The sequence below is a fragment of the Coregonus lavaretus genome, assembly GCF_964263955.1.
Source record: "Coregonus lavaretus genome assembly, chromosome: 38".
NCBI lineage: Eukaryota > Metazoa > Chordata > Actinopteri > Salmoniformes > Salmonidae > Coregonus > Coregonus lavaretus.
In genome coordinates, this window is record NC_140025.1 from 7,516,273 (window position 1) to 7,654,517 (window position 138,245).

Genomic DNA, 138,245 nt, shown 5'->3' on the forward strand with positions numbered 1-138,245 from the left:
CAGGTGGAGGCTGGAGAGGAAAGGCCACCTGTTGTGGTCTTCGGGGTGCTAGAGGTTTATATATATAACCACCCCCACCCACAGAGAGCCAGTACACACTCCCACTTTGCTCCTAACCCCTGCCCCTTGACCCCTAACCCTTACATGTTTGCAGATCTATAAGGTGGAAGCAATATGGTCGAAGCTTGACCGTTACACTGCTTATACTAATCCAGCCCCTTCAGATCTGCAAGCATTGAAGGGTCAGGGTGTGACAGACAGTGTGACAGTGCAGATACACTACATTAACCTTCTCCCACTCTCAGCCCAGGTAAACACATGGTCATGCTGTGACTCTACTCCCTCTTTCATCACAAACCTTCATTTTCTCATCTCCTGCTTCCTGGAAGTCTTGCATCTTCTCCTGTTGACTCAAACGCCGGTCTAACTACCTGAAGCCACAACAACATGCACACATTCGCACAAACTTCTATTGCACAATGTGCAAAGGTCACAAAATGATAACGCAAAACTGCACATAGTGAAAACATTGATCAGGTTTACGTTAGACCACTGTCTCAGTCTAATGACTGATATTTAAAACATGTTGCATAGTTTCACATTAAGATGTGTATTCCTAGAAATCCTGTCAGTATGATTTGGTGAAGCGTTTTGGGGGAAGTGCTACTTCGTTATAGCATGTCAACAACTCTCAGAACTCAAATTCAAACTCAGTTCAAACCCCAGTGAAGGAATTACTCCATGGTCATGGAGTCATGGCACCAGCTTTAGTGCCCTCCGACCAGGACCGTGAGTGAATAGTCCAGGTGTACCAGTCACCCTCCAGCTGTTCCTCCACCCCATGGCAGTCTCTCCATAACCTGTGCCATCTTTAGCCTTGATATAAATATCTGTGAATGTACATGTCACTTATATAGTGTTACTTCAGTTAACGGGCTAACTTTAAGATCATCATAACCAAGATTTTCGTCATGATACCAACAAAAGTTTGTGTTCCAGAGAACAATGTCAGTTGTGAGAAAATATAATTATAATCACAGCAATTTCATATCAATAGGTTTGAATGATTTCAAAGGGCCAACTGAGCCAATCAATGCAACCATAAATTGTGCAAATTAAAATATAAAAAATGAGGGGAGTTGATTTGTAAATGTGCATTGTCAAGTTGTTGTTTTGGTATTTCAGGTCTACACAACGGGTTATAGCAATAGACTGCATGTCATCACTAGATGGCAATACAGCACTGGTGTGGAATTACTATGAGCAATTTTGACAGAAGTACAGCCTCTCTTTGTGTACAGTCGTGGTCAAAAGTTTTGAGAATGACACAAATACTAATTTTCACAAAGTCTGCTGCCTCAGTTTTGATGATGGCAATTTGCATATACTCCAGAATGTCATGAAGAGTGATCAGATGAATTGCAATTAATTGCAAAGTCCCTCTTTGCCATGAAAATGAACTTAATCCCAAAAAACATTTCCACTGCATTTCAGCCCTGCCACAAAAGGATCAGCTGCCATCATGTCAGTGATTCTCTCGTTAACACAGGTGAGAGTGTTGACGAGGACAAGGCTGGAGATCACTCTGTCATGCTGATTGAATTAGAATAACAGACTGGAAGCTTTAAAAGGAGGGTGGTGCTTGAAATCATTGTTCTTCCTCTGTTAACCATGGTTACCTGCAAGGAAACACGTGCCGTCATCATTGCTTTGCACAAAAAGGGCTTTACAGGCAAGGATATTGCTGCTAGTAAGATTGCACCTAAATCAACCATTTATCGGATCATCAAGAACTACAAAGAGAGAGGTTCAATTGTTGTGAAGAAGGCGTCAGGGCGCCCAAGAAAGTCCAGCAAGTGCCAGCGCCGTCTCCTAAAGTTGATTCAGCTGTGGAATTGGGGCACCACTAGTGCAGAGCTTGCTTAGGAATGGCAGCAGGCAGGTGTGAGTGCATCTGCACGCACAGTGAGGCGAAGCCTTTTGGAGGATGGCCTGGTGTCAAGAAGGGCAGCAAAGAAGCCACTTCTCTCCAGGAAAAACATCAGGGACAGACTGATATTCCCTGCCTAGACCCAATATCCCTAAGCTTCAACGAAATAAACAAAAACATCTGAGGTCCCCACATGTACCCAACAACAGAAAACATAATTCTTCAAACAATTTATACAGAAAGAATATAACACAAATTATGTATTACACATGCAAATATGTCTATATATCATTGCAGACACTGGAATGTAGTCCACTACACTTCATCTCCTCAGCAGTGTCGACTTCCAATGAAACATTGATGATGGAATCTGAACATTTCCACACCTTCCTTGTTCCACTTCCTCCAGTCCATTCATATTGTCCATGTTTGAGTATTTGAATCCCACTCTACACATCCCCATATACTTCTGGAAGAAAAGAAAACACCAACCAGTATCTTTTGCAAAACAACACATGCAAATTAAAACATCAATATCAACAATAATATAAGAATGATATATAAAATGATATATAAGATTAATCACATTCCATTTCCCCCCTTTGATTCATAAGAAAATACTAAATATCACAATAATATGTAAAGATGTGAAAAATTATCACACAATCAAATATTGAAAATTTCCTAGAGTTACTTCAACCCTAGTTTTCATAACATTTTAGTCAGACTTTTTTTTTCTCCAATTTTTTCAAAAACCATTTTACTGATTTATCCACAAAACTCTTTCCCATTTTCTGAGGATATTAAATCTGGAAATTCCCACCTGCTTATGACTTCTTTACACAAGAACTTTGCAACCGACTGAGCATCTTTTAGCTTAGTTGGACATTTTATGTACCTCCTGGTGTAGGAATGTAACCAAGAATAACAGTCACACCCCTGCAAACATTATTTTTCAGACAGATTATGCACCTGCCTATGACATAGTCAACCTGTTAAAGCAAATATGGTTCCCAAAAACCATACTCCTTTGTGATCTTTCTCCTAATCTCCCCCCTTGCAACATTAGCTAACCCATAGCTTCCTAAATCATCAGACCTAATAGGTTTAGAGGCGCTACTTTCAACCCCTCATGGTTTCTCCCAAAACAACAATTGATTGCTACTCTAAGGATTTTTCCATTGTCTTCAAAACACCTGCTTTTGAAAGTCCTTCAATTTATGGTTCAATCACTTGGATTGCTTCACCTTTCAATGGATACTGATTCTTCCAAGGAGGTCTGGCTCCTGGTCGAAGTTCAACTTTCACCTCAATTGTTGGATCTTTTTCCGGTCCTGATGCTACCAGCTGACACCCCCCTTTCGGATCTTCTGGGCACCTCTAGAATCCTTGCTCCGGGCCCCTATAAGGGTTCACCGGTCCTCCTGATGATCTTGACTGGCCCCTGTATCTTCCTCTGAAATTCCCTCTGGTGTTTCCTCCTGGCCCATTACACTCACGGGCAAAGTGACCAACCTGTCCACAATTATAACACACTTCTGAAGATTGCTGGAAGTATGGCTTAAATTTTCCTCCTCTTCCTCTTCCTAAGCCTTCTCGTCCTCTTCCTCTCCAATTCTGTCTCTGTCCAGAAACTGGCTGTGGATATGAAACAACTGGTACCGCTATTGGTGGCTGGTACAATTGTGGTTGGAACTGGTTCGGTTGAAGCTGTGGCAGTGATTGTTGATTTGGTGCACACTGATTCTGCATAACCAAAGCTTGTTTCTTCTCCTTCTTATTCTCCACCAGTTGTATTTGATTGAGTTTTCTGAGAGTTTCTTGGTCCTGTTCTTTCTGGTTGTGTTCCTTTTTCCGGTACAGATCCACTTGATGGGCTATATGATCTGTATAGACACCTTTTGTCATGCTTCCAAGTCCAACTACCTCTGCCAGTTTGCTCCTTACTGGTGAGGGCAGTCCCATCTGTAGTTTAGCTCTCAAAATTGACTGCTCAATTTGACTCATATCTGGATCATTTCCGGTAATATTTCTCCACACTTGATGAACTCTTGACACATAGGCTCTCTGATTTTCTTGTTGTCCTAGTGGGTCAATCAGAATGTTGTCAGGATGCACATTTGTTGGAAAAGTATCTTTCAGTGCTCTCCACAGCCGATGTCTACTTGCAGCCAACAATTCAGGGTCATTCACTGCAGTCCCCACATATCTATGAAGTCCAGCTCTCTGAAAAAATTCTTCCATACCTGGAATCCCAAGGAGATTAGCCAAAAGTCTCTTAATGTCTCCTATGGCAGACTGTGTGCCCACCGTAATTTCTTCCAACTTTGAAATCCAAGGATATGCTCCATCTTGAAGAGTAGGCAGCTTCTCAAGTATATCTGACATATCGGTATTCTGCAAAGGCTTATACTCCAGGTTCTGTCCTCAAATTATCACTGGCATCATCTTCTTACTTGTGCTCCCTTGTCTTGGCCTCAATGTATACTTCTTCTCCAATTCTTGTGATCCTTTTTTCAGCAGTTTTTTCTTCTGTATCTTCAGCTTCTTGAGTTGTTCTTCCAGTTCTCTTACTTCTTCTAAATTATTGGCCTTATCCAGGCATGATATGCATCGATCTATATCTTTTTCTATTTCTTCTGTGCTAGTCATTGTAGGATAAAATCCTCTTGAATATGAAGCACCTTTAATCTCCAAATCTTCATCGCTGTCTCCATCTTCACTTTCATCAGAACTCGAATCTCTTGTATTCTTCTTCTTCCAACTTCCGTCCACCCCTTCTTTCTGCTCTGGCCAACCTCTGTCTGATCACAGGGTCATATCCACCCATGATCTCTTCTGAATCACTCTGATCATCATCATCATCATCATCTTCAAGTTCCATCCTCCTGAACCTCACTCCACCCTTAGTTTCCAGACATCTCGTTTTCTTCTTACTTTTGGATTTTGGATTCATCTTTATGGTCGTTTCTGCTTGTCCTCTCTCTATTATTCGTTTATCTTCAACTCTGATGCAATAATCACCCTCCTGAATGATCACTGGAAGCTGAGGATAGACTTCCTTAAACTCTACTTCTTCCTCGTAAGGTGGGGGTCTTTTTGCTGAATCCATATGTGAGAAAGGTGTATTGACTTCTGCCATTAGTTTTTCTGTTACCTTCACCTCTTTTGCAATTTTCTCTATACCTCTGTCTCTTTTATCTTTTCTATCTTTTATCAGTTTTTGCCCTTCATTTTCAAACAGCTTAAGAACACCCAGCTCTCTTTGTCTCTTTTCTTTACGTTGTTCCCCCTTTTTCCCCTTCTTTTGATCTGCCTTATACGTGGATACAAGCACTTGCATTATCTTGATGACGTCTGGGTTAAGAGTCCCTTCCACTGGCCATGGTTGTTCAATGTCAGGCCAACGTTTATTCAATTTTCCAGATAACCTTGCAATACCATTAACTAGAGGATTACTATTTTGTACTACATCAACAGGAGTAATTACTTTTGTAGTTTTTATGTCCTTTTTCCCCCATTGTAACGACTCTTTTATATGTTTCCCTCCTTTTTTGTTGTTGTTGTTGTTGTTGTTGATTAAAAATACTTAATTAATTAATTAATTAATCAATTAATTAATTAATAAATATATCAATTTATTTTATTTATTTTATTTTACCAAATTATTGATTAGTGGCAATCTTACCACATCCGGTCAGGAAAAGTAAAGGAAAGTAGTCAACTTCAGAGCAATCCAAAAAAGAAAGAACTGTAATCCAGCAACACTACAGCACTCACAAACCAATTGCTTAATAATCACCCACTTACCTTAATTTTTCAGAATAATGTCAGTGCTGGATTTCCAACACAACTCTAATCAAAACAACTCATTCACAAAACCCCTAATGTGCAATTATCAATTACATCAATTCATCAGTCTGTTGCCAAGTTCCTGTGAAATGGTCACAACATGAAATATTCTATGCATACACAATGTATCTATTATATCCTGTAAGGGAAAGTAGGTTTTGTGGATAGAACAGTACTGGCCTTAATTTGACTTGATCCGTCGCGGCACACACTGTCGCGTGACGCACTTGTCAGCACCTCCTCTCTCTCTCTCTGTCTCCTCCTTCTCGTCTCTCACATGACAGAAAAACAAAGGAAACAGACAACAATTTAGTATTTTATGCATACCTATGTTCACATTGGCGCTAAGAAATAAGCAAACAGCTTAACTCAGGAATATTATAAATAGCGCAATAACATTTAATTTAATTAATTAATTAAATTATTATTTTTTATCCGTCAACATATCTCTCATTTATCAATTCAATAGATCTCAATCAAAGAGTTTCATAGTTAAACAACAGCCGATTTAACAAACAGAATACTTTAATCGTATGTAAGTCTCTCCCGCCCTCTCTGTCTGCTCTGAGTCTGCATCTCCCAGCAACTCAGTGCAGGCAGGGGAGTGGCATATTTGCTCTACGTAACTCTAAACTCATAAAATCACACGCATGCGTAGTTCATTCACCAATGCGATTTCAGAGTGGAAGGAGCTCTCAAGCAGCTCTCTCCCAGCCTAAACAACAGAAAGTAGACAGACCCGCTGTACCTCCTCTCTTTCCCCCCATAGACAAACAGTAACACTTAACAGAACTCACAAACCAACACAGAACATAGAACACAAATCCTACTTCGAAGTTTCTTATCTTCACTTATTGTAATCTGCAGATTTATAGTTATTTTCTTTTCCATTACAAAACATCTCTATACACTCTTAAAAAGTCCGCCCTGTAGGCTCATGATATTCTAATAGTTAGTAAACGTTCTCTTTTTATAGAGACTCATAAGATTTTTAACCTTAACGTCCTTCCAGGGGGCTCATATATAGTTAACAATTATTAACGTTCTCACCAACGGAGACTCATAAGATTTTTAACCTTAACTTACATACAGTGGGGGAAAAAAGTATTTAGTCAGCCACCAATTGTGCAAGTTCACCCACTTAAAAAGATGAGAGAGGCCTGTAATTTTCATCATAGGTACACGTGAACTATGACAGACAAATTGAGATTTTTTTTCTCCAGAAAATCACATTGTAGGATTTTTAATGAATTTATTTGCAAATTATGGTGGAAAATAAGTATTTGGTCACCTACAAACAAGCAAGATTTCTGGCTCTCACAGACCTGTAACCTCTTCTTTAAGAGGCTCCTCTGTCCTCCACTCGTTACCTGTATTAATGGCACCTGTTTGAACTTGTTATCAGTATAAAAGACACCTGTCCACAACCTCAAACAGTCACACTCCAAACTCCACTATGGCCAAGACCAAAGAGCTGTCAAAGGACACCAGAAACAAAATTATAGACCTGCACCAGGCTGGGAAGACTGAATCTGCAATAGGTAAGCAGCTTGGTTTGAAGAAATCAACTGTGGGAGCAAATATTAGGAAATAGAAGACATACAAGACCACTGATAATCTCCCTCGATCTGGGGCTCCACGCAAGGTCTCACCCCGTGGGGTCAAAATGATCACAAGAACGGTGAGCAAAAATCCTAGAACCACACAGGTGGACCTAGTGAATGACCTGCAGAGAGCTGGGACCAAAGTAACAAAGCCTACCATCAGTAACACACTACGCCGCCAGGGACTCAAATCCTGCAGTGCCAGACGTGTCCCCCTGCTTAAGCCAGTACATGTCCAGGCCCGTCTGAAGTTTGCTAGAGTGCATTTGGATGATCCAGAAGAGGATTGGGAGAATGTCATATGGTCAGATGAAACTAAAAAATATAACATTTTGGTAAAAACTCAACTCGTCGTGTTTGGAGGACAAAGAATGCTGAGTTGCATCCAAAGAACACCATACCTACTGTGAAGCATGGGGGTGGAAACATCATGCTTTGGGGCTGTTTTTCTGCAAAGGGACCAGGACGACTGATCCGTGTAAAGGAAAGAATGAATGGGGCCATGTATCGTGAGATTTTGAGTGAAAACCTCCTTCCATCAGCAAGGGCATTGAAGATGAAACGTGGCTGGGTCTTTCAGCATGACAATGATCCCAAACACACCACCCGGGCAACGAAGGAGTGGCTTCGTAAGAAGCATTTCAAGGTCCTGGAGTGGCCTAGCCAGTCTCCAGATCTCAACCCCATAGAAAATCTTTGGAGGGAGTTGAAAGTCCGTGTTGCCCAGCGACAGCCCCAAAACATCACTGCTCTAGAGGAGATCTGCATGGAGGAATGGGCCAAAATACCAGCAACAGTGTGTGAAAACCTTGTGAAGACTTACAGAAAACATTTGACCTGTGTCATTGCCAACAAAGGGTATATAACAAAGTATTGAGAAACTTTTTTTATTGACCAAATACTTATTTTCCACCATAATTTGTAAATAAATTCATAAAAAATCCTGCAATGTGATGTTCTGGATTTTTTTCTTCTCAATTTGTCTGTCATAGTTGACGTGTACCTATGATGAAAATTACAGGCCTCTCTCATCTTTTTAAGTGGGAGAACTTGCACAATTGGTGGCTGACTAAATACTTTTTTTCCCCACTGTATTTCCTTATGAAAACAAAAACCCCTGTTCTCAACCAAAACATATATATGTATATATCTCTAACATAAATCTTATCCTAACATGAATCGACACACAGTTTAAACACAACAGAGACGTCTTTATTTTATAATTTTTCTCTCTCCCACACACACACACGTACACAGTTTAAACAAGAATGCATCCGTTCATACAATACACTAAGCATGCTACCGTCGCTCCTTATTTCTCATTGTTCCTTCCTAAATTTGTGTTACCTCGAGTTGCAGATATTCAATGAGAGGTTACTTCGAACATATACTTCGTCAACTATATTCCGAGAGGTAACGTGCAATTGCATGTATCTTCCACAAACTCACAGTTCCCAGAACTGACCCGAAAGTCAACCTAATGACTCTCCTAGGATTTATGGCCCATCTTAATGATCGCCTCGTTTGAGGGCTTCCTTAAAATCAGCGACGTCCTAAAAGTATACTTTTTCCTTATTTCCTGGCCTTATTCCTTCATGCTTTTCCTGGACACTCCTTTTAATTTTATTCAAGCCAAATATCGATGTGCCCAGTGTTAATAATTCCTATAGAGACTCCCCCCTGTTTGCGTTGTTCCCAACGCAAACAAATTTAGAAATTTAGAACGGATTCTCATCACACAGCAAATAACAGCAAAGCGCACACACAAGTGCTTTGACGGTACATCTGAACGCACACACATACACAAGCACACGAACCGACCAGCGCCCAAAGCTGTGAGAAATCTCACCTTATCTGCCGGCGTCTTGAGCGGGAGTCACTTCGCAGCCCATGAATGGAATGCTGAGAAAAGACGCAATACGTCCCAAAGGTTCCTCGTCGCCATTCTGTGGTGTCCGAGACAACGATGCTGATTATGCTGTGATGATAAGAATTCCGCTGACGCTGTACTTTGATTATAAAGGTTTATTATTTCAAAGGATTCCAGCGTCAATTTACAGACATCTGCAGATATCTGGAGAATAACCGGACCCAATCCCTAATATGTTATTTCTCTCCGTCCTTTGTTCAAAACATGGTATTTATCCTATGTAACATAAGATGGGTGGTTTTTGACAGACCAATCCCTGGCCTCCACATATCTCCAAATGTCCTCTATTCCAAGAAGCCTATGTAGTAATGCTTTCCAGATGTTTCAGCAAAGCAGAGTAGAGTTAATCTATTACACCATTTGCAGTCAACAAAATCATAGACCTTCAGACACTACATCAGTCAGGATGTGGCCCAGAAGTTAATTGACAGCATGCCAGGGCAGATTGCAGAGGTCTTGAAAAAGAAGGGTCAACACTGCAAATATTGACTCTTTGCATAAACTTAATGTAATTGTCAATAAAAGCCTTTGACACTTATGGAATGCTTGTAATTATACTTCAGTATACCATAGTAACATCTGACAAAAATATCTCATAACACTGAAGCAGTGAACTTTGTGAAGACCAATACTTGTGTCATTCTCAAAACTTTTGACCACGACTGTAGATGGGCACGGGCATACTTCAACGGGAATCGTGCTGTGTCAGCTGTGTGTGTGTGACAGCACACTGGAGACTTACTAGTGACAAGTGCGCGACATGTTTGACAGCGCAGCAGCTCTGTCACTAACATTGTTGACAGAGGGAGAGCTCAGAGGCAAACTGCTCCAGAGAGAGAGAGGGGGAAGAGAGATAGGGGAGGGAATGATAGGAGGTGGGTGAGAGAGGAGAGCGAGAGAGGATGAAAGAGGAGAAAGCGAGGGAGAGGAGAGGAGGGGGCTGAGAGATTCAAGGAACAAGGTGCAGGCCTACAAACTTGTCTGTCTGTGCTAAAAGAGAGGTGTAGTTCAAATGTTTCATCTTCAGCTTTTTCTTTCATTTAGTAGGGTATCATTAGCAGCTGCTTCTCCCCTTGAATTCTGGACCATTATGCAACATTGGGAAACTTTGCACTCCCCAAATAATTTACATTTACATTTTAGTCATTTAGCAGACGCTCTTATCCAGAGCGACTTACAGTTAGTGAGTGCATACATTTTTTCATACTGGCCCCCCGTGGGAAACGAACCCACAACCCTGGCGTTGTTTGATTACCACCCATAGATGTGTACAGGCACACTTTATTGTTAACTATGAAGGGTTTAGAGAGATCAGACAGTGATACTGGGGACTAATAGAGGACAGAGTGAAAAGAGAGAGACAGACAGACAGAGAAATAATAAAATAAGATACCATTTTATTTGTCACATGCTTTGTAAACAACAGGTGCAGACTAACAGTGAAATGCTAACTTACGGGTCATTTTCCAACAATGCAAAGTTAAACATAAAACAATAAAAATAGAAATAGTGATACGAGGAATAAATACACAGTGAATAACGAGTAAAAATAACATTGCTATATAAAGGGAGTACCGGTACGGAGTCGATGTGCAGCGGTACGGGGTAATTGAGGTAGCTATGTACATATAGGTAGGGGTAAAGTGACTAGGCAACAGGATAGATAATAGACAGTAGCAGCAGTGTATGTGGTGAGTGTGAAAGTGTGTGTGAGTGAGTGTGGCATCAGTATGCATGTGTGCGCCTGTTATATGTGTGTGGGCGTATGTAGTGTGTGTATGTGTGTGTTGGGGTTTCAGTGTAAGTATATGTGAGTGTGTGGAAAGAGTCCAGTGTGTGTTCATAGAGTCAGTGCAAGAGAGTTAATGCAAAAAAGGGTCAATGCAGATAGTCCAGGTAGCGATTTGATTAGCTATTTAGCAGTCTTGTTTAGCAGTCTTATGGCTTGGGAGTAGAAGCTGTTCACGGTCTTGTTGGTTCCAGACTTGTTGCACTGGTATCGCTTGCCATGCGGTTGCAGAGAGAACAGTATATTGCTTGGGTGGCTGGAGTCTTTGACAATTATTTTGGACTTCCTCTGACACCGCCTGGTGTAGAGGTCCTGGATGGTACTGGGCCGTACTCACCAGCCTCTGTAGCGCCTTGTGGTCGGGTGCCTTGCAGTTGCTGTACCAAGTGGTGATGCAGCCAGTCAAGATGCTCTCAATGGTGCAGTTGTAGAACTTTTGAGGATCTGACAGAGACAGTCAGACAGACACAGAGAGGTACATGACAGTTCTAACTGAATTTGTTGGAGAGGAAGATACAGTGAGGGAAAAAAGTATTTGATCCCCTGCTGATTTTATACATTTGCCCACTGACAAAGACATGATCAGTCTATAATTTTAATGGTAGGTTTATTTGAACAGTGAGAGACAGAATAACAACAACAAAATCCAGAAAAACGCATGTCAAAAATGTTATAAAATGATTTGCATTTTAATGAGGAAAATAATATTTGACCCCTCTGCAAAACATGACTTAGTAATTGGTGGCAAAACCCTTGTTGACAATCACAGAGGTCAGACGTTTCTTGTAGTTGGCCACCAGGTTTGCACACATCTCAGGAGGGATTTTGTTCCACTCCACTTTGCAGATCTTCTCCAAGTCATTAAGGTTTCGAGGCTGACGTTTGGCAACTCAAACCTTCAGTTCCCTCCACAGATTTTCTATGTGATTAAGGTCTGGAGACTGGCTAGGCCACTCCAGGAAATTAATGTGCTTCTTCTTGAGCCACTCCTTTGTTGCCCTGGCCGTGTGTTTTGGGTCATTGTCATGCTGGAATACCCATCCACGACCCATTTTCAATGCCCTGGCTGAGGGAAGGAGGTTCTCACCCAAGATTTGATGGTACATGGCCCCGTCCATCGTCCCTTTGATGCGGTGAAGTTGTCCTGTCCCCTTAGCAGAAAAACACCCACAAAGCATAATGTTTCCACCTCCATGTTTGACGGTGGGGATGGTGTTCTTCGGGTCATAGGCAGCATTCCTCCTCCTCCAAACACGGCGAGTTGAGTTGATGCCAAAGAGCTCGATTTTGGTCTCATCTGACCACAACACTTTCACCCAGTTCTCCTCTGAATCATTCAGATGTTCATTGGCAAACTTCAGACGGCCCTGTATATGTGCTTTCTTGAGCAGGGGGACCTTGCGGGCGCTGCAGGATTTCAGTCCTTCACGGCGTAGTGTGTTACCAATTGTTTTCTTGGTGACTATGGTCCCAGCTGCCTTGAGATCATTGACAATATCCTCCTGTGTAGTTCTGAGCTGATTCCTCACCGTTCTCATGATCATTGCAACTCCACGAGATGAGATCTTGCATGGAGCCCCAGGCCGAGGGAGATTCTTTTGTGTTTCTTCCATTTGCGAATAATCGCACCAACTGTTGTCACCTTCTCACCAAGCTGCTTGGCGATGGTCTTGTAGTCCATTCCAGCCTTGTGTAGGTCTACAATCTTGTCCCTGACATCCTTGGAGAACTCTTTGGTCTTGGCCATGGTGGAGAGTTTGGAATCTGATTGATTGATTGCTTCTGTGGACAGGTGTCTTTTATACAGGTAACAAGCTGAGATTAGGAGCACTCCCTTTAAGAGTGTGCTCCTAATCTCAGCTCGTTACCTGTATAAAAGACACCTGGGAGCCAGAAATCTTTCTGATTGAGAGGGGGTCAAATACTTATTTCCCTCATTAAAATGCAAATCAATTTACAACATTTTTGACATGCGTTTTTCTGGATTTTGTTGTTGTTATTCTGTCTCTCACTGTTCAAATAAACCTACCATTAAAATTATAGACTGATATTGTCTTTGTCAGTGGGCAAACGTACAAAATCAGCAGGGGATCAAATACTTTTTTCCCTCACTGTAAATTGTCATTACTGTGACAAAATGAATAGCTATTTCACTCTGTGTTTTTATTTAATGTTAGCAATTCTGTTATTCCAAAATAAATACATTCCCATAAACTAATATCTTTCAGCATCCTGTGAGAGATAAACAGCAGAGAATACAGCAGTAATTTCCTTAATAAAGTTTGTTTCGCTTCTCAAAGTTATAACTGTGCGAGACAATCACTGAGGGTGGATCTCAGGCTTTCCCGTGATATTTACCATCCAGGAGTTAGTGAAGTTGTCACAGAATTATCCTGAACACTATTTCAAAAGCAGAGTCTGCTTGCTTGTGTTCAACTAGAATTAGCTGCCAGTGTGGAGATTATGGGGGATTAGAACAAAGATACACAAACATCAACTAACTTGCAAAAATACTAATCCTACTGAGCTCAAACAGGGCAACTAAGACTCCTTTTAATGAGATTTGAAAAGAAAAGACAAAAGGCTGCTGGAGCAGAATAGCCTGTCATAATTGGCTCAGAGGTGATGCAGTTTGGTGGTGGTTTAATCAGTTAATCCCCATTTCCTCCTCATCCTCCACCTCCAGTGACCCTAGGCTAGGTGAGGCATCCCTGTCTCCCTAACTCCCTCACTGCATCATTACCAGGGGCCCTCATTTATAAATGGGTTGGTATGCATGGATTTGATCATAAATTGTTCATGGATATTACAAAAGGTGTCCCACAGGGGTCAGTACTGAGACCTGTTCTCTTTACTATTTATAAAAATGATAATGGTCTATCTGTTAACTTGTAATATTCATCTGTATGCAAACAACACTGTTATGTACGTCATTGCCCCAACTGTTGACCAGGCTTTGTTAGAGCTGCACAAAGCAAAAGGGGACCATTGCGCTCTCCAGAAGCTTGGCTAGTGTGTAAAACCCGTGAATTCAGACAAACAAAAGGTGTGATGGGTACGCACTCAAAAAGATGTCGCATAAAGCTGACTTATTTTTATTATTTCTGTATTGTTTTCACTGCATCAGGGATAGCCTACACAGATGTTTTGGCTTTGCAGCCTTCTTCAGTGTATAGGTACAAGAAGGCTGCAAAGCTGAAATGTCTGTGTACGATATCCCTGATGCAGTAAGCTTTATGCGACATCTTTTTGAGTGCAGACCCATCACACCTTTTGTATGTTAGAGCTGCAATCTGACCTTGTTACCTTACAGAAAGCCCTGGTCGGCTTAAAACTTGTACTTATTGCGGGCAAGATTAAATACACGTTGTTCTCTAGTTCTCACAAGAATGTTTCAGATGGACTACATATTTATTCATTGGACGGTTCTCCCATTGATCGGGTACCCGCCTACAAATATCTGGCCATTTGGATTGACAAAGACTTAATGCTTAAAAAAAAACATACGGATGAGCTAGTTAAAAAGCTACATTTTAAAGCCAATTATTTTTTAGAAATAGATCTTGCCTCTCCCTAAATAGCAGGAAGCAGATTGAACAGTCAACCTTCCTACCAGTTCTTGATTATGGTGACACCATTTACCAGAATGCAGCAGTCACTACTCTTAAACCTTTGGATGCCGTCTACCGCAGCGCCATTCGTTTTAGCACTGGTGACAGTTTTAATATCCACCACTGCATCCTGTATCAAAAGGTTGGCTGGTCCTCATTAACGTCCCGTAGATCAATTCATTACTCCCTTTTTGTTTACAAAGCCCTACTACACAAGCTTACAACTTACCTAACTGCGTTGTTAAAGTATTTAAAAAAACATGATACCAAATCCGCTCACAGGGTTGGTTAACTCTTGAGATTCCTCTGGTCTCCACCGAATTAGGTAAATCATCTTTTAGTTTTAATGCACCTCATTGCTGGAACCAACTGTAAAATACACTGCAATTGGACACTGATGCTGCTTGGGAAATTTTTATATTGATTGGGAAACTATTTGCTGAGGAATGTGGCTGTTTTCTTGGTTGTTTATTGTGTTGAGCTTTAGTTTGTTTTCTGATATTGATTTGGTCTATGAATTGTCTGTGCTGGGCTCCTTTGCGAAAGAGACCCTGGTCTCAATGGAGACTCCCTGTTTAAATAGAGGTCAAATAAAAAAATATAGACATTACACAAACCACATTTCTTCTCACATTTTAAGAAATTATTGTATGCAGAATGAGGATCAAGACTATGTATTGTACATAACAAATGGACTTTAATATCATACATTGCCTGGGTTTTATTTGTGAGTAATACAAAACATATTTGATGATATATACAACAATATAAAATTATAAAACATCACACAACCAAATAAATACAAATTCCAGGTGAGTTTTTAGTTTGATCATAAACTGCCAACTTCATGAGTTTGTTCCACAGTATACAGGACTGTTTTGTGCTTTGTTTTAATCTTATAAAAAAAGACAGACTTTAATAGATAAAATACAGTATTATTGGTTCTAAGAAAAACAATTATACAAATATTATACATATATTGGTCATGTACAGATCATAATCTTTGGAATTGTGCTGTATATTACAAATTATTTTCAAGAAACGAAAGCCATGGGCATTGAGCATCCTAATAGTCAGTGTGGTGGTTCCATTAGGAGTTTCATTGTCTTGTTTCAGCCCAGCGTCTTCAGTGCATAGTTCACAGTCCCCCATCAGCCTCGTGGAATTGGGAGCTGAAAAACACCATACATATTTTGACCACACTTATTCCACCGTGCATTCATACAGTCTTGAAATAGACCAGCCAATGCAAAACACTGGAAAGGCCCCCATCAATAAGAGATTTCTGACTTTCAGGCGTAAGCTTGGTGCTCAGCTTTCAAATGATATTCCTAATTCCTCTCTTGACTCCAGTCACAGTAAGTATTGGGGTGATGTATCTGCTTACCTTATGGGAACACAGAACCCCTGAATATCCTTTCCTGCAGGCACAGACATTAGGGCGAATACAACGGCTCCCGTAAAGACACTTCTGTTCACAGAGTGCTGTAGAAATTACAGAGAAATCACAATGTAGAAATGACAAATTTGAAATGAAAATCACAATGCAAGAGAGAGAGAGAGAGAGAGAGAGAGAGAGAGAGAGAGAGAGAGAGAGAGAGAGAGAGAGAGAGAGAGAGAGAGAGAGAGAGAGAGAGAGAGAGAGAGAGAGAGAGAGAGAGAGAGAGAGAGAGAGAGAGAGAGAGAGAGAGAGAGAGGCAGCAGGTGAGGGACAAGGCCTAAATCAGCCTAGCATCCTAATAACGACATTGTCATAATGACAGAGCTGACACTAATCTCTCTCTACTCATATTAACACCCTGAGGATTCTGGGTAAGTCCCAGAAAGGGGCCAAAATGGAGCCATGACAACATAGTTACCATAATCATCCCATCAAACCTCTGAATCATTACCATGCATAGCTAAATGCGTACACTGGGACTGAGTCTGCCTTTGAATTTAAGACAGAAATGACTCTATTATACACTTGAATACCCCTGTGTGGTCTGAATTCTCTCTGCTTCTTGTTCTGAGTTTATAGATTTTATTGCGCCGTATATTTGGGAGATTTACTTACAGCCATTAGTGGTTTGATAGAAATAAAGAAATAAGGCTGAGGCAGAGTAAATAGATAAACAGAAATGATGAATCATCTTTATGGATGGTGACTTCACTTTAAAGGGAGTTAAGTACTTCCGTTCCTCTCATGACTCCCGAGTCATTCTTCAAAGTCATGTATTGGCTGGTTAATGCTGGGATGCTGAACAAGCTTATGCAGGAACTGTTAGTGGAACTCCGATGAGACGTAGCTGTTAGTGTTTGTGTGTGTAACAAACACACAGCTGATTTTTAATGTGGTTGTGGTTCTTGTTGTTGTTGTTGCTGCTACGACCAGGTGATAAAAGTTGTTAACGGAGAGCTTCTTAAGCATGGTGGTGGTGAGAGTGAACTGACGAGGGACGTTTTAGAGACATATAAATGACAATAAAAGAGAACTGTTGTAAAATATACTGTGTCTGTAAAATGTATATGGTATGTAAAAGCTGGAAGTAGAAGCCTAAGTGTTGTTGTCAATTAGTTTACTCCAATTACGGGAGGGGTGGTAGGGTTGGGGGAAAATATATAGGAACATATATTTAAAAAATATACATCTACAAAAATATCTGCAGTATTAAAGCTGATCTACCTCCTTAGAAAATAAATAAATAAAATAAAAAATAAACGTCAATAAAGATGTTTATCAGCGGTAACTCTGGGGGAATAACCACTGTCTAAATTAGTATCTCATAGTTCTCCCGAGTGGCGCAGTGGTCTAAGGCACTGCATCGCAGTGCTAGCTGTGCCACTAGAGATCCTGGTTTGAATCCATTCCCTGTGTCGTAGCCGGCCGCGACCGGGAGACCCATGGGGTGGCGCGCAATTGGCCCAGCGTCGTCCAGGGTAGGGGAGGGAATGGCCGACAGGGATGTAGCTCAGTTGATAGAGCATGGCGTTTGCAACGCCAGGGTTGTGGGTTTGATTCCCACAGGGGGTATGAAAAAATAAATAATGTATGCGCTAACTAACTGTAAGTCGCTCTGGATAAGAGCGTCTGCTAAATGACTAAAATGTAAATGTAATGTATCATAAACCAGCCCAGGACTGTGTAGAGCTGGTCTCATGAGTCAACACCAGAGGAGGCTGGTGGGAGGATCTATAGCAGGACAGGCTCATTGTAATGGCTGGAACGGTATCAAACACATCAAACATATGGAAACCACAGGTTTAACGCCGTTCCATTCCAGCCATTACAATGAGCCCGTCCTCCTATAGCTCCCCCTACCAGCCTCCTCTGGTCTACACCTAATAATGTAATTGTAGTAGAGACCTGGCCAACGCTAGACACACATAACAGGGGAAGGAGACAGAACACTTTTCACAGAGCGAGTACCACTCTAGGGTGGTGGGAGGCAATTAACAGATGATTTCAGATAGTTAACCTAAACACACCACTCTCTTCGGAGAGGATGTAAGTGTGTGTGTAGGCGTACTTACGGACTTGGCACAGCATGCCCTGCCAGCCTGGAAGACAGTGGCAGGTGTTATGGCCAATACACTCTCCTCCATTCAGACACTTCTGTAGGCAAGTGGCTGGGGAGAGACAACACAACACCAATCAATTCACAAACCACTGCTTATGTATGGCTTATGAATGTTCTAAATGTATTGTTATGAATGTGTTATGAAGTCCTTATGTAGGTACCATTTAAATAAATAGATTTTAAATCAAATATTTTGGTATGTTATAATTGTGTTCATATTGTGCTGTAAACAGGCTGGTATAAAGTGGTTTACAAGCTGTTTACATTCTATGTGACTACCTGCTGCTTTTAAATGCTAGCTTGTGATAGCATGACACAGCCTGCCATCGGTGAACCACTAAACATCCCAAACACCGTGATGAATAGTTTCCATACGCTCTCGCCTCCACTGCTAGCATGGAAGCATATGTTTACAGGTAGTGGTGCAACTGTTTAACTCCTACGTGAGCCTGCTTACGTTTATCGCACCGCTTTCCTCTCCATCCAGATGGACAGTCACACACATCTGGACCCACGCACCGCCCTCCGTTCATACACATGGGCTCACATACACCTGGATAAGGGAGTGAGGGAGGGAGGGAGACTAAAACTTACCAACTGAGCTCATACATATTCACCAGAATAATTATCTACAGTATCTCACATGACAGAGATAGATTTTCAACTGACCCATGCATTTACTGTACCTGATATGCTTAATTACTTACAGCCATTAGTGGTTTGATAGAAATAAAGAAATAAGGCTGAGGCAGAGTAAATACACTGCTCAAAAAAATAAAGGGAACACTTAAACAACACAATGTAACTCCAAGTCAATCACACTTCTGTGAAATCAAACTGTCCACTTAGGAAGCGACACTGATTTACAATACATTTCACATGCTGTTGTGCAAATGGAATAGACAACAGGTGGAAATTATAGGCAATTAGCAAGACACCCCCAATAAAGAAGTGGTTCTGCAGGTGGTGACCACAGACCACTTCTCAGTTCCTGTGCTTCCTGGCTGATGTTTTGGTCACTTTTGAATGCTGGCGGTGCTTTCACTCTAGTGGTAGCATGAGACGGAGTCTACAACCCACACAAGTGGCTCAGGTAGTGCAGCTCATCCAGGATGGCACATCAATGCGAGCTGTGGCAAGAAGGTTTGCTGTGTCTGTCAGCGTAGTGTCCAGAGCATGGAGGCGCTACCAGGAGACGTGGAGGAGGCCGTAGGAGGGCAACAACCCAGCAGCAGGACCGCTACCTCCACCTTTGTGCAAGGAGGAGCAGGAGGAGCACTGCCAGAGCCCTGCAAAATGACCTCCAGCAGGCCACAAATGTGCATGTGTCTGCTCAAACGGTCAGAAACAGACTCCATGAGGGTGGTATGAGGGCCCGACGTCCACAGGTGGGGGTTGTGCTTACAGCCCAACACCGTGCAGGACGTTTGGCATCTGCCAGAGAACACCAAGATTGGCAAATTCGCCACTGGCGCCCTGTGCTCTTCACAGATGAAAGCAGGTTCACACTGAGCACATGTGACAGACGTGACAGAGTCTGGAGACGCCGTGGAGAACGTTCTGCTGCCTGCAACATCCTCCAACATGACCGGTTTGGCGGTGGGTCAGTCATGGTGTGGGGTGGCATTTCTTTGGGGGGCCGCACAACCCTCCATGTGCTCGCCAGATGTAGCCTGACTGCCATTAGGTACCGAGATGAGATCCTCAGACCCCTTGTGAGACCATATGCTGGTGCGGTTGGCCCTGGGTTCCTCATAATGCAAGACAATGCTAGACCTCATGTGGCTGGAGTGTGTCAGCAGTTCCTTCAAGAGGAAGGCATTGATGCTATGGACTGGCCCGCCCGTTCCCCAGACCTGAATCCAATTGAGCACATCTGGGACATCATGTCTCGCTCCATCCACCAACGCCACGTTGCACCACAGACTGTCCAGGAGTTGGCGGATGCTTTAGTCCAGGTCTGGGAGGAGATCCCTCAGGAGACCATCCGCCACCTCATCAGGAGCATGCCCAGGCGTTATAGGGAGGTCATACAGGCACGTGGAGGCCACACACACTACTGAGCCTCATTTTGACTTGTTTTAAGGACATTACATCAAAGTTGGATCAGCCTGTAGTGTGGTTTTCCACTTTAATTTTGAGGGTGACTCCAAATCCAGACCTCCATGGGTTGATAAATTTGATTTCCATTGATCATTTTTGTGTGATTTTGTTGTCAGCACATTCAACTATGTAAAGAAAAATGTATTTAATAAGATTATTTCATTCATTCAGATCTAGGATGTGTCGTTTAAGTGTTCCCTTTATTTTTTTGAGCAGTGTATATAAACAGAAATGATTAATCATCTTTATGGATATGCAGTGGAGAGGACAAAGATGTTCTACAATGAGCACATTCCTGAAGCTATCACCGCACTAATGACCCATAGTAGCAAATTGGTAATGTATAGCTAAATTAAAACCTTCACGTAAAAGCCCCTGCATGCATCCCTATTGTTAGTCAATAGCACTCCATAGCATCAATTTGACTATTCCCTGTCTCCACATGAAGCTCTGAAATGTTGGTTCCTGCTCCCTCGGGCCTGCCTCTTACTGAGTGCATCCATCAAATGCTTCCCTCTTTCCATATGGCTCAATTTACCCGCCAATATGCTGTACATTAACAAGGCTCTGGAATAACTGGCTCCACTGTGTTGAGGGCACTTTGTCAGATTGACACACATATGGTGGTGGGTAATAGATGATGATGATGAGGAGGAGAAGAAGTAGAGGAGGAAGAGAGGAGAGGCAGGAGGTGGAGGAAGAGGAGGCGGATGAGGAGCAGGTGGAGGGGCGGGCAGTGGAGGAGGAGGTGGCGTGGCGTGGCTTTACTCACTTTTTTCACAGCGCCATCCGGTGTATCCCTCGGCGCAGGAGCAGACGCTGTTTCTCATGCACACGCCCCCGTTCTTACAGGGAGGGCTACAGACAGCTGGGAAACAGCAAGAGATAGAGAGAGAGGGCAGAGATGGAGAAAGAGAGAGAGAGAGGTGGGGAGCAATGGGGGAGAGAGAGAGAGAGAGAGAGAGAGAGAGAGAGAGAGAGAGAGAGAGAGAGAGAGAGAGAGAGAGAGAGAGAGAGAGAGAGAGAGATGGGCGGGTGGATATGGGTGGTGGGAGAGAGATAGAGAGTGAGAGAGAAAAAGAGATTTGGTGGAGTGAGAGAGAAAGAGAGAGAGAGGGGTGGGAGAGAAAGAGATGCAACATTTCAAAAAAGGTGGAGGCCTCACTCCACCATTGATTGATACAGCAGTCCGTCCAAAGCTGAGGCATCACGATAAATGAGGGACAAAAAGAGTCCACAGTAAACACTTACTTAGAGAAATGCCTTGATAATTGGACACAGTGGAACTCTGCCAGAGCCCTTGATGGACTCCTTCAAATCAAACCTAAACCCCTGTCAATCTATCGGATTAGTTTTCCTTTCATTCAACCAGTAAATACACAAGTAAAAACTCCCACAGCGGGCCCATGACTCTGTGTGTTGTCAGGACAGTATGTGGACAAGGACATTGTGTGTGTGTGGCTCAGTTGGTAAGAGCGTGATGCTAGCAATGCCAAGGTTGTGGATTCCATTCCCACAGGGACCACATACAAAAAAATGTATGCAGCCACTTTACTGTAAGTCACATTGGATAAAAGTGTCTCCTAAGTGCAACAATTATATTAAGAGTGTATTTTACCGTTTTGACACTGGGCGCCGTAGAAGCCCTGGGGACAGCCACAGGTGTTCGGACGAAGACAAGTTCCTCCGTTCAGACACATAGGGGAGCACACAGCTAGAGGACAGACACTTAGAACAATCAACCAATCAATCAATCAACCAATAAATCAACTGACCAATCAATCAATCAAAATGTGTTTATGAAGCCCTTCATACATCTACAGGTGTCACACAGTGCTTTACAGTAACCCGACCTAGACCCCAAAGAGCAAGCAGAAGGACAGAACACACCAGGAAGAGTAGCTGCTGCATGAGCAACAGCTAATGGAGATCCTAATAAACCAAAGACACTGTCCAGGACTAGAGCTCTACCTGTCTCACAGGAGGGTCCGGTCCAGCCAGGCAGACAGGCACACTCATCAGGAGACACACACTCTCCTCCATTGTGACAGTGACGGTTACACACCACTGCGGAACAGATAGATGGGATAGAGTGAGCAACACAGAGATACGATATAATTATAAGGTTCTATCTGCATTTCTGTCAAAACAGAGTTATTGACATAGCCTTGTTCTCTACAATGTTCTCTACCTATATAGTATACCCCAATTCATGTTGTTAAGTTAAAATGAATACAAGATAAAACATTGTTCACACCATTCAAACCTCATTGAGGGTTCGGAATTTTAAAGGTAATTATCATATTTTGGCAGATAAAACCATGTAATTCCATGGTCACGATATTACTAGACCTTTATAACTCTAGCGACATAGTTCTATTTCATTCTGTGGGGAGGAGGGACACAGCATTAGCATTAATACCATTGGTTTGCCATTCAAAGTCCAATCCAATTTCAATGTGACTAACCTGACAAAGTTCCACTCTTGGAATAAAAGCCTAATTAAAGGTATGTGGTGGAGCAGTCATGTGTGTGGGTCCTACTTCATTTGAACAATGTGTGATGAGTGATAGCATATTCCATTTGCATGATGAATGATTTGTGATGATGTGTGTTGAACTCACTGGTCTCACATCTGGGGCCCACGAAGCCGTAGGGACAGGAGCAGGTGCTGGGTCCCACGCATGTTCCTCCGTGCTCACAGGGCAGACTGCACAGAGCTGTGGTTGGGGATGTTATGAATGTGTTATGCATGGGTTATGAATGTGTTATGTGTTCTTATGTTGGTACCCTTCAAATAAAGTGTTAATGGGGAAATAGGCCAGGCTTTGCCCTCACATTTCTTCATCAGTCAGCTAGGACTAGGAAGCAGTGTCTCAATACGGCTTGGCTTATTCTCACCGCCATGGCATTGGTGGGGTGGACTCTGACTCTGAGCTGTAGGTGGCAGTAGAGTTTCAAGCCTCTGTCATTAATATCTCAGACCAGCTCGAGGGAGGGCTTATCAAATGCCCACAACTGCTTAATTAGGTCTGCACTGACAAGCACGCAAGCACACACCGAAATGTACAGTACCGGACATGGACCGGCCTTCTTCCAGCAGTGCTTTCCTGTCTTTTAGTGATAAGGTTGCTTTCTCTAAGCTCCTGTCTATAGTCTGACACAGCACACAGAGACAGTTCTGATGGGCCCTAACAAGAACAGATAGGCCTCGTCCCAAATTGCACCCTAATTCCTACATAGCGCACTACGTTTGACCAGATCCCTATGAGCAAATGTGCCATTTGGGACGCAGCCATATAATTACCTGTCTCACACATCTCCCCGTGGTTGCCTTTCAGGCACTCACACACCCCCGGGGCGACGCACTGGCCTCCGTTCCTACACTCTGGTTTACAGATCGCTGAGGAGAAGGTCGTAAAGACATCAAACGATATAAAAGGCCTGTCAGGTTTAGCAATGCATGGGAATCAAAAACAACAATATCAGGATGATGTGGTATTTTGAGAGACTAAGACAGAGAGAGAGAGAGAGAGAGAGAGAGAGAGAGAGAGTGTTACCTGTTTGACAGTTGGTTCCGGCGTAGCCTGGTTTACAGCGGCATGTGTTGGGAGCGGCACACTCCATGTTCTTGCCACACGCATGCCTGCACACAGCTGGAGATAACAGGCAGGCAGGCGACACACACACACAAACACACACAAACACACACAGAGGCAGCACCATAGGCCAATTATTACAAGTTGCTTCCATCTATTCCAACTCCAACCTCCCTTACTGCATCTGTACAGAAACATCTGTCAACTCAACCCACCCCATGCTGCTCTGGTACAGGGCGCACTTGAAAAACGACCATCATTAGTACGCATTTTGGAGAGGCTAGAGAAAGGCATCACCTTCATTCATTGAAAAAGAGAGATGCGCAGGTGGTATTCAATACAGCCGGTAAACAGCAATGGAAAGGGTCCTCTATAATGGACCAGTGATAATAGATAGTGTTTCTCAAAGCAGTAGCTCTTTCTCAAGAAGAACAATCAACCTTTCTCCAAGCACTAGCACTTTCTCAAGAAGACGGATCAACCTTAGGCCTACTTCACAAGCCTCTTTTTTCGCCGTTTTTTGCACCTCGTTCCTTTTTGTCTTATTATCACATTATTCTGTTATCTTTTGTTTTTAAATAAATAAAATAACAATACCTCTGCATGTTCGTCCGTCTCCGGTGTATCCCAGGGGACACCCTCCACAGTGGAATCCCCCGTCCCTGTTGGGTTCACAGGGGACCCCTGGGAAACAGGGCATATCAGCGCAGGTCAGAGGCCGCTCCCGCTCCACTGCCACAGTATTACTGATCCTGGTCCCACGGTGGAGGTGGGGAGACGTGGCCCTGTGGAGGGGGGGAGTAAGGGGGGATGTGTGGTGGTCCCTCCGGGCAGGGGTGGTGAGGGTGAGAGAGGGCAGGGTGTCCTGTGGGTGGTCAGGTGGGTCAGAGGGGTCCGAGCCAGGCCCCGTCAGTGCTCCATCGGCGGAGAACTCGTACTCAGAGAGGGAGTAGGTAAAGGAGGAGAGGGCTGCGGTCAGCGGGGCCACAGCTTTAGGGAGGGTCCAGGGCTTGGTCAGGGTGGGCACCACTACCACATCAATGAGCTTCCCCTGGGCTGTCTTGGCTGAGGAATGGGGTGGAGTCAGCTTGGATTGGGGTGGAGTAACCTTGGGGTAGGTGGAGTGTGGAGGAGTAACCTTGGAAGAGGTGGCACTCCGCACGACACCTACAGACTCTCTGGTTGTCACCTTGAGTGAGGTAGCGCTGGCATTGGCACCGGTTTTGGCACGAGTCCTAGTGAGGGGACTGATGGCATGATGACTGCCCGTGGTGAGGCTGTGGGAACTCTCAGGTGACATAGGGGTGTGTCTAGGAAATAGGGGCGTGGCCACCTCCCTCCACCCAGTGATTGGCCCTCGGGCGGGTGAGAGGGGAGGGTGTGGGGGGCTCTGATAGGCTCCCCTGGAGACTGGCGAGGAGAAGGAGGAGAGACGTTTGACTGCGTGCCTGGGGGGCAAGGTGGGAAGGTGGAGTTGGGACACTTTACTGTTGCCATGGTGGTAGGGTTTGCTGCTCTTGGCTAGTGTCAGCTGCTGCTGGGTCAGGTGAGGGTTACCTGAGGAGAGATGGGGAGATGATGATGTGACACAAAAAAACTCAATGCCTATAAGGTTACACTCTAAAGGAGTTATTCGCTTGTCCCCATTGGAGAACCCCTTTTAGTTCCAAGTAGAACCCTTTTTGGTTCCAGGTAGAACTCTTTTGGGTTTCATGTAGAACCCTCTACGGAAAGGGTTTTACATGGAACTCAAAAGGGTTCTACCTGGAACCAAAAAGGGTTCTTCAAAGGCTTCTCCTATGGGGAAAGCTGTAGGGTTAGGGTTGTGGAAGAGGTTAGGGTTGAACTGAAATGTAGATAAGCTGGACTCTCTAAATAAAGTATTACAGCAGTATAGAATGTAATTACATCATCAGACACAGTGAAAGACAAAACAAAGATTTGGTAATAATCTGTTAACAGCTGCTATAAACACTGATGTTGACACAGAACATGGTTGGAACGGAATCAAGGCCACCATTGGACACCTCATGGGAACAATAAAGCTATTAAAATTCAAATTGAAATTAAATGTGTTATGGGTGTGGGGTCTAGATAAATATTACCCAACACCAGTGTTAATGACATATTGAGAGACGCCACCCAACGCTTCACTGATTTATTTTCCCCTACTGACACTGACTGGTAACGTCACCTGTATTGAAACCTCACAAAAGATGGCCAAATCACTTCATAGAGGAATCTAATACACAGTGAGGGAATTATAAACCAAATGAATAGTTTGGAACTTATTGTCACTGTCAGAAGGCGTCATGATAAATGTTGTATCCCCCCCACACACACACACACGCACGAACGCATGCATACACACACACACACACACACACACACACACACAAACACACACACTGAAGCAGCTGGACTCAAAGGGAACTGACTCTGTAGAAAGTCAGGACAACAGGATTGGGTATTAAACAGTTATTTGATTTAGAAATGTGGCGGCACAAATTATGAGATGCACTAAAAGGATTTATTTACTACAATTATGAAAAATGTCATCACACTGGCTGGGTAAAGAAACAAAGGCATGAACAATGTAGACTAGTCGGTGCTCTTCAAAACAACCCAGCATAGGTCCTATCCACTCAATAGTAGGACTGACTACTTTAACTTTCACTCTTAATAAAATATGTTTTATTTTTCACATCATCATGAAAGATGAATGCATGAGAAAAGCATATTCCACTGACATGAATTTATCATCTGGAAGTGCATGCTGTTGACTTGGACAGTGTACACATAGGGACAGAGAGTCCAAAGAAGGAAGGGACAAATACAAATGATAAAACAGAACTAAGCTGAGAGGAGAAGATGGAGCGCAAAGCTTTCCACATTTCACTGATCTACAAAAAAACTTGATGATGATTAGCATATTGAGCTTATTAATAGGGCAGCCTGGCCTCAGAGCCATACGAAGCATTCTATATGTATTTTTATGGACCCCCAAGACGTATGATATGTTCTAATGGTCTAGGGACAACTGTAGCATTTTAGCTAACCCTTTTCCTAACCTTTTTTAGTTCTCCTTTTACGTAAATTATCCTAACCTTTGTCGTTAGTTCTCCAAACCAACAACGTAATTATGTAAAATATATATATCTAAAGTGTGATATGTAAAATGTATGTATATGTAGCAAAAAAGCTGTAAAAACCAAAAAGGATATATTTGTGTCCTCCGAAGAGGGTGGATGGGTTAATAAAATCATTATCTTTGGTTGTTAGGATGCAACAAGCAACCTGGTCTCAGAGAAAGACGTATAATACTATAGGTCCTCCAAGATGATTGATAAGTTACTTCATCCAATTCGTATGCTATTGTACGACCGGGTAAAACGTTTGATGCTATTCGTCCTCTAATTTGTCTGATATTGTACAACCGCAATTCCATTCCATGTAACCTAACATAACTAAATATAGCATACTAAATGGAGGGAACACATTTACATACCAAATCTTATGAATTGCCCTCAGACCAGGTTGAATAGGGAGGTAAAGGCAGTTGAGGACAATTCACACCATGTCAGATTGTTTCCAAATAGTTTTCCAACAGTGACAGTAGAAAAACTACTAAAAAGCCAATGTGTGGTGCATGTACTAATGTATTTAGATAGCCTGGTGCCAGATCTGGGACCAGGCTAGTAGATATGGCCAGGGAGGTGGTGAAACACTTCCAGCCAAAGTCTTACCACGAGCGGTTTTGGTGCAGGTGCGTCCGTTGCCATGGAGGGGCGGTGGGCAGCGCCCACAGACATAGCCCGTGTAGGGCAGACGTCGGTCGATGCACTGGACCCCCAGGAAGCATGGTCGGCTGGCACACGTACCGGTCACATTGCTGTTGTTCCCTGCATGGGATGATAGCCCTAGGCCTGGAACACAGAATCACTGTTATCAGCCCCAGGACATTATTTATGAATGAATTCCTCTCCCCCTAGCCTTCACATGAACAGCGATGTTCACCATTTGTTTATGCTCAGCGGGATGCTGTAATCAGTTGTCAATGCCTCTGCATCGGCCACACCATGCTCTTATCGTTTGCATATTTCATGATTAGGCATAATTCAAATAGACCCGTAGATGTAAACAGCTCACAAATACCACCTACGTACAGTTGCCTACCTGGGAGTTATATTCAACACTGCCTGACAAATTTTATGTGGCAGAACTCGCAGTTAAATCCAAAGCTGCTACAGCTGCTAATTGCTCAAATGTCTTTGATTAAAATGCAAAGTCTTGGAAGACCAATTATATAAAGGTACTTTATAACCAAATTAGGGCTGTGGAGAAACTCTTAGTTGGCACTTTGTGTTTTGATGGCAGGAGGCTCATTACGGTGCTTCAGGATGAAAGTCTCTGAGTAATTGATTGATACGCTACCAAGGTCAGAACCCCCTTGGAGCGAGAGAGAGCGAGATGTGTGTGTGTGTGAGACCCCGACTGTGTCCCCTGTCTTCACCTCCAGACCCGCCCTCACCCCCAATCCAGCTGCATCAGCTTCTCTCTACCCATAGGCCTTCACTCCCCTCCTGGGCTCCCCTCTCTCCCCCACCCACAAAGAAGAGTGATGAAAATGCCAATCGCCCTATTAGTTTTAAACAAAGATGTTTCCTTTAGAACTAAAACTGCTGGTGTTATTAGCACTTTTAGATGGATTCTTTGTCCCATAACTTTGTCCTTGTCCTTTGCTTCGCACCTTGTAGTGGCACCACATCAAACCACCACATCATCAAAAGTGCATTATGGCTAGACTATGCTGTATTGTATTGGTATTGTACATTTATCCGCATATCTCTATTCTATGACGGATCTATGGAAGAGAGCAGACTGAGACAGAATGACTGTCATTGCAGTGCAGTTAGAAGCTTTGAAACGTGACACTGACAACCTTTCTCTTTTTCCTATTTGCGTGCCACAAAGCATTTCTTCTCCTCTCTCTCGCTAATAAAGCGTTTCATCTTCACGGGGACAAAAGAGGAAAAAGAACGGACCATCTGTCTTTTATTAAGAAGTGATTTATCAGCGTTATGACTCCACATATCAAGGCTTATTGCCTGTGAATTTTGTCTCATTTTCGACTAGGGCAGCAGAATCCACTCAGACAATGGGTGGTTTTATCGGAACGACGGGGCCGACGGGAGATGACATATTTTGCTGTGTGCCTTTCAATCCCATCTCCAGCCTTTTAGTGTGATGATGATGACAGGCAATTTTGCAAGGCCGCTAACTGGGCTGGCTATAGCTGCCAATGCCAATGAGGTGTTCAGTCGCGGAGTAATGTGACACCCCTGATGGACTATTATAGGAGCCTTGGTGTTAAACAGTCTTTTGTAGGCGATCTGAGTATCAGACAGAGGCTTTGGGAAATACGGGGTATGGTAGTAGGTGCCAGGCGCACCGGTTTGTGTCAAGAACTGTAATGCTGCTTGCTTTTTCACGCTCAACAGTTTCCCATGTGTATCAAGAATGGTCTATCACCCAACTGTGGGAAGCATTGGAGTCAACACGGGCCAGCATCCCTGTGGAACACTTTCGATACCTTGTAGAGTCCATGCCACAACGAATTGAGACTATTCTGCGGGCAAAAGGGGAGGGTGGGCGGGGGTGGGGGAGGTCAACTCAATATTAGGAAGGTGTTCCTAATGTTTGGTATACTCAGGGTACTTGCCAGTTTTTTGTCCATTCTTAGACGGTGTATGTACAGCTGGGGCCTTGGCACGTGCCCTGTTGGTCTCTCGAAGTCCAGGCATGTTGGTTTGTGGGAGTCCAGGCTTGTTGGTCGGTGGGATTCCAGGTCTGCCAGTGTCCATCCTGGGTGGATTGTGTTGGTCTGGTCTGTTGATGAGTGAGGTCTTAGAGGTGGTGGTGGTAGTGGTGGTAGTGGTGGTAGTGGTGGTAGGGACAGTGGTGGGTCCAATGCTGGGGACAATGGGAATCGACCGTACAGGTGCTGTTGTGTAGAGACAGATATGGACACATGGAGAGAGTAAGAGGTGGACTTCATAACATGTCAGTGCTTTTATGATGCTGGGAGAGAGATCGATAGAGGACACTTCAGGTTCAGGGCCAGAAGTTGTTTTTAATATACATTTCATAGAAACCTGAGTTCTCACACACTTTTCAAGAATGTTGGACGACAGTTTATCAAAATTTTTCATCCCACACCTACACCACTAGAAATCACAGCTCCTCAATAGATCTATGAGCAGCAGAATCGTAAAAAAATAAATAAAAGCAGAAAGAAAGGAAAGCAGAGCCCGAGGAGCAGGAGGAGAGAGAGAGACTGTGTGATTGATGACAGCAGAGCAGAGAAACGGCAAGTGAAATAAACCTGACAGTGTAACTCCTGCAGAGGCGGTATGGAACTGAAATAAACAAAGCAGAGAATCACTCAGCCGAAACTCATCACTCAGAGGGAGAAAAAGATTAGGGAGAGGGAAAGGCTAAGACGCTTAGAAAATAAAAGAGGGATGTTGGTGGAAACATGGCATGGCTTTTTGGGAGAAAATGGTGACTAAGTGTGTGCATGTGTGTGTATATGTGTGTGTATGTGTGTGTGTGTACATGTGCGTACGTGCGTACGTGCGTGCCTGCATGAATGCGTGTGTGTGCATGTGGTTAACTCCTGGGGAATTCAAGCGGTTTACCCTGAACTACAGAAACAAACGTCTCCTGAATGAAAATTGGATGATTAATCAGAAACAAACAGCCCTCTAGGTGCAGGTATATGTGTGTTTTATGGATGGTGCCCCAGCTTAGCCCCTGTTCCCCTCGCCCTGTGGCCCAGGCGGTAGATCCCTCTGTATTCAGCCAGGCCATGCTCCTTCCATGCTCTCCCAGGCCCCACACTTCACCTCACCTTACATTGCCTTACCTCACCTCAGCTCTGTGGCCCAGGCGATAGATCACACTCTATTCCACCAGATCATGCTCCTCTTCCATCTCCCTGCTGCTAGCCAGGCCCCTTACCTCATCACTCTGTATTCAGCCATGCTCCTTCCTCTCAGCCCTACTCTCTGCTCCCTCCTCTGTACCCTTCCAAGTTCCCACATCTCACCTCAGCTCTAATGGCCTTTGCCAGTTAGCTGTCAACAGAGAGAGGCACACCTGAGGTGCTGCTGCAGCTCTCTGAGCCTGGGGCCAGGTGACAGGATACACTATGCTCTGCTCTCCCTCAGAGGGGAAGTGCTTCACCAATTAACTCAGCTCAACAACCCTCCCCTAACCCCCACAAAAATGAAGAAAAGAGAACACATACAAAATAAATTATGGGAGGGAAGGGGGAGAGGGGAGAGAAGGGGTGAGCCATCACCTGCCCTCTGGTTTCCATTGAACATGCATCCATGTTGGTTATCATGTGAGTGGTTCAAAGTGCAAAGGCAACTATTCCCATTATTGTGTGTGTAATGATATCCACATATGGGAATTCTCTGGAAAGCTGAGCTGGAATGTCTTATTGTTCCTGTTTGTCTTGTCAATGATAATAGTGCTTGTCTGGTCTTCCCACAGTTACAGGTGCATGCAGCTTTACGTTTCCATACAGTTCAATATTACAGGTGGGAGAAAGTTGCAAGTACCTCTGGAACATCTTTGCAACATTTCTTATATTCATTTCAAATAAATCCCTTTTCTATATTGATAAACAAGGCCCACAGTCTGTTTGTATGGAAGTGAATTGGCTAATTGATACAATAGTGTAGTAGCACCAGTGATTTGATTGACCATGCCTACCTGTTGATGTAAAAAGTGTTGATAAATACATTTGATTGATTGACCATGCCTACCTGTGCAGGTGGTCCCATCTCTCAGCATGCCGTGGGGGCAGCCTCCACACCTGTAGGAGCCGAAGCTGTTGAAGCACTGGACTCCAGGCAAGCAGGGCATCCTCTCACACTCATTCACATCCTCCTGACAGGTAGCGCCTACACAGAGTCACAGAGACAGACAGACATTATTACAACAGACAACACAAAGACAGACTGCCAAAGGCTATTACTACAACAGGTAGCCCTTACACGCACAAAGACAGAAAGCCAAGGTCTGAGCCAAGCTCACAGACAGAGACAAAAAGCCAAGGAAGCCCATTACAACAACAAACAGAGAGTTCATGTATTTTCAGCCAGTGATGTGCGGTCAGCGTAGGCACAATGAATGAAAAAATAACTATATACATTTTTACCAATAATCATTTTGTCATCTTCATGTTTTTTCTGCATGATAAAATCGATTTGCACAAGGAGGCAAGAGGAAAGGCCTTTCTCCTACCTCTCAAACTCAAACCCATTGACATGACTTGTGTATGCATGTTTCTACCTTATACTGCCAGCTAATGGACGCCGAAAGGCAAGTTATTCATTTTCACTGCACTCAACTAATAAATGCGCATGCAAAAGGATATGGGACAGGCAGGAGGACAGCCAGCTCCTGCCTATGGACGTCACACATAACCTGCCTGTTACGTTCGTTTTCCTGCTAGTTAAAGTAAACTGATCAGGATGGCTAACATATTGCATCTGAAACAGTTTTCGAAGTTGGATTTTCTAGCGAAACAGCGGGTGATAAGGGATGGAAGACCAACACCTGAGCTTAGGGACCTACATCAAAGGAAGGGACAGAAAATAACACAATCATTTCAATATGAGTGGTATCAACGGAAAGACTGGCTCTGTGGCTGCGCTGCTAGCAGCCGACTCTACTGCTTCCCTTGCCTGCTTCTTCACCCGCGACAGCGTGTAGACAAGAGCCGGTTACTGCGAATTGAACAACTTGCATTTAGCACGCAACTAGCATGAGAAATCTGTGTCTCATATCCAAAGCCAGATAGTTCTTAAAACAGTTGGCAATGAATGAACAACAGAGATTGAACATCAGCATGCACAAAAAGAGAACCGAGAGATTTTGAAAGACCTAGCTAATTAATGCAACGTCATGCTACCTAGGTAAACAGGAGTTGGCATTTTGTGGCAACGATGAGAGTGCCAGCTCATCAAACAGGCCCAAGGGCAACTATGTGGAACTATTAAACCGTTAGCAACCCATTTAGAGAGCTTTTTGCTCATGGCCTATGATGGAATTTTCAATGTACAATTGTTTCTTCCGTGTTCTGCAGAACTGGGCCTGGCAGAAAGCGAAACTCATAGTAAACAGCCGATCAGAGTAGAGAGGGGGCTAATCTACTATAATTTAATGGACAATATCAATGTTCAGATGACAGCTAGTGTAACACGTGGGATACAAACCCAGGTCTCCCACGGGAGCAACCAACATCTTAGACCAATAGGAAATTCCCTATTGGGCAGACACTGGTTTTGAAGTTTGCAGGAGGATTACCCCATCATGTGACCATGACCATTACACCAGGTTTGACCACTTTGGTGAACTTAATTTCCTTGGCTTAGTGGTCTGCAAAAACGTATAAACAATGTCACAAAGGATCGACACCAGCAAACAAGAGCCTGTCAAAATATGCCAAGTACTTTGATTTCATTAAGGCTGATCTTGTCGGATTGTACAGTTCACAAATGGTACGAGACAAATCACCTGGACAGCTCCTCAGCATGACCTGACACAGATTGTCCCCGAGGCGACAAAGTTACTGCAGCTGGTCCTCACTAAACCAGCCACAACAGCATCCGTTGAGAGGTCATTTTCTATGCTGAAACGGATAAAGAAATACAGTCGAAACTGAACCGATCAAGGACGACTCTCATCCCTTACCATCATCTCCATCACACTGAGACTGACTTTTAAAACTGAGGGCCAACAGGGAGGAGTGTTACAGTTCAGTCACTGATGTCTTTACCCAGAAGGATAGACGGATGGACTTCGTTTACAAGTGCAATTTACAAAGTGTATTTACAGTAGTGCCGTCTACTATTATTATATTACATGTCTATTGTGTAAGTACAGTATATCTCTCAGTCAGTATTGCTGACTACTAGGCATGTTGTGTCTGTAGCGCTGTCTACAAGCAGGCCTACTCCTTGGCATTTGTGTTGACGTCGGTGGTACTGAAAGTCGCCTGTTTGTGCAAGGCAGTAGTTGAGAGGGGCAAAAGCTACTAGGGCCTGTGAATGTGTGTCTAATGGTTAAAGCCTGATGCTGTTTGATGATTGGTTGTGGTTGTTTGATGGTTAACTATTTTTCTTTTTTTTTTTCTTTTTTTGCGGGTAGCTTTAATATTGCAAATATATTGTAACTTCCATCAATGTAATTGTCTGCATCACTTCCAATCCCCCATATGTTTTTTTTCGTTTTTTTTCTCTCGCATATATATATATATATATATACATACATATACACATACATACATATATACATACATACATACATATCCTTTAAAAATATATATATTTCCCTTTATTACTTTCCAACCCCACCATCCCCTCCCTAATTGGAGTAAACTAGTGAACAACAATGCTTAGGCCTCTACTTCATGCTTATACATACTATATACATTTTATGGACACAGTCACTAATTATATTTTGTTTGTTTTTACTCCTGAACTTCCTCCGATCATTTTCATGATGTCCATCTGGTATGCTTCTATATGCCATATCTTTCTAACTGTGCTCTTTCACAAAAGCTCACAATATATAACCTATATACTTATTATGGACACAGCATGTCTTACACTAGTTATCTTGTTGTTATTAGTTGTTATTAGTCCCATCCCAGCTCCATTCAACACCGCCCATCTATCTCTTAACACCATCCATATTGGATTTCTATTTGCCATATATTTTTCAACTGTACTGTGATGTTTTACAAAAGTTCTGAACCTTTCTATTCTCATTGTTTCTACAGTATGTGAATTGAAAATAAACATCTTTGCTAAAAGTATTATTATATTATTGATCGATTGACTATGACTTTTCAGATCACCCAGTAGTGCTATCTGCAGGGTCAATTCCATGCAAATATTGCAATCCTTCAGCCATTCCTGGACCTGTGTCCAGAAACAAGCTACAAATGGACAGTACCAAAACAAATGATCTAATGATTCTGTCTCTTCACAGCCAAATCTGCAGAGCTGGGAAGATTGTATCCCCCATACAAATAACATTCTATTGGTAGCAAGAATTTTATATAATCATTTAAATTGAAAAATTCTAAGTTTTGAATCCGGCGTCGTTTTGCGTATCAGTTCATAAACACTATGCCATGGAATCGGTACATCAAAAATCTCTTCCCAACTATTTTGTAATCTATATGGGACGGCTGTCAATCTTTTGGTCCTTAAATTAAACTGGTAAACTTTTTTTTTAACCAATTATGTTCTTTAATGCAAGGCCGACAGACAAGTTCCTTACTTTTTCCTCCTTCCACTTTCCTCTTCCATTTTTGCGGTAATGCTGCAATTATTTGGTTGTAATTTTGGGTAGAGCAGACATTTCCATATGTTTTTGTAAGCTGCATGTGCGACATAACTCCACCATTCCTACCGATAATATCATTTACGAAGATTATACCTTTTTTTTAAATTTTCTCAAAAATGAACGTTTTTTTATCAATTAGAATATTTGTTGCAATATTTGTTCTGTCATTTCTGGAGGATTAAATTGAAATTGCAACCAACTTTCTATGGCTTGTTTTAGAAATAGTGATATTTGGGAGATTATTTCCTTTTCAAATACCTGAAAGTGAGGGGTTGTAATCTGAATAAAGGGAAAAAGTCCCTTCTTGAACATTGGGTGAGACAATCTTACTAGTTTGCTAGAGAACCAGTTCGGATTTAAGTATAATTTTTGTATGACTGAAGCTTTTAGTGATAGCATAGATAATGCTTTAATATTTAATAATTTCTGTCCTCCTAATTCATATTTAGTATATAAATAGGCCCGTTTAATTTTGTCTGGCTTGCCGTTCCAAATAAAATGGAATATTTTTTTCTCATATAATTTAAAAAACTGTTCGCTAGAAGTAGGCAAGACCATAAGCAAATAGGTAAACTGGGATAATACTAAAGAGTTAATCAGGGTGATTTTTCCACAAATTGACAGGTATTTACCTTTCCATGGTAGCAAGATCTTATCTATTTTTGCTAATTTTCTATTAAATTTTTTCGAAGTGAGATAATTTCATTTGGGATATGTATTCCGAGTATATCCACATCACCATCAGACCATTTTATTGGTAAACTACATGGTAATGTAAAAATTGTATTTTTTAGTGATCCAATACGTAATATAGTACATTTATCATAATTTGGTTGTAATCCAGAGAGGTTAGAAAATGTATCTAGATCCTCTATGAGGCTGTGGAGGGAAGAATATGTAAGTATCCCTGCAATATAACCCTCCAACCTTTTCCACCTTCTAACTAACCCTTCCCACTGAGGGGATGATATATAATAGCTCCCGAGTGGCGCAGTGGTCTAAGGCACTGCATCTCAGTGCTAGCTGTGCCACTAGAGATCCTGGTTTGAATCCAGGCTCTGTCGTAGCCGGCCGCGACCAGGAGACCCATGGGGCGGCGCACAATTGGCCCAGCGTCGTCCAGGGTAGGGGAGGGAATGGCTGGCAGGGATGTAGCTCAGTGGGTTCAATTCCCACGGGGGGGCCAGTATGAAAAAATAAAAAAATAATGTATGCACTCACTAACTGTAAGTCGCTCTGGATAAGAGCGTCTGCTAAATGACTAAAATGTAAATGTAAAATTAAAGTTGTGGATTTAAAAGAAAACATGAATCGTCAGCGTACAATGACACCTTTGTTTTTAAGCCCTGGATTTCTAATTCCTTGATATTATTGTTGGATCTGATTTTAATAGCTAACATCTCGATGGCAATAATAAATAGATATGCCGATAGTTGACAACCTTGTTTCACTCCTCTTGACAGTTTAAAACTTTCTGAGAAATAGCCATTATTTACTATTTTACACCTAGGGTTACTATATATGATTTTAACCCAATTTATATGAGATTGTCCAAAATTGAAATGCTCCAGGCATTTATATATAAACCCCAGTAGTACTTTATCAAATGTCTTTTCGAAATCTGCTATGAATAGTAGGCCTGGTTTCCCAGATTTTCCATAGTGTTTCTATTGTTTGCCTTTTATTATCTCCAATGTATCGCCCATGTAAAAAACCTGTCTGATTAGAATGAATAATGTCCAACAATACCTTTTTAATTCTATGCGCTATACATTTTGCTAGAATTTTTGCATCACTGTCAGGTTTTGGCCATGACTGTTCGGGCTTTGGTCACTAGATGTCCCCATTGCACCTTTTTTGTACCTTTTGTTTTTCTTGCTCTAATTATTGTTTGCACCTGTAGGTCATTCCCTTGTTAGTATTTAAACCCTGTGTGTTCCTCAGTTCCTTGCTCAGTGTTTGTAAGTTAGCACCCAGCCCCAGCCCAAGCCTTGTTTTATATAGATATTTCTCTGGTGGGATTTTCCAGAGGTTCTCTGGTTTAGTTTTTGTGTTTTGTTTGAGTAGTCTTTTGAGGTTTGTTTTTCCCTGCTGTTTTTTACCACTTTGTGGAGTTTCTTTTGTTTTTTGGAGGTTTTCCTCTTTGTGCCTCTTGGCTTTATTTTTGGACATTGTGGATTTAGTTTCTTTGCCTGAAGATTTTGTTCTTTAATTAAACCACCATCTCCAGTACAGCTGTGTCTGCCTCATCTTCTGGGTTCTGACAATTATTAGTGACTGTTTCTCGCACCGGGTCGTGACAGAAACACTGAGCCACCTTTATGAACCCAGAGGCAGCCAGTACCCAGGATCTTTTTTCCATGCTGTCCCACCATGAGGGGACTGTCCAACGCCACGAAGCTGCTCTGGTTCAGCAAGAGGCCTTAATGGCTAGACATTCTCAACTTCTGTCAGAGATGCTGACTTCCATAAAGCAGATTTCGGATCGACTTTCCCCGGCAACTGCTTCTGCTCCAGTTCATCCGATTCAAGGGCCCCTGGCAGTTAATCCCCTGGCTGAACCTCGTCTGCCGCCTCCCCAACGGTTCTCAGGGGATCCGAGTGTTTGTAAGGGGTTTTTCACCCAATGTTCTCTCTCCTTTGAGCTGCAACCATCGTCGTTTCCCACCGACCGGTCCAAGATAGCATATATCATCACCCTGCTGTCGGAAAAGGCCCTAGCCTGGGCTACTGCTGTGTGGGATGCCCAAAGTCCCTGCTGTGCCAGCTACTCTACCTTTGCTGAAGAATTCAAGCGAGTGTTTCAAGGTCCTACCAACGGCCCTGACTCAGCCAAACAGCTCCTGACTCTCCGCCAAGGTCGGCGCAGCGTGACGGACTATGCCATCCAGTTCCGCACTGTGGCAGCAGCAAGTGGCTGGAACGACGAGGCGCTCACAGTGTGTTTTTTGAAGGGTCTTTCTGACACCATCCAAGATGAACTGGCCACTCGGGAACCACCGGACAACCTCGAGTCCCTTATCAAGTTGGCTTCACGCATAGACCAGCGTCTGAGAGAGAGAGAACAAAACCATAGACCGCTCACCCTAGTTCCTATCGGTTCCAGCTCCGAGTCTCCACCTTTATCCTCGCTGGCTCCACCAGAACCCATGCAGGTTGGACGCATCCCCCAGGCTGAGAGAGACCGCCGGATGAGGGAGCGATGCTGTCTATATTGCGGCAAACCGGGCCATTTCCGCTCCACGTGTCCCGGGCTCCAGGGAAACGCACTTTCCCGTGCAGGCCTGGGAGGACTGTAACGGGAAACATAACCTCCTCCCATCCATCCAACTCCCGCCTGCTCATTCCTGTTACCCTTTCCTGGGACGACCACGAGGTTTCTCTTCAAGCCTTGGTAGACTCTGGAGCCGCAGGTAACTTCATGGATGGGATCTGGGCGAAGGAGAATGGCGTTCCTTCTGAACCTCTAAGTGACCCCATAAGGGTTACTACGTTGGATAGAAGTCCTTTGGGATCTGGACTTGTCACTCGTGCCACTACCCCCTTACGACTTTCAGTTTCCCAACACCAGGAAGTGATGAACTTTCATCTGATCTCCTGTTCCGAGTTTCCTCTCGTCCTTGGTTATCCCTGGCTTCACAGCCATAACCCTCACATCGACTGGTCTGTGGGCACTATCAAGCAGTGGGGTCCTACGTGCCAAGCCACTTGTATCTTCCCGAGTTCCCAGAGTTCTCCTTCCGAGTCTCTAGAATCCATCGACTTGTCCCGAGTTCCCGAGTGTTACCATGACCTCAAACTGGTATTTAGCAAACAGAGGGCCACCAAACTACCACCCCATAGACCTTACGATTGCACCATCGACCTGTTGCCGGGGACCTGCCCTCCCAGGGGTCGGATCTTTTCCCTTTCTCCTCCCGAACGAGCTGCTATGGATACCTACATCAAGGACGCTCTGACAGCAGGCCTCATGCGTCCATCTACCTCGCCGGCGGGAGCAGGGTTTTTCTTTGTGGCCAAGAAAGACGGTGGATTACGACCTTGCATCGACTACCGGGGACTCAATGCCATAACCGTCCGTAACCGCTACCCGCTACCTCTTATGGCCACAGCCTTTGAGCTGCTCCAGGAAGCAGTTGTCTTCACTAAGCTTGACCTGCGGAACGCATACCATCTTGTGCGGATCAAACCCGGGGACGAGTGGAAGACCGCTTTCAACACGCCTACTGGTCACTACGAATACTCGGTGATGCCCTTCGGCCTGACCAACGCTCCGGCTGTGTTCCAAGCGCTCATAAACGATGTGCTTAGGGATATGCTTAACATCTTTGTGTTTGTTTACTTGGATGACATCCTCATCTTTTCGAGCTCCCTTCAAGAACACACTAAGCATGTCAGACAAGTGCTCAAACGCCTCCTAGACAGCCATTTGTACGTTAAGCCGGAGAAGTGTGAATTCCATTCCTCTCGAGTACAATTCCTGGGATTTATAGTGGAACCCGGACGAGTCCAGATGGACCCCAAGAAGGTAGAGGCGGTAGCGGATTGGCCCACCCCCAAGTCCGTTAAGGAAGTTCAGCGTTTCCTGGGCTTCACCAACTTTTACCGCAAGTTCATCAAGAACTTCAGCTCGGTGGCAGCCCCTCTCTCGGCGGTAACCAAGGGTGGCAACACAAGGTTTCTGTGGGGAAGAGAAGCTGAGACGGCCTTCCAAGGACTCAAGCAGCGCATCCTCTCTGCTCCCATCCTGACACTACCAACGGCGGATGAACCTTTTGTGGTGGAGGTAGACGCATCAGAGGTTGGGGTTGGAGCTGTCCTGTCTCAGAGGGGTGAAGACAAGAAGCTTCATCCTTGCGCCTTCTTCTCTCACCGGCTTACCCCGGCCGAGAGGAATTACGATGTGGGGGATCGTGAACTCCTAGCGGTTAAGATGGCATTGAAGGAATGGAGACACTGGCTCGAGGGGGCTTCTCAACCGTTTCAAGTGCTTACGGACCACAAGAATCTGGAGTATATCCAGCAGGCGAAGCGGTTGAACGCCAGACAAGCTCGATGGTCTCTTTTCTTCAGCCGATTTCAGTTTATCCTCACCTATAGACCCGGGTCGAAGAATCTCAAACCGGACGCCTTGTCACGAATCTACTCTCCTGCCATTCGAGAAGATACTGACATGACTGTCCTTCCGGCCGCTAAGATCGTGGCTCCGATCTCGTGGCAAGTGGAGGATACCGTGAAACAAGCTCAAGCCATCGAACCGGGCCCTGGAGGAGGTCCTGCTAATCGGTTGTTTGTTCCCAAGGCAGCAAGGTCCCAAGTCCTTCGGTGGGGGCACTCCTCTCGCCTCACCTGTCACCCGGGCGTAGGCCGCACCTTGGAGTTCATCCAGCGTAAGTTCTGGTGGCCCACCATAAAAGAAGACGTTGCCACTTTCATCAAGGCCTGTTCCGTGTGCTGCCAGGGCAAATCTTCTCACCTCCGCCCTCAAGGACTCCTTCACCCTCTATCTATTCCCCACCGACCCTGGTCCCATATCTCGTTGGACTTTATTACTGGCCTTCCTCCGTCCCATGGTAATACTACGATCCTAGTCATCATCGACAGGTTTTCTAAGGCGGCCAGGTTTGTTCCTTTGACCAAATTACCTTCTGCCAAGGAAACAGCTGAGTTGGTGATTAACCATGTGTTCCGAGTCTTTGGGATTCCGCAAGATATGGTTTCCGACAGAGGTCCCCAGTTCGCCTCAAGGTTTTGGAAGGCCTTCTGCCAACTCATAGGGGCCACGGCCAGTTTATCTTCAGGGTACCATCCGGAGTCCAATGGCCAAACTGAGAGGATGAATCAGGAGCTGGAAACCACCCTCAGATGCATGGTTTCCAACAACCCGTCCACTTGGTCATCCTTCATTGTTTGGGCCGAGTACGCGCACAACACCTTGTGCTCCTCCTCCACTGGTATGTCCCCGCATGAGTGTCAGTTTGGCTATGCGCCTCTATTGTTCCCGGACCAGGAGGCAGAAGTCAGAGTGCCTTCAGCCTCGAGGTTCATCAGACGCTGTCGGCTTACGTGGAAGAAGGCACGTCTTAATCTTCTGCGTTCCTCTCAGCAGTACCAACGACAAGCCAACAGAGGTCGCCGTCCCGGTCCTACCCTGTACCCCGGCCAGAGAGTATGGCTCTCAACTAAGAACCTACCACTACGGGTGGAGTCTCGCAAGCTGTCCCAGAGGTTCATCGGTCCCTTTAAGATTGCCAGGAGAGTCAATCCCGTTACTTTTCGCCTGCACTTACCCAGATCACTTAAGATCAATCCAACATTTCACATTTCTTTATTAAAACCTGTTGTTTTTTCTCCCCTTATCCCGGCAGGCAGACCTCCCCCTCCGCCCCGTGTCATCGGTGGCCAGTCGGCTTATACCGTCCACCGGATACTGGATTCCCGCCGGGTGCAGCGGTCCTGGCAGTATCTGGTGGACTGGGAAGGCTACGGTCCCGAGGAGCGCTCCTGGGTTCCTGCCAAGGACATACTGGACCCTGACCTCATTCGTCAGTTCAGGGCCCTCCACCCTGAGAAGGCTGGTAGGAACGTCAGGAGCCGTTCCTAGGAGGGGGATTCTGTCAGGTTTTGGCCATGACTGTTCGGGTTTTGGTCACTAGATGTCCCCATTGCACCTTTTTTGTACCTTTTGTTTTTCTTGCTCTAATTATTGTTTGCACCTGTAGGTCATTCCCTTGTTAGTATTTAAACCCTGTGTGTTCCTCAGTTCCTTGCTCAGTGTTTGTAAGTTAGCACCCAGCCCCAGCCCAAGCCTTGTTTTATATAGATATTTCTCTGGTGGGATTTTCCAGAGGTTCTCTGGTTTAGTTTTTGTGTTTTGTTTGAGTAGTCTTTTGAGGTTTGTTTTTCCCTGCTGTTTTTTACCACTTTGTGGAGTTTCTTTTGTTTTTTGGAGGTTTTCCTCTTTGTGCCTCTTGGCTTTATTTTTGGACATTGTGGATTTAGTTTCTTTGCCTGAAGATTTTGTTCTTTAATTAAACCACCATCTCCAGTACAGCTGTGTCTGCCTCATCTTCTGGGTTCTGACAATTATTAGTGACTGTTTCTCGCACCGGGTCGTGACAATCACAACACTGAAGTGTAAGGGGTCGGCAATTTTTGAAATGGACTGGATCTTTATATTTTCCACTTGTATCCTGTTTCAGTAATAATGAAATCAGGCCTTCTTCTGGAGTGTCTGATAATCTACCATTTAAATAGGAGTGGTTAAAACATGCTAATAATGGTCCTCTGAGTATATCAAAACAGGTTTGGTATACCTCGAACTGGTATGCCTTCCAACCCTGGAGTTTTCCCGGACTTAAAGTCTTTAATTGCATCCAGAAGTTCCTCCTCTGTAATTTCACCTTCACATGAGTCTCTCTGTATGGCTGTTAATGTTACATTATCAATAGAAAAACAATCTCTACATTTTGCTTCAGTTAGAGGAGATGGAGGCGACTGAAATGAAAACATATGCTTAAAGTACTTTGTTTCCTCCTTCAAAATATAATTTGGTGAATCATGGGTGACTCCGTCATTTGTAACCAGTTTCAAAAAATTATTTTTGGTAGCATTCCTATGTTGAAGATAAAAAAATAATTTGGTGCATTTTTCCCCATATTCCATCCAGTTTGCTTTATTTCTATAATATATTACACTTGATCTTTCTTGAATAAGTTTCTCCATTTCTTTTTGTTTTTCCTTAATTTATTCTGAGCCTCTATGTTACAGTTTTTATTGCTATCTATCTGTTCTGTTAGACCTTCTATTTCCTTTGTTAGTGTGGACTCTTTTGACCTAAATTGCTTTTGTTTTCGAGATGAGTACTGAATTGCATGGCCTCTAAAGGCACATTTCAAGGTGTCCCATACAATAAGGGGATTTGCTGTACCTATGTTATTTCGGAAAAAATCTGTTATAAATTCCTATGTCCTAGTTAAAAACAAGTTATCATCCAATAGGCTTTGATTCAATTTCCAATATCCTCGCCCACGTGGAAATTCAGTAAGAGTAATGTATATGCCAATTATATGATGCTGTTTGATGATTGGTTGTGGTTGTTTGATGGTTGTCTTTGTGATCGTGTCATACCGATAAACACCATAGCAAAAATCTGCTTTATGAGTGTGTGTGCATGTGTGAGTGAGTGACGGGGACCAGTGGGGCTCAATAGAAAGTGCCTACACGGCCTCAGACCTCAACGCACGTCACTATTTTCAGCTACTCCCGACCCTCACCTCACCTCAACCCTGACCTTTCACCACTTAATAGCTACACACACAGCCTAGAGGGAGTGATCAGGATGTTTGGAACTAGCCAACCACTGTTTGTTAACCCACCGCAGCACAGTTCTGTGTTTTCAGCAGGGGTTATGAATACAGTGCAAATACCACTAAAACTGGGATCTTTGCTTCTGCTAGTGGTGAATGGGGAGGGGGAAATGTATCAGATCTCTGGCAGTGTCAATACACACTTACGGGTTTCTCTCTCTTTGTGTGTGCGCGCTCTCGTGTGTTCCTGTAGCCTACCTCTAAGGCCTGCAGGGCATTCACAGAGGAATCCATCGACGGTATCATCACACACCCCGCCACCGCACGGAGCCGACAGACATGCGTCAATGTCCTCCTGACACAGGCCCCCTCCTATCCCCTTGGGACACACACACAGGTACTCTCCGCTGCCCGCCGGGAAGGCCACGTTGGTCACACACGTCCCGCCGTTCAAACACCCACAAGGCTTCACAGCCACCTGAAGAGACAGATGGACAGACAGAAGGACACAGAGACTGCTGTTACATACATAGCTTTCAACATAGCCAATTAAATGCCATCATACTCAGCCTGTTATATGAACAGAATAGCTTCATATGGTCTGCCTAATCACAGCGTATGGCTATTTTCATTTTCACTTTCCCTAGATCGTCAACTCTTCTCACTGCTAATAAAGAGATAAATACCTACTCTGACTCCACAATACCCTCAGTCAGAAAACCACCATCTGCTTCCAGCTCTCTGATAATCATGGAAAGAGAGCCTTGTATTACTGTTTTATACCATGGGAGTTGATTATCAGCATCATATCACTGTCTTCTTCATTACTGTCAGTGTCAAGCCAGACCTGGGCTCACTAGGTAAGCTGCAGATACTTTAGTTGTCTCACAGCTTTGGGGTAAACTGTTTTATTACCACATGACCAACTATGGGCATGAGCCTGGGAATGTGAAAACCATGGGTTGTAAACTTGTCACACACATCCCATGGTAACCAGTGTCCTCTCCAGCTCTAAGCAGACAGACATCACGTCAACAGAGGATAGGCATGTGTGGAGCTGTGGAGTGGAGAGAGACACATCCGTGATGAATGCATATGTTGACTGAGGTCTGTTTGAGGTCTGTTTTCAGGCTTTGGGGGCTAAACTGTGATGCACCACCCACCCAGGGAGGGAGAGAAAGAGGGAGGTAGGAAGCTTCAATAAACTGTTTACAAGTCAATCCCTCCCTCTCCCCACCTCCTTCCCCCTCCTCTCTCCATCCCTCCCCTCCCCTCTCCCCCCCTCCTTTTCTCCCCCCTGCCCCCCTCTCCTCCCACTTCTCTCACCTCGACAGTGTAGCTGCTCTGGGCATTGCACTCATCGGATAGCGTGAACTCGAAGCTCTGCCGATCCTTCACCTGCATCTCCACCGGATGGACTTTCCAGATGAGAAGGCCGGCGGGGGAGAGCGAGGCTTCAGGAGGGCCCTGCTCCATGAGAAAGAGGAGCGCCGAGCCCTCGGGGTCTGCAGCCGTGAACTGGAACACAAAGTTCTCCCCCACGAAGGTGCTGAGGCCCCCCTGAGGCTGGTGCAGGTTGGGGGGCTGGTTGACTGGGGGTAGGGGGGAGAGGGAGAGAGAGTGATACAGAGAGAGAGATAGAGAGAAGGAGAGACAAAATATAAAACAGAAGAAAGTATTCTCTTTTTATCCACCGTGGTTGACAGGCAGTATTCATATTGTACTCCAGCTTATTGATAGGGTAGTTCCGAGCACACAGGGGAATTGAGGGGGAGCTAGTGTACTGTAGTCTACTGCAGACAGCATCACTGACACTGTGACGCCCCAAAAGGCTGTCACAACACGTTAGTGTCAGGGGTGGGATGTAGGGAGGGAAGGAGAAAGGGAGAGAGATAGAGGGAGAGAGAGGGGTGGGATGGCGGGAGGGAGGGAGAGGAAGAGGAAGGGATGAAGGGTAGGAGGGAGATGGAGGGGTACAGTTTCTCTACAGGGACACAGAGACATGTGAAGACAGGCTCCTCTGTTGCAGAGTGCTGTTAGACAGGTCCTGACAGGTATAGAAACAGAGCCCTTGCAGATGGCCTGCTCTCCTTTGATCTAACACTGGGACAGAGACTGATGACACAGCTAATGGGACCAGGCACCTTCCTCAGAGCTGAGACCCAATGACAGACAGTAACACAGGGACAGGCTGCTTCAGAAACACACAGCCCCTAAGAAGAGAGAAAGACAGAACCTGTGCAAGGTCTACTAAGAGACTATTTTCTCATGTGTGTGTGTGTGTGTGCGTGTGTGTGTTATTGTGCGTGTGTGTGTGTTTGTGCATGTGCATGGGTGTGTTTGCAAGTATAATCCAACAATATAACCTTCAAAGGGAAATCTGTTCAAAGCCCATAAATGAAACTTCCTGACCTATAACTCAACTAAAAGAGAATCACTTCGTCTGAGTCATAAAAGTCATAAAACTCCAAAGCTCTCCACTCCATCAAAAGTGCCTTGTGCCAATCATGATCAATCTTGTCTGACTGTCCATTATTAATCCCTATTACCCTATTAGACGGTGTTAATGAAGTGAACCATGCGGCGTAAAGATATGGGAAGCATCTGTAGCCCTGGGTGGGTGGGTGTGCTGCAGGCGGGTAGGCAGACTGAAAATATACCTGAGGAGGAGTAGAAAGAGGCGGGGGGGAGAGGAGGGAAGGAGGGAGGGAGAGAGAGGGGGAGAGAGAGAGAGAGAGAGAGAGAGAGAGAAAGAGGGAGGGAGGGAGGGAGGGAGGGAGGGAGAGAGAGAGAAAGAGAGAGTGTCTCTCCTCTCTATACCAGTGTGTCAGCTCCCCTCCAAGTGAAAATGTATGACTGTGGCAAGGGCACTGCTATCTATCGTTTCCTTCCCTCATTCCTCAAGACGGTCACCTTCCACTTTAGTCTTGGGGAGAATCTGAATTGCATTTCTATGATCCTTCGCGTCTTCTCTCCTCGCCTCCTTCTCAAAAATCATTGGATGAGAAGGTCAGAGGTACAACATGTTGATCCCATTGACAACATGTTGATCCTTTTTCAAACCTTACATGCCAATCACAATCACCATAGCTGTTTGCAGTCTGTTGTATCAGTGTGGAGTTTGAGACTTTTCAAGCATATTTTGTTCCACAATTTTCAGCAGTCATTTTCAATTGAGTATGCATATAGACTAATTTGATTTACCTTCATTTACGGACCATGTGAATTTGGATGTGTTTGGGTTACAGAGGAGGCAGGGGCTGGCGGGATTGGAGTCTCCTTCAGCAAAACACATTCCATCTATATTACACGTCCTCTCCTGACAGAGAGAGAGGGAGAGAAAGAGAGAGAGAGAGAGAGAGAGAGAGAGAGAGAGAGAGAGAGAGAGAGAGAGAGAGAGAGAGAGAAGAGAGAGAGAGAGAGAGAGAGAGAGAGGTGAAAGAGACAGACAGACAGACAGACAGACAGACAGACAGACAGACAGACAGACAGACAGACAGACAGACAGACAGACAGAAAGAAAGAAAGAAAGAAAGAAAGAAAGAAAGAAAGAAAGAAAGAAAGAAGAAAGAAAGAAAGAAAGAAAGAAAGAAAGAAAGAAAGAAAGAAAGACATTCACTGTTACTACATTTACTGAGATAAGAAATAGGAATACAAAGGTGCAGAGATGAACTAGTACACATTTATGAAGCAACTATTTTTAAAGTGTCAGGCAATATGAGCTTCTCCATTTATAGCACTAGGACATATCTGAGCCTCTCTCTGGGGACCATAGAAGAAGATCACAGCAGGAAATGAACAGAAAACAAACACTAACAAATCCATCTCTTCCGAACGTAACTCAATTTTATTAAAACATAATTGGCAGGAGCTACAGTAATCCCCTGTGTGTGTGTGCTTGCGTTCCAATGTGTGTGTCTGTATGTGTGTGTGTGTGTGTGCGTGCGTGCGTAAGTGTGTGTGTGTGTGTACTGTATGCTGTGTGTGGGGAGGACATTCATAACATCTGTCGTTTAGAATAGACATCCATGGACGTAGGGAGCTCTGAAAGTGATGTTGTGAGTGTCTGTTTTAGTCATCCCAGAGACAACCGGTATTCCAGAGCTTGGTTTCCACTGTACAGTAAACCCAAGAGTAAAGATGTACAACAATACTTCACTAAACATGTTGGACAACATGTTCAACAAGTACCCTGCAGACATTACGAGACGGCCTGTTTTTCACTTCTCTTCATAGGAATATCTTATGTCTTACTCAGTGGTAAAGAGTTTTCATAATACTGCATGGTTTTTAAGGGAAAAGTATGTGTGTTTGTGTGTGTGTACGTGTGTGGTTGTGCATGCATGTGTGTTTGTGTGGTGTATAGTAGTTACCTTTAACTTACAGAGTCCAGAGTGGGTTGGTTCACACACCTGGCACACACCATCGTAGATTGTTAGCACCTTGGGCTCACTGTACTGAGAGCCGTCATTGGTCACCTGAGACAGGAAGGAACAATACTGTAACCAACCAACACTCAACACACTCTAGTCCTAACCAATGGAGTTCAGACATTCATATCATATAGGAGGGCTTCCTTGTCTTGAGCTTGGTTTGGATGGTCAAATGGTTTGGTGGTTTAGCTAAGTAAATCATTTAATATGATTACATAAGTTTGAAGCTCATATACTAAAACAATTCAAAAATAAAATTGATATAGGATTTGAAATTCATGCTGATGCACACTTGGACATTTTCACAGCATCCAATACAAATATATACCTCACACTTCTAAGGGACGGGTGACTCAAACTCCCCTAAACCTTGTAGATTAATGGCAAAGCCAGGGCTAAGGTAGGTGATATTGGACTCATCCACTAAGCCCACTAACCCAGGCTCACATCATCCACTTCAGCACGCAGACCTGACTTTGGGCTAACCTTGGGGGTGAGGAGAGAAGCCCCACGGCTCTGTCTCCTACATTGAGATTTATGCTAATGTCTTCTAATACAGCAGTAAACAAACAGCGATCCCAAACCACTCAGGGACATGCTGGAACATGATATATAGGCTATATACCAGGCAAGGAGAAGGTCAGGAACAGGGCAAAGCGGAAGACTTCAAGTTGACTTTGAAAAAGTGAGCCATAATCACAGTTTCTTGCAAGGAAATGAGGTGACTTTCCATGTGCTTTAGTAAAATGAATGATGAAATGAATTAACTTTATTGAGCTAACTTTACCAGATGGGAAATACTGTACATAACTTTACCTTGACTTCCCAGCGAGCGTAGGGTTTGTCATCCAGCATAAAGTCTACAGCGTTGACAGTCATCATGCTGTTCAGTGAGGGGATGGAACAGTCTAAAGCCTTGGAGCTCAGGAAGGTAGCTCTGGTCCTCTGCTTCTCTCCCGGAACCCGCTCACCATTCAGGTACTAGAGGAGATAGATAGATAGATAGATAGATAGATAGATAGATAGATAGATAGATAGATAGATAGATAGATAGATAGATAGATAGATAGATAGACAGACAGACAGACAGACAGACAGACAGACAGACAGACAGACAGACAGACAGACAGACAGACAGACAGACAGACAGACAGACAGACAGACAGACAGACAGACAGACAGACAGACAGACAGACAGACAGACAGACAGACAGACAGACAGACAGACAGACAGACAGACAGACAGACAGACAGACAGACAGACAGACAGACAGACAGACAGACAGACAGACAGACAGACAGACAGACAGACAGACAGACAGACAGACAGACAGACAGACAGATAGATAGATAGATAGATAGATAGATAGATAGATAGATAGATAGATAGATAGATAGATAGATAGATAGATAGATAGATAGATAGATAGATAGATAGATAGATAGATAGATAGATAGATAGATAGATAGATAGATAGATAGATAGACCACCATCAGAGCATGGGAATAATATGTGTCTAATGTGTAAGCAATTGATAAGTCTCTAATTACAATGTTGATAATGACTGAACCCCAGCCTGTAGAGTAGTAGTTTGTTAGACCAACACACTATCACAGTTTATTTTGAAATAGACAATTCGTGACAGGTGTATTACACGTTTTTCATCACAGCGCATTTGGTGTGTATTACACAATTTTCTTTCTTGATAACGCATTGGTGTACATTACATGAATTCCAATTTGTTGTGGCTAACGTTAGCTAGTCTAGCTAGGTGGATCATGTTAGCTAGGCTAAGGGTTAAGGTTAGGGGTTAAGGTTAGGTTTAGGGGTTGAGGTTAGTTAAAATGCTAGCTAAGCAGTTAACAGGTTTGGTTTAGGAGTTAGGATAAAGGGTTAAGGTTAGGGTTAGGGAAAGGGTTAGCTAACATGCTAAGTAGTTGAAAAGTAGCTAAAAAGTAGTAAGTAGTTGCAAAGTAACTAATTAGCGAAAATGCTAAAGTTATCCGTGATCAGATTCGAACACACAGTCTTTGGGTTGCTAGACGTTCGCGTTATATGCCAACCCATCCTCCCCGACCAACCTCCCTCCTATCGTTTCTGCCTTAAGTAACCTACTGTCTTTATCTGTGATTGAAATGCACTGTATACAAAATCGTATACTGCACATGAAAAGATTGTGTCTATTTCACAATAATCTGTGATATTGGGTTGGTTAGACAGACCCAATCACCCACCACCTTCTGCCTATTCACATAGATGATATTGGAGTCCTGTTGTGAACTAGCAGTTTACCAGTCTGTCTGAGAGATGATTATAAGGCCTACTGCAATGAGCCCTCCTCCTATGATCGGAAAAGGGAATCTAGAGCACCATAGTTTTGCTGAACTTTTTCAATTAAAAAAGACTGGTTTGGATCCTCAGAGAGATTTCACCATCCCGTCTGTGTTTTCTGTGTTCCCCACTGTGTTTAGTACAGCAACACTCTGGGCTGTGTCTTTATATGACCGTGACCATTGTCTGAGTTATTTTTCTCACCATCAGTCGTGTGAGGTGGCAGCCCAGGTTGGGAGAGTCGATGAAGCCGAGGCCGAAGACCCGTACGCTGCGACAGTCGAATGCTCTGATGTCACACAGACCACTGTTCTCCAGGTCTGTCAACTCTACGGGCTGACCTTAGGACAGAGGAAAGAGGGATGGGAGGGGAGAGAAGAAGAGAGAGGGATCATCAGAGTGGAAAGAAGGACTGGAATATGTTTAAATGAGGAAGCTCCAAATAGAAAGGCTCAATATGCAAGTTTAGTGCAATACAAGCCCACTCGCTGACAAACCAAAATGGAAGATTCACCAATTCAAGGGTAATGTATGATGTGACAAAATGGCACGTTGTCCTTGACTACAACACAGTTAGTAAATTCACAGAGACAGTCGCAATAAATACAGCAGCAGCCAGACACAAAGTCATAGCATTGGGAGGTCATGTTCAAGTACATTGTCATGAAGCAGCAAACTGTTTTATAATACCTGCCAGAATGAGTTTAACATTTGGAAAAAGTCACTTTGACTCTGTCTGCATAAAGTACAGTACTAGTAAGTCTGCCTTCTTTGATTCTAGTTTGATTCTACTTTCTACAGAAAACAATGTCATTAGTGATATTAAACTCTTGAAGTCAGTTGCATTTGCTTGAATAAGGTAAGATGCTATCCCCACAACAGAACGACAGAAAATCAACACAAAAGAGGAGACAATTCCCCTTCAATTTCCCCTCCCTGATCTGTGCTGTGGCCCAGGGGTAGACTTGATGCTCGCCTGGGATCAGTTGAGCTATTAGCTGGATTTATTGGTGCGCCCTGCCGTGTTCCCCTAGGACCCTGATTCAAGATCAGCTACTATAAATCACACAACACACAGAGAGAGGTCACGGGTGGATGCCCGGACCCCTACCTGGTGATGAACAGCATCCTACTGGGGGCCAGTATGAAAATGTATGCACTCACTAACTGTAAGTCGCTCTGGATAAGAGCGTCTGCTAAATGACTAAAATGTAAATGTAATACCAGAGTAGGAGTACTGATCTAGGGTCAGTTTTACCTTTTAGATTATAATTATATGGACCATAGGGACCTGATCCTAGATCAGCACTCCTATGTGGATGTAGATTGGGGTTACTCACTGTATCTAATATTAAAAAGAACTTGAGAGTGCAGTAGTCTAATGTTTTAGACTAAACTACAACATGACCAATAAACTGATTAAATCCAATTTAAAGATATTTTGATGCCAACATGCCCAACCTCTGAGCAGCTTTCAAGGGGAAGATAGGTTCTGAATACTCACTAATAGCCAGACTGCAGTCGTAGAAGCTGTGGCCAGGATAGCACTGACAACCCCAATCAGTGCACTGGCCATTCCCGTTGCAGAAGTTGGGGCAGCGCAGTGCGGTGAGTACCGTCCCAACGATCCCCTCAACCCCCTCCATCCCGACCCTGGCCATAGACCCCCCCAGCTCCAGGGCCCTCTGGGTCCGGTTCTCCAGTAGCCTCTTCTCACACTCGTTCTCCAGGTAGGGCACCAGAGCTTCCTCCCAGGCCAGGTCATCCTACAACATCAAGTTCAAGAAGTTCAAGTTTAACTGCACTCACATAGCAGTCAATGGAAACTGAAATCCATGAGCATACTGTACAATTGGTATTTGTCTATATAAATGCATATTTATGACTTGACAAAAGGACAGACAAGACCTATACTAACAAGTTACAATATCAACAATGGTAGTGTCCAAAATGGCACCATATTCCCTAGCCCTATGGGCTCTGGTCAAAAGTAGTGCACTATATAGGGAATAGGGTGCCATTTCAGATGCAGACACAAACAGAAATACCTTGAGCTGCAGGTCCAGGATGCACAGGTCCACTGCCTCATCTAGCCTCCGGCCCAGCAGCTCTCTACACACTGTTCCCACCGTGGAGTTCCCCAGGGCTAGCTGGCACACCTCCAGGGCCTTGACCGAGGTAAGCCCACTGGGGGTGGGCCACACGGGCTGGGCCACTGGTCGCTCTGCAGACAGGTGGTGGTCCTCAGGGAAGAAATAGGCTAAGCTCTCCAGGTCTGCTTGGCTCAGGGACTGAGAGGTGAAGATGGGTTGGAACTCGTACAGCGCCTAATAATGACAATAGTAATAATAATAATAACGATAATGACAATAATAACAATAGAACAATTATTAAATAATATCAAGGGCCATTCAAATAACCTCAAGGACACTATACAACAAGAAAAACAAAAAGAGAGGAAAAAATTAACACCTGTCTCTTTGTCTTGGGCCTGATGTCGTCTACGGCAACCAGGAAGTCTCTTCTGAGCTCCCTGTCAATCTCTCGCTCACTCTTATCACCGTGGTCCCCAAACCCACCATAGTCTACCATCTCGGAACTTGGCTGTTTGTGTATCTCCATAGGCAGAGCTGGGCCGTTCAGGATGGACTCTCCCTGGTGGTCACTTTGTTCTGGCTCAGAGCTCTTAATGTACTCAGAGGTAGTGTCCACCCAGGGAAAGACAGAGGTGTAATCCACGTTGTCGTGAGACTGGCACTGGGCCTGGTGCTGGGGCGACGAGGGGTTAAAGTTATAGTGGCTATCTCCGGTGTGGCCCGTGGCGAAATGCAGAGACATGCTGTAGCCCTCCTGACACCGACAGAAAGGCCGTAGTTCCTCCACCTCCATTACAGGGGGCATGGTGTCAAATAAGCTCTCCCCCGCGGCTAGCCTGACACAAAGAAGAAACAGAGGGATATGGATCAGACAATGAGCTATCTCATCAGACTCTGAATTAGAGTAAGCCTTGGGGATAACACAGGATTTGATAAAGGCTTTCTTTTCTCATGCCAGCTAAAATAGAAAAGGTAACCCAAGGTTATTATGGAAAAACTATTTACTTACAAACTAAATGACCAAAAGGACAGGGGTGGGTGACTGAACAGTTACAAGCTCAGGGGACCCCTCACAGATCTATATAGAATCATTAATAGTTACCTCCATTCCTCCACAAAGCGTTCTTGTTCAGTGCTCCCATAGGTGGTCCCATCAGGTCCATGGAAGTCGTTGTGACCGTTCCGGTCGAATGTCCCACAGAGTCCCATTGTACTGCTGTAGTCCACACTGGGAGCTCTGATTGACAGGCTCATCCCCCAATCACTGACGTCTGCCCTCACAAAGGCCCCAGATGGAAAGATCAACTACAAAAGGAATAAAAAGGGATAAAAGCGTCTGCTAAATGTCATATATTATTATATTATTATAATATTATTATATATTATAAAAGTATGCGTTAACCTTTATTACAACCAGAAGCCAGATCTTAATGCAAATTATAGAATGAGTTCACTCAATGTTTTATTGCGTGGATCAGTATACTACACAGAGGGACTCAAAACAACAACAATCTCCAAATCTTTCTATCTATAGAACTAGTGTTGGACATTCCATTACATCAATCGTACAGTGTTGCAGATTGCCCCTAGCAGAAAGGTGTTTTTCCATGACTTGTAAAAGTCGTATCATTCAATATTGGGCTCAGTGGGCTCACAAACTCACACATCCCCAAACCTGTCTAGACAGTGAGAGGAAACAGCCCATAAAAGTGGCGGTAATGACTTTAGTAAAAAAGCATGAGTTGACGCATACCCAAAAATGCTTGTACATGTGCTGACTACACGAGAGAAAACTGTACAAAAAGAAAGAAAGTCACACAAGCTATATATGCTCCCAACAATTTAATGGGTAAACCTACTTGGTAAAAGTAATAACTTTAAATTAACCAATACCTACTGTAATTTTCTTCCCCTGGTGAGATTCATGGATCTTGATCCGATACTGACTGGAGCCGCTGGTCCCACTGGACCCACTGTTATATCCTCCCAGGTTCTTCAGAGAGAGCTGGGGCCTGGTCTCCTGAAGCTGACCGTTACACATGTCCAGCGTGACCACCTTAAGGACCACAAAATGAAAATAGGTAATTGACTGTTTTGTGTTATCCTAATAGTTTTCTACTGTATTTACAAGCTGTATATCTGGGTTTTTTTTACCCTAAAAGCGCCAACATATTTTTTGCTTAAAAGTGCCAATTGAGGTAATCTTTTACCCCAAATTGGTAATGATTGCAAAGAGACACTGCCTGTCAAGCAGTATCACTTTTTATTTTATGAACCTTTTGTAAATGGTTTAAATTCCCAAAAATAAGTATATATATACATTTTTTTTATCATACATTTACAGTCGAATGTGATATTTCAAAATATACGTTTTTGTATGTTTTTCATGTTTTTAAGAGATACTTTGATCAATTTCATCCATAGCCACTTGTTATGAACATTTGTCTGTTATTCATTCAAAGTGTTGTATTTCTATGGTACTCAGAGGCTGAAAAATTGGCGATTGAGCCACCAATATGGGCGATATAGGCGATATGGGCGCCAGTGCCATAAGACGTTCAGCTCTAACTCTGGAACGCTATGGGCTATCAACACAGGTCAATTTGCATATCCTCCTGAGACCCCGCCCATTGACTTATGTCCACTGTTGTGGACATTTGAGTTTCATCCCTCTTCTTGGAATATTTTGTGCAAGTCTCTTAATTCCTGCTGTACTGTACAGAGGACATCCTGGGCTTTTCAGTGATATGTCATTTGATTGGCTGGGAGGCCGGGAACCGCCTCTATCTTTCCTTTCAAAATGGACGGCAAAGTAACAAGCACATTTTATGGAAAGATGAGATGTAAGTCAAATATTGTTTGTCTATGGTTTTGTTACTATGATAATCATATATTTTCTTGTTCATGAAGGTGTTAGGAATCATATATTTAGTTCTGATAGCAACTAAATTATGTATCTTTTGAAAGATTTGCCATTTTATGAATGTCAATTATAGTGGACATCAGGACTATCTTCATGTAAATAATGACTCCACATTGTCGTAGGAAACAGAACTGAAGCAGAAAGAATTCTTTACCGAATAGTCGAGGGAGATTCAGATTTGGAGTTGTCAGATGATGAGAGAGATGAGGATAAGTTTCAACCAGTGATACAAAACGGTGATGAAGAAGAGGAAGACAATGCAGAAGGCTCAGTTGAAGTGACAGATGCAGACACAGACACAGATACAGACAGGGATGAACAGGAAACTCGTCGCCCTCTGTGGGCCAGGAGTAACATGTATGTTTGATGCAGTTCCACAATTTTAAATTCAGCTGCATTGAGTATTTAAACTGTTATTACTTATCATTTATTATTCTTTTTTCCTTCATATCAGATTTGCACCTGTGTTACCTGGGCTTCCTGTGTGTCAAGATGACCCTACAACACGTGCAGACTGGAGTCCAATTGAATACTTTTCACAGTACATTGACAACAAGGTCTTTGAAGATTTGGCAACATACACAAATCAAAGAGAGCTGCAAATCAAAGGAGTGTGCATGAACACCACGCCACAAGAAATAAAAATCTTCTTGGGCATTTCAGTCCACATGGCCTGCCTTGGCTATCCCAGAATTAAAATGTTTTGGCCCAACAAAACTAAAGTGCCAGTCATAAGTAGCAAAATGACTAGGGATAGATTCTTCAGGATAAGAAATTCCCTCAAGATTGTCAATGACCTGGCTGTAACAGAGGAAACAAAGAAGGCAGATATTCTTTGGAAAGTCAGGCCAATACTCGATCGTGTGCGCCAAGGCTGTCTCAGCCTTGCAAAGCCAGAAAGGGTCTGCATTGATGAGCAAATCATCCCATTCACAGGCCGTTGTCCAGTCAGGCAATATGTTCCCGGCAAGCCAAACCCTACTGGCCTAAAGGTCTTTGTCCTTGCATCCCCAAATGGTCTGATGCTTGATTTTGAAGTCTACCAAGGGAAGAATACCTTTACAGTCCAAAGGTTAGGAGTTGGAGCTGCAGCAGTTCTACGCATGGTTGAATCTGTTCCAACAGGAAGCCACATATTCTTTGACAGGTACTTCACAACCATAGATCTATTGGATGCATTGCTGGCAAAGGGCCTTCCTGCAACTGGAACTATAATGAAGAACCGTGTCCCAAAGCTGTGCCAGCTGCCAGTAGACAAACAGTTGAAAAAAGAGGGGAGAGGAACATCAGTGTCAGTGGCCAGAAAGAGTCCTGAGCTGGCCATCACAAAATGGTTCGACAACAAACCAGTGCTCATGGCATCCACTGTACATGGGAAAGACCCAGAAGACATCTGTACCAGATGGTCCCAGAAAGAAAAGCACCTGGTCCAGGTTAAAATACCAGCAGTAATTAAGCAGTATAATGATAACATGGGTGGCGTAGATCTTTGTGATCGCATGCTTAGCTTCTATCGTATGTCAAGCAGGACCAAGAAGTGGACATCGCGCGTGATCAGTCACTTCTTTGATGTTGCCATCACCAACTCCTGGATACAATACCAGTCTGACAGCAAAGCTCTGCACAGACCATCCAAGAACACACATCAGTACCTGGACTTCAAACTACTCCTAGCTGAGGAGCTGTTGGAGAGTCCGGAACTGGAAAACAGCTGTGAAGAGAGTGAGGATGAGTATGAGCCACCATCTAAAATGAGGATCCCACAACCAGAGCCATCTGTGCGCAGACTAGGAGCCATGCACATGCCTGAGATGATGGATACCAAGCATGCAGAAAGATGCAGAAATAAGGGCTGCAAGAGCAAGACGTACATGAGATGTACCAAATGCAAGATGTTCCTCTGCATTACTAAAAAGAGAAATTGCTTCCAGGACTTTCACCACTAACAAAGAAAATACTAAGAACAAAATGAAGAGTGAAGGAAAAAGCTAGATTGGATTCAGTTTGACAGAAGGAAAAAATCCAAAATAAATCTGTTACACATTAGTTATATGTTCATTGTTCAAATAACACTGAAAGGATTCAAGGGGACCAATCAAAGGATATGGACATAACAAAGTGTTAAGCTTTAATAGTAAAGCTATCCTTGCGAAATGTAAGGAAAAGGATTCAAGAATGATTAATGTGTATTGTATAATCAAAATGTCTGTATTCTTGGATAATAATCAATCTACAGCCCAAAATGTATGTATTCTTAGTTCATAAAAACTCTGTAATCTGTAAGAACTCTGTAAAAATTTGTATCTACCAAATGTGTCTCTTTTCGTACTCAAATGATCCTGTTGTCCACTACAGTGGACATGCTGTAAAATAAAAAATTAAAATTAAAATTAAAATGTGGAAATTGTAGGATGCTTTTTTTTAACCCTAAACAGTTATTGAATCACAAAAAATATGATTAGGAAAAACAATATTTTCCTTGGTTCTCAGGAGGATATAAAAGATGAGACTCTCGAATTGGTATAGAGATATTGAATGAAAGCTCATTACTTTTTTTGTTATAGTGGCTGCCACACCCTCTCAGGGGCCAAATCTGGGGTGGCTCCATATCTATATCTTTTCAGGGTACATACATCTACCTCTATGCCAAATTTGGTGCTTTTATCACAAAGTTTACTATTGAGTCCCATTTACAGCACAACTAGTATTCAAAATAGTGATTATGTTTCATTCCTCCATTTGACCTCTGTTAGCACTTTTAGCACAATCTATCAATCTTTCATTCAATCAATCAGTGATTTCCCCAAAGCATCTTGCCTGCTCAATGTGTAAATGGATGGTTTTAAACTGTAGTGCTTTGTGTTTTATGTTGTAAATGTGTCTGTATTAAACGTTTTGTGCTGCTGATTTGGCCAGGTCTCTTGTAAAATGGATTTTTAATCTCAATGAGACTAACTTGGTAAAATAAAAATAACATAAAAATTCAAGCAATCAACCTCGTTTCCCTCCATGGCAGCCACTCCACAGTTACAGGACACAGCGTAATGGCGGCTACCACAGTCCCACTGACGAGCCTGGACCTCGAACACTCGGTGGAGGCTCTTGTAGAGGACGAAGGTACCCGTCTGCTGGTTCTCATAGCGTCTAGTGGGGAGAAACAGGTCTTAAAACAGTGCTGATAAATTGGACTGATATCATTGCTGTGATGTTCATACTTAAAATACCAAAACAACATTTATGTATTGTGCATCTTGCTTGTGAAAACATTTGCGAAAATTTGTTAGAATTGAACATGTGCATCAAATAAGTTATTTAAAAGTTATTTTACTGGCAAGTTCAAATAAATAGTAAGAACTAGTTTCCAATAATTATCATATAAAAACACTTCTCCATCTAATCAAGCAAAAAGGGGCTTTTGATTATGGGAACTAGAGATTGCATAAACACGACGAAGGTGAAGCAATGATTTAAAAATAATTAGGATTGAAAAAGTTATATCCATTTAGAAGGTTATGGACTGGTCACCTTCGGACCTGTTAGGTCTGAAAAACATTTTAAACATATTTATCTCTGATTAGCGGGTGTTTTTTGCAATGTTTTCAAGTACCAGCTTTGACCAAACTCTCATGTAGTGACCTGTGAGAGGATAGTTAATAATAATAATTACAGTAAAGAACTTAATCAGTTAGCAGGAGGTGGAGTGGTGATTTAAATAGCTCTTCTTGATCATTAAAATCAGCCAAAACAAATAATGTGGGGGCAGAAATTTTTTATAAAAAAAAGCATAGCAAATGAGAATTTTTTTTAAACACACTGTATGTCAATGTACATGAAGTTCTATTGGGGGGGAAAAGAATGGGGGGAAATTAGATGTGAAGTGGGTTCTCGTCTCCAAGTCTGTACGTAACACACTAATATTTAATGATAATAATATATATGCCATTTAGCAGATGCTTTTATCCAAAGTGACATAAATCGTAAATCTAAAGTGATTTACATATGGGTGGTCCTAGGAATTCAACAAGCGACATGCTCTACCAACTGAGCAACATAGGACACAGCATGCTAAACACAATGCCCCAGTTACCTACCTGCCATCCAATGTAATGATGTGTGGATCAGTCAGAGAGTAGCAGCTTGCAGTGGGAACATCTTGAACTGTGACCTGTAGAGGTATGAGGAACAAAACTTTGCGTGACCCACTCTGGTCGTGCTGATTAAAGTATAGGCAACAGCACATACTGTAGCTTTCATGTGTGTGTGTGTGTGTGTGTGTGTGTGTGTGTGTGTGTATGTGTTTCTGTGTGTGTGTGTGTGTGTGTGTGTGTGTGTGTGTCTGTGTTTTTGAATAACAGGCGAAATGCTTTCATGTCTCACTGGCTTAAACACTAAACACAGATGTGCCAAGCCTGACTGCATGACTGAGGGATGACACAACGCAGGGGAAGTCAGAAGGTTAGAAGGACACAACGGTTTTGCTACATGAGCAACGTTCAGATTTAGTTTCAACAAAAGTGTGGAAGAGCACGTGGAAAAGCAGTGTTAGTGATTTGTCGTTGGTTCATAACAGTCTTCTCTTTAACCATGTAAACACTGTGGTGCTATGTCATGCAGACATTTACTGCAGTTATGTTAGTGTTATAAGCATCTGTTCTGAGGCTTATAGCTACATTTTCTCTCTCTCTGACCTTGAGTGGGGTGGGGCTATAGCCCATCCGGAAGCAGGGTGCATAAAAAAGAGAATTAAAATATTGAGTGTTCTAATTCTAAAGTTCTAATTATATTGAAGTGTTCTAATGTGTTCTAATTCTATGGGTCTCCCGGTCGGACCTTGAGGGGTGTGGGGCTGTATCTCCTCCAGAGGCGCGGTGCGTCAGAGCGTGGCGTGGCACTGAGGAGGCTGGGGCGGTTGCCGTCGCGGGTGAAGTCTGTGACGGCGGTGAGGGTGAGGCTGGCCCAGGCACACCCCTGGCTCCGGCTGCAGGCTGCAGTAGGCTGCAGCTCCACCTGGCAGGTTGACAGGGCCATGTTGGGGGCCTCCACGCTGGGACCCAGGCTGTCTGGGAGGGCAACAGGACACATAACAGGGTCTGGTTAGTAAATACCCCCACAGAGCTGCAAGACAGCTAGCTTGAATATGAAATCGATCCCTAGCCCCTAGATCTGTGAAAGGATTAGATGGGTGTAAACAAACAGGAAGTAATCACATGTTGAGTCTCTTGGTTTTAAACCTCTCTGGTGCTAGTACAGTAAGCACTGGCTCGCACAGAGATGGCATGATCATGGAAATTAGGCTATTCTAATTCTTACCTGAGTCACGGACGCTCAGAGTGAGAGGGACTCCACATGGTCGGCCGTGCTCTGTCCCGTAACAGGGGATAGGCACTGTACTGTGGATGGCTACAGCATGCTCTTTACCGTCCTCCGCAATCTGCAGCACATCTGGAACAAACTGCAGGGAGAGAGAGAGAGAGTACAGACACAGGTTCCTGGACTGTCTGGGCTCAATATTAATTTAATTTACAGCACACGATGCAGTTCAGAAGGAGTTTAATGCTCAGCAATGGATTATATACAATTTAGAGGTCAACCAACAACCATCTTTTTTAGTACATTGTATCAGTCATGATGGTTTACCTTAATTCCAGCATAGAAGCTCTCACTCTCTTTGGCCAGAGATTGTGTCCGGCTGGAGTTACCCAGGAACGTGGAAACACTGCAGGAGAACTGTAAAATAATAGTTCATTAATAATGACATAAGTAGCCACTATCAAACGTTCACCAGGCCAGTCTGCGACAGAGCTGTCTATGACACAAATGAAACGGCATAATATTTTCCCTTAAAAAAAGCATAAGGCTTAGGGTCGTAAAAGCAGCCTTTCTAATTTGTTTTGGCTTGTATATGTAATTCATCCAAACATTTCACTGAATCATATGGCGTGTAGGCTACATGAGCAATGTGTTAGGGCTGGAGCCGTTGTGTGTTTAAGTCAATCTTCAGTAAAGTAGTGACCCCTGATCTAGCCCAGCAGTGAGATCAGCATGTGGGGAACAGAGCCTGTTGAGTGTGGCCTGCCCTGCACTGCACAGCTTGTCATGGATATACACAACTAGTACCGCACGTAGTATCCATCCACACATGGCTTCACACGGCAGGGATATACGGTAATTTAGCAGACAAACCACTAATACAGTAATTGCTATCTTAAGTTTCAAGTTTTATTAGTCGCATACAGGATACACATGGTATACACCATCCAACGAAATGCTTACTTGCAGGTCCCTTCTCGAAAATACAACAACAGTAAGAAATAATAAAAGATAAGAATACGAACATAAAGTCAATGGCAGTAGAATAGAATAAACATTTGAGCATAAGTATGATACAGGAAGGCACAATTTATCGTCCAATATTTACACGTGTATCAGGGAAGGGGGGATTGGTGGGCAAGTGTTTAATTGTGCAGTATTAACAATAGTAAATAACAGTCTGGTAGCAGCAGTTGTGATGTGTGTGTTGCATAAATGTACATTACATTACATTTACGTCATTTAGCAGACGCTCTTATCCAGAGCGACCCACAAATTGGTGCATTCACCTTATAGCCAGTGGGATAACCACTTTACAATATGTTTTTTTTTTTTTTTTTTTTTGGTGGGGTAAGGGGGGGGGGGTAGAAGGATTACTTTATCCTATCCCAGATATTCCTTAAAGAGGTGGGGTTTCAAGTATGTGTGTGTGTAACAGTTGGTGGTCAGGAGTCTGAACCCTTTGGAGTTGGCACTGGTGTGAGGCAAGGGTGTGTGCTTGCGCTGGTCCTATTCAATGTCTTCCTCCTGTGTGTCACAACACTCCTGCACAAGGACATGGAAACAGAGAGTGGGGTGACCCTGGACGTCAGATTGAACGGGAACCTCTTCAACATTAAGAGGCTCCAAGCTGCCACAAAGCTCAAATCTGAACGCGTTCTTGAGCTCCAGTATGCAGATGATTGCGCTCTTATGGCACATACCCCAGAAGCTGTACAAGCCATGCTCACAGCAGCTGTGAGAGCATACAGCAGAATGGGGCTGTCTGTTAACATCCCAAAAACAGAGATCCTATGTCAGTGGTGATCTGACCCTCCAACTGAAACATCCACATTCTCCATCTCAGACTCCTCACTGGCCATTGTACCACACTCTAAATATCTTGGAAGCAACAGCAACCTGCACCTACACACCAAAGTTGCAGTCTACCAGTCAGTGTGTATCTACACTCCTTTATGGATGTGAAAAATGGACAGTCTACAGGCAACAGTTAAAACAACTGGAGTCCTTTCACATAAAATGCCTCCAACGCATTTTGAAAGTGACCTGGCAGGACCGTGTTCCACACTCAGAGATCCTACAGAGAACCAACTGCAGGAGCATTGAAGCGTCCATCACACACCACCAGCTTAGATGGCTCAGTCATGCCATCCGGATGCCAGAGGATCGCCTGCCGCAAAAGATGCTGTACGGACAGCTACAACTGGGCCGTCGCTCAGCAGGTGGGCAGAAAAAGCGGATAAAGGACCAACTGAAGACATCACTAAAGAAATGTGGGATAAACCCTGCCTCCCTCAAGACTGTTGCTGCGGACCGTTCCATCTGGCGCGGCCTCTGCCATCTAGGAGTGACAATGCCGGCACCGGCCTCAACGGGACAGGTCTTTGTGTGCTCTGTCTGTGGCAGACAGTGTACAACCCGCATCGGATTATACTGTAAAGCCATCAGCGAACCCACAAGCAGTAGTTAAGTCATCATCGGATACGATGGACTACCTTAAGCAAGTAAGTGTGCGTGGATGTGTGGGTGTGTGTGTGTGAATGAGTGCATGTGTGCTAAGGTGTGGAGAGTCAGAGCAGGTGGTCAGTCCAGTTCAATTGTTCAGCAGTCTGATGGCTTGTAGATAGAAACTGTCTCTTGACAGGGGTGAGTGAGAAAGAGCGATAGTCATTTTGGCATGTCACCTTGGTTTTCTTGGGCACTGGGACTATGGTGGTCTCCTTGATGCAAGTGGGGACTACAGCTTGGGACAGGGACAGGTTGAAGAAGACTAATATCTAATATCTGTGTTAGAAGAAGAGCCTCAATACCACAGACCAATTGCATAGAAAGCATTTGATGGGAATCATGTGAAAGAGTCCTCCCAGCAATAAAAAGTAAGACAGACCAGCCCTACACTGAATCTGATTCAGCCCTCTTCCCTTCATGCCCTCCTTTCTCTTCCCTGACAATCTGACACACAATCTGACACACAATCAACAGGATCCATTGGTTAAGCCATCAAGGATGGTCAACCCCCATCACACAAACACACGCACGCTCACACACGCACACACACACACAAACACACACACAAACAAACACACACACACACGTCTGTTAGGCATTTTTACCGTCTCCCCCAGTCTGAAGTGGACTCCGTCCATCTCCACCAATGAGAAGGTCTCCATGATAGAATCTTTCCTGATCTCCACCTTCATATTGGATGCCAGGTGTCGGGCCCAGACCACCAGGTAACCCAAAGGGAGTCCCGAGGCCTTCACCCCACTGAAGGTGCATCGCAGGTGGACACTGCTACCCACCAGCTCTGGGGTGATCACAGGCTTGGAGGATAATGCAGGGAGACTTGCTGAGCAAGGGAAAGATGAGGGATGAACAAGAAGCTGATATCAATAAAGAATTAAGATAAATGTGAATAACATTTCTTTGTGCTTGTTTTGGTTGTTTACCTTTGCATCGCCCATTGACTTCCACCTCACCCAGTGGGCATAATTTAGGTCCAAATTCTGATATGACTAAAAACAAGAAAAATACAGTTAGACTTTTATTTTTTTTATTTCCTCAATTCCACTGTGTACTTTAGACCGGAGCGAACGAACAGAGCAGCAGACATATCTGAAGGCTAATAACAAATTCAAAATTCCAGCGAAGCAGTCACCCAGACATCCCATCACACCAAACTGACAGTGAGTCTCTAATTCTAATTCACCTTTGGCACAATATCCCATACACCCCTGGGTGGGTTGCAGGTAGTACAGGAGAAACTCCCCACAGTTGCGTACTGAGATGGGGATGCGGAAGAGGCAGCAGTCCTTGGTGCTCCCGTGGAAGAACTGCCAGGTGGCGCAGGCCGAGAGCTGGCGGACCTCCCCCGGGCGGGGCAACGAGCTATCAGTCAGAGACAGCCACACAGGCGCCTGGGTGCCACATCTGTTCATCTGGAGAGAGGACATTCAAAAAGCATCTCAGAGTAAGTGCTGGTCTAGGATCAGTTTTGCCTTTTAAATCGTAATGGATATGAGGGGGGACCTGATCCTAGATCAGCACTCCTACTCTGAGATGCTTTGTGAAAAAGCTTCCACCTGCTCTGTAGCTACTCATTATACAGTTTACACTCAACTTTTCACTGTCAACAAAAATCTAACTCAAAAAGCAAAAACTAAACACAGCTGTATTGAATGAGGTCAGAGTTGTATGGATTCATTTACATGGAAATTATGACTTGCATTGGTAACTACAGTTTGGATGTTTATAGAGAATAATCCTTATAATTCTCATAATACACCATGTTTTAAATATTGGATGCACAACATGTTTCCTCATGAAAACCACTTGATTAAGTACAATATCTCCTGTAGTCGACAAAGTAATTCATGAAAATCGCTTCCACTGTGAAGAGTTAATAACTTTGCCTGTATCATTTTTTTAAATGGTAAATAAAACAGGCCCTACAATGAAGCCTTGTGGAACCCCTTTACATACTAGGGGCAAGATGGCATGGTTTAACAGCTTTAGCTTACTTCCACACAGCTGGTGGGCATCTCTGCAGGCTTGTTGTTAATGCTGAAGCGGTACCATCCTGGGGAGAGGGAGTGATCGCAGATCAGGTCCTGTATAGCAGTGTTCTGCAGGTCACTGGAGTCAAAGTCCACGCTGCGATACGGGTTCCTCAACGTGCGGTAACCTCCCGGGTAGCACTCTGGAGCTGGGGGAGACAAAGGGATGAAGGTTAGTAAGAAAACACCTTACATTCACAAGACACGTTTTATTTTGAAGACGAATGTATTTGGAACATAGGTGTCATTCTGGGTAGTTACTGAGATGTCAACCTGAACTGTGGAGGGAGGGATGGGAGGGATAGGAGGGAGGGAGCGGGGCATGGTAGCAAAAACAGTTAGCAAAAAATGTAATTCCAGTGGCTCTATAACTTCAGTCAGTTCATTAAAGGGTGGAACTAGAGTTAATTTATTGTAACCTTCAGAGGGAGAGATGAGGAGGATATATTCAAACAGGTAAAAATAACACACATTCATCTACCTAACTCCCCTCCTTTTTAAACTCTCCCCTGGAGGGTTAGACAATAAAGCCAGCGATCCATGACAGGGTCTGAACATAGCTCGCAGCTAAAGGCTAAAAATGGAGAGAAAAGGACTTTAAAGTCAGACCTCTCACATCCCATGTCTATTCAAGTGTCAGAGAACCTGCACCAATCTCACACTTCCCCGTCTGTAAATTGAAAATGGGTCAAAACGACTTGACTTCAGGATATCAGTCAGAGCTATGACAGAGGAATAGGAAGGCCCTTACTGTGTGTCTATCTAATGCAGAACATCCTATGGAAATCCTACCTTGGTGACTATATTATGAAATCTATTCTATATATCTTAAAGGCGTCTTGCTCTACGTGTTCACTATGATGTTGAATTATCAATTACAAAACATGGCATGTTCCAAATATCTTACAGTACCCCCAAATTATGCTACATATTTCGTATCATTTGGATGCAGCAACGGTCTGCCCCTCTGGGCTAATGATGAAGATTTGTCCTGGGCTGAGAGTTCCCTAGAGACTATTTATGAGGTTACCTCCCTACCACTCTGTAAACTCTGATAAGGCCAATTTGACTAGTGTTTACCCAACAGCAACAGCCCGGTCTCACCACTTTGTCCTCGTCTCCTCTGAAAAACATAATTGTTTGGAAAACCTTTGACCTTAGTGCTTGGAGAGAATTAGTTCCCAGACACAGACACAGACAAGGTGTATGTATGCAGAGACAGAGGATTTGTAAATACAACACATGCTCTCAAATTTGGACGGCAAGGAAATATAACACATTTTCAGTGCGTCCCTCTGGACCTTGTTGAAGACTGAATGTGGCCCCTGGGGCAAAATGAGTTAGACACCCCTACTGTATAGAGTAACTTGTTTGGATGGAATAAATTAAGACTTCATCCAAAATGGCACCCTTTTCCCTACATAGTGCATTACTTTTGACCAGAGCCCTACAGATATGTGCATTATATAGGGAACAGGGTGGCATTTGAGACACAGACTAGGTGGCACACAACAACAGGCTCCCCAGCAGGAGTGTGGCATCATGGTCTGACCTATAACCCCAAGCCTGGTGCTGCTAGTGAAAGAATGCTTTGTTGTCTCATGAGGAGATGGCCATCAAAGTCCATTCTCAGGGCCATTGTTTAGTGGTTTAACTGAGACTCTCTGGCTACACACACACATGCATGCACACACACACACGCACACGCACACACGTGCGCACTCACCCACACACACGGCGTGCTGTGGTGAACTAAAGGCTCAGGGCCCATTCACTGATTTATTTGTTGTGACAACCCTTCTGAATTAGCAAATGACCCGCTGATTGGATGTGGGAGAGGAGAGGAGAAACATCAAGGAACTAGTGCCTACTTTCCCTATTGGTATAACTACTAGTCCCCTGCACTGTAAACCTCAACGTGCTGTCATTACTCAAAACCTTTGAGGAAACCTGTTGCACTCAAAGAGATACTTCAGGATTTTGGCAAGGAGGCCCTTTATCTACTTCGCCAGAGTCAGATGAACTCATGGATACCATTTTATGTATCTGCGTGCAGGCAGTTTAAAGGAAGTTGCTAACTAGCGCTAGCGCAATTACTAACTAGCGTTAGCAAAATTACTGGAAGTCTATGGTATCTGCTAGCATTCTAACAGATACTTACAGACTTCCAGTCAATGTGCTAACGCTAGCGAAACTACATCTAACTTCATTCATATTTGGCACAGAGACGAAAAAAATTGTATTCACGAGTTCATCTGACTCTGGGGAAGTAGATAAAGGGCCTCATTGCCAAAATCACGAAGTATCGCTTTAATATATATTAGTACAGTCACTTAAAGTGATTTTGAAGTCATTACTCAAACTGACAGTAGCGGTGTGTGGGTAAAACCACTGGGGAAGCTAAGCCAAGCCAGGAAAAAAGCCATATTACAACCTACAGTACCAGTCAAAAGTTTGGACACACCTACTCATTCAAGGGTTTTTCTTGATTTTTACATCAAAACTATGAAATAACACATATGGAATCATGTAGTAACCAAAAAAAGTGTTAAACAAATCAAAATCTATTTTAAATTTGAGATTCTTCAAAGTAGCCACCCTTTGCCTTGATGACAGCTTTGCACACTCTTGGCATTCTCTCAAGCAGCTTCATGAGGTAGTCACCTGGAATGCATTTCAGTTAACAGGTGTGCCTTCTTAAAAGTTAATTTATGGAATTTCTTTCCTTCTTAATGCGTTTGAGCCAATCAGTTGTGTTGTGACAAGGTAAGGGTGGTATACAGAAGTTAGCCCTATTTGGTAAAAGACCATGTCCAAGATAAAGCAAAGCAGTGCGATAAAAACAACAACAACCCAGAGTTACACATGGGATAAAACAAAACATACAGTCAATAACAAAATAGAAAATATATATACAGTGTGTGCAAATGTAGTAAATTATGGAGGTAAGGCAATAAATATGCCATAATGCAAAATAATTACAATTTAGTATTAACACTGGAATGATAGAAGTGCAGAAGATGATGTGCAAATAGAGATACTGGGGTGCAAATGAGCAAAATAAATAACAATATGGGGATGAGGTAGTTGGGTGGGCTAATTACAGATGGGCTGTGTACAGGTGCTGTGATCGGTAAGCTGCTCTGACAACTGATGCTTAAAGTTAGTGAGGGAGATAAGAGTCTCCAGCTTCAGAGATTTTTGCAGTTCGTTCTAGTCATTAGCAGCAGAGAACTGGAAGGAATGGCGGCCAAAGGAGGTGTTGGCTTTGGGGATGACCAGTGAGATATACCTGCTGGAGCGCATACTACGCGTGGGCGTTGCTATGGTGACCAATGAGCTTAGATAAGGCAGGGATTTGCCTAGCAGTGATTTATAGATGACCTGGAGCCAGTGGGTTTGGCGACGAATATGTAGTGAGGGCCAGCCAACGAGAGCGAACAGGTCACAATGGTGGGTAGTATATGGGGCTTTGGTGACAAAACGGATGGCACTACATCCAATTTGCTGAGTAGAGTGTTGGAGGCTATTTTGTAAATGACATCGCCGAAGTCAAGGATCGGTAGGATAGTCAGTTTTACGAGGGCATGTTTGGCAGCATGAGTGAAGGATGCTTTGTTTGCGAAATAGGAAGCCGATTCTAGATTTAACTTTGGATTGGAGATGCTTAATGTGAGTCTGGAAGGAGAGTTTACGGTCTAACCTGACACCTAGGTATTTGTAGTTGTCCACATATTCTAAGTCAGACCCGCCGAGAGTAGTGATTATAGTCGGGCAGGCGGGTGCAAGCAGCGTTCGATTGAAGAGCATGCATTTAGTTTTACTAGCGTTTAAGAGCAGTTGGAGGCTACGGAAGGAGTGTTGTATGGCACTGAAGCACGTTTGGAGGTTTGTTAACACAGTGTCCAATGAAGGGCCAGATGTATACAAAATGGTGTCGTCTGCATAGAGGTGGATCTGAGAGTCACCAGCAGCAAGAGCGACATCATTGATATACACAGAGAATAGAGTCGGCCCGAGAATTGAACCCTGTGGCACCCCCATAGAAACTGCCAGAGGTCCAGACAACAGGCCCTCCGATTTGACACATTGAACCCTATCTGAGAAGTAGTTGGTGAACCAGGCGAGGGAGTCATTTGAGAAACCAAGGCTATTTAGTCTGCCAATAAGAATGCGGTGATTGACAGAGTCGAAAGCCTTGGCCAGGTCGATGAAGACAGCTGCACAGTACTGTCTTTTATCGATCATGGTTATAATATCGTTTAGGACCTTTAGCGTGGCTGAGGTGCACCCATGACCAGCTCGGAAACCAGATTGCATAGCGGAGAAGGTACGGTGGGATTCGAAATGGACAGTGATCTGTTTGTTAAATTGGCTTTCAAATACTTTTGAAAGGCAGGGCAGGATGGATATAGGCCTGTAACAGTTTGGATCTAGAGTGTCACCCCCTTTGAAGAGGGGGATGACCGCGGCAGCTTTCCAATCTCTGGGGATCTCAGATGATACGAAAGAGAGGTTGAACAGGCTAGTAATAGGGGTTGCTACAATTTCGGCAGCTAATTTTAGAAAGAAAGGGTCCAGATTGTCTAGCCCAGCTGATTTGTAGGGGTCCAGATTTTGCAGCTCTTTCAGAACATCAGCTATCTGAATTTGGGTGAATGAGAAGCGGGGGTGGGGGGTTTGGGGGGCATGGGCAAGTTCCAGGGTGGGGGTGGGGAGAGCTGGTGGCCGGGGTAGGGGTAGCCAGGTGGAAAGCATGGCCAGCCGTAGCAAAATGCTTATTGAAATTCTCGATTATCGTTGATTTATCGGTGGTGACAGTGTTTCCTAGCCTCAGTGCAGTGGGCAGCTGGGAGGAGGTGCTCTTATTCTCCATGGAGTTTACAGTGTCCCAAAACCTTTTGGAGTTAGTGCTACAGGATGCACATTTCTGTTTGAAAAAGCTAGCCTTTGCTTTCCTAACTGATTGGGTATATTGGTTCCTGACTTCCCTGAAAGGTTGCATATTGCGGGGGCTGTTTGATGCTAATGCAGTACGCCACAGGATGTTTTTGTGCTGGTCAAGGGCAGTCAAGTCTGGGGTGAACCAGGGGCTATATCTGTTCTTAGTTCTGAATTTTTTGAATGGGGCATGCTTATTTAAGATGGAGAGGAAAGCACTTTTAAAGAACAACCAGGCATCCTCTACTGACGGAATGAGGTCAATATCCATCCAGGATACCCGGGCCAAGTCAATTAGAAAGTCCTGCTCGCTGAAGCATTTTAGGGAGTGTTTGACAGTGATGAGGGGTGGTCATTTGACCGCGGACCCATTTCGGATGCAGGCAATGAGGCAGTGATCGCTGAGATCCTGGTTGAAGACAGCGGAGGTGTATTTAGAGGGTCAATTAGTCAGGATGATATCTATGAGGGTGCCCATGTTTACGGATTTAGGGTTGTACCTGGTAGGTTCCTTGATCATTTGTGTGAGATTGAGGGCATCTAGTTTAAATTGTAGGACTGCCGGGGTGTTAAGCATATCCCAGTTTAGGTTACCAAGCAGTACGAACTCTGAGGATAGATGGGGGGCAATCAATTCACATGTGGTGTCCAGGGCAGAGCTGGGGGCTGATGGGGGTCTGTAGCAAGCGGCACAGTGATAGACTTATTTCTGGAGAGGTGGATTTTTTTAAGTAGAAGCTCAAACTGTTTGGGCACAGACCTGGATAGTATGATAGAGCTCTGCAGGCTATCTCTACAGTAGATTGCAACTCCGCCCCCTTTGGCAGTTCTATCTAGACAGAAAATGTTGTAGTTAGGGATGGACATTTCAGAGTTTTTGGTGATCTTCCTAAGCCAGGATTCAGACACTGCTAGAACATTAGGGTTGGCGGAGTGTGCTAACGCAGTGAGTAACTCAAACTTAGGGAGGAGGCTTCTGATGTTAACATGCAAAAAACCAAGGCTTTTACGGTTACAAAAGTCAACACATGATAGCGCTTGGGGAGTAGGACTGATACTGGGGGCTACAGGGCCTGGGTTAACCTCTACATCACCAGAGGAACAGAGGAGGAGTAGAATAAGGATACGGCTAAAGGCTTTAAGAACTGGTCTTCTAGTGCGTTGGGTACAGAGAATAAAAGGGGCAGATTTCCGGGCGTTGTAGAATAGATTCAGGGCATTATGTACAGACAAGGATGTGGAAGGATATGAGTACAGTGGAGGTAAACCTAAGTGTTGGGTAACGATGAAAGAGATAACATCACTGTAGGCACCGATTGAGCCGGTCTCCGCGTGTATGGGGGGTGGAACAAAGGAGCTCTCTGAGGCTGGTTGAGCAGTACTGGGGACTCTACAGTGAAATTGTATAATAAGAACTAACCGGAACAGCAATAGGCAAGGCATATTGACATGGGAGAGAGGCATAAAGCAATCACAGGTGTTATTCGGGAGAGCTAAGACAACAACTGTTAATGGCGACGAAAGTTTGGGCTGAGGCTAAACAGATAAACAGGACAGATAAACAGGATGGGGGTACCGTGTAAAGGAACAGTCCAGCAGGCATCAGCTGTGCATCTGAGTGATCATAAGGTCCAGTGAACAGCAATAGGTGAGACCGGGAGCAGTTCGAATGGCTGCTACAGCACAGGCGAGCAGGAAGCACGGCTGTTGATTGCGTGTTCTAGCGGGCCGAGGCTAGCAGATGGATCTTCGTGGTCGTCACAACGGGAATCCTGTTGAAACCACATCAGATGATTACGTCGGCAGACCAGTCGTGATGGATCGGCAGGGCTCCGTGTCGACACTAGGAGGTCCCGTCCGGTTGACAGAGAGGTAGATAGCCAGGAGATAGGCCTGGCTCAAGGCTAGCTCAAGGCTAACTGGTGCTTGCTTCGAGGGCAGTGGTGATTAGCCACCAACGTCCATTCGGTTGCAGCTAGCTAGTTGCGATGATCCGGTGTCAAGGTCCAGTGATTCAGTGATTCCAGCAGAAAATCCGATATGTTCTTGGTCGATAGCGCGCTGTGCAGACAGTGCAGACTGGCCGATAGTATGAATAATGGAATCTGTTCCACATTGGGTGAGGCGGGTAGCAGGAAAGTATATTTAGTTGAAGGATGAAAAGTGTGATTGAGAAATATATATACGAAAGAGACAAAAAGACAAAAAAAAACTGGCTATCATTTGGGACTATCATTTGTTTTTCAACAGGACAATGACCCAACACACCTCCAACCTGGGTAAGGGCTATTTGACCAAGAAGGAGAGTGATGGAGTGCGGCATCAGATGACCTGGCCTCCACAATCACCTGACCTCAACCCAATTGAGATGGTTTGGGATGAGTTGGAACGCAGAATGAAGTAAAAGCAGCCAACAAGTGCTCAGCATATGTTGGAAAAGCATTCCAGGTGAAGCTGGTTGAGAGAATGGCAAGATTGTACAAAGCTGTCATCAAGGCAAAGGATGGCTTCTTTGAAAAATCTAAAACATTAAATATATTTTGGTTACTACATGATTCCATATGTGTTATTTCATAGTTTTGATGTCTTCACTATTATTCTACAATGTAGAAAATAGTAAAAAATAAAGAAGAACTCTTGAATGAGTAGGTGTGTCCAAACATTTGCATGGTACTGTATGTTGTGATATTTGTGTTGTTTGCTCTATAAGCTATTTGTTCATACGCCACTGTGATATACAATAAGGCCGTGACAACAAAAAGACAACAGTCACACAGTGGCGGAATAAATCAAATCAAATCAAATCAAAATTGTATTGGTTACATACACGTATTTAGCAGATGTTATTGTGGGTGTAGCGAAATGCTTGTGTTCCTAGCTCCAACATTGCAGTAGTATCTAACAATTCACAACAATACACACAAATCTAAAAGTAAAAGAATGGAATTAAGAAATATATAAATATTAGTACGAGCAATGTCGGAGTGGCATTGACCAAAATACAGTAGAATATATGATATACATATAAAATTAGTATAACAGTATGTAAACATTTTTAAAGTGAGTAGTGTTCCATTATTAAAGTGACCAGTTATTCCATGTCTATGTCCATTGGGAAGCAGCCTCTAAGCTGCAGGGTTGAGTAACCGGGTGGTAGCTGGCTGGTGATGGCTATTTAACAGTCTGATGGCCTTGAGATAGAAGCAGTTTTTCAGTCTCTCGGTCCCAGCTTTGATGCACTTGTACTGACTTCGCCTTCTGGATGATAGCGGGGTGAACAGGCTGTGGCTCGGGTGGTTGTTGTCCTTAATGATCTTTTTGGCCTGTGACATCGGGTGCTGTAGGTGTCCTGGAGGGTAGGCATTGTGCCCCCGGTAATGCGTTGGGCAGACCACACCACCCTCTGGAGAGCCCAGCGGTTGCAGGCAGTGCAGTTGCCATACCAGGCGGTGATAGAGCCCGACAGGATGCTCTCAACTGCTCTCGACCAGTAGCGATTTTGAGCGCGCAGAAGTCATGCTGGATTGACAGCATGGCCAATGTTGAATGTTTATCCTTTTAAGATTGGAAAAGAGACCCTTAAATCCAGACTTGGGACCACACACCCACTCCACTGAATAGCAGGCTAGTGATTGCTTTGCAATGCTTGCAGTTAGCTACTGATTCCTTCCAAACCACTCATTGTTGAATTTCCAACTTGTTCGTTAATGTTTATGAGCACCGATACGTTTTATCTATAATTTATTTTCATTATTTCCCTTCATATGACAAGGATTGGAAAGGATTTGCCAGCAGATTGTTGACTTGATTCATGATGATGACTGCTAGCTTTTGCTAGCTAAGATTTTGAAAGTATGATGTTGACATGATCAATCCAATCAAAGCTACTGTAGATATTACGTGATTTGACATCATTTTATCTGTGGCCAATGACCTTGAGCCTTCTTGGATGGGCACTTCTAATGTAACTCTATGGCAGCACCCAAGGGGCTTGATTTTTCGTGTTCTACCCTTAGATTTTGTGGTGATGTAGTGTCCCCATGCGTGACAGAACACTGAGCCAATCACGGAGCAACTAGAGAACATTACTAACCCTTGATGATTTTTTATTTTACATTGATTGCAAATTGACATGTGACATGTGTTAATGCCAAAATAACATGCAAAACAGTCAACAACAAAAAAACAAACAGGTGGGGCTCAAAACAGATGGGGCTCTGCCTCACCTGCCCTGAATGACGGGTCGCCACTGCTCTCGACTACACATATGTTTGTCCACAAAGTAAATATTGCATGTAACAAACCGTTATATCACCTGCAGCGTGGTCAAGCAAGTTAATGTTTTCAACAGTTTACTAAACAACTACTGATTTATAACCACAGAGTTACCGCAAGTCAGCACAAAGACAACAGGACCACTGCCTCCGCTATTCTAGCACCATTTCAACTTAAACATTTAAGCATCATCAAATCAACAAGCCTTAGTTAATTACACTGAAAAAATACGTAAATATACCAAAAACGATTTAGTCCAATCAATGTTGCTAAATATCACGTGGCTGCCTTTGGTACCGATTTCTGTGTGTGTGTGTGTGTGTGGGCAAGTAAAACCCCTTTTTGGGACTCACCCTACTTGTAGACTAGTTGAAAGCCAAAGCCGTTCTCCTCTCTTTCGTGTTGGCAAAACAGTCTATGGCTCTGTATGCTTTTAGTTTTAGTTTTCATAGGCTACCTAGCTAAAATGCTTGCTAGCCTAACTACCTCGCATGGGCAACAATGAACCAGCTAAGTTAGCTAGCTAGTTATCGTGAGCCTAATAGGCTACATCTAGGCTACATATTGAACTTCAATCGTCTCAGGCCAGTGGCACAACATATTAATTCATGGTTAGATCAGAATCACCATCATAATCATTGACCTGTACAGAGAATTAAGTCAAAACCACAAGTCCAAATTGATGTGAAGCCAAATCCAAACTGGCCTCCCTTGGTGGTCGTTTTGCTGATTAGCCAATTATTATTTTAAAAAATGTATCAAGAAAGTCCAAATGCTTGCTAGCATCAGTCAATCAATGCAACGGCAGCAACATGTCATACTCGTTTGTTCCAGCATCAGATACATGGGCTACACAAACTGAGACAGAGGGATGCTGTTTCCCTCGCTCTGATGATTTCTCCGGTGAGATTCAGCCACTTGCGAATTGACGGAAAATTATGAAAACACAGAGGCGAAAGATACATTATTTTCTAATTGTAAATGTTTTTATTGGTCAAATATTTGGGGAAGCCTGGCTTCCCTTGGCATCCATGAATAAACACCATTGCAAACTGATAGAGTCACTGTGACCCTGTAAAGGGTCGATTTGAGTTGTATCAGCTTACATTTTTTTAGCAATGCCCCCACTAAGCCACTCCTAATTTCCTAGTGTGCCTTGCCTTTTTAAGTGAATTGTAGCGTATTTGTTAGTGACAGAGACATGGTTGTTGAATTCATTCATTTTCAGTTCTGTGGCTTTCACCAAGTGAGTTCCTAGGAGAATGTTATCATTATAATTAAAGTCTTTATTACTTTACAGTACATATCTCATAAGGCCTTATTTTTACCCTAATGCAGTGTCCTGAAACTCATGGTTTACAGGCCACATCAGGCCTGCAAGCAGGGTTGTAAAATTCCAGTTACTTTCCCAAAGTTCCCAGATTTTCTAAAAATCCTGGGAGAAGGATTTTCAGGAATCTCCCAACCAAAATATCTGGAAAACCTGGGAAATGTACCTGAATTTTGCAACCATATCTGCAAGACACATTATGCTGGCTTGCAAAGTGATACATAATTCATATTGGAATCCAGCAAGAGTTAGGATTTCCAACAGTTTACATTTTTATTCACCCACAAACTGCATTCATAATGACTGCCAGGGTTACGAACAGTGTGAGGAGACGACCTAAGCCATTTAAACTGGAACAACCATTTCGGTAACGGGTGCAAAAAATCTAACTAAATGATTGGATTAGTTAAACGTTTTATTTGTTATTTATCTTGTTGTAGCATAAGATTAGTCAATCACTCAATGTAAATGCAAAAACACAGATATGAAATACAATTCAAAAAGATCTACCTGCAATAGAGTATGCTGGGGAAAAAAGTGAATTTGTTGTCATAACTTTAGAAAATGTAGTTGATGTGACATCTCATTTAGTTTTGAGTCAGTACCACATAAACATTTTAAGCAATAATGACTTTTCATTGACTTTGGGTTAAATTTACTAGAAGTATTTGAGTTAAACATGCCTTGTGGTTTACCATGTCGGGGAGAAAAGGTCCAACTCTGACTCTGCAATGGTCTATGTTTAAGATGCCATTCATTGCTTGATTCACAATCTAACAGTGACATACATGTATGTACTGTCTGCACTGTACTGTCCCACATAGGCTATACAGTGAGGTAAAAAAGTATTTGATCCCCTGCTGATTTTGTACGTTTGCCCACTGACAAAGAAATGATCAGTCTATAATTTTAATGGTAGTTTTATTTGAACAGTGAGAGACAGAACAACAACAAAAAAATCCAGAAAAACACATGTCAAATATGTTATAAATTGATTTGCATTTTAATGAGGGAAATAAGTATTTGACCCACTCTCAATCAGAAATATTTCTGGCTCCCAGGTGTCTTTTATACAGGTAACGAGCTGAGATTAGGAGCACACTCTTAAAGGGAGTGCTCCTAATCTCAGTTTGTTACCTGTATAAAAGACACCTGTCCACAGAAGCAATCAATCAATCAGATTCCAAACTCTCCACCATGGCCAAGACCAAAGAGCTCTCCAAGGATGTCAGGGACAAGATTGTAAACCTACACAAGGCTGCAATGGGCTACAAGACCATCGCCAAGCAGCTTGGTGAGAAGGTGACAACAGTTGGTGCGATTATTCGCAAATGGAAGAAACACAAAATAACTGTCAATCTCCCTCGGCCTGGGGCTCCATGCAAGATCTCACATCGTGGAGTTGCAATGATCATGAGAACGGTGAGGAATCAGCCCAGAACTACACGGGAGGAACTTGTCAATGATCTCAAGGCAGCTGGGACCATAGTCACCAAGAAAACAATTGGTAACACACTACGCCATGAAGGACTGAAATCCTGCAGCGCCCGCAAGGTCCCCCTGCTCAAGAAAGCACATATACAGGGCCGTCTGAAGTTTGCCAATGAACATCTGAATGATTCAGAGGAGAACTGGGTGAAAGTGTTGTGGTCAGATGAGACCAAAATTGAGCTCTTTGGCATCATCTCAACTCGCCGTGTTTGGAAGAGGAGGAATGCTGCCTATGACCCCAAGAACACCATCCCCATCGTCAAACATGGAGGTGGAAACATTATGCTTTGGGGGTGTTTTTCTGTTAAGGGGACAGTACAACATCACCGCATCAAAGAGACGATGGACGGGGCCATGTACCGTCAAATCTTGGGTGAGAACCTCCTTCCCTCAGCCAGGGCATTGAAAATGGGTCGTGGATGGGTATTCCAGCATGACAATGACCCAAAACACACGGCCAAGGCAACAAAGGAGTGGCTCTAGAAGAGGAACATTAAGGTCCTGGAGTGGCCTAGCCAGTCTCCAGACCTTAATCCCATAGAAAATCTGTGGAGGGAGCTGAAGGTTTGAGTTGCCATACGTCAGCCTTGAAACCTTAATGACTTGGAGAAGATCTGTAAAGAGGAGTGGGACAAAATCCCTCCTGAGATGTGTGCAAACCTGTTGGCCAAGTACAAGAAACGTCTGACCTCTGTGATTGCCAACAAGGGTTTTGCCACCAAGTACTAAGTCATCTTTTGCAGAGGGGTCAAACACTTATTTCCATCATTAAAATGCAAATACATTTATAACATTTTTGACATGCGTTTTTCTGGATTTTTTTGTTGTTATTCAGTCTCTCACTGTTCAAATAAACCTACCATTACATTTATAGACTGATCATGTCTTTGTCAGTGGGCAAACATATAAAATCAGCAGGTGATCAAATACTTTTTTCCCTCACTGTATTTCTAATGCTGTTTTAATGTTGTATTACTGGTAACATCGTTATAATGCTGTATTAACTTAGCCTACTGTTCTCTGTGCACAAGCATCACTGTTAACTTGAGGCTGCCCCTAACAAAACTCCTTATGCATATCTACTTATCTACTTGTTGACTGGTGGTGAGTGACAGGTATGCAAGGCTTTAGAACTAGACACCAAATGACACAGCTGCACAACCTCGAATTGTGTCCTCCTCAGCAATTGGCTACAGTGCCAACTTGCATTTCTATAACACTTAGGCCTACAATATTATGCATTGTATGCAACTTATATTTAAGGCCTACTGTAAGGTGTCGAGAAAGAGACCTTAGCTACACAGTGCCAATTTCTCCAGCTGGTTGCATTTGCCCTACATGCCCTGGCTTATCGGTTTGAGACACGATGCAGGACAGGCGTCACCTTCCCCTCCTGTCTGCCTCTGGATGACCCAGGCCTGGATGGAAACAGGACTAAAACATGGTTGGACTGCCTGAATCACATTTCTAGAACACTTAGAATAATAGAGAGTCCAGTGCATTATTATGTAAGGTGTCAAAGCATAACAATAGCCAAAGACCTATACAGAGCTATACCATACTATACTATGATTGTTTAAAAGTATTTGATTTACAAGTAGAAGAACAAAAGGCTGGTTTAGGTACCAAAAGAGACATTTGTTCCATCTCCCCCAAAAGCAACCCAGACTGTAACTGTATGTAAGGCTATAAAGATTTTCAGCCCTGCTATATTGTCTGCGGATGTATCCAATAAACTACTGCTTTCTTACCATATGGTCCATACCGCCATACCACACTGTCTTAAATCTGATGCAGCTGTCTGACAATGGTAAAGTTTGAGAAAATGTTCTGACCCTCTCAAGTCGTACCTATGAATTTTTGTTATGAAAAAATATCAGGAGGAGTGAGAGAACACTGAAAATACACTTTATATTATTCCCTGGATCATAATAAATAATCAAACTGCAAAGCTCTCATCAGTCAACAATTGTGCGCTAAACTAAATTGTGTTATCTTCCTTGTTGGGGACACAATACATTGAAAGAATGACTCACAAGCAACTCACTCTAGCTACAACTCACTCAAATTGGGTGCCAAAGTTTTGTAAAGATAATCAGTTTAACATTTCATCAAGGGCAATAGTCGAGGCATTCACGTTTTACTGTACTATTAAAAAAATAATAATGTTATGATTTATTCGACTTACCTAACTGGGCGAGCGCGCTCAACTGCATCAAACAGAAAAATACAATGCGCAGATATCCCGTGACTGACGCATATGAGAGGCTGCAAAATGCAAAATCCATAGTAGCGGTTCACAATTCACCGAAGGAAAAGATGCCACAAATTTTCACAGATGTTAGATCCCATTTGAGAATCCTCGAAAGTTTTCCAGCTGTTAGTTATCGTTTAGTTGTTTCAGAGCATCGGCTCAGAACCGTGGTTCCTCAGATTGTATTAACGGTTAAATCCGTGGGAAGTTTTAGAGCCTTCTTTTCTTTTCAACCAACTTTTCTAATCAAGACACAACAAGTTGCTCAGTCTCACAAGGAGGAGGGAGGACACAACACATCCCGCCTTCAAGTTCCCATACTAACCCTTGGGGTGTAGGTGGACCCTCTTGAAGAATCCATAACAATAGAAGGGTCATTGACTTTCACAAATTCAACTCCTTGACCTACTGGGACAAAAGCCTCAACTATTTCTTGGGGATATGTAAACTTTTTTGTGAACAGAAATATTACGGTTATACATAATATACAAAATGATAATTTACAAATGTATGATATTAGCTGAATTATAATTTAGGTAATGTTGATTTAATCCAGGTTGTTGGTGTGATCTCAAAACTGATTTAGCCCACTGAGCTAAAGCCTAGACATTAGTTCTGGGAACTAACATGAGTCTTGGGAACTTTTCCCACATGCTCCTTTTTCCAACTGATTTAGAAATGCTGCAGCTATGTTGTTTATTCTCACCCTGACTGACTAGCCAATAACACTGTAATCCCCTAAATGTATGTGAGCAGAATAAACCCTTTGCCACCTGGAGAGAGAGATAGGGTCATCCCACTGTCGATGCTGTGCAAAAGAATGTGGCTCTGTCCCAATTTATAGTCATTGCTTTGTACAGATGCCCTCTATTAGACTTGCCCTCATTCTAGCCTGCTCTGGAAGTAGAGCTGGGGCTTTGGTGAATGGCATGGCCCTGCTATGGCCCTGGACTCTCCCAGTCTCCCCCAGACAGATGCCCTGGATTAAGGGTTGGAGACACAGTGGCCTGGGGTGGCCTAGCAGTCACTGCACAGCCATCGAAGCACACGTGTATGCCAGTACCAGTATGGGTTCAGCTGTCCCACATGGTCTCTGTCCAATAAACGTAGAACAAATATGAAGGGAAATGGCAGGTGCCTCCCTCTTTTTCCGTCTGCCCGATTCGACAGACAGACTACCATGAGTAAAAAGTTATGTCCAGGCAGTCTCCCTTAGCTAGATGCTACATGCCCTGGCTTATCGGTTTGAGACACGATGCAGGACAGGTGTCACCTTCCCCTCCTGTCTGCCTCTGGATGACCCAGGCCTGGATGGAAACAGGACTAAAACATGGTTGGACTACCTGAATCACAATCTTGTTTTTTGTTGAAAATCGGTTTGTTAAGAAATGCGACCCAGGAGCCACCCTCCCGTCTGCCTCACTCAGGCCTGGATCTGACAGATCTACCATGAGTCAGACTATATACCTAACAGCCTATCTACCATGGGTCCGTCCCAAATGGCACCCTATTCCCTACATAGTGCACTACTTTTGACCAGGGCACATAGGGCTCTGGTCAAAAGTAGTGCACTGTGTAGGGAATACGGGGCCATTTGGGACGCAAGCCATAAGTCAGACGTTGTGTATGTGACGCTGATGTGAGCAGGTCATTGGGTCAAAGACGGGAACAAGCCGAATGGAAAGTTTACTGTCCTGGAGCAGGCTTCACTGGGATTGCTGCTAATCTTTACTGCTGCCACAGTATGTGGACTTCGCAAGTCTGGTAATACTCACTGCTGCTGTTGTGGACTTGAGTCAGCCAGTGAGGATGGAATAAATGGATTACAAACATATGTTCTGAATAATGGGTAAATTGAAGCTGTGGTCAACATGGTCTTATAGTAGGTTATAACGGACTTATAGTAAAAGTAAATACAGGTAAAAGTATTTAGGACATAGTGCAGGGGTCCCCAATTACATTCAGCCATGGGACGATTTTTCCTTGAGCGGATGGTCGGGGGCTGGAATATAGTAATAAATAATTTGTACACTGCAAATTGACCTCAACAATCCCAAACAGATATGCACTGAGTATACAAAATATTAAGAACACCTGCTCTTTCCATGACATAGACTGACCAGGGGAATTCAGGTGCAAGCTATGATCCCTTATTGATATCACTTGTTAATTCCACTTCAATCTGTGTAGATGAAGGGGAGGAGACAAGTTAAAGAAGGAATTTTAAGCCTTGGGATAATTGAGACATGGTTGTGTATGTGTGCCATTCAGAAGATGAATGGGCAAGACAACATATTTAATTGCCTTTGAACGGGATATGGTAGTATGTGCCAGGTGCACTGGTTTGTGTGAAGAACTGCAACGCTGCTGGGCTTTTCACACTCAACAGTTTCCCGTGTGTATCAAAAATGGTCAACAACCCAAAGGACAACCAGCCAACTTGACACAACTGTGGGAATCATTGTAGTCAACATGGGCCAGCATCCCTGTGGAATGCTTTCGACACCTTGTAGAGTCCATGCCTCGACGAATTGAGGCTGTTCTGAGGGCAAAATATGTGTGTGTTCCTAATGTTTTGTATAATCAGTGTACAGTAGTATTTGACAAAAACAGAATCATTTCTAACCTTGATTACATTGGGATACGATCACACATGGCTCTCTATTTATGCTTTGTAATACTTGGGAACAGATTTCCTGAATCAAAATCTCTCCAAGCTGATTTCCTGGTGATTTTACAGTCTTTTATGTCCAACAATGAAAACTATATATACAGTTCCAGTCAAAAGTTGACACACCTACTCATTCAAGGGTTTTTCTTTATTTTTACTATTTTCTACATTGTAGAATAGTGAAGACATCAAAACTATGAAATAACACATATGGAATCAGTAACCAAAAAAGTGTTAAACAAATCAAAATACATTTTAGATTTTAGATTCTTCAAAGTAGCCACCCTTTGCCTTAATGACAGCTTTCACACTCTTGTTATTCTCTCAACCAGCTTCACCTGGAATGCTTTTCAAACAGACTTGAAGGAGTTCACACATATGCTGAGCACTTGTTGGCTGCTTTTCCTTCACTCTGCGGTCCAACTCATCCAAAACAATCTCAATTGGGTTGAGGTCGGGTGATTGTGGAGGCCAGGTCATCTGATGCAGCACTCCATCACTCTTCTTCTTGGTCAAATAGCCCTTACACAACCTGGAGGTGTGTTGGGTCATTGTCCTGCTGAAAAACAAATGATAGTCCCACTAAGCGCAAACCAGATGGGATGGCGTATCGCTGCAGAATGCTGTGGTAGCCATGCTGGTTAAGTGTGCCTTGAATTCTAAATATATCACTGACAGTGTCACCAGCAAAGCACCCCCACACCATCACACCTCCTCCTCCATGCTTCACGGTGGGAACCACAAATGCGGTTGGAACCAAAAATCTCAAATTTTGACTCATCAGGCCAAAGGACAGTTTTCCACCAGTCTAATGTCCGTTGCTCGTGTTTCTTGGCCCAATCAAGTCTCTTCTTATTGTTGGTGTCCTTTAGTAGTGGTTTCTTTGCAGCAATTAGATCATGAAGGCCTGATTCATGCAGTCTCCTCTGAACAGTTGATGTTGAGATGAATCTGTTACTTGAACTCTGTGAAGCGTTTATTTGGGCTGCAATTTCTGAGGCTGGTAACTCTATTGAACTTATCCTCTGCAGCAGAGGTAACTCTGGGTCTTCCATTCCTGTGGCGGTCCTCATGAGAGCCAGTTTCATCATAGCCCTTGATGGTTTTTGCGACTGTACTTGAAGACACTCTCAAAGTTCTTGAAATGTTCCGTATTGACTGACCTTCATGTCTTAAAGTAATGATGGACTGTCGTTTCTCTTTGCTTATTTGAGCTGTTCTTGCCATAATATGGACTTGGTCTTTTAACAAATACGCCTATCTTCTGTATACCAACCCTACCTTGTCACAACACAACTGATTGGCTCAAATGCATTAAGAAGGAAAGAAATTCCACAAATTAACTTTTAAGAAGGCACACCTGTTAATTGAAATGTATTCTAGGTGACTACCTCATGAAGCTGGTTGAGAGAATGCCAAGAGTGTGCAAAGCTGTCATCAAGGCTACTTTGAAGAATCTCAAATATAAAATATATTTTGATTTGTTTAACACTTTCTGGTTACTACATGATTCCATATGTGTTATTTCATAGTTTTGTAGAATGTAGAAAATAGTAAAAATAAAGAAAACCCCTGGAATTTATTTATTTATTTCACCTTTATTTAACCAGGTAAACCAGTTGAGAACAAGTTCTCATTTACAACTGCGACCTGGCCAAGATAAAGCAAAGCAGTGCGATAAAAACAACAACACAGAGTTACATATGGGGTAAAACAAAACAAAGTCAAAAATACAACAGAAATACATATATATACAGTGTGTGCAAATGTAGCAAGTTATGGAGGTAAGGCAATAAATAGGCTATAGTGCAAAATAATTACAATTAGTATTAACACTGGAATGATAGATGTGCAAGAGATGATGTGCAAATAGAGATACTGGGGTACAAATGAGCAAAATAAATAACAATATAGGGATGAGGTAGTTGGGCGGGCTAATTTCAGATGGGCTGTGTACAGGTGCAGTGATCGGTAAGGTGCTCTGACAACTGATGCTTAAAGTTAGTGAGGGAGATAAGTGTCTCCAGCTTCAGAGATTTTTGCATTTCGTTCCAGTCATTGAATGAGTAGGTGTTCTAAAACTTTTGATTGGTACTGTATATATTGAAAATTAAAAATATATATACAGTATATATTTTGCTTAGAAAACTTCCAGGGCCAAATAATATCACCAGCGGGCCACCTATTGGGGAACCCTGATTTAGAGCCTAACCACTGATTCTTCTGATGTCTAGTTAAAGTGAAATGAGACCCTTGTCTGGCAGAAATCCACACATCTCCGAAGATATTGCTTTGGATTTCCATGAGAAGAAACCTCATAAAATGTTCATAGCAAAGAAGGTGTCTGATATCCAGCAGATTTCCTCCTGTAGCCTACTGTGTGGGTCTTCCTACCTTATGCCAAAGCTACTTCTCACTAGAATGAGCAGAAGAACAAGAAGGTTGTGGCAGGTTTTACACAGTGCCCACCCTGTGCCTACTTCCTTTCAAAGTGACGGCTCCTGCGGTGTTCAAAGAAACGGACGTACCCTCCTCATTAGTTCACTTGTGAGGTCTGTTCTTGAGTGTTTGTTTAGACAGTTACCTTTCCTGTTACATAGCCTAAGTAGGGGAGACTGGGGAAGTAGTAACACTTTTGAGCTTTCTATGACTTGTTACTCTCTAATACTGTATCTTCCCTAACTGTAACCTATACAATATTTATAACCCTTGTCAATTTACGCTCCAATTAATATATTATAACAGGGAACTAAAACATTGTTACAAAGAACATGACGTACTGCGTCTGTATTTTATTCACCGTCTGAATAATCTCCTGTGGGCAGATTCTGCGCTGCTGACCAAATTACACAAGATTTTACTTCTGGGTTAAAAGAGGTTACCGTCTGCATACCAGCAGCCAATTAACACAGCAAGGGATGATGTTTCCATAATACACTGGAGCACATTCCTGGAGACGGTCTCCTGAAACAGGATCGGAGAGCAGAGTAGCATAGCCACCCCATATGATCTGAGGTGAATAGGAAGTTAGACTGAGATGGATATTGGAGAGAAATCTGAGGGCTTTTTTGTGTGTTTCTTGCTATATTCAAAATAGGCTTTGAAAGACTGCAACTTTAATTTTAGCTGGCCAGGTTCTGAGTTCCCGAGAATATATTCCGGAGGAGGTACTGACTCTGTCTTTTTTAATCCACATTTGTGATTAAAATGGAGTTATAGACTGGGGAGACGTATTCCCAAAACCAGTATTATCACTTAACAGTAAATAGTGATTGTAGGCTTCCTGCTTGGCTGAGGAGAATAGCAGTAAGTATAAGGTGTTTTGTGGGAGGTTTAGAAAAGAGATACATTTAGTCTAAATATAGGGCCCATGACAAAACCCAGGTGTTTCTAGCCTTTTAATTCAAACGTTTGGGTCCATGTTTGTGTAATAATAGCTTATTCATTTCAGACTGACTAAAAGTAGGTAGGTAAGGTTTCTCATTATTCATTAAATAAATACTTTATAAGAAACCTTGAACTATAATGTACTATTTCATGGAAATAATTGTACTGTCTTCTAACAATACCCCCCCCCCCCCCCCCCTCTCTCTCTCTCTCCCTCTCCCCCTCACCCTTCTCTCTATCTCTCATCAGATGGCAAAATCAATGTGTCCTTCAATGTTGATATCTTTTGAAACCATACACTATTGTGGTCAAGCCCTAGTACTACCATGTTTCATCGCATTGTACAAATCCTTTTGTTGCACCTTAACATAGCTGCCTAAAAAGGAGAAAAGGCTGTTAACAAGCCTAATTGGGGATAGACCCAGTCAATGAGAAGTCCTGTATCATCATACTTAACTTCCCTCTCCTCTGTGCCTTTGAAAACGTTGTTCCTCTCGACTGTGCTCCTTAAAGTAGTAGCCTACTCATGGTAGTTAAAGCTAACTTTACAGGGAAGAAGGCATTATCTAGAAGCCAATTGATGTCCTCTGCTCCCTGAGAATGACAAAGGAGCTCCCAGGGCTAACGTTAGACCTTGAACAATACCAGATGTCACACATATTTTAACTGTGAGAAAACAAGGGACTGAAGAATGGTATGTCAATAACAGCATTTTGCAACATATTGGATGTCAATTGTGCATGTGTTGTTGTTTTGAGTGATTTACAAAGTGGCATGGGTGGATTGAGAGATTAATCCATGTTGATGGATTTCTTGTTAGTTAGAAAGGAAGGGACGAGCCTATCTATCTATGATTGAAAGGGTTCAAGTAGTGTTCACTCCCATGAGAGTCACCAACCACTGAAAAGACAATTAAAAGACAGCATTCAAGAGTAGCATTCCACACAGCAATACAGGGTTCCCAGCAAATAAGTATAAAGTAAATATCACAACCCAAGCTACTTTCAATGTACATTATATAATAAGGTGTCTGCTAGCCACGAGTTTATCTCACCTTTTCAAATGGTAAATTCCTTGACAGATTTTCAAGACTGTTTCTGACACATTCTGGATACTCTGCGTGGCCCTTGTTTAGAGAGGGTGGGAAAATCACAGGGAGGCTGACAACACAACCAACCCTCTGCAGTGTGTGCAGGCAGGTGTGCTTTCAGATAAAGAGAAGCTAGTGGAATTAAACTGTGCCTAGTAGAAGCCTTAGTACAGAGGAGCTGTGAGACTCATTCCCCAAAGGAAAACACAACCAATGTGCATGTAGAGCCTGAAAGTCATTCTGATCGCAAGGATACAGTACATTGAATATAGTAGTGCCCAACACAATCTCATGAGTGCTCATATTGTTGAAGTAATTTCCTTTTCTCCTTTGCTTTTGAAGATATCTGGTCATGGAAACATATCCCAAAATGTGATCATGTACAACAGTTTCCTGGTTTTGGTGCTGTGGTTTAACTGAGAAAAATGTGAAATTTGCAAGAATGCAGTGAAGCAAAACAATTTAGGGGACATACAGTGCCCCCTACTGACCCAACAATTACCACCCCCAAAGACAATCAACAGGTAAAGGAACAGTCCTGGCACTGATGCTATTGTTCTAACGATTAACTTAGCCTTAAGAAGCTTTTGGGTAACCGGGCCCAGACATGTTCACTCAGTTGCAATGTTTTTGAGTCTGAGCAAAATGTTCCTGTTTGCAATCACGTTGGGGAACTCTGATATAATACATTTTTATATAAAAAACAGCAACACAATATATAGATATAGATATATATATATGAGTCGTAGTGTATTTGAAAGGTCAAGAAACCCCCCATTTATTACATATCGATGTACTGTACAGTTTTGTATAAAAGTACTACACGTAATATCTTGTCAGAAAATACAAGCCAAACTGGACATATATAAATCATATATAAAATTATAAAACTTTTGTTACATCTTTTATCGTCATTTGAGAAGGTAAATACTCAACGTATACATGAACGTAGGCTGGGACACCATAGTACACTTTTTTTTGTCCTATCAGAAAATATCTTTGCAACAACTCATCCTCCTTGCAACACATTGATTAGCGATTGATTAGCGATCAGTTGGTAACAGTTGCAAGCTCAAAGCATCAAAGCAGGGTCTACTTTAGTTGAAGGAAACCGTTGAAGGGAAGGTCATTTTTAGGTGCTGTTTATCGGTGCAATGCAAAAGATACACATCACAGTGTTGCCTTATGATGCCTCAGACATAACATGAAAACAACAGAAAGTTGTGCTGTGATATGGACATATAAAAAATCCTTCTTTTCATTTTGTACATTTATACAGCTCATATAAAATATACCGATAGCATACAGTAAAAGCGGGCTAGGCTATGCAACTGTCTCTCGTATAGTTGCCTCCAGTTTCTTTGGGAGTAGCGCTCTTCTCTCTTCAATATTGATGACGGGCTTCCGACAGTTCTGTCCCTGATCAAGGTATAACTTGGCGTATACTGGGTTGGAGTAGTTTATGGCCTGGAAAAAAAGCACAATAACCAAAGGAGAGTATTACTTTTACACTAAACATGGCCAGGATGCGCTAATAACCATTTCATTGGCCTACATTATTGTCACGTTCGTCGTAAGGAATAGACCAAGGCGCAGCGTGATGAACGAACATGGTTAAACTTTATTATCTTTAGTGATAATAGACCACAATAACCAAAACAAGAAACGACTCGTGAAGTCCACGGTAACAATGACCAACACGGAACAAAAACCCACAAACACAAAGGGAAAACAGACAGTTTAAATATGGCTCCCAATCAGAGACAACCAACGACAGCTGACACTCGTTGCCTCTGATTGGGAGTCACTCTAGCCAACATAGAAATAAACACAACAGAATGAACACACCCTGGCTCAACATATAGAGTCCCAGAGCCAGGGTGTGACAGTACCCCCCCCCCCTAAAGGCGCGGACTGCGACCGCGCCTCAACTTGAACAAAACAGGGGAGGGCTGGGTGGGCATACCTCCTCGGCGGCGGTTCTGGCTCCGGCCTTGCCCACCACCCTCCAATAAACCCCCCATAGCGCCCCTGGTCCAGTCTGGACCCGCTGGCTGGAGCTGAACTGGACTTAGCAGGAGCGGTTAGCTTCAGCTCCATAGTGGAGCAGTTGACCGGTACCTTACCAGGCACCGGTGACCCAGGCACGGGTTGTGCTGGACTGACGACGCGCACCCCTGGCTTGGTGCGTGGAGGAGGAACGGGCCTTACCAGGCTGACGACGCGCACCCCTGGCCTGGTGCGTGGAGGAGGAACGGGCCTTACCAGGCTGACGACTCGCACCCCTGGCTTGGTGCGTGGAGGAGGAACGGGCCTTACCAGGCTGACGACTCGCACCCCTGGCTTGGTGCGTGGATGAGGGACGGGCCTTACCAGGCTGACGACTCGCACCCCTGGCTTGGTGCGTGGAGGAGGAACGGGCCTTACCAGGCTGACGTCTCGCACCCCTGGCTTAGTGCGAGTGGCAGGAACAGGCCGGGCCGGGCTGGCGACGCGCACCGTATACTTGGTGCGAGTGGCAGGAACAGGCCGGGCCGGGCTGGCGACGCGCACCGTATACTTGGTGCGAGTGGCAGGAACAGGCCGGGCCGGGCTGGCGACGCGCACCGTAGACTTGGTGCGTGGAGCAGGGACAGGCCGGGCCGGGCTGGCGACGCGCACCGTAGACTTGGTGCGTGGAGCAGGGACAGGCCGGGCCGGGCTGGCGACGCGCACCGTATACTTGGTGCGAGTGGCAGGAACAGGCCGGGCCGGGCTGGCGACGCGCACCGTATACTTGGTGCGAGTGGCAGGAACAGGCCGGGCCGGGCTGGCGACGCGCACCGTAGACTTGGTGCGTGGAGCAGGGACAGGCCGGGCCGGGCTGGCGACGCGCACCGTAGACTTGGTGCGTGGAGCAGGGACAGGCCGGACTGGGCTGGCGACGCACCCCGTAGGCTTGGTGCGTGGAGCAGGGACAGGCCGAACCGGGCTGTGGAGACGGATAGGAGACCTGGAGTGAAGAGCGGCCACAACCCGTCCTGGCTGAATGCCTACCCTCACACACTCTGTGTGAGGCATCCGCACAGGACGTACAGGGCGGTGTACCCGTAACCTGGTGGCCTTCTGAATCCGCCCCTTTTCTGCCTCCGTCAGCCCCGTCGTCCATGCCGTGTGCCCCCCCTAAAAAATTTCTGGGGTTGCCTCTCGCCTGTCCGACGTTAACACTGCTGACGCCACTGCTCCTCTTTCGCCAGGGCCTCTCCCGGCGCTTCCTCCCATGTCCAGTCCAAGTTCTGCCCCGGGACACGCTGCTTGGTCCTTACTTGGTGGGTTTTTCTGTCACGATCGTCGTAGGGAATAGACCAAGGCGCAGCGTGATGAACGAACATGTTTAAACTTGATTATCTTTAGTGATAATAGACCACAATAAACAAAACAAGAAACGACTCGTGAAGTCCACGGTAACAATGACCAACACGGAACAAAAACCCACAAACACAAAGGGAAAACAGACAGTTTAAATATGGCTCCCAATCAGAGACAACCAACGACAGCTGACACTCGTTGCCTCTGATTGGGAGTCACTCTAGCCAACATAGAAATAAACACAACAGAATGAACACACCCTGGCTCAACATATAGAGTCCCAGAGCCAGGGTGTGACAATTATATAAAATTAGATTAGATTCATTAGTTATTAAAGTCTCTCGTATCTTTCAGACGCCCAGCCTATATGGGTATATACAACAATTAACAGTGTTAATATGATCAAGTATTTTGCAGCACGTCCAGAGCCTATTGTTGCTTAACAAGCAAGACAAGGACACTGTCACTGACATCCAACCAGGTGACTGTAGACAAGCTCTAGCCATGGGGAACACCAGCAGATGGTTTCTTTCAATTATAACCCCATCCACGACCCATTTCAATGCCCTGGCTGAGGGAAGGAGGTTCTCACCCAAGATTTGACGGTACATGGCCCCGTCCATCGTCCCTTTGATGCGGTGAAGTTGTCCTGTCCCCTTAGCAGAAAAACACCCCCAAAGCATAATGTTTCCACCTCCATGTTTGACGGTGGGGATGGTGTTCTTGGGGTCATAGGCAGCATTCCTCCTCCTCCAAACACGGCGGGTTGAGTTGATGCCAAAGAGCTCGATTTTGGTCTCATCTGACCACAACACTTTCACCCAGTTCTCCTCTGAATCATTCAGATGTTCATTGGCAAACTTCAGACGGCCCTGTATATGTGCTTTCTTGAGCAGGGGGACCTTGCGGGCGCTGCATGATTTCAGTCCTTCACGGCGTAGTGTGTTACCAATTGTTTTCTTGGTGACTATGGTCCCAGGTGCCTTGAGATCATTGACAAGATCCTCCCGTGTAGTTCTGGGCTGATTCCTCACCGTTCTCATGATCATTGTAACTCCACGAGGTGAGATCTTGCATGGAGCCCCAGGCAGAGGGAGATTGACAGTTATTTTGTGTTTCTTCCATTTGCGAATAATCGCACCAACTGTTGTCACCTTCTCACCAAGCTGCTTGGCGATTGTCTTGTAGCCCATTCCAGCCTTGTGTAGGTCTACTATTATTTATTATTATTATTATCATTATTATTATTATTATTACAATCTTGTCCCTGACATCCTTGGAGAGCTCTTTGGTCTTGGCCATGGTGGAGAGTTTGGAATCTGATTGATAGATTGCTTCTGTGGACAGGTGTCTTTTATATAGGTAACAAGCTGAGATTAGGAGCACTCCCTTTAAGAGTGTGCTCCTAATCTTAGCTCGTTACCTGTATAAAAGACACCTGGGAGACAGAAATCTTTCTGATTGAGAGTGGGTCAAATACTTATTTCCCTCATTAAAATGCAAATCAATTTATAACATATTTGTCATGCGTTTTTCTGGATTTTGTTGTTATTATTCTGTCTCTCACTGTTCAAATAAACCTACCATTAAAATTATAGGCTGATCATTTCTTTGTCAGTGGGCAAACGTACAAAATCAGCAGGGGATCAAATACTTTTTTCCCTCACTGTATATTTTTACTGCTCTAATTACGTTGGTAACCAGTTTATAATAGCAATAAGGCACCTCGAGGGGCCATATACCACACCCCATCGGGCATTATTGCTTAATTATAACACTTATTACACACATTCTTGAGGAAGCCTTTACCGTAGCTTTCATGAATACAACATGAGATCCTGCATTGTCTCATAAACCCCACAATGACCCCAATGGCCTTGGCTTTGTATCAATATACAGTAGCCTTTTATACAGCACTAGCATAATCTCTCCCAGAGAGGACAGTAAGTTCACAGGGAGTTTACCTGTCCAGGAAGGATCTCCTTGGGGAGATGATGAACTCCTTCAGGGTGAACTGACAGAGTGTGCAGGTGACTGGACCTCACACCAACACACCAACCCTACAACACCCAATGTCAACATAAACATCACACACCAATCCTACAACACATAATCATTACAGTTTTACCTTCCAGAATAGAATAGAGTAGATATTTCTCTATTGGCAACGTACCAATATCCACACTGGCATACCACTGAATCAATGTATTGGGCATGCGTTCTAAGTAGTACGCTAGTGTGGGTATTGCGTAGCCCTTGTTAGTAACTCAGGGAAAAGGGAGGATACAGGAGTAAGTGTTTCCAAACCTTATGTGGGTCCAGGGTGAAGCTTGGCTGAAGGTGATTCCCAGCATCAGCGTGATTGTCGTGGTCTACCTCATACATGTTGTATGAGGGGTTACCGATCTCTACGTTTATCCCACCATTCGCCATGGGCTGCCGCTGGACTATTTTCCCCCTGTAGATCATAACATTGATGAGGTTAAAAGAGCATTACAAACCTTCATGATTGCTTCCTACGATTAGCATGACCATTAATCACACAACAGGGGCGGCAGGTAGCTTAGTGGTTAAGAGCGTTGTGCCAGTAACCGAAAGGTCGCTGGTTCTAATCCCCGAGCAGACTAGGTGAAAAATCTGTCGATGTGCCCTTGAGCAAGGCACTTAACCCTAATTCCTCCTGTAAGTCGCTCTGGATAAGAGCGTCTGCTAAATGACTTAAATGTAAAATGTATGTAATATGAAGTGACTGGGCATCTTTTGTAATCTGTCTACTTAGAAGTAAAGACATACCTTTGCTTCCTCTTACATATGAAAACCCCCAAGGCCATGGTAGTGATGAGAATCACCAGCAGAACCAGTGGGACAATGATGGCCATGCTTCCTGTAACACACAGATCAAACTATTAGAGTTAAACATATTCAATACGTAACGTACTTCCCTCCTCTCTGTAGTGAAACAATACAATATGTTAACGTTCCAAAAAGCTTCAGGGGGTGGAAAAATGTATTTCTTCAAAGTTCTAACAAGGTTCTTCATATGGGGACTGAATTTATATGACTCTGCTAAAGTTAAAGTCAGTCTATGGGGGTAAAAGGCTCAGTCTGCACAGTTAGGCCCTGAGAGCAATACACAGTGAAATGTCAGACTACAATCACTGGGAGGGTAGGGTGGTTCAAAGAGTCTGAAAAGGTCTCCAAAACCCAGACAATAGCACTTTTAGAACTGAAAATAGACCGTATTTTTCTTGTAGGATTGTGTGTCTATGTTTGTGTGTGTGTGTACAGATGTAGGATCTTAATTTGAGCCAGTTTGCTACAGCAGGAAAATAATCCTGCAGCAACAGGAAATGTGAATTAATATATGGATTATAATGAATGGACATTTTTGTAGGGGTTGATACATTTTCCATAAGGGCAAATCAAATCTGAATTTTCAAAGTGTACATTACAAATTTTAGAATCCTTTTAAAAACTCAAATACACTACAATTTTGCAAATTCTAAGCAACAAAATAGTGATCCAATTAAGATCTTACATTTATCTATATGTTTGTTTGTGTTTGTGTGTGTATGTGTGTTTGGGAGAGAGAGAGCGAGAGAGCAAGCGAGAGAGAGAGAGAGAGAGAGAGAGAGAGAGAGAGAGAGAGAGAGAGAGAGAGAGAGAGAGCAAGCGAGAGAGAGAGAGAGAGAGAGAGAGAGAGAGAGAGAGAGCGAGAGAGAGCTAAAGAGAGAGAGAGTCTCTTTAACACTCTTTCTACTAACTACTCACCCCCGCTGATGTTGCCAGACAGACTGTTCTTGGGGGCAGGTCTCTCACACTGTGTACCTGACCAATCAGCTGGACACCTAAAAAAAGTCACAATGAGTATGAATAGCTGTCTGCTGGTCAAACCAAGTCTCTTTAACAAGAAGGCTATAGCGTACACACACACACCACAGGAGGTTGGTGGCACCTTAATTAGGGAGAACGTGCTCGTGGTAATGACTGGAGCGGAATTGGTGGAATGGTATCAAATACATCAAACACATGGTTTCCAGGTATTTGATGCCATTCCATTTGCGCCGTTCTGGCCATTATTATGAGCCGTTCTCCCCTCAGCCGTCTCCTGTGACACGCACATCTCCTCATTTGGTAAAGTCTCAGGGAACATGCATGCATAATTCATTCCCTCATTGAGTTAAAGAAAAGAAGCAGAATCTCACCTCAGAGTCTGCACCCCAAATGGCACCCTATTTCCTGTATTTTGCACTACGTTTGACCAGGGCCAATAGGGGCCCATAGGAATCTGGTCAAAAGTGGTGCACTATGTAGGGAATAGGGTGCCATATGGGACGCATCAAGGTTTGGATGTAATCCAGAGACAGTGATCCATTACTAGTTCTCTCTTCCCCCTCCCTCGCCCAGAGGATAGGAAAACATGCAATTACATTACATGTAATCTGACAAGGGTGACCTGATGAAATGATATTAGCTGATTTTAAATAGACTGTAAGCAGCATTTAATCAAAGTTTCATTAGAGGGACTGTGGCTCGCTGCAGGTACCACATGAATCATAGTCCTGAAGGGAATGACAGCTTGTAGCTGACCTATATAATCACACCATTTGTTGCTTAGGAATATGCTTGGCTGCAGAAAACGGTTCTCTAGCACTTAGAGACTGGGTTATTATCCTGTTTTCACAAAATGTATTGAGAGGCTAGTGCAAAGAGAGAAACGTAAGGTGTGTTTGTGCTGTGAATGAGGGGACTAGGAACATGTCAAATGTGTTGGTTCTATTGTACAATATGTTAGACAAACAGACAGACAGAGGTACTGGTGAGAGTCTGAGTGGGGGAGTGATGTGCAGAGTGGGATGCTGCTGGAAAGTGAGACAGTGGGCTGGTCTCGGAAATGGCAGGAGAGGAGGAGGGAAGGAGATGAGGAGAGGAGGAAGGGGGGAGGATGGGAAGAGAGGAGGGGTAAAAGTCAGACCTACTTGCACTGGGGATTGTTTAAGGCAGTTAATGTGCAAATCCCTTTATTCTGACAGTAGTTATCACAGGGGTTGGCCCGCTGGTCACAGCGCTGGTTCAAGAACCCAGGCGTGCAGCTGCAGCAAAGAGGAATTATAGCCACATAAACTGATCATATATGGAGGAATACAGAGACAAAGTCTGCGTCTGAAATGGCACCCTATTCCCTATAAAGTGCACTACTTTTGACCAGGGCCCACATAAGGAATAGGGTGCCATTTTGGACGCACAGATCAAAGACGATAGTGCACAACACATTCTCACAGTCCACCAGCTCGGGCCATTGGATGACACGAAGTATGAAACCGAACAGATGAAGCTAGGCCCTATTCCATCCTAGTGTTTCCATAGGATGTGTGTGTGTTCAGGTGAGAAAGCAAAGCATTACGGCAAGCAATCCATCCAATGTCACGCCAAGTGGGAGCAAAATAAGTTCAACTGCAGGAATAGCCTACAGATTGTTGTTTGAGATCTATAGCATGACACATATATCCCTCTAGGTATGTCTTTCTTCCTCACCAACAACCCAATACAACAAGCAATCAGATGACATAAAAATAAAAGCATTAAAAAAACATAAACACATTTTCCCACATGGGAAACCGCTCATTCAAAGCTGTAGTATCTGAGGCAATGGTATCTAACAGTATCTAGGCATACTCTTTAAAGCTAGAATCCTTAATTGAAACAATAACAAAGCACCCACCCCACCTCTGTTTTGGTAATAGGCTGAGGGATGGGCCTGGAGAAATGTAACCACTCTCAAATTGATAGACAGAGCTATGGATGCAAGGGCGGACCGTCCATGATATCACAATTATAGTTTAACAATGTTTTAAGGATATACAGTGTTTGTTGACATTTACATTGTTTACAAACATTGGAGTAAAATAAGATTATATTTTGGGTTGATGGGGTATGACACTTGAACTAAGCTCATGAGGCATTTGTAAGTTATATTCTTCAAGAATCAATTGGTATATATAATTAATTTGGCTATAAAGACTGAAACACTTGTACAATACAGTATATGATTAATTCCAAAAGTCCAAATATTGATGATGCAACTAATGGTTCTAGCTTGGGGCTCCACAAAGGGAGGTACATAGAAGATCAACTTTGAAAAGCCTCTTGTGAGTGATGCAAGCCCATGAAACAAACACAACCAAAAGCCTCTGTATACTTTAATATGGTATATCATATAATCTGCAAGAGAAAATGGAAAACTGAAACCGTTTTATCTTGGAAAAACGTGGAAATAAGCCACCTCAGTGTGAGACCTCATTGTTTTCTACTACGTTCCCATCTTAGTATCCTGGGTCTAATACAGTCTCTAGTACAGTCCCTGCTCTGTCTCTCACAGCAAAACCACAAAACCACTTTCAATACCACTCATTGTATCAGTGCTGTGTGAGATACAACAAAGCAGAATGAAGAGAAATACAATGGCTGCGTTTACACAGGCAGCCCAATTCTGATCTTTTGCCACTAATTGGTCTTTTGACCAATCAGATCAGATCTTTTGCCAATAATTCAGCTAAATATCAGAATTGGGCTGCCTGTGTAAACACAGTCAAAGAGATGTACAGTACTTTGATGAGAAAACTGATGATGACAACCTACTCAATTGAAAGCAATAGAATCAATAGAAATAATAACAATTGTGCTGACTCACTGGCAGAACGGCAGGCTGGTCTCAGGGTCCTGGTGACAGGTTCCTCCGTTGTAACAGTATCCATCACACAGCTGACAGGTGGCTGCCACTCTGCCGTTACTGCAGCTGTACAGAAATGAAGGGAATATGGCAATGACTTCATAAAGCATTTTAAGCATATTTATAATGCATTTATAACACCTTATGCATTTACTTACTTGCAGGACACGTTGTCTGTCTCCGGGTTGACAATACACGGTGCCCCTCGACACTGGAGACATCTGTCCACTTCACATTTCGCTCCCTCATATCTGGTTGAACACACACACTCCACGTGACCCTTGCTAGACAGGGTACAAGCCTTCGAATTGGTGCAGTAGTGATGGCAGATATCTGGAACCAAGATGGAGAAAAACAAGTTTATTTATTTCATGTGTTACATTCCACTGTATCAATCAGTGCAAAATCAATTTGTTCAGCCCTTGAAACTGAGCCGTTGCAAGCAAACAAGCATATTTTGAAGTGATTTTCCTATCAAACTTATTTTAAACCACCAGAGAGAGGGTGGAGGAGACTAACAAAATATTCCAACTGATCTTTATTGTTGAGGTAAATGTGGAAACCACAAACCCCTCTCTTCTCATTGCGGAGACTGAACATAATATGAAATATTGATCGATTGCTTGTCCTAAAACAGGCCAATCTTAGTGTGTGTGTGTGTGTGTGTCTGACTCACGGTAGAGACAACGCTCCCCAGTGTACTCGGCCATACAGCGACACACTGGCTGGTTCCCCCTGCTGACGTCACAGGTGCCCCCATTCAGACAGTAGTTATCGCATACCCTTCTCTCACAGACCGGCCCTGTGAACCCCACAGCACAACGACATGTAGGCCTCCCTGAGAGAGATCGAGAGAGAGAGAGGGAGGGAGAGAGAGGGAGGGAGAGATCGAGAGAGAGAGAGGGACAGAGAGAAAGAGCGAGAGAGGAAGGGAGAGAGATAAAGGGGGAGAGAGAAGGGGGAGGAGGGAGGAAGAGAGAGAGAGAGAGAGAGAGAGAGAGAGAGAGAGAGAGAGAGAGAGAGAGAGAGAGAGAGAGGTCAGGGGGAGAAAAATGTAGTTTGATATATTTGACATTCTATTGAAATTGGCTCAAAATTGTGTAGCACAAATCAATATAATCACAAGCATTTCCACTGTCCAACAGTCATAATGGAAAAGCAAGCAAACACAAGGCAGATGTGATTTCTCTCACATTTCAGATATTCAAAACCAATTCCCATCCAAATAGACACAAACACACACACACACACACACACACACAAAGGTGATGCCCACAAAGAGACCCCCAAGGTCCAATGTTTTCTAAACAGCCATGTCTATTTGCACTGGAAGGATTTCAACTAGTTTCACACTGGTCCTATGACCGCTTGGAAAGCTTACATCTGAAATACAACATCTGCTGCCTGCTCCTGACTGGGATGAATAGAAACTAACTGTGTGTGTGCCCGCGCGCGTGTGTGTGTTTGTATGTGTGTGTGTCTGAAGTTCTTTCTCCTGCTGTTCCATCCCATCTGTCAGCTAAGGGGTAAGGTGTTATTGATGTCGCCATGCCAACACTAACATTTAACTGTTATTTCACACATTAATATTTGACCATCCCATTTCCTCGCTTCAAACTCCTCCCAAATATTTCCTCGGAAGAGAAAGAAAAGAGAAAAGCTTGATCCATGCCATTTATTTATATCTCCACTCTCAATTATTTATTTTGAAGAGAAAAAATAAATCCCTTGCTATGCATTTACTGTAACGGAACAGGGGACCTGGACTTTGGGGACTTTAATGTGTTTTAACAACTGTTAAAAAATGGATAGCAATGCCGCACATAAAGCGTGTCTTGCATATTCATGGTGGTACTGTAGACGTATTCGCTAATGCAATACCAAAGTGGGGCCATACTGTCACGCCCTGGCCTTGAGAGGCCGGTTGTCTTTAGTTGGTTTGGTCAGGGCGTGAGTATCTATGTTAGAATTTCTATGTTTAGTTTCTAGTTTTCTATTTCTATGTCTGGCCGGGTATGATTCCCAATCAGAGGCAGCTGTCGCTCATTGTCTCTGATTGGGGATCATACTTAGGTAGCCCATTGCCTACTGTGTATTGTGGGATCTTGTTCCTGTTAGGCTGGTGTGTGTATAGCCCTTTGGACTTCACGTTACGTTGTTTCTTGTTTTGTTGAGTGTTTATTTAGTTAAACATGTACGCTTTTCACGCTGCACCTTGGTCCGACCCGTCTCTCAACGTTCGTGACACATACACACTGTATTTTCAGATGCATCTATAGCTTATATCTCTCAAGGGTAGTCAAACTAAGGGATTTTCACTGCACTTTCCTATGGCTCCCTGACAATCAATGACTACATAGAGCAGGAGTGTCAAACTCATTCCATGGAGGGCCGAGTGTCTGCTGGTTTGAGTTATTTCCTTTACATTAGTGTCCAATTAAGATCTATACAACCAGGTGTGGGGAGTTCCTAACTAATCAGTGACCTTAATTGATCCATCTAGTACAAGGGAGGAGTGAAAACCCACAGACACTCTGCCCTCCATGGAATAACATTTGACACGCGACGTAGAGCGATAGTTATTTAGAAGCAGATTATCAATCATGAAGCCAGAAGTTGTCACAGCAGAACTGGCATCTGTGGGCAAGATCTCATTGGTTGACAGGACAGGGGCCTTGGTCCCAACCAGGTCCCAAACCTCATTTCCCATAGTCATGGATGGATGAGCGCCCTCTCCTGTCCTGGAGGTCCCAGAGGAAGAGCAGGGAGCACACACACACACACACACACATAGCAGAAGGGGCTTACCTATGGAAGAGCCTGAGCATGTGCCCCCGTTCTGACAGTAGTCTTTACAGTGGTTGACTTCACAGCGCTCCCCGGAGAAATTTGGCCAGCAGTAACATCGCAGCTCCCCCTTCTCGTTGGTGATGCATCGTCCTCCATTGTCGCAGGCGGGGCGACACAGCTCTCCTGAAAGCAAATAATGTAGGCCCACGTGTTAAGAGTAAAACCATGGCAACCTTGACCTGCTCCCATTAATATCTAACGAGGGGATTAACCCAACTTTCTAAAAGGCTGGAACTCAAATGGGCTGTCCTGACTATTCTATGCACGACTGCTTGCACGGTACCTTCACTTTCACTCCAATTTACTCAGCATATGAAAGATCCAGTCTCAGTTGGATGTGGATCAAATGAAAGTATTGCAGGTTGACAGGCAGATCAGGCCTACTGTACTGAGATGTTAGTGTCCCTGCAGCCTACTGTACTGAGATGTCAGTGTCCCTGCAGCCTACTGTACTGGGATGTCAGTGTCCCTGCAGCCAACTGTACTGAGATGTCAGTGTCCCTGCAGCCTACTGTACTGAGATGTCAGTGTCCCTGCAGCCTACTGTACTGAGATGTTAGTGTCCCTGCAGCCTACTGTACTGAGATGTCAGTGTCCCTGCAGCCTACTGTACTGAGATGTCAGTGTCCCTGCAGCCTACTGTACTGAGATGTCAGTGTCCCTGCAGCCTACTGTACTGAGATGTCAGTGTCCCTGCAGCCTACTGTACTGAGATGTCAGTGTCCCTGCAGTCTACTGTACTGAGATGTCAGTGTCCCTGCAGCCTACTGTACTGAGATGTCAGTGTCCCTGCAGCCTACTGTACTGAGATGTCAGTGTCCCTGCAGTCTACTGTACTGAGATGTCAGTGTCCCTGCAGCCTACTGTACTGAGATGTCAGTGTCCCTTTAGCCTACTGTACTGAGATGTCAGTGTCCCTGCAGTCTACTGTACTGAGATGTCAGTGTCCCTGCTCATTGAATAGCTGGTTGACAGTTAGGCCTACTGTACCCAACACATTGGTGTCCTACTGTACCTGATGTGTTGGTGTCCCTGCAGGTCCTGTTTATTAGCGTGGTCCCCTCAGGACAGAAACAGCTGGCTCCGGCAGGGTTGAGCAGACACAGGAAGTCACAGCCCATCCTCAGGCACGGATTGGACACTGACACAACCAATGGGACAAAGGTTAGAAAGCAGGGTCTGTGAGTTTGTAGAGTGTAGTACGTAGAAGACTGTGCACTGTAGCACTGTTGTTGAGTGGACCTGGTTGGTTGCAGTTAGTGTATTCTGTGCATTTGACATTATGTAACACAGACAAAATAATGAATATCAAGATGACACACTAAGAGAAAATCATGTTCTGTCATAATGAAAGGCTCAAACTTTTCAAAGACCTTAAGTATTGTATGGTAGAAGAGCAATCAAACATAACATGAGACACTATTATGTTGTGTACAGCAGCATTAAATCAAACATGAGATCCTTTTTATTGTGTTTAACTGAGAGAGAATAACAGTGTGAACCTCTGGGCTGGAGCTAAGGCTAATGATGCATCAGGGAGGGCTTCAACTGGCCCTTAAAAGTGGCATATAGAGGCGTCCAGTACAGTTCCCACCAAACAGATGACCACATTGTCATTCAACTCTCACAGAACACCCACAGAACCAGACCGACAGTAAACAAACAACTGCCAGCAGTCATTGGAGAGAGGGAATAGGAGAGGAAAGGGAGAGGGAGCCAGAGAGAGAGAGAGAGAGAGAGAGAGAGAGAGAGAGAGAGAGAGAGAGAGAGAGAGAGAGAGAGAGAGAGAGAGAGACGGACGGACGGACGGACGGACAGACAGACAGACAGACCGACAGAGTGAGAGAGAGAAAGAGAAAGAGAGAGACGGAAAGAAAGAGAATGGGGAAAGAGAAAGTGATTGTTAAGGTGATTGTTAGCCTACCATCTTGCTGTTTGAAGCGATGGAGGACCAAGATAATGGAGGGTCTCTCTACTCCCAGATGGAGCCGTTCCATTGGCTGTTTTCCGTACTTATGGACCCGGAAGACATCATTCCTCATCCCGATCCCATAGATATAGTCCTCAAAGATATCAATCCTTACAGGCTGGGAAAGACCTTGGGAGAGAACAAGTGGTAACAACTATAACACTAGACTAGTAAGGGAGAAAATGGGCCCCTCAATAATTAATCTGAATTCCAAATAATATCAAATAATATTTTGCAACATTTTCTATTGCTCTACCCTCCACCCTTGAAGGGATGAGCCGAGCGCATTTGATAACAATGACAAAAAGTTGAGGGAATGGACAATTAAAGAAGATGCAACCTGCAACGTAACCCTTTACACTCGTACCTGTATACGGGTTGAAAATGGCAGATATGGACACTGATAATCGCCTAAATTGGAACACAGTGGCTGTACAGTGACATGACATCAGAGCTCTGTATGGGTTTTGACTGACAACCGCTCTGAATCTGAGCACCGCATGCGACAGGAAGTTGCCCCATCCCTCCTGCTAATTGGGCAACTTTAGCACATTTTTGGCTGTCTGAGCGAGGGAAATGCTGTAAATTAAGATGACTCAATGTATTTTGAAAGATGGGATGTTGAGGATGATAAAAAAATACTGCTTTGATGTCATACAAGCAAGCCAAACACCTGTGAGTCCAAATGCGCGCTTCACATTTCCATATCATAAAACTCATTTAATATACAGTGTCAACGTTTATGATCACTATGTTTGATGTAGTTACAAGATGACATGGCGTTATACCCGTGTTGTCCTGAACAGAATGAGCCTATGTTTGTTGTATTGTGAAGCGAATTTGCCGCGGCACACGCATCTGAATGCACTCATGACTCCATTCTATGCGCACCAAAATTACGATCTGCTTCTCTGAATTGCCTTGTGAAAGCCTAACACTGTAAGATCGTATTTTATAATTTAGCTAGTTATGTTGGCAATAGAACAAGCTTTCAACCAACCATGCCCACCTGACTCAGATTGCGATGTATTTATTGGATTGCGTAAACAACAACAGTAATTGTGTAAAGGCGGGCATGCAGGGCTGTGTTCCAAACAAAACAACTACAAGTGTGCTTGCTCTAATTCCTCAACGGCACAGCTAGCAGAGCTAAAGAAAAAGTACCTTATAGTTGAATACGTTATTTGACTTCATTGAAATTACTTAGGAACTGTGCACACTTTGGAGAGGTGTGTGGCCACTTGGAGACACCAATTTTTGTCTTATGTTGCACCTACCCCAAACTTTACAATAATATTCTTGTTACTGAACGTATTCAGAGTATTTTCAGATTTCATTATCAACAAATGCGGCAAAAATGTCAAATGCACATCAAATCAACAGTGTAATGTTTGGATTCAGTCTTGTGTCAGGTAAACTGTTGTGTACTCACCTTTAGTCTAATCATTTTCCCATAATCTCCAAACTGTTCCCTTTTAATTGCTACCATGGTTATGCATATGCTTTCCATATTACTTCTGTAGGAAACATTTCAATTTTGCCCTATCCATATAGGCCAATTTCAATGAGTGTAAAGGGTTAAGGACATGCATGTCTTCTGTGTTAGTCTGTGCTTTGCTCACCATGTGTACTGCTCACCACCACCACAGAGTCCGATCCATCGAATCGAACGCTCCCAATCACAGACAACTCTGTATCAGCCCAGTACAAACGCTGGTTGAAATAATCAATGGCAAGTCCTGTGAAGATGTAAAATATATTATTCGCTCTATGTGAGCTGTTGTAAAGTGCAGCAAACTTTCCTTCTGACAGGTGCTGCATTCTATCAAAATGTATCACTCTACACTAAAATAAACCAGATATTGATTAGCAAATATACAAGTACACAGCTCCATACTTCCTGCTTATGGGTGCTTACTGAAGGTATTGTTCTATGTCACATGACCAGAAGTTCCAGAACACCTACCACTGGGTCTCCTGAGGTTCTTCTCCAGTAAGATTCTCCTCATAGACCCATCCATGGCAGCCTCCTCGATGTGGGAGTGGTCTCCTACCACTGTCCAGTACATCATCCTATAGGAAGTACAGGAAGTAAGTAAAGGAAGTATAGGTCATTTTTACAGGTATAAAGGACAGAGCAGAGGACCAGGCATAATCTGTTGTGTATCTGTCCAAAGAGAAAATATAGTCTAAAATGTGTCAATGTGATATGTGGTTGTTTTATCTAGCAACTAAAATGTAATTAATGTAAGGATTAATCTTACCCTCGAGCTGGGTTAACAGTGATAGAGTAAGGCTCCCCAGCGATGTCTGTGATGAGAAGAGAGCAGTTTGGCCCTCCCAGCTGGCCCACGTTGATGGAATATCTGAGCCTCCTCCAGTGGGCGTTGTAGTAGCTAAACCAGTGCATCCTAGAGTGGTCTGTCCAGTAGATGTTGCCAGTCACCCAATCTGCAGATATATCCCTGGGCCTTCTGAAGTCAGGACACTGCAGAAGAAGAATGTGTTTACACATTTACTGACGTGACTTTCATACTGCTTACCTGGAAATTGACTTAAAAACCTAGAGCACGTAGACACACACATTCTCTCTCTCCCTTTCTCTCTCTCTCTCTCTCTCTGTCAAAATACACTACTAGACCAAAAGTATGTGGACACCTGCTCGTCAAACATCTCATTCCAAAATCATGGGCATTAATATGGAGTTGGTCCCCCCTTTGCTGCTATAACAGCCTCATTCAGCCACAAGACCATTAGTGAGGTTGGGCACTGATGTTGGATAATTAGGCCTGGCTCGCAGTCAGCGTTCCAATTCATCCCAAAAGTGTTTGATGGGGTTGAGGTCAGGGCTCTGTGCAGGCCAGTTAAGTTCTTCCACACCGATCTCAACAAACCATTTATGTATGGACCTCGCTTTGTGCACGGGGGCATTGTCATGCTGAAACAGGAAAGGGCCTTCCCCATTCTGTTGTCACAAAGTTGGAAGCACAGAATCGTCTAGAATGTAATTGTATGCTGTAGCGTTACGATTTCCCTTCACTGGAACTAAGGGTCCTAGCCCAAACCATGAAAAACAGCCCCAGATCATTATTCCTCCTCCATCAAACTTTACAGTTGGCACTGTGCATTTGGGCAGGTAGCATTCTCCTGGCGTCCGCCAAACCCAGATTTGTCTGTCGGACTGCCAGATGGTGAAGCGTGATTCATCACTCCAGAGAATGCGTTTCCACTGCTCCAGAGTCCAAAGGCGGCGAGCTTTACACCACTCCAGCCGATGCTTGGTATTGCGCATGGTGATCTTAGGCTTGTGTGTGGCTGCTCGGCCATGGAAACCCATTCCATGAAGCTCCCAACAAACAGTTATTGTGCTGATGTTGCTTTCAGAGGCAGTTAGTGAGTGTTGCAACCGAGGACATATTATTTTTTACGGGCTTCGCACTTCAGCACTCGGTGGTCCCGTTCTGTGAGCTCGTGTGGCCTACCACTTTGCGGCTGAGCAGTTGTTGCCCCTAGACGCTTCCACTTCACAATAACAGCACTTAAAGTTGACTGAGCAAGCTCTAGGAGGGCAGAAATTTGATGAACTGACTGGTTGGTGCCACATTGAAAGTCACTGAGCTCTTCAGTAAGGCCATTCTACTGCCAATGCTTGTCTATAGAGATTGCATGGCTGTCTGCTCGATTTTATACACCTGTCAGCAACTGGTGTGGCTGAAATAGCCGAATCCACTAATTTGAAGGGGTGTCCATATACTTTTGTCTATAATTTCAGTTCAAGTGACAAATCAGTGCCACAGTGCTCTTTGAAGTCACACAGTGTGGTCTTTGGGGGCTCCTGTGTTCTGTCCCCTTCCCTCCCTTTCCCAGGGCTCAAATCAAACCAATTAATGTCCGAGATATTGAGTGGCTGTTAGGTCCTGTTCTGTTCTATTCTGGTCTCATAGGGAGAGCAGTTAAATAGTTTAGAGATCCAGATGGAAACCAGTCACTGAGGAAATAGTCTCGCTTTGCTACACTCATGTCTGTCGTATGAGAGTATGGAACTTGGAATTGCTACCATCAAAACTAATTTAATATTTTCAAGGTTGCATTTTCAGGAGAAATAACTAAGAACTTCAGATATTTTCCTTACTTTAGTGATTTCCAAAAGGTGTTAATATGCAGTGTTGGGGGTAATACATAATCCGATTACTTTTACGAGTAATGGAGTAAAGTAACGTGTTACTTTTTAAAATTGGGTAATATTATTAGTTACTTGTCAACTAACACGTGTGTTACTTTCAGAATCTGTTTGCATGATCCGATCTTGACTTGTTTCCTCATTTAGTTTTCGAGCAAGCGGAGAAAGGCTGTTTGGAGAAATGTCAGGACAGCTGCCTCCATAAAAATGTATAGAGGGCACACCTCTGATCTTTGCCATTGATCGCTTCTGTGATAGCAAAGCCCATAGAGGGCTTTACTGTCTAGTGGCAAGTGTGCCCTCTATACATCTCTATGGGTCCGTGTAGCCTATGTGCGGTCTATAACCAGAACTGGTGGCTCGAGAGAAAGATTTTGAATGAAAAGATAGGATATATATGGCTAATTAAGCAGCCCATATGATAGCGCAGCACAGGAAAGGTTTGCATGGCGTCCCCATATTGTGTCAGCATCCAAGGGACTGCCAACTCAGGTCTACTAGCCGTCGCTCTCTCGGGGGTAAACCCTTTTGTCCCCTGGCATACTGGCCTTTTCTATGAAGTTTTTTTTTCTGTTGGTTATTTTAATTACATTTTAAATACTATAGAATTTGTATGCATTCACAATTGTAGACTGCACGATCAATTTGGGGTTTGTCTGAACAGTATTTCTATCTCAACTCTGTGCGAAGTGTTTTCAAATCTCAGGCTTTTGGATATATTTACATCTCAAGCTAACTCATGGATAGTCTTAACCTCTTAACTTGTTTAGAGTACTTACAATGTACAAATATAATTTCGCCTTCCTACAGCAGAGCCATTTGAAAGCCACTGATATCAATAGATGTCAGAATATATTTTATAAGATAATAGCCTACTCTTGTGCCCCGAACAAAACCAAGGGTGCTATGACTGTAATTAAAATGAATCTTAATATGAAGGTGGGGGTCTCTGGGGGAGACACTGATGGTCAGTATTGTTATACCTCTGCACTACATTATCTTTGTCCTCCATTTATGTACCAAATGCTTTTCATAAATCCTTTTTTGAAGACCTGAAGCTTAAATTGTTAGACTTCCCAGACTCAGTGACCATCCTTGGGGGAGATTTTAACTTGACTCTAGATCCTACTATTAATACCACCAGTGCTAATATCTTGGCACTCCGGGCACCTTCAAATTATATTAAGACCTTTTTAGATGACTTGAGCATCGTGGATGGCTGGCGCCTAAGGAATTCTAGTACTAGAGATGATATCTTATTTTCTCCCCATCATCAGTCTTTCTCACAAATTGATTATGTCTTCACCTCCCCTGTTTTTCTGAAATGTATATCCCATGCAAACATTTTACCTATGCTGTTATCTGACCATTCTCCCTTATTGATTTCTTTTGAGATTTCTCCAGGATTCACAGGTTTTAAGAGATGGCGTTTCATTGTTTTTCTTTTGCAGGATAGGGAATTCTTAAACTACATTTTGATTTCTTACAGGTTAATGCACAACCAGGGGTAGGCCAACATACATTATGGGAAGTAACAAAGTGTTGCATTATAGGAATATCAAATCAGAATAAAAAACACAACCATCAGCTTTCTTAATTAGAGAGAGAAATAGCCCATCTAGAGTTGATGCAAAAGTCTAACTACACTGAAGATGGGCAGAGAGAACTCACCATTCTTAAAACTGAGAATAAGATGGTGACTAGTTCTAGGGCTGAATTTATTCATTTGAAAGCGAGACAGAATGACTATGAGAATGCGGATAGACCGAGTAGGCACTTGGCAATGAAACTAAAGCAAATTGAACATTTGTCATCTATTGATGTCATTAGGAACAATAACGCTGACCTTTGTAGCCTTCCCTCCCAAATTAATCATACTTTCACTACTTTGTATTCCAATCTGTTTCCTTCTGAGCTCCCTAAAGACTATAGGAAGATGTTGTCCTTTAAAAATGTCTTGGAACTTCCTTCCCTTTCTCTTAATCAAGTCAGTCTATTAGATGCTCCCATCTCCTTGGCAGAACTGAAGACTGCCTTTGATTCAATGTCAAAATCCAAGTCTCCAGGGTTGGATGGTATCCCTCCTGAATTATTGTTGGCTGTGTGGGATTTAGTCGGATCTGTATTACTAGACTCAATCAAACACTCGCTGGAGATTGGGACATTCCATAGGGACCACAAAAAAGCTATTATTTCCCTGCTATTGAAAGGTGTGGACCCACTTGAATGTTCAAGCTACAGGCCCTTATCAATTTTGAAATGTGATTTTAAACTCTTTGCGAAGGTCTTGTCAAAAAGACTACAGACTTGCATATCATCATTGGTTAATTCTGACCAATCAGGATTCATAAAGGGTTGGTTGGCTTCAGACGACATATACTGCCTATTCCATATTATAGACTCCACTGCCTCTCAACCACAGGCTTGCACTGTCCTCTCATTAGATATAGAGAAGGTGGTTTGATCGTGTTGAATGGACTGTTTTTGAACTTGTATACTGAACAGTATACTGAACAAAAATACAAACGCAACATGTAAAGTGTTGGTGCCATGTTTCATGAGCTGAAATAAAAGATCCCAGAAATTTTCCAGATGCGGAAAAATGTTATTTCTCTCAAATTTTGTGCACAAATCTGTTTAAATCCCTGTTAGTGAGCATTTCTCCTTTGCCAAGATACTCCATTCACCTGACACGTGTGACATATCAAGAAGCTGATTAAAACAGCATGATCATTACACAGGTGCACCTTGTGCTGGGGACAATGAAAGGCCACTCTAAAATGTGCAGTTTTGTCACACAACACCACAGATGTCTCAAGTTTTGAGGGAGCGTGCAATTGGCATGCTGACTTCAGGAGTGTCCACCAGAGCTGTTGCCATAGAATTGAATGTTAATTTCTCTACCATAAGCCGCATTTTACAGAATTTGGCGGGGGGGGGTTGCTGAGGAGTATTTCTGTCTGTAATAAAGCCCTTTTGTGGGGAAAACTCATTCTGATTGGCTGGGTCTGGCTCCCCAGTGGGTAGGCCTGGCTCCCCAGTGGGTGGGCATATGCCCTCCCAGCCCCACCCATGGCTGCGCCCCTGCTCAGTCATGTGAAATCCATAGATTAGGGCCTAATGAGTTTATTTCACTTGATTAATTTCTTATATGAACTGTAACTCACTAAAATTGTTGAAATTGTTGCATGTTGCATTTATATTTTTGTTCAGTATAGTATGGTCCGCACCCTATATACAGTGGGGAGAACAAGTATTTGATACACTGCAGGTTTTCCTACTTACAAAGCATGTAGAGGTCTGTAATTTTTATCATAGGTACACTTAAACTGTTAGAGACGGAATCTAAAACAAAAATCCAGAAAATCACATTGTATGATTTTAAAGTAATTAATTTGCATTTTATTGCATGACATAAGTATTTGATACATCAGAAAAGCAGAACTTAATATTTGGTACAGAAACCTGTGTTTGCAATTACAGAGATCATACGTTTCCTGTAGGTCTTGACCAGGTTTGCACACACTGCAGCAGGGATTTTGGCCCACTCCTCCATACAGACCTTCTCCAGATCCTTCAGGTTTCGGGGCTGTCGCTGGGCAATACGGACTTTCAGCTCCCTCCAAAGATTTTCTATTGGTTTCAGGTCTGGAGACTGGCTAGGCCACTCCAGGACCTTGAGATGCTTCTTACGGAGCCACTCCTTAGTTGCCCTGGCTGTGTGTTTCGGATCGTTGTCATGCTGGAAGACCCAGCCACGACCCATCTTCAATGCTCTTACTGAGGGAAGGAGGTTGTTGGCCAAGATCTCGTGATACATGGCCCCATCCATCCTCCCCTCAATACGGTGCAGTCGTCCTGTCCCCTTTGCAGAAAAGCATCCCCAAAGAATGATGTTTCCACCTCCATGCTTCACGGTTGGGATGGTGTTCTTGGGGTTGTACTCATCCTTCTTCTTCCTCCAAACACGGCAAGTGGAGTTTAGACCAAAAAGCTCTATTTTTGTCTCATCAGACCACATGACCTTCTCCCATTCCTCCTCTGGATCATCCAGATGGTCATTGGCAAACTTCAGACGGGCCTGGACATAATCCATGACGGCGTAGTGTGTTACTAATGGTTTTCTTTGAGACTGTGGTCCCAGCTCTCTTCAGGTCATTGACCAGGTCCTGCCGTGTAGTTCTGGGCTGATCCCTCACCTTCCTCATGATCATTGATGCCCCACGAGGTGAGATCTTGCATGGAGCCCCAGACTGAGGGTGATTGACCATCATCTTGAACTTCCATTTTCTAATAATTGCGCCAACAGTTGTTGCCTTCTCACCAAGCTGCTTGCCTATTGTCCTGTAGCCCATCCCAGCCTTGTGCAGGTCTACAATTTTATCTCTGATGTCCTTACACAGCTCTCTGGTCTTGGCCATTGTGGAGAGGTTGGAGTCTGTTTGATTGAGTGTGTGGACAGATGTCTTTTATACAGGTAACGAGTTCAAACAGGTGCAGTTAATACAGGTAATGAGTGGAGAACAGGAGGGCTTCTTAAAGAAAAACTAACAGGTCTGTGAGAGCCGGAATTCTTACTGGTTGGTAGGTGATCAAATATTTATGTCATGCAATAAAATGGAAATTCATTACTAAGAAATCATACAATGTGATTTTCTGGATTTTTGTTTTAGATTCCGTCTCTCACAATTGAAGTGTACCTATGATAAAAATTACAGACCTCTACATGCTTTGTAAGTAGGAAAACCTGCAAAATCGGCAGTGTATCAAATACTTGTTCTCCCCACTGTACAGGCCCCACTGCCCATGTCCAGACTGGCCATTCCGCCGCCCCCGAGATTGTCCTACAAAGATCCACATGACAGGGTTGTCCTCTGAGTCCCGGCCTATTTGCACTTTAATTAGCACCGCTAGCCCATTATGCAAAACATTTACATTTCACCTATTAAGATCAAAGAAACAGTCCACCATATCTCTCTGTATGCTGATGACATCTTACTCTATTTGTCCGACGTCTCTAATTCTCTATCACACGTACTTGACCTCTAAAGAATTGGGCTCCTTCTCTGGCTATAAAATATCTTAATGCCTCTAAAACGCCACAGCCAAACAAATCACATTACCCTCTTTACCTATCACTTTAGAAAATAAGAGATTATTTCGATCCAATTTGGAACTCATGGTTAATGAGAATTTCAGTGCAACATTGGAAAAAATAAAGTAGATGGTCTCCACTTCATGTTACTCTTTATGGGAGAGTTTCGGTTATTAAAATGAATGTCCTCCCCCGTATTAATTTCCTGTTTTCAATGCTTCCTCTTCCTCCCCCGAGTTCACTCTTTAAGGACATAGATATGCACTACATTACCAAAAGTATGTGGACACCTGCTCATTGAACATCTTATTCCAAAATCATGGGCATTAATATGGAATTGGTCCCCCCTTTGCTGCTATAACAGCCTCTGGGAAGGCTTTCCACTAGAACATTGCTGCGGGGACTTGCTTCCATTCAGCCAGAGGCATTTTGGAACTCGGTAGTGAGTGTTGCAACCGAGGACAGACGATTTTTACGCGCTACGCGCTTCAGCACTCGGCGGTCCCGTTCTGTGAGCTTGTGTGGCCTAACACTTTGCGGCTGAGCCATTGTTACTCCTAGATGTTTCCACTTCACAATAACAGCACTTACAGTTGACCGTGGCAGCTCTAGCAGGTCAGAAATTTGACGAACTGACTTGTTGGAAAGTTGGCATCCTATGATGGTGCCACGTTGAAAGTCACTGAGCTCTTCAGTAAGGCTATTCTATTGCCAATGTTTGTGTATGGAGATTGCATGGCTGTGCGCTCGCTTTTATACACCTGTCAGCAATGGGTGCGGCTGAAATTGCCAAATCCACAAATCTCAAAGGGTGTCCACATACCTTTGTATATATAGTGTATCTATTTACATTTTACATTTTAGTCATTTAGCAGATGCTCTTATCCAGAGCGACTTACAGTTAGTGAGTGCATACATTTTCATACTGGCCCTCCGTGAGAAACGAACCCACAACCCTGGCGTTGCAAGCGCCATGCTCTACCAACTGAGCGGATTGTTATGGCTGCAATAACAGCAGGCAAAAAAACTATTCTAAGGAATTGGTTTGAACTGGGTATTGCCCTTTGCAGATTTTGGTTGCTTATGTACTTGGACATTGCACAGCTGGAAAGATCCACTGCCAGACTGTGTGGAGCCAAGGCCGAAATTCTGGTCAATTGGTCACATGCTATCTCTCACTTGCAATAGCTAATTTAACAACAATGTTTGGTCTTGCGGATGGGAGATAGCATTGTCCTTCTCTGTCTTTTTAAACAATCTGTTTTCCTATGTGGCTCTGGGTTGGTAGCCTTTGAGAATAACATTTGAATAGACTCATTGAATTTGGAAATACTGAAACATATTTGTCTTTAATCTGTTTTGTTTTGTCCTTTTTCATTTGTATGTTTTTGTTTTGGGGTTTCTACATATTTTTTGTTTGTTTTCCCACTGTACATATTGGTATGTACATATTAGTATGTAATTGTCTAGGACATGCAAGAAAAACAAAGAAAAGTTAAGCAGCGCCATAGATGAAAGGAGAAATTAGTAGCCTATCTTTGGTAGAACGTAAACGGCTGGCCTTGCTCCCTCCGACTGTCAAACCAACTGCGAGATTTTGAGATTTTTTTCATGAAAGTAACAAAGTACTATAACGAGTAATATAATGCATTACTTTCCACACAAAGTAATATTGTAATATATTACCTTTTCAAGTAACTAATCCCAACACTCATACTATGTAACAGATTAATATGTTAATGCAACCCAAAAATGTTTATAGAGGTGCTGATTGAGGGTAAACTGTATAAAAAATAAAGTAAGTCGCACACTAAATTATGCTCCCAACAATTTAATGGGTACAGCCAATTGTTGGGAGCACATTTAGAGCGTGATTTAACAGATAAAATACACAACATTCAGATACAGTAATAACATTGATTACATTAAGTAATAACCCTCCACCTCTAGCCCACTCAAAACCTTTACCTACTATGATTCCGCTATTTGAATTGTTGGGAGCATATTTAGAGTGTATACGGTCTAATATACCACGGCTTTCAGACAATCAGCATTCAGGGCTTGAACCACCCAGTTTATAATAAGTCATAACCCTCTACCTCTAGCCCACTCAAAACCTTTACTTACTATGATTCCGCTATTTGACTTAGTGAGACTTCTGTCTACGATGTCTTTGTAAAACATTCCACCAGGGTTAAACTGTGTGGCCCAGACAAACTTGTGTCGGTGAAAGAGAGCGTCCATCCCAATGATTTTAGTATTGTCCTCGATGCGAGCATGCAGTTTCTGTCCGTGGCTCTGCTTAAACGGATAGACAAAACTTCGGATTTCAGTGTCATTAGCAACGTAGAGCACTTGATCTTCTGGTCCTGCCCATTGAGTTCATTAAGATAGAAGAAAAAACACAAAGGAAATAACATAAATATAAAGAGTGTACATTCCAGATTACAATAAGCATATTCAAAGTAGCTTCTACACAATTAGCATATATAATCAAAACAGATCGTAGCAATCAGAATAATTGTGATGCATAATTGATCAAGCATAATTAAGTATCATTTTGATGTGATGTGTGAATCTCAAATTGTCATTTGATTATGTACTGTATATGCAATCAAAATAGTAATGGTAAGCTCTTACCTTTGGTTATACATTCACCATCGATTTCTTTAAAGTTACGGTCACATGTGCACTTGAAGGATCCTTTAGTATTGGTGCAGTAGTGCGAGCACATGCCAAACTGAAGACATTCATTGATCTCTGAGAAATAGATAAAGAAAGCAGGTTATAATTCCCATAAAGCCATTCATGATTAAAATAGGTTTCATCACAATTCTGTCTGTGCTCTGTCCTATGAGATAACCTCTTAGGAGTAGTACAAATTCTATCTTTGACAGTTCATATCTAAAACTAGCCCAACACATTTATCAAAAAGAAAGACAAGGCATAGTAGATACGCTACACATTGCCATTGTCCAGTTGTCAGGAGCTACCAGAGCTTTTCTGCAGTGATAAGGACTTGACGCGATGGTGCATGTCCTGTAAAGTGTGGTCTTCTATTTGAATGGCAACTTAACATTTCAAACTCTTAGCAGCAAGTGAATGCAAAAGAAAACCCTGAGACAAAGAAAAGGTGACATCATCACTGTACTGTACCTTCACATTGCCTTGTTGTCTGGCTCCTCTGAAAGCCAGCCTTGCACTGACAGAGTGAATCTGTTCCTGTATTATTGCAGACTGCGTCATCTCCACATAGACCCACTCTCTCTCCACATACTCCTTCCTTGGAAACCACTGTATAAAACATGGACATCACAATAACACATCTTATATGGTGTAAGTCAGATGCTGTTTGTGCACTCTTAGAAAAAAGGGTTCCAAAAGGGTTCTTCGGCTGTCCCCATAGGAGAACCCTTATTGGTTCCAGGTAGAACCCTTTTTGGTTTCTACATGGAACCCAAAAGGGTTCTTCAAAGGGTTCTCCTATAGGGACAGCCGAATAACCTTTTCATACTATCTTTTCTAAGAATGTGCATTGATTAATAAACTGAAAATGTAACATGGTGATTTGAATAATAAAGACATCCATTAGCACAGTCAGTACACCACTTTTCTCTCTCATTCAGCTTTTGTAAATAGAGTACTTTACATGCTGGGAATAAACATGCCCTGAGTGCACAAATGTTGTTAAAGCTGACAGTTCCCAGAATCGGCGACTAGTATACATTATTTTATGTTTTATTTCAGTTCTGTTTTTATTTCAGCATGTTCCATCCAGGAGAGAGCATTAGATTATGTGGGACTTATCCTTCCTTCCTTCCTTCCTTCCTTATACAATATTTCTTGGGAGTACTGAGACAAACTGAATCTAAACTGAAATGTGCAGAGAAAGAGAGAGAGAGAGAGAGAGAGCGAGAGAGCGAGAGAGCGAGAGAGAGAGAGAGAGACAGATTGATAGATACAGAGATAGATACAGAGACAGAGACAGAGACAGAGGTGAAGAGAGAGAGCGAGAGAGAGAGGGTGAAGAGAGAGAGCGAGAGAGCGAGAACGAGAGCGAGAGAGAACGAGAGCGAGCGAGAGCGAGCGCGAGACAGATAGAGAGATTGAGATCGATATCGAGGGAGGGATATTTTGAAAGAGAGAGATAGCGAGACAAAGATCAACATCGAAGAGAGAGAGCGAGAGCGAGAGACTTTAGAAGCCACCTACCACCTTTACATTCCTGTTCATCCGAGCCCCCGTCTCCACAGTCATCGAACAGGTCACACTGCAGCTCCTGCGGGATGCAGCGATGGTTACTGCAGGCGAACTCCGCCTTCCCACAGGGCCTAGGGATCCGCATCATGTCTTCTGATCCAGGTTACAGGACAAGCCAGGGGGATAAGGAGAATGTAACAGCCATGGGGCCAAAGATAGAACAGGCATGTTTATACACCATAGCTTGGCTACTGCTATCTCCAGCTTTCACTTTTTACACCAACAATGATGTGTATGTAGTGTATGTATGTGTGCACGCACACAATAGCTGTTAGCCAGCTATATAACTAGACGTAATGGTGCCTCTCGAGCAGTTCAAATGGTTGATTGGGGACCTCTTTGCTGAGGAATGGGATTGTTTCTCTTGAGTATGATTTGTAATCTTGTATATTTGTATGATGTTGTATTTGTAAATTGTGTATGTACAGGACTCCCTTGTAAAAGAGATGTTGGTCTCAATGGGATTCCCTAAAATAAAGGTGAAATAAAACATGTAGACAAAACAGAGGAGCTCTGTGATTCTGGGTTATTTGTGATCATCTGAATGATTGAGTTCAAAGGTTAACAGACATGATTGGACTCACCACAATCGTCTTCATCGGAGTTGTCCCCACAGTCGTCGACTCTGTTGCACACCTGCTCCGAGCGCAGACACACCCTGTCGTTCCTACAGCGGTAGGGTCTGCTCGGTGGACACGGTAGTTTAGCACACATGTCAGAGTCTTCATCAGAGTTATCTCCACAGTCATCCTCTCCATCACACACCCAGATGTAAAGCTTACACAGTGTGTTGGTACAGACAAACTCATCCGCACGGCAAGAGTGGGCTGCTGCAAGAGAAACAATAAAGTAGGAAACAAAATATGTTTTTTTACCAAAATTTGATCTTTCACCAAAATATGATTTTTCACAAAAAATACGATTTTTCACAATAAATAAGGTTTTTCACCCAAAATAAGTTTTTTGAGAAAAATACGATTTGTTACCAAAATATTATTTGTCACCTAAATATTATTTGTCACCTAAATATGTTTTTTCGCCAAAATAAGATTTTTCCCAGGTCGCCAGGAGAGTAATACTCAATAGGTCAGAGGTGGGACCAAGTCACTATTATCTGAGTCACAAGCAAGTCTCAAGTCTCAAGTCTCAAGGTCCAAGTCTCAAGTCTCAAGTCTCAAGTCTCAAGTCTCAAGTCTCAAGTCTCAAGTAGAACTGGTCAAGTCAATAACACAAAAAATACAACGACTTGTTTAACTACAAATCTTTGTCTATTTATTGAGGCTTTCAGACAGCCCTTTTCATTATTTTGTCTACAACACATTTTGATTATATAACAATTAATTTTAACAACAAATTCCAAATGCAAAATGTATAAGTACATGATCAATTTCAAGCAATTTTGACATACCAAAAGACCAGTAGGCATATGCTAGTAATTGTTGCTTGATGCCCCATTGCTGGTGAGCTTGCAAAGTAAACAGTAAAATATTCTTGATCGTCAAACAATATTTTGAGCTTCATATTTATCTATGGCAGTCCTCTCTCCCTACAATTTGACATTTGACCTGCACCCGATCCTATTGCTGTACAGCAAATCAGCAATCTGTTCAATAGCTCACCCAACCTGTGTTGATTGACCGTTTGCTGGTCCAATCAGTGGGCAGAGTGTGTGTTTCACTAGCCAATCTGTTGCACGTTTTCTTTGCAAGTGCGATGCTGCGGCTACTGTCTCTGGCTGCGTGGAAAGTAATCCACTGAGACTGTGCCTCAAAATGACTTACAAACCTGTCCAGATCACTTCAAGTCATCAGTCTCTAGTCAAAGTCGAGTCCCGAGTCTTGAGGCTCCAAGTCGAAGTCGAGTCTCAAGTCATGACATTTTTGATTAGAGTCAGACTCGAGTCCGAGTCATGTGAATCGAGTCCACACCTCTGCAATAGTTTGAGCTTGACTGCTTTTCTGAGAAGATGAGGGTACAGCTGTTTCTCTCTATACTGATTAATACTGCAACCCACTTTCCACTTGCCTCACCCATCCAGTGGTGTAAAGTACTTAAGTTAAAATTATTTAAAGTACTCCTTAAGTAGTTTTTTTGGGGTATCTGTACTTTACTTTACTATTTATATTTAGTAACTTTTACTTTACTGCATTCTTAAAGAAAATAATGTACTTTTTACTCCATACATTTTCCCTGACACCCAAAAGTACTCATTTAGAATGCTTAGCAGGACACGAAAATGGAAAACTCATGCACTTATCAAGAGAACATCCCTGGTCATACCTACTGTCTCTGATCTGGCGGACTCACTAAACACAAATGCGTTGTTTGTAAATTATGTTGGAGTGTTGGAGTGTGCCCCTGGTTAGCCGTAAACACATTTTTAAAAAGCCGTCTGGTTTGCTTAAAATAAAGAATTTTAAATGATTTATATTTTTACTTTTGATACTTAAGTATATGTTAGCAATTATATTTAGTTTTGACACTTAAGTATATTTAAAACCAAATAATTTTTACTCAAGCAGTATTTTACTGGGTGACTTTCACTTGAGTCATTTCCTATTAAGGTATTTTTACTTTTACTCAAGCATGACAATTGGGTACTTTTTCCACCAGTGCACCCATCAACCTCTCCTCACCATTACAGAGAGCACTCTGACTGAAAGGAGACGGCAATGGACACACACTTTTAACATAACACTGACTGAGTGAATAATACATCACACATGCTGTAAAGAACATTGTGTGTGTGGTGTATGTGTGTATGAACGAGTGTGTGTTCTAGGCTCACCCTGGACACAGTTATGCTCATCGCTGTGATCCACACAGTCAGGCAGGGCATCACAGTGCCAGCGGCTGGGGATGCAGTGAGCTCTGTTCAGGCACAGGAACTCATCCTCCCTGCACTCCCTCACACAGTCTACCTGTCGGCACAACACACACACGCAAGTCTCATAAGGGCTGTCAGAAAAACAACAAACACCCCTGTCCGCCACCAAACCATTCCACTGCTAGGTCTCAATAAGGCAGAAGAAGAAGAAGAAGAAGAAGAAGAAGAAGAAGAAGAAGAAGAAGAAGAAGAAGAAGAAGAAGAAGAAGAAGAAGAAGAAGAAGAAGAAGAAGAAGAAGAAGAAGAAGAAGAAGAAGAAGAAGAAGAAGAAGAAGAAGAAGAAGAAGAAGAAGAAGAAGAAGAAGAAGAAGAAGAAGAAGAAGAAAAAGAAAGAAAGTAAGAAAAATAATGTTGTCCATTTTCAGATCAAATGTCTTTTATTTTTTCAAAACATGAATGATGTCTTATAAACTGTGAGTTATAGGTTGAATTAAGCAACATGTCCCCTGACACTAAATACTTGGCCTTGGTGAAATTACTTTAATATATAATGCATGAGGCTAGGATGCACGTTGTTCTCTCCAGGGGGCTGTGGAGAAAGACCTTATTAAAAGAGAGGTAGGCTGCCACTGCTTGGAGGTGAACTACTGACTCTGAACTAAGAGCATGGTTTTAATTACACTTAGGTCCTACGGGATCCTGTTTGGAGGAAACAGGCAAACATGACCAAACTGCTTGTATTCAGGTATTTGAGAGATGAGGACGTTGATTGCCAAAAGCAGTCTTTACATTTACATTTTAGTCATTTAGCAGACGCTCTTATCCAGAGCGACTTACAGTTAGTGAGTGCATACATTTTCATACTGGCCCCCCGTGGGAAACGAACCCACAACCCTGGCATTGCAAGCGCCATGCTCTACCAACTGAGCTACAGGGGACTATTTTACACACAGATGAGTAGTGCTGGCAATCATACAACAACATTTCAGGGGGATTTTCCATGAAAATATGGGGCAGGTTAATAATGACACATGTTCCAATTTTCTGATGTCGATGACCTTATGAACAAATGTCATACATTAAAGGCAAACAGACATGAAAGGTATCCTGCATTATCGCATAGACGATGAGGCTCAGCGACTACAATCAGGGATGGCAATCAGGGCTTTATCAGAGAGCACTCACCTCATCAGAACCATCTGAGCAGTCTCTCTGGCCGTCACACCTCAGGGTGGCCGACACACAGCCTCCCCCGACACACTCATACTCACTCAGAGCACAGGACGGAAGGACCGCTGAAACAGAAAATATAGCACTTTTGTTCAAAATGACTTATAGTACAGTGAGTGCATACATTTGTTTTATGTGTAGTTATTGAACCCACAACCTTGATGTTGCTAGCTCCACGCTCTTACCAACTGAGCCACACAGGACCACTCTAGACAAAAGAAGCTGATGACAGAGACAATCCCCATTAAACCAGTGCTGAAAATACATCTCAACTGGTCAAGACACCACCTGCTATACAGTACAAGTGCAACACAAAGGCTGCAGATACAGAGACAGAGTTGCTTCAGAGAGCCCATCCTGAGTGCTATTCCTAGTGTGTTTTGGAGCACTTTGGTCCCATCAGAGAAATTCACTCTCACTCCCATCTGGACTCACTGGGAGAGAGAGGGAAAAGCTTTTTCATGCATGTCACGGTGTGGCCCTTCCAATTGGAGGAATTTACAGTGCAAGTGCAGCCACAGCTGTCCACAGGTACTCTCCATATAAATATATAAAGAAAGTACTCAGCTAAAATATTAAAAACAATTTATTACGAGAGAGAAAGAGAGCGAGAGAGCGAAAGAGGGAGAAAAAGAGAGAGAGAGGGTCCTCTATATTGTTATTGTTCAATGGTTATTTTGACCCTTGGTTATTGTTGTTACTGTTGTCCCGTTGACAATATTGATCATGATTATTTTAATTATGTTAATATTGTAAATATCCAAAGTAAGCTTTGGCAATATGTACATTGTTACGTCATGCCAATAAAGCAAATGTTCAATTCAATTGAGAGAGAGAGAGAGAGAGAGAGAGAGAGAGAGAGAGAGAGAGAGAGAGAGAGAGAGAGAGAGAGAGAGAGAGAGAGAGAGAGAGAGAGAGAGAGAGACAGAGAGAGAGAGACAGAGACAGAGACAGAGACAGAGAGAGAGACAGAGATATCTCGGTGAGAGAGACAGAGATATCTCGGTGAGAGAGACAGAGATATCTCGGTGAGAGAGACAGAGATATCTCGGTGAGAGAGACAGAGATATCTCGGTGAGAGAGACATACAGCTCATTTTAATTTCACACCTCTAGTTAGCAGACAGGAAAGAAGGCCAGCTTGCTGATATCGAACCATCTGCTCGAGATTTGAAGTGCCTTGAAGCTACTCTGGCCTTGCATTTATTTCTCCACAAGACTTAAAGTTTGGCATACATTCAATTCATACAATGAAGCACAAAGGGATTCCGAATCTTAGAATAAATGTGAATGTCAGGATATACTACAGTGGAGTAAAATCTGTAATTGCTGTCAACTGAGAATAGGTCCACGTGTGGGAATACGTCTGTTTGTTTCTGAAGGTATTAAAGGTTATTTTCTAGCTGTCAATGCAAGACAGTAGGCTATAAAAATGAACATACTGTATCTATGCTTACTGGTGACGTCATAAAAAGGCGACCGTTCCTGAACACAAACAAACACAAACAAACACACAGTCCCCCAATCACAAGGTGAGTGACCAACACAAGCATGCTTTCCAACGGAGGGCAGTATTAACATGGTTGTAGGCTTTGAGTAAGACAGTGAAAGCAAGTCCCACCTACAGCCGCAGCCAGAAACAGCTCTCCAGCAGATATCCAACAGCTATCCAACAGCTATACAGTAAGTAATCAGGTGTGTGTGTGTGTGTGTCTGTGTGCTCATACCAGGTCCTTGACAGTTCCTCTCGTCTTCCCCCATCTTACAGTCCTCCTGGCCGTCACAGAGCCACTTGTTGGAGATGCAGAGGTGATTGAGACACTGGAACTGGTCCGCAGGGCACGAGCGTGTCTCACAGCCTTTTTCATCAGAGTTATCAGCACAGTCACTGTCACCATCACAATGGAAACGAGCAGAGATGCACTCCCCGTTGGCACACACAAAGTCCCTGGAGGGGCAGGTGGCCGGCTCTGAGAGGTATAAGAGAATAAGGAATGACAGTGATTTTAGATGCATGACAGTGAGGCATGTTTCCCCAGGACATTCCTCATCATACCAAGCAGAAGTATTTGTTGGTAGTTATATTAGGTCGCTGTGTTTTGCGCAATCATGTCACATGACCTGGATTTTTTACCTTTAAAGCGTTTTCATTGAACGTTCCCCTTTTCTTTTTATGTCAGATGATCCGGCATCATACTCAGACAATCGCTTTCATTTTTGGTGTAATTGTCATTTCTGGAGAAGGCTTCAAATACAGGATAACATTTTGCTACGTCACATGATTGCGCAAAACACAGTGCTCTAGTTATAGTGTCAGGGAGTATGCAAGTTATATAGTATTATACAAAAGTTCATTCCAAGTTCATTCCTTCCAGTGTAAATAAGAGACAGAAGATGAGGGACTTACTGCAGTTCTGTTCATCTGAGTTGTCTCCACAGTCACTCTGTCCATCACACCTCCAGTGTTCTGGGACACAGTTGTTGTTCTGGCACCGGAACTCATGAGGACCGCATGTCTTCTCATCTAGGCACAGAAACAACAAGACAGTCCATAAAGACGTAAAACAAGCTAAGTGTCTGGAACGGTATCCATGTTGACGTTTTGCATATTGTCATGTTGCCAGGTGTGTGTGATCGTGATCGTCACTCCCTTTTCTCTATGGAAGATAACAAGACGATAAATAATCAAGAGTAAGACATTACTTTCCATACTGTATATAAACGCCAGCTACTGTCAAGATGAAAGACTAGAAGAACAGTAACTTTCCTGTCGTCTTTCTAAAATAACAACTTAGTAATCTTGTCTCTACATAGTGTCCCAACACTGTAAAATCAGCAATGTGAATTCCTCTCATCTCCCTGTTGGACTTTTAATCCTATCGGGAGAATAGATAAATACATAATGCATTATTAATTGACAATCAAACAGCACCATGTACGAGAGCTAATTCCCCAGACTTAGTATGACATTAACAGAATTCAAATTTGACCTGAGAACACTGCGGCAGTTGAGTACTAAATACATTCATCCCCATGCCTGAAAGATTTATATTCACATTCTAGAATTAAGAAAGAAAACTAATTTGCTGGGAATTCCAGAACTCTTATGTTGTTGCTTGTCGTCGATGAAGTTAAGTCAAAGCCAGTGGGTGTATACAATATGTTCTGTAAGTGTGCATGTCTCCTCTCATGCTTAATATCTGTCAGGCTGTCATTGGAAGAGAAGAAACCTTTAAATATGACCCACAGAGAAAATAAAAAAAATGGAGCACTGACTGAAAACCAGACTGAGAATGACTCAAATCATAGAGAGACCTTACTGTCATCCCTTCGATCCCCCTAAATGTCACCATTAAATGCACAGGCAGCAGTGGAAATGCCAAGGTCAAGCCCTAGCAGTCCATTTGATGAGAGGAAGAGCCAGTAGAAGGCCTTAACCTCCTCCAGCTAATCTCTGGAGCTGGCCATATTAACAAGTGCTTTATGAGCATATCAAACACTAGTCAGCATTAATGAGGTGGTCACCATTCAAAACTGTCAGTTGATGTCTGCATAACATTTTCATTTACATTTTCGTCATTTAGCAGACGCTCTTATCCAGAGCGACTTACAAATTGGTGCATTCACCTTATGATAGCCAGTGGGACAACCACTTTACAATAGTTATTATTATTATAATTTTTTTGGGGGGGTGGGGTAAGGGGGGGTAGAAGGATTACTTTATCCTATCCCAGGTATTCCTAATGTTATCTATCACATTCAATTTAAGTCGACACATTTGCGTTTAGCTGCTCAAAGCTTGTATATACACTGTAGTACAACGAGACACAAAGTCGAGATACAAAGGTCCCTTTAGAGTAGGCCACTCCATTGAAAGCAAAATTGCTACAATAGACTAGACTGGACTGGACTACACTCTTAGAAAAAAAGTTGCTATCTAGAACCTAATAGGGTTCTTCAGCTGTCCCCATAGGAGAACCCTTTGAAGAAACCCTTTTGGTTCCAGGTAGAACCCTTTTGGGGATTCTACATGGAACCCAACAGGGTTCTACCTGGAACCAAAAAGGGTTCTCCTATGGGGACAACCAAAGAACCCTTTTGGAACCCTTTTTTCTAAGAGCGTAGACCAGAATATAATATAACATACATTGCCTTCAGAAAGTATTCATACCCCTTGACTTATTCCACATTTTGTTGTGTTACATTTTGTTAGATTCGCCTTTGGCAGTGATTACAGCTGTGAGTCTTTCTGGGTAAGTCTCTAAGAGCATTGCACACATGGATTGTACAATATTTGCACATAAAAAAAATCTTCAAGCTCTCTCAAGTTGGTTGTTGATCATTGCTAGACAGCCATTTTTGATGTCTTGCCATACTTTTTCAAGCCATTGTAAGTCAAAACTGTAACTAGGCCACTAAGGAACATTCGATGTTGTCTTGGTAAGCAACTCCTGGGTATATTTGGCCTTGTGTTTTCCGTTATTGTCCTGCTGAAAGGTGAATTTGTCTCCCAGTGTCGACTGAACCAGGTTTTCCTCTAGGACTTTTCCTGTATAATTGGTCACATACACGTGTTTAGCAGATGTTATTGCGGATGTAGCGAAATGCTTGTGTTTCTAGCTCCGACAGTGCAGTAATATCTAACAAGTAATATCTAACAATTTCACAACATATACCCAATACACACACATCTAAGTAAAGCAATGGAATTAAGTGGCCAGTGATTTCTAATCTATGTATATTGGCAGCAGCCTCTAATGTGCTAGTGAAGGCTATTTAACATTCTGATGGCCTTGAGATAGAAGCTGTTTTTCAGTCTCTCTGTCCCAGCTTTGATGCACCTGTACTGACCTCGCCTTCTGGATGATAGCGGGGTGAACAGGCAGTGGCTTGGGTGGTTGTTGTCCTTGACTATCTTTTTGGCCTTCCTGTGACATTGGGTGCTGTAGGTGTCCTGGAGGGCTGGTAGTTTGCCCCCGGTGATGCGTTGGGCAGACCGCACCACCCTCTGGAGAGCCCTGAGTTGCGGACGGTGCAGTTGCCGTACCAGGCGGTGATACAGCCCAACAGGATGCTCTCAATTGTGCATCTGTAAAGGTTTGTGAGGGTTTTAGGTGCCAAGCCAAATTTCTTCAGCCTCCTGAGGTTCTTTTTCACCACACTGTCTGTGTAGGTGGACCATTTCAGTTTGTCAGTGATGTGTATGCCGAGGAACTTGAAGCTTTCCACCTTCTCCACTGTGGTCCCGTTGATGTGGATAGGGGGGTGTTCCTTCTGCTGTTTCCTGAGGTCCACGATCATCTCCTTTGTTTTGTTAACATTGAGTGAGAGGTTATTGTCCTGGCACCACACCCCAGAGCCCTCACCTCCTCCCTGTAGGCTGTCTCGTCATTGTTGGTAATCAAGCCTACTACTGTTGTGTCGTCTGCAAACTTGATGATTGAGTTGGAGGCGTGCTTGGCCACGCAGTCATGGGTGAACATGGAGCACAGGAGGGGGCTGAGCACGCACCCTTGTGGGGCCCCAGTGTTGAGGATCAGCGAAGTGGAGGTGTTGTTTCCTACCTTCACCACGTGGGGGTGGCTTGTCAGGAAGTCCAGGACCCAGTTGCACAGGGTGGGGTTCAGACCCAGGGCCTCGAGCTTATTGATGAGCTTGGAGGGTACTATGGTGTTGATGAGTTATAGTCAATGAACAGCATTCTTACATAGGTATTCCTCTTGTCTCTTAGCTCTATTCTGTTTATTTTTATCCTAACAAACTCTGTAGTCCTTGCAGATGAGCATATCCATAACATGATGCAGTCACCACCATGATTGAAAATATAAATAGTGGTACTCAGTGATGTGTTGTGTTGGATTTGCCCCAAACATAATGCTTTGTATTCAGCACATAAAGTTCTATTCTATTTTAAAGTTCTATTCTATTTTATGAGGTTTTACTTAACTGCCTTATTGCAAACAGAATGCATGTTTTGGAATATATTCCATCTTTTCACTCCGTCGTTTAGATTAATGTTGTTAATCCATCCTCAGTTTTCTCCTATCACAGCCATTAAACTCTGTAACTGTTTTAAAGTCACCACTGGCTTCACGGTGAAATCCCTGAGCCGTTTCCTTCCTCTCCGGCAACTGAGTTAGGAAGCACGCCTATATCTATGTAGTGACTGTGTGAATTGATACACCATCCAAAGTGTAATTAATAACTTCACCATGCTCAAAGGGATATTCAATGTCCGCTTTTTTAACATTTTGCCCATAGGTGCCCTTCTTTGCGAGGCATTGGAAAACCTCCCTGGTCTTTGTGGTTGAATCTGTGTTTGAAATTCACTACTCGACTGCGGAAGCTTACAGATAATTGTATGTGTGGGGTACAGAGATGAGGTAGTCATTCAAAAATAATGTTAAACACTTATTGCACACAGAGTCCATTGCAAGTTATTATGTGTTATGTTAAGCAAATCTTTACTCCTAAACTTATTTAGGCTTGCCATGACAAAGGGGTTGAATACTTATTGACTGAAGACATTTCAACTTTTCATTTTTTATTAATTTATAAACATTTCAAAAAACATAATTCCACTTTGACATTATGGGGTATTGTGTGTAGGCCAGTGACACAACATCTAAATGTAATCCATTTAAAATTCTGGCTATAATACAACAAAATCTGGAAAAAGTCAAGGGGTGTGTGAATACTTTCTGAAGGCACTGTAGTACAATAGAATAGAATAAAAATAGAATAGTATAACTCACCACAGTTGGCCTCGTCCGATCCATCGGCACAGTCCGGGTCCTCGTCACACACCCACAGGGCTGAGATACAGTGCATGGAGGTCTTACACTGGAACTGGTTGGCAGCGCAGGTACTCTCAGCTGGGGATGGAGACCGATGGCACAGGATATAGAAAATAAAGAGTTTAACAGGTGTATGAAGGATAAAGACGAAAAGAGATGTCATCATGTGCTATAAAAAAATGACCAGTTAACCAGTCTATATAAAATTGGCAAAACTTGTAGGCTAATGCAACTGATGGTACCAAAATGATCAAAAATGAAAAAAAAAACAATAGCAATACACATTTATTGTAGTTACATCAAATTCACACAAATCATTTTCTATGTGGCACACAAAACTAGGGTGTGGAGCAATAGAGAAAGTTAAATGAGGTGTAAATTAGATTCATTTTTCCTCCACACCCTTGCTCCTTATGCCACAGTACCCTGACATCCACAGCACAGCTTCCTCTTTCCCAGCAGGAGGGGGATGGAGGTGGTTCGAGCTCCAGCTGCATCTCTAAACCCTCAGCCCTCCCAGCATGATTAGCCCTGGTTAAACCTCCCTCTGTCTCAGAAAGGCATCCCCCTCAGCCCTCAGAAGCAGGCTAAACCTCCTTCTGTCTGCCCTAATCTGCACCCTGGGTGAGACTCAGCTGCTGGAATCCCTTCTCTGTCTCTCTCTGTCGCGCACACGCAAACACACACGGGGCTCTATTTTCGGCTGGCGGTAAGGAGGCGCAAGTGTCAAACGCACGTTAGTTTACATAATTTCGTCATGTAAAAACTGGCGGTAACGGCAGGTTTGTCCGTTTACCTGTCTAAGGTCAGCTGGTTTGTGCTGAGGTGGGAGGGGTGGAATTATTTGAGGTGTGTCCTTAAGAACGTGCGCCAATATGCCAATTTCAGTGAGTGCAACTAGGGATATTTAAGACCGATCAAAAGCTGGTTTTAGCGGTAACGCAATTGGTTATGACATTGATTTTGCCAGCGGATGCGCACACAGTAGCCTTAGTACATCACCAATGATTTATTAAAATATCATGAACACTCAAAAGAAATTCCCCTTTTTTATTTATCTTGGACATTATTTTTGTCCAGCTTCTGTGAAACGTTTCGACTCATTATGTGCCATGCCCATTGCATGAAAGGTGTCAATGACTATAGGAAGCCTGTTTAGGAACATCAAGTTATAAAACAAATCTTAATAATTGAACATCAAGTTATTCATTTTGTCAAAAAAAATGCATCTTCCACTTTCCTCTGTTGGAACTGTCAAATCGCGGGAATTTCGATAGCTGTCCGTGGTGCTGAATCCGCTTTAAGGCTATATTTGCCTGTTTTGTTACCTTTCACTTGGCAAAGTCACTATGGCCATTTCAACGGCGATGGTAGGCTATAGCTATATACAGTATACTTGGGAGCAGTAACGGTGAGAGGGCATTCCCCCTTTCTCTTTATATTGGATCTTTTTCCAGCTTCTGTGAAAAGTTTGGATGTGCATAAAACCCTCCATAGTCTACGTTGTCGCCGAATATTACAGTATATGCCCACGGGGAGCAATTGTGGTGCCTGTAATTGTATTTAGACATAGCCTATTTAAAACAAGTTGTTGTTTCGTTTTATGAGACTTTGATTAGAATTATTCACTCTCTTTTTTAGGTCTTATCAATTAGTGAATTTAATATTGCTTATTGACAACGTTTGGCATGTCCATGGCTAATGCATTTTACAATAGGCCTATAGCAGTGCAAATGCTATGTTAACAATATATTTCCATATTGAAGCCATGCAATTACTGTTCCTAAAACATATTCAACATATTTATCAAATATGGGATAGGCCCACATTTTGTTATTTTGTTTCTGTAGGCTATTTAACACAATAGGCTATAATGGACTAACATTCGACTAGGAGTTGATGACAACGCAATACACAAAATACCATAAATACACACTGAGAGCTTGGGACTATAAGGTTCTATCTGCATTTTTGTCCAAATTTAGTTATTGACGTAACCTTGTTCTGTTCAAAGTTCTCTACCTATATAGTACTTTAAATATCCTAACTCCCTCCCTCCCTCCCCCACCCAGCTCCACCTTCCCAAAGCCTACCAGCATGGCTCAGCCCCCTGCTGGTGCAATTACCAGTGTCTTCCTCTCTGTTCCCACTCTGTTCCCAGTGCCCTCAAGGCAACACAGCTCTACCACTGTGCCAGGCTGGGGCTGGATGTGACTGCAGCCAGAGACAGGGGTGCAGGGCGGGGCAGGGAGGGAGATTAGACTGCTTCTAGGGCTGGAGCTCTGAGACGAGTCGTTAACCCACCACTGTGATCTAATAAGGCGTTCATGGATGGTGTGTATGTGTGAGTGTCTTGAGACCCTGCTCCAGTGTGTCTTAGAGCTGTCACTTTGATTCATGATGACAACCAGACAGGTGTAATTACAAGTACTTACGAATACCCTCAGGCTCTCTCTCTCTGTCTCTCTCTCTGTCTCTCTCTCTGTCTCTCTCTCTGTCTCTCTCACACACATGAGGAATTGTCTCATAACCTTTACCTGGTGCTGTAGATTTCAGACAAGTGAAGAAAGCACCCATGAGTTCAGAACTTTAAAATGTCAAGACAGAGGGATAACAAGCAGGGGATGAAACTCCAATCAAACTCCACAGTGAAGTCAAACTAGGTCAACTAAAAGGAAACGCACATACTTTCCGTATTATAACAAGAACATCTGGCTTTTATTAATCATGGACCTTCCATGTGTCTACGAGCAGAATTAACCAGGTATGGCAGTATGAACATAGAAGGATGGGGACTTTCTATAATCCAAAGAGAATTGCTAACAGGGTGAATGACTGACCAAGACTTGAAGATCAGAGAGGAAGTCACAGAGTCTGTCTGTTCAGGGGGCTGAGTATCTCTCTACTGTTCCTTTCTTTTCCTTTTGTCATTCATCAAAGGGTTGTCTCCCGCTAAAGAAATGACCAGAGTGCCAACAACTAAAGCCTTTTCAATACTTTATTATCTAAGTCTTGCACAGGCTCATTTTTCATGGCCAAGTGAAAGTGAAATCCCCAGATAAAAAGTTCAGAGCTGTCAAACTTTCATCACATAGTTTTAGCCTGTTATTTAAGACCGCATCGATATAGAGATCCGTCTATCTACAGATTATTTGATTCTTACGGCAGTCTGTCTCGTCCTCTCCATCTCCACAGTCGTCCTGTCCGTTACAACGCAGGTTCAGTGGGATGCACTTCTGACGCTTCCTGCATTTGAACTGTCCAGATAGACAGATGTAGGATTCTGTAGATAGTATGAACAAAGGTGTTAGTCTTAGCCGAGGTAGTCTACAATGTAGTTTTTGATAGTTGTGGGAAACATTTGTGCGGATTCAGAATAGGATGGATATTGTCACATTTATTTCCTTTATTTAAGCAGGTAAGTAATGAGAATGCATTCTCTTTTACAATAATGACCAGAAATGTGAAGAAATGTGTATAATAGGACAAAAGGTCTTTACCACAGTTGGCTTCATCAGAGTTGTCCCCACAATCGTTCTCCCCATCACAGATAAACGGAGGCAGAGCACAGAGACCAGTCCCACACTGGAACCTCCCTGGCTGGCATTTAAACTCAGCTGTGAGGAAAGAACAGAAACACACACATACACACACATTGCACTGACTTTGTAGACACACGCTTAATGGACACGACCAGGGAGAAGGGTTGTAACATTTTCTGTACTGTACTGTGCAGTTTGTGTCCTGCTCCACTAGGGGGCTGTGAATTGTTTGTGTAATTGTGAATTGGTGTGTACAGAACATTTTACAACCCCTACTTGGACCTTGTCAAGTGTGTGTGTGTGTTAATGGTGACTCACGGCAGTCTGGAGGCTCGTCCGACCCGTCCCCACAGTCATCCACTGTGTCACACTTCCACCAGAAGGGGATGCATTCGTCTGTCCCACAGCGAAACTATAGGACACAACAACAGCAGAAAGCTTCAGATATCATCATCATCATCATCAACATCGTCATCGTCATCATCGTCATCATCATCATCATCATCATCATCATCGTCGTCGTCATCATCATCATCATCATCATCATCATCATCATCGTCATCATCGTCATCATCATTCAGAAAGATTTTGGGACACCAAAGTACCTTCATTGAAACTACAAATACTAAAACCAGAGCCCCTGTTTGTCCCTGCCCATCTTCTGTAAACATATGAAAACGTACCTCTTCAAAATGTATCTTGAATTATCCCACAGCACCCCCCTACTCCCCCTCCAACTAGCACGGACTTAGCTGCTAGCTGCATTATTGGGTGGCAGGTACAGTAGCCTTCAAGGTTAGAGCGTTGGGCCAGTAACCGAAAGGTCACTGATTTGAATTCCGAAGCCGACAAGGTAAAAAATATGCCGCTGTACCCTTGAGCAAGGCACTTAACCCAATTGATCCAGGGGCGCTGGACAATGGTGACCCTGGTCGTGACCCCACTCCCTATGGGTGTCTCGGTTGGAGTTGGGATATGCAAGAAAGACATTTCCATTACACACTTGTACAAGTGTATAACAGGTCAAATATAAGCACTCCCCTAATTATTACTGAGGAAAGATTCACTAACTGTAAGTCGCTCTGGATAACAACGTCTGCTAAATGACTAAAATGTAAAATCTTTCTGTAAGCAGTAGGAGAAAAGGGCCACTGACCTGGCTGGCTGTGCAGTTGGACAGGCAGGTCTTGTTGTCTGCAGCCAGGTAGAAGTGGGTGGGGCAGGCACACCTGTAACCTCCCCCGGGGGAGAGCAGACACAGGTGGCTGCAGCCTCCGTTGGTCACCTGACACTGGTGTTTGGGCACTGCGGAGAGAGGGAGAGGGAGGCTAAAACCAACATCCACAGCTAGAGCCCTTTCCCCTCCACTCTGCTGTCAGCATCATTAGTCTGAGGGCACGTTTGCTCATTACAAAAAAGAAATATCTCTCTCTCTCGAAGGCATGCAGACACACACACACACACACACACACACTGAGTCATAGATAATTACCGTCGGGCTGGCGGAGAGGGTGGTACACCTTGATGTTGTGGATGGCTCTCCAGTATCTGAGCAGCTCTGCTCCCTGAGCCCCGGAGGTCTTGTGGGCCCGGTTCAGAGACTTGGACTTCTCATCCGTCCAATAGATGACATCCTCAAACAGAGTCAGCCCCGTCACCTCCCGGATGCCTTGACTAGGCACTGGAATGGAATACACACACATACACACACAGCTCGTCCTGAGTAATTGCTGTGACAAGCTGCAAGGCTCTGTGATGTTTTATTGCTGGTAAAGAGGAGTAAAGACGTGACTAAATGGACTGTCCGTCCGTCCGTCTGTCAGCATGGCTTAGTAGAGCAGGGAGAAGACTATAGTAAGTATTGCAGCTAATCACAAACTAGCTGTTGAAGATTAAAAACTGAAATGTTGAGAATGTTTAATGCTTGAACAGAATGGTTTGTTTGTGAACCAAATAGCACTGCGTGAAAATTGTGTTAGAACAAATTAATAACTAAGTGTATGGAACACGCATAATAATGACTTGGCTCACACTCAGTTTCTATGGAGTTAAATCAATCATGGACAAACATTTTCACAGTAATGTCAAGGCTTTTATCTAAAGTCTGAAAAAGTACATGAAGCAATCAATGACAAACTGACCTTGAATCTGCACAAATTAATATTTACAAAGCCAATTGAGCCACCACATTTTGAGAGGTGAGAGAGATAGATAGATACAGTTGAAGTTGGAAGTTTACATACACCTTAGCCAAATACATTTAAATTCGGTTTTTCACAATTCCTGACATTTAATCCTAGAAGAAATGCCCTGTCTTAGGTCAGTTAGGATCACCACTTTATTTTAAGATTGTGAAATGTCAGAATAATAGAGTAAAGATAATTATTTATTTCAGCTTTTATTTCTTTCATCACATTCCCAGTGGGTCAGAAGTTTACATACATTCAATTAGTATTTGGTAGCATTGCCTTTAAATTGTTTAACTTGGGTCAAACTTTTCGGGTAGCCTTCCACAAGCTTCCCACAATAAGTTGGGTGAATTTTGGCCCATTCCTCCTGACAGAGCTTGTGTAACTGAGTCAGGTTTGTAGGCCTCCTTGCTCGCACACGCTTTTTCAGTTCTGCCCACACATTTTCTATAGGATAGAAGTCAGGGCTTTGTGATGGCCACTCCAATACCTTGACTTTGTTGTCCTTAAGCCATTTTGCCACAACATTGGAAGTATGCTTGGGGTCATTGTCCAGTTGGAAGACCCATTTCCGACCAAGCTTTAACTTCCTGACTGACGTCTTGAGATGTTGCTTCAATATATCCACATAATTTTCCTTCCTCATGATGCCATCTATTTTGTGAAGTGCACCAGTCCCTCCTGCAGCCAAGCACCCCCACAGCATGATGCTTCCACCCCCATGCTTCATGGTTGGGATGGTGTCCTTCGGCTTGCAAGTATTCCCCTTTTTCTTCCAAACATAACGATGGTCATTATGGCCAAACAGTTCTATTTTTGTTTCATCAGACCAGAGGACAAAAAGTACGATCTTTGTCCCCATGTGCAGTTGCAAACCGTAGTCTGGCTTTTTTATGGCGGTTTTGGAACAGTGGCTTCTTCCTTGCAGAGTGGCCTTTCAGGTTATGTTGATATAGGACTAGTTTTACTGTGGATATAGATACTTTTGTACCTGTTTCCTCCAGCATCTTCACAAGGTCCTTTGCTGTTGTTCTGGGATTGATTTGCACTTTTCGCACCAAAGTACGTTCATCTCTAGGAGACAGAACACGTCTCCTTCCTTAGTGGTATGACGGCTGCGTGGTCCCATGGTGTTTATACTTGCCTACTATTGTTTGTACAGATGAACGTGGTACCTTCAGGCGTTTGGAAATTGCTCCCAAGGATGAACCAGACTTGGCTGGTTTCTTTTCATTTTCCCATGATGTCAAGCAAAGTGGCACTGAGTTTGAAGGTAGGCCTTGAAAACACATCCACAGGTACACCTCCAATTGACTCATGTCAAATAGCCTATCAGAAGCTTCTAAAGCCATGACATCATTTTCTGGAATTTTCCAAGCTGTTTAAAGGCACAGTCAATTTAGTGTATGTAAACTTATGACCCACTGAAATTGTGGTACAGTGAATTATAAGTGAAATAATCTGTCTGTAAATAATTGTTGGAAAAATTACTTGTGTAATGCACAAAGTAGATGTCCTAACCGACTTGCCAAAACTATAGTTTGTTAACAAGAAATGTGTGGAGTGGTTGAAAAACAAGTTTTAATGACTCCAAACTAAGTGTATGTAATTTTCCGACTTAAACTGTAGATACAGTGGCTTGCGAAAGTATTCACCCCCCTTGGCATTTTTCCTATTTTGTTGCCTTACAACCTGGAATTTAAATTGATTTTTGGGGGGGTTGTATCATTTGATTTACACAACATGCCTACCACTTTGAAGATGCAATTTTTTTGTTGTTGTGTGAAACAAATAAGAAATAAGACAAAAAAACAGAAAACTTGAGCGTATATAACTATTCCCCCCCCCAAAGTCAATACTTTGTAGAGTCACCTTTTGCAGCAATTAAAGCTGCAAGTCTCTTGGGATATGTCTCTGTAAGCTTGGCACATCTAGCCACTGGGATTTTGCCCATTCTTCAAGGCAAAGCTGCTCCAGCTCCTTCAAGTTGGATGGGTTCCGCTGGTGTACAGCAATCTTTAAGTCATACCACAGATTCTCAATTGGATTGAGGTCTGGGCTTTGACTAGGCCATTCCAAGACATTTAAATGTTTCCCCTTAAACCACTCGGGTGTTGCTTTAGCAGTATAATTAGGGTCATTGTCCTGCTGGAAGGTGAACCTCCGTCCCAGTCTCAAATCTCTGGAAGTCTGAAACAGGTTTCTCTCAAGAATTTCCCTGTATTTAGCGCCATCCATCATTTCTGACCAGTTTCCCAGTCCCTGCTGATGAAAAACATGGTGTTCTCGGGGTGATGAGAGGTGTTGGGTTTGCGCCAGACATAGCGTTTTCCTTGATGGCCAAAAAGCTCAATTTTAGTCTCATCTGACCAGAGTACCTTCTTCCATATGTTTGGGGAGTATTAGTATACACAAACGTGTGTATACTAATACTAATACTTATACTTTCTGGCCACTCTTCCGTAAAGCCCAGCTCTGTGGAGTGTACGGCTTAAAGTGGTCCTATGGACAGATACTCCAATCCCTGCTGAGGAGCTTTGCAGCTCCTTCAGGGTTATCTTTGGTCTCTTTGTTGCCTCTCTGATTAATGCCCTCCTTGCCTGGTCCGTGAGTTTTGGTGGGCGGCTCTCTCTTGGCAGGTTTGTTGTGGTGCCATATTCTTTCAATTTTTTAATAATGGATTTAATGGTGCTCCGTGGGATGTTCAAAGTTTCTGATATTTTTTTATAACCCAACCCTGATCTGTACTTCTCCACAACTTTGTCCCTGACCTGTTTGGAGAGCTCCTTGGTCTTCATGGTGCCGGTTACTTGGTGGTGCCCCTTGCTTAGTGGTGTTGCAGACTGGGGCCTTTCAGAACAGGTGTATATATACTGAGATCCTGTGACACTTAGATTGCACACAGGTGGAATTTATTTAACTAATTATGTGACTTCTGAAGGTAATTGGTTGCACCAGATCTTTATTTAGGGGCTTCATAGCAAAGGGGGTGAATACATATGCACGCACCACTTTTCCGTTATTTATTTTATTGAAACAAGGTATTTTTTTCATTCCACTTTTTTTCATTCAATCCAACAAAGTAGCAAAAACGCCAAGGGGGATGAATACTTTTGCAAGGCACGATAGATAAGATAGATAAGATAGATAAGATAGATAAGATAGATAAGATAGATAGATCAAGAGAGCAAGAGAGCGAGAGAGCGAGAGAGCGAGAGAGCAAGAGAGAGAGACTAAGACCAAGGGCAATAGTCAATTCACTGTCACTTACCTTTGTGTCTTTTTGAACCGTCCATGTTTGAGAAGAGAATATGATGTGAGTCAGCCCAGTACAGTCTTTTTGCTGTGTAGTCGATGGTGAGAGCTGCAGGGCTGAAAATGTCTGTATCGATGATCACCGTCCGGCTGCTGCCGTCCAAACCTATCCTCCCAATATGGGGATACTCTCCACTGTCGATCCAGAACACATAACTACAGAGGAATTAAACAGTTTTCAGCTAGATACCGTAGGCTACACTTACCCTCAAATGGGCTATGTGAATTGTGGTTGTCTCATTTAGCTCTCTTTAGGTTCATGGACTAACTGTAAGTCGCTCTGGACAAGAGTGTCTGCTAAATGACAAAAATCATGTAAATGTTCCTGTGTTTACTTCCCGTTATGGAGTAGTTTACATGAGATATCAAATTCAACATCAAAATGAGTATTAGACTTGAGAACCTGAGCAGAAAGTTGGCTGCCTCAGAAACAAAACAGTATAGTTAGTTACACAGTAATATACTGATTAGCTGGTATTTATTTTGACAGTCTGTTGTACTGTGACTGGTCTCTCTCAACAGACATAGCTAACTCTCATTCTGGATTAATTCTCTCCAGATTATACTGTGACAGATATAGCACGTAGCATTATGTAGAGCGAGAGGGAGAAGATGTAGAGTTGTACATGCCCAGTGTCTGCATCCAGAGCCAGGTCAGTAGGGTTGTCCAGACCAGTGCTGACCAATACCACAGGATAGAGGCCGTTAGCCTTGGACACCTCCAGACTCTTCTTCCCTATGTCACACCAGTACAGGTTCTTTCCTATCCAGTCCACAGCTAGAGCACTGGGGGTAGACGTCCTGTGGATTACCTGTGGGTTAGAGGAGAGGAAACAGGTAGGACCTTTTCATCTCAATATCAAATCATTTCTGGGTAACAATTAAGTACCTTACTGTGATTGTTTTCAATTAAATTTGTCAAAAAGAAATAAAAATAGCTTCTTAGCAAAGAGCAATTTCTCAAGCAAGAATTTTGCTAGGACTGTTTGGGAGTGGTCTGAGTTGGGAGGGGAAAACTGAAAATGAGCTTTTATTGGCAGAGTCTGAAAATCTCCATGCCACCAAAACAGGCTGAAATTTCAGGCAGTCTTTTTAAACAGCTCTTACACTAAAAATACAATATTATAATTTTCACAGTATTATTCCAACCTCATAGTGTGGAAGTACATATAAAAACACAGGAAAGGCATGTTTTTGCCTGCACTGGGCCTTTAAAGCAACCTAAGATGATTCAGAAAATCCCTGTAACCTGTTTTATATTCTACTCCAGACAGTTGGGTTCAGTTACCCCAGGGTTAACAATTGATTGTGTGAATGGCGGGTGAGCTAGCCCTGGGGTATTGTTAACCACAAATTAAGAAGATACCATGTGAAAAGCCCTTACGATTCATAACAGCCTTTTATGGGTCTGCACTGCAACAGTTCTAACATCACCTTCATTAGAGTGATTACATTGGTCTAATACTACAGAAATGGTCTCTGCTCTGAAGAGTTTTGGCAGCAGTGAGCTAAAATACAAATCAAAACGGGAGTGATCCTGGGTACAATAAAGCTATAATGAATCATTATCCCTGTATTAATGATAATGAGCCACGGGGAGCGCCCTCAGGTACTCAGGTTCTGTTGGCACTCTAACTTCACCCAGACTCTGACCCTGGCCTTTGGAAAGCTAAATGGGGAGCCATGACAGGAGACCAGCCATGTTCAAGGAAACACATACAAGCACACTGATACTGTATCATTGACATTGAGATACTGAGTCAGATCTTCCTCTGTGTGCCAATGTAATTGATTTAGGAGTGCAAAATTGCCCCCCCAAAAAGAAAGCACATTGAGTACTGTACTGTATCTATGGTGCATAGCATGATCATACCAGGATCCAGTAACACTTTATTTGAACTGTACGTCATAACAGCGTGATGATATTGTCATGAATATGACAAAAAACTAAAATGTCATAAAATACAGCTGAACCTAAACCAACAACCATTGTTCTGTGCCGAACACCATAAACTAATACTCAAGTAAGCCATAAACTACATAATGCTGTGAATTATAAACAGGGGGTTTAGGTCCAAAACAATGAAGTATTTCCGAGGTATAATGAAAACAAAGATTTACGAAGAAGCTGTCTAAGGAATTATCCACACATTCACATTCTATATTGTACATTTTATGACATAATGGAATGCATTAAAATCTCATTATGCATTAGGCGCTACATGACCATAATCCCTCATATAGAATAAATGCCATTGTTTTATGTGCCTCGGCTCAACCTTCAGCCAGGGAACACTGTCCCCTTTAGTCACATTTAAACCGCTACAAAGTCAGGATGTTTAATTATAGATTTATAAAGCACCTATAAACCTTCTCAACCTCTCATCTCTGGCAGTATAATCTTTCCCGTGGTGGGGGTTGGGGGGGAGAAGAGAGAGAGAGAGAGGGGGCCTGTACATTAACCAATAGAACACTATCTCACCACACACCTTCCTCAGGCTAATGTATAACACGTTTGGGGTAAATTTGAATTGAAGACACTCAATTCAGGAAGTGATTAGAATAAATTACAAATGCAACAACTTTTGAAATAAATAGCTTCTCCTCTTCTGTTTTTTGAGAAGTCATTGAAAATGGATGCCCTTTTTTCAATTATTGAATTGGAATTTCTGTTTACTTCCTGAATTGACTAACTAAACACTGCTGTATAAGCTGCTACTCCACTGTACCTTCAGGTCGCTCCCATTCAGTCGCATTCTGTTTATCCTCCGTTGGGTTAGGGCAGGAGAGCTCGAGTCAATCCAATAAATCAACTCCTTCCTATAGTCAAAGTCCACTGCTATAATGTTACTAAGGCCCTGTGGGACACAATCATCAGGTACATGTTGTATTGTTATTACAAAAAAATACCTCATAACATATTGAGCAATTGCTTTGTATTATTGGTTGGGGAGATACACAGGCCATATAAGGATATGCTCAAATGTACTCAAGTGAGAGGATCAATAAAATGATTCTGTGCATAAGAAACCTTCTCCATGCTTAAATATTGAGCTGGTTCAAAAAAGGTGTGTCTTACCTGTTTTAGAGGAATATAATTGGATC

The 138,245-nt window shown here is 43.2% G+C and overlaps 2 protein-coding genes across 2 annotated transcripts in view; both read right to left on the reverse strand.

Moving 5' to 3' along the window:
* Window positions 1-15,396: 15,396 nt before the first annotated feature.
* LOC311112285 (von Willebrand factor D and EGF domain-containing protein) lies at window positions 15,397-79,695 on the reverse strand (the record flags this gene model as incomplete). The annotated part of the gene is made up of 35 exons (XM_084155340.1): window positions 15,397-15,888; window positions 16,104-16,201; window positions 18,230-18,325; window positions 18,734-18,829; window positions 21,152-21,247; window positions 21,998-22,093; window positions 22,351-22,446; window positions 23,004-23,099; window positions 23,687-23,782; window positions 23,940-24,035; window positions 24,576-25,535; window positions 27,725-27,904; window positions 29,701-29,982; window positions 31,817-31,954; window positions 43,979-44,198; window positions 45,047-45,312; window positions 46,925-47,039; window positions 48,094-48,198; window positions 48,970-49,134; window positions 50,690-50,826; window positions 51,990-52,251; window positions 52,534-52,812; window positions 52,958-53,417; window positions 53,684-53,886; window positions 54,479-54,637; window positions 58,501-58,648; window positions 59,596-59,669; window positions 60,335-60,564; window positions 60,815-60,956; window positions 61,142-61,231; window positions 63,928-64,163; window positions 64,264-64,329; window positions 64,524-64,752; window positions 65,335-65,519; window positions 79,596-79,695. The coding sequence occupies 35 exons, from the start codon at window positions 79,693-79,695 to the stop codon at window positions 15,868-15,870; spliced, it is 6,318 nt and encodes a 2,105-aa protein (XP_084011466.1). The 3' UTR covers window positions 15,397-15,867.
* A 7,863-nt stretch (window positions 79,696-87,558) lies between these two features.
* LOC311112185 (low-density lipoprotein receptor-related protein 1B-like) overlaps window positions 87,559-138,245 on the reverse strand; it is a 177,102-nt gene continuing 126,415 nt past the window's right edge. The window contains exons 57-90 of the mRNA XM_084155198.1: window positions 138,220-138,245; window positions 137,870-137,998; window positions 135,771-135,952; window positions 135,097-135,296; window positions 131,129-131,317; window positions 130,793-130,941; window positions 129,955-130,048; window positions 129,595-129,711; window positions 129,258-129,377; window positions 126,053-126,172; window positions 121,705-121,821; window positions 121,025-121,267; window positions 119,254-119,363; window positions 118,030-118,162; window positions 115,826-116,071; window positions 115,194-115,334; window positions 114,138-114,275; window positions 113,622-113,741; window positions 113,109-113,350; window positions 103,971-104,194; window positions 103,673-103,779; window positions 103,329-103,445; window positions 101,662-101,835; window positions 100,753-100,878; window positions 99,696-99,860; window positions 97,564-97,725; window positions 97,046-97,220; window positions 96,849-96,953; window positions 95,137-95,250; window positions 93,929-94,005; window positions 92,951-93,041; window positions 92,465-92,615; window positions 92,122-92,217; window positions 87,559-88,276 (exon numbers count right to left, since the gene is read on the reverse strand). The exon at window positions 138,220-138,245 is cut by the window's right edge and continues 60 nt beyond it. Coding sequence (XP_084011324.1) covers window positions 88,133-88,276; window positions 92,122-92,217; window positions 92,465-92,615; window positions 92,951-93,041; window positions 93,929-94,005; window positions 95,137-95,250; window positions 96,849-96,953; window positions 97,046-97,220; window positions 97,564-97,725; window positions 99,696-99,860; window positions 100,753-100,878; window positions 101,662-101,835; window positions 103,329-103,445; window positions 103,673-103,779; window positions 103,971-104,194; window positions 113,109-113,350; window positions 113,622-113,741; window positions 114,138-114,275; window positions 115,194-115,334; window positions 115,826-116,071; window positions 118,030-118,162; window positions 119,254-119,363; window positions 121,025-121,267; window positions 121,705-121,821; window positions 126,053-126,172; window positions 129,258-129,377; window positions 129,595-129,711; window positions 129,955-130,048; window positions 130,793-130,941; window positions 131,129-131,317; window positions 135,097-135,296; window positions 135,771-135,952; window positions 137,870-137,998; window positions 138,220-138,245 — 4,844 coding nt within the window. The 3' untranslated portion in view covers window positions 87,559-88,132. The remainder of the gene's footprint in view (window positions 88,277-92,121; window positions 92,218-92,464; window positions 92,616-92,950; window positions 93,042-93,928; window positions 94,006-95,136; window positions 95,251-96,848; window positions 96,954-97,045; window positions 97,221-97,563; window positions 97,726-99,695; window positions 99,861-100,752; window positions 100,879-101,661; window positions 101,836-103,328; window positions 103,446-103,672; window positions 103,780-103,970; window positions 104,195-113,108; window positions 113,351-113,621; window positions 113,742-114,137; window positions 114,276-115,193; window positions 115,335-115,825; window positions 116,072-118,029; window positions 118,163-119,253; window positions 119,364-121,024; window positions 121,268-121,704; window positions 121,822-126,052; window positions 126,173-129,257; window positions 129,378-129,594; window positions 129,712-129,954; window positions 130,049-130,792; window positions 130,942-131,128; window positions 131,318-135,096; window positions 135,297-135,770; window positions 135,953-137,869; window positions 137,999-138,219) is intronic.